Source organism: Mustela lutreola, chromosome 5 (genome assembly GCF_030435805.1).
Source record: "Mustela lutreola isolate mMusLut2 chromosome 5, mMusLut2.pri, whole genome shotgun sequence".
NCBI lineage: Eukaryota > Metazoa > Chordata > Mammalia > Carnivora > Mustelidae > Mustela > Mustela lutreola.
The window spans coordinates 96,308,080-96,452,258 of NC_081294.1; the positions used below are offsets into that span (position 1 = coordinate 96,308,080).

The 144,179-nt window shown below is 39.0% G+C and overlaps 1 long non-coding RNA gene and 1 pseudogene across 1 annotated transcript; both read left to right on the plus strand.

Moving 5' to 3' along the window:
- The first annotated feature begins 1,197 nt into the window (after positions 1 to 1,197).
- Positions 1,198 to 91,334, plus strand: LOC131832308 (uncharacterized). The gene is made up of 3 exons (XR_009353990.1): positions 1,198 to 1,281; positions 1,605 to 1,712; positions 91,248 to 91,334. It is a non-coding gene; the product is annotated as an uncharacterized LOC131832308 (long non-coding RNA).
- A 14,085-nt stretch (positions 91,335 to 105,419) lies between these two features.
- Positions 105,420 to 113,189, plus strand: LOC131831165 (B-cell CLL/lymphoma 9 protein-like; annotated as a pseudogene).
- Positions 113,190 to 144,179: the final 30,990 nt, after the last annotated feature.

Below are 144,179 nucleotides of genomic sequence, written 5' to 3' on the forward strand. Positions count from 1 at the left end.
CACAAAAACGCCATTTAAGAATCTGTTTGCCACTCATTATGTGTCAGGTGCTATAGTAGGGGCTCTGATGTGTGTTATGCATGACCCCATTAAATCCTCACACCTACCCTATGAACCTTAGTTGAAGAATTTAAAGTTAGGCAAGGCAAAGTACGCTGTCACAGTTACATAATTGCAGTTGGTTTGTTCTTCTTTATATTTCAAAGTGGCAAAAATAAGATCAGAGAGAAAATAGAAATGAGGGCCTAAACTAAGAATTTAAGTTTGCCCTTATATTTGCTTTCTTCAAAACAAACCTCCTTCCTATCCATGGATTATAGAGAGTATAGTAGACAATGGATAGGTATACTGTACTTCATAGAGTTTTTGCTTATTGAATGCATTTTGCTGTACCACTCAAAAATTAATAAAAATTGAAGAATTCATTCATTCATTCATTCATTCATTCATATTTCAGACTCTAGAGACATATGCAAAAGCAGAAAACATTAGAATCAGTGAATTAAGGATCTAGACAGGTAAATAAGTGTCACAGCATTGTAACAAGGGGTATAATTGATAGAAACATGCAACAATAAGAGAAAAATAGAATGACCATTAAAGGACTTAACTCTTCCTGGAGAAATCAGGGAACTTTCTGAAGAGTTTTTGAAGTGAGTACTGAAGGAGAGGTAGGGGAGTAACCAAAGGATCAGAGAACACTAAGGCTTCCCTGGACATTTCCTATCCTCCAGGCTTTAAAGTCTTCTGAGATGACAATGACAGGTGAACCTGGCTGATGAAGATTTGATGGGAATCTTATGCTGGGGAATGAAGGCAGGCCTGGGAATAAAGGAGCTGACAACTATTCTGAAGTACTAGGTGCCTTATCACTTTTATTTTTTCAGATTCTGTTTTTTTCTATGTTGAATAAGGTATAGTCATAACAACGCCATTTCCCTGAATATTGGGAGTTCATTACTAGGTAATGGAATAAGGATTATCCTTCTGTCTTTCATCCCTCCTCAACTGCTTCTCTACTCTTGACAATAGTGTTACTTAGAAAAGCCAAAGGAATGTTATTAATTAAACCATTGAACTTCTTGGACGTGCCAATTTTAGGGAAAGCCACAAACAATATTTCAGTTATTTTTTTTTCCACATGTGAAATAATGGGAAAGAGTAAAATCAAGACTAGAATGTGTTTTGCTTTTCCAGATCTGCCTGGTGCAAGTGCTAAAGGAAATGCAGATGGAAGCTCACAGATGGAAGCCTGCTAATCATACAGCTGTTTTTTTGTTGGTATGAGAAACCAATTGTGGGTGGGAACAGCAGAGGAAGAGACAATATTAGAATGCAATGGCATTTTAATTATACCTACCATAATTTTAATGTTCTGTTCTGTGGTGAATTGTTTGGGGAGTTGTCTTGAAACTAGAATCCAGTCCCGCAAACTTGAATCAATTAAAGTAGTACTGTTTGGAAATATACAGAGAAGCGAGTTTGCAAAAGATTTTCCAGTAATCTTGCTTTGTAATGTTTGGACTTCCTCTGATGACTCTTGGGTTGAGAGGAAAGGGAAGGGAGAAGGCCCAGATTTAAAGTGCCCTATTTCTTCTCCCTAGGGACTTCTACTGGAGAACATTCTTAACTCCTTGAACTGCTTAAACGGTCTCTGAATACTCTGACCAGAAGTCACCCTGCTAGCTGTGAACCCAGCTTGCCTGAAAGAGGTAATGTGACTGTAAGCTTGTGCCGCCATCCCAATTTTCCAGGAATGGAGACTTGAGAGCCAATTAAGGAGGCTACTAACTGAGGGTTGTACCAAATTTCATTTCATGAGTTGCTGTGAGCCTTCTGTGTTCCAAGCACAGGATGAGTGAAAGAGACACTGTTCTTAACCCTCTTGGAGCTCATTGTCTAGTAGGAAAAACATGTATAAACCAGTGTATTAATTATTCATTGATGGAGGAAACAGATGCAAAGTAACAAGTGGTAAGAGAACATAGAAGAGTGGAATAAGAAATAGATGAAGGGGCAGCAAAGGCTCTTCTGGGTGACTGGAGGCTTGTATACTGAACAGAGTTCTATGGGTTAAGAAGGAAGGGTGAAGAACTTCCTGTAGAGGGTGGAGCATATGTGAAGCCTCTGAGGCTTAAAGGGAGTGACTTGTTTGAGGAACTAAGAGGAGGCCAGTGTGCCTAGAATATAGAGACCTAGGAAAGGAGGCAGGGATATGGGGAGGGCTTGGTCTGAAGAGAGCTTGGGAAGCCATACTAATGATATTTCACTTGATTCTAAGAGCAGTGGGAGAACCAAAGACTTTAAAGAGGCAAAGGACATGCTCCTATGTGAGCATTCTGCAAAGGTCTGTTTGGTGATTATGTGCATGTTGATTTGGAAGGTGACAAGCCTGGAAGCAGAGGTGATGATACAGAGAATATCATAGAGCCAAGAGAGATTTAGGAACCACACATGCAAGTTCTGGTGACCAACTGGATGTGAATTATGAAGGAGGAAGGGATAGTAAGGATAGCCCCAAGTTATCTCAGTGAACACATAGGTATTTGGTTGTGTCATTTGCTGACATTAAGACCCAAGGGAATGACCAGCCTTGGTGAGAGGGTATGAGGCAGGAAAACAGTTCAAGTTTGAACAGTTGAACTTGGAATGACCTCTAAGGGACACTCATGTGAAGCAGCAAAATAAAAATGAAAAAGTGGAGGTACTGAATGACATGAACTGAATTTGTAATCCCTCCTCTGTCACTTACTGTCCTAGAGACCTTGGGCATGTTTTAAGATCTTCTTATGCATCACTTGCTTCATTTATAAAATGAAGATAATAGTAACACTACCCCCATCAAGTTGATGTGAAGATTAAGTGAGAATACGCATGATAGTAACAGTAGATACTTGGGAGTGTGGGTATAAAATGAGGTAGCGTAGGAAGGGAAGCTGTAGGTGGGCTGAGACAACTCAACTTTTTTATCATTTAAAGTTCTGTAAGAATATATATGTTATATGTATGCCTAGAAACAAATTAAATAGTTAAATCTGAAAATGTATCAAAGTCTAAATTAAAAATGTGAACGTGCAGCACTTGGTATAATATTTGGTGAACAGTCCATGAATGTTAGGTATCTGTAGACATAGGGACATAGAGGTCAGAGAGAGGTCTGGTCTAGAGGTATACCTTTAGTAGCCCTGGCTGTTCTGATAGTAATGAGAGCCATGGGGAGTTGAGGAAGTCATCTAGAGAGAGAATATTGAGTAAAAGAGGGCCAAGGGTTGAACTCTGAGGAATGCCAACTGCTGAAGATCAAGTAGAGGAGAATGAGTCAACAAAGGAACCTTGGAAGAAAACTGACCATGTGGGCAAGGTGTGGTTACATTTGGAAGAACACATAAGTAATACGGCATGTTGTTGCAAGCTATAATGTGGAGAACTACAGTGTGCTTTGGGCAAATTTACTGGAGACTTGAGCAAGCTCTTTGGATAATCAGGCAAAATCTTTATTGAGAAACTGTTTCTTTATTTTAAATCAAATCTTGGTCTTTTGAAACAGAGCCAGTCAATTGGACACTTTGAAGCTGAATCCATTAATTCTTATGAGATTCTCTGTTTCCAGGGAAATACTACTTAAAAATTTATATAAAATGAAAACATATTACTGATCTCAGAGATGAAAACAAAAGAAATTTCATTCTCTTCACTCAGAGTTCTTGCCAATTCTTCTTTTCAAGAAAAATTATTTTATTTTCTTGAATTATAATTTTATAGACAACCATCCCTCTTCCCAATTTTATTTTTTTTAATAAAAACCAACACATTTTATTTTGGATTTGGAGAAAATGATGATTGTCTGACCTCATAAAAAAGAGATGAGTCTTTGGGAACATGGGTGGCTCAATTGGTTCAGTGTCCAACTCGATTTTGGCTCAGGTAATGATCTCAGAGTCATGAGTTCGAGCCCATGTTGGGCTCTGCACTCAGCAGAGTCTGCTTGAGGTTCTTTCCTTCTCCCTCTGTGTGTCTCCCCACTCATGTGCTCTCTTTCTAAAATAAATAAATAAAATCCTAAAAAAAGAGATAGATAAGTCTTTTTTATACTATATATGTATGAAAACTGCTTCATTTCAGGTAAGTGGAAAATTTCCAAAGGGAGAGACAGATTTAATTGTATACTCTGTTTTTCACTTGCATAGTATTTTACTTTAAGGCCATGAAAAATGGTAGTTTTATTTGGAAAATAAAGTCATTAGCCATAAGCACACCATGGAGAGAGTGGGAAATGGGTCATGATGAATTTGTAGTTTCAGATGGCGTTCTGAAAGGTTAGGATCCTAGCTCTTAATTGTGCTCAGATTCTGTGCCGAGGCAGGTGAGAAAGAGGAAGGTGCTTTAATCACTCCCCCCACCACTACACACTTTGCATCAGTTCTGCACATTCCGAGTGAGGCCACTGAGGTCAGTGGACTGTGTTTGGCACCTTTAACTTCCTCCTAGCCCAATTCTGAATCTGAAGCAAGTCATTTACTTCTATAACATTTCTTTTCTAATCTGTGAATAGGAGATAATAAATAGTCCTGTCACCCTCTGAAGGCTTTAGGAGGGTTGGATAGGTTAATGTAAGGAAAGCTCTTGGCATACAGGAAAGCTGTTATCTATAGCATGGCCAGTACTCCTTTTTTTATTATTATTATTTTTATAAACGTATAATGTATTATTAGCCCCAGGGGTACAGGTCTGTGAATCGCCAGATTTACACACTTCACAGCACTCACCGTAGAACAGCATGGCCAGTACTCTTAAACATGAAAATTCCCTCTGTAGAATTGTTGATCTGTTCATCTTTATCTGTCCCAAGTTCATTTAGGAAATGTGGTTGTTTTCCTTCCTCGCCTTCTCCCAAACTTCAAGATTGTCTTTATAAAGGTTATGGACATGACTCTCAATCAGCAAACTCACTTATGCAAAAGGAATTATTTATTTTTTTCAATCTCAATCTGATTTTTATTTTGAGACCTTATTCTGCCAGGGAGGGTAGAAATAACATCCATCAATTTGAAGATCTCTCTTCCCCCTCTACCTACTTCTTACCCTGGGATTTTACGTAAATGTAGGACTCATACAAGATGCCAAAGTTTGTTTTGAAGGGGCATTCAGAAGGGGCATTCCTTCATTGTGCAGGAAGTGGTTGTATTGTCTGTGCTTTGGTTTGACCCTGATTCTCTATCATCATTAGTCCCACTGGGAGGTCATGGTTCTGTACTTGGTCTTGTCTTGCATGGTGTCTCCTTGATTGCATGTGTGCCAGCCTGTGGGACTCCTTCCCTGGAGTGGGGAAGCTATGCTTTCTTCCTGGCTTTTACCAGGCTATACCCTAAACCACTAAGTTCTCTTGCAGATGATTTTTGCTTTTCCACCTGTCAAATCCATTGTTTATATCCCTGAATGCCTAGCCAGTTACCTGCTTGATGAAGGATAAAGGAAGGGGGAACCACGGGAGAGGGAAGGACCAAAATCCAGTATCTCAAACGTACCACCCTGCCCCTTCAGTTGCAGACATATTATGGAAGTTAATGCTTTCAGTCATGGAGCACACTGAGGTAAAAAACAGCATTTGAAATGTCATGCAGAATCTATTGTGCATACCCAACTCAGCAGAAAGACATTTTAAAAGTTCAAGTTTTGTTGTTCTGAGAATGGACTGTGATTGTATACACTGACCTAATTAATTTAAAAATCTCCCATAAGTAATACAAGAGGGCTCATTACACAGGTTAGTGAGGGGAATCTTGATGTCAAAATCATTATACCTATAACTATAAGGTAGACAAGGTCTGAAACATTGTGCATGCCTTGAAAAAACACTATTCTCTCTAGTGTTTATGCTTTGACTGAAGGAGACCTGATTCTATGCTTTGGGGCATTATAAGCATTTTTCTTGATTTCTTCCGGACCCAATAATTCTGCCTAATTTAGCAAGAGGAAAAGAAATGTTTACCTTCATCCCCTGTGGTCCATTCATAAATGTGGCTTTCTATTGCCCTTGGTTACACAGTGCATTAACAGTAATAAGGAGAAAAATAATGCAAAATTTTGTTTTCAGAGGGACAAAGGGGTTGGGAATCATTATTTACCTTCTAGACTGGAGCAGACCTTGGTGGCCATCTGGTGCACCATGTTTTTGGGTAATTAACATGCATCCACACTTCTATTTCGTTTCTTTTCTGAAGTAAATCTGAAAATGTGTGGTAACAGACTGTCTGTAACACAAAGAAGCCAATGTTAAAAAATGATTATACTCATCTCCTTTCAAAAAACAATGGGGGAAAAAAAAGCCCAAACTTTGTTTTGCCACCAAAGGCAGAAGCTACCCTGAGAAGCTGCCAGGGGCTCTGGGTCCCAGACGGAATTGCTTGTTCTCTTTAGTCAGCACATTTGGTGAGCAGTGCTGTAGGCCCAGTATTCCCCCTTCCTTTCCATCAGGCTTGTCATCCAGAGCCTTGAGGGGATCATTTACATGATCAAATGTTCACGGCCACAACGGTGCAGCCCCTTTCAGGGACTGGATTTTGAATCTGGGATTAGTTCTCACTGGTTCACAGCTTGAGTTTGTTTTTCCAAATGACTTTATCATAACTATAAATTCAAGTGAGTCAATGTCCTGGATGGTGGCTCAGTGTGTCTGTGTGTTGGCAATATATACTCAATTTAATCTGTAGGAGAAAAAAATTTGTTCTTGGTGGCATAAAGCCTTCCAGGAGAATTCAGCGAACAGGTCACATACACAAGCCTAAACAGTCTCTTTCTGGAAGATTTTACTTTATAATTTCAGTGCAATCACTTCATCCACAGAAGATCTAGCTGTATTTCAAGTCAAGCTGAATGAATAGAGGAAAAAGCTCAGATTGTCTTGGTGAACATAAATGCAAACACTTATTATATAAATAAAAATCTTCAGCTGAAGAAAAGTGCTTAAGGTGTGAAGGTGAGAATTAAATGAAACTTCATTGTAGAACATGAATCTCGCAACAGGAACCTTTAAAACAGAACTGATTGCTTTTAACACAAATTGATGTTTAATATTTACTTTTTAAAAATGTAGAAAGCTTAGCCTGTTTGTGCTACAAACCAATTATATTCTGTTTTAAGAACAATTCTAATTTTAGATTTTTATCTTGAGTTATATACACTAAATATTCTAAAGGCATTATTACATTCCCCTTTTACAGATGAGAAAACTGAGGTTTAGAAACATCAAATTACTTGTGCACATTTACTTGTTCCATTAAATCTTAAACTTAAATGTACCCTAAATTCATTTAGTTCTCTGTCTCTTCCTTTCTCCCAGAATTATCCTACCATGATTCTGCTGTTGAGATAGGTGCTTATGGTACAAAAATGCATAAGACAAAAGACCATAATAATTATTCTAAAAGTGATTAGAGTTCACCTAGGTAGAGAGGCAAGACCATATAAGAGTCACACAGATGTGAGGAGCTTTGGGAATAGAGAAGGGGGCCCAAGATATATGTGTGTATGTATGCACGTGTATGTTTGTACGTGTATGATATGTTGGGAGAAAGGGATCTAGGAAGTTTTAAAATCCATAGAATTGAAGGATCCTGTAAGTAGTTTTTCTAGGCAAAATTACATATAACTGTTGCATTGTTTTTCTCAGTGGACTCCCTCTTATCAATTCCAGTGACACGAGACAAAAAAGCCACAGTTGAGGCTAAATCTGACTTCAAGATGTCTACAAGTAGATCTAAGAGTAGCTATGGGTGAGTAGGCTGTAGACATTCAAAATCAGACTCACAGCTCCTATGGTCATAAACATTAACTCTCAGGGGTATTTTTGTTTTGTTTTTTTTAAGATTTTATTTATTTATTTGCCAGAGAGAGAGAGAGAGAGCGCACAAGCAGGAGTGAGCAGCAGGCAGAGAAAGAAGCATGTTCCTTGCTGAGCAAGGAGTCTGATGTGGGACTCGATCCCATGATCCTGCGATCATGACCTGAGCCAAAGGCAGATGCTTCACTGACTGAGCCACCGAGGAGTTTTATGCATAGAAGTCAAAAATAAAAGTCAGAAAGTAGAGAGAGGCAAATGAGTAGGGAAGGAAACAACCTGTCCACGTGTAAGATAACTTAAGTTCAATGGAGACAGAGTTGGAAGAGGTGGAGTTTGACTTGAACTTTGTCAGTTGAGATGACTTTTCAATACTCATCCAAACCTGATGACTATTTAGGTAAGCACACAGCCACTTATCAAACTGTAAAATCAACCTCTCTGTCACCCTCATCCCAGCTAGGGGTGAGTGGCCCCTATTAAAGCTACCAAAGCAGTAGATCAGAGGGACAAGCACATGGGTCAGGGATAGTAGGGAGGTAAAGAAAAAAGACAAACACACTGAAAGACCAGGAACCAGAAACATATTTGTTAAGAGGAAGCCTTGCACAAGGAGAGTTCAACCCATGGGTAACCACCATCAGTGACAGTGGTTAAGATGAAAGAGAGTATGGTCCTATTTCTCAGAAGAGTAAGCATCCATGAGTCTTGGTTACTTCAGCAATGTGACCTCTCTGACATTTCTCTAGGGAAAAGGTATCTCAGGAAGATAAAATATGCTGATGAAATTAGACAGGTAGTAACTAGATGCAGTGGGACTTCCAGGGGCCAGAAGGTCAGTGGGAAGAAAAGCTACCTTAGATCTTCTTCAGCAACCCTAGTTTCTAGGAGCCCTTCCACCCACCCTACTGCTTCTTTATCCCAACCTCTGATAAAGAGTAAGAGAGACTTTTCTGGTCCCCTCCCTTCTCTCAATCTTATAAAGAAGAGACAAGTTATAGATGGGGTAGAGTGAATAGGGCCCTTTCAAAATTTTTTGGCAAGAGAACTATTTTGTGGGCATGCTTAGTTTCCCTAGACCAGTACTTTCCAAATATTGGTTTTTTTTTTTTTTACCACTTTCTATCTAAACTGCATGTACTATGTTGAAGTACAATAACTTCCTTCTTTTCTATAACTACATACTGTGGTGTCCTTAGGAGAGGAAAGAACACAGAAGGCTGTGATTAGAATCTTTCTCCCCTTCTTGGTTGGCTGGGTCTTCTGGGAAGCCAGTATGGGATTCCATGTGCCAGAGATTTATTGGAATCAATGCTAATGAGAGATGGAAGGAAGAAGCAGCAAGAGTAAGCAGTGCAAACCTTTAGATCATGATGTAGTGTAGTTCTGCTACCTATGAGAGGAGGAAGGTAGGGAAGGAGGTTTAGGGATGAAGGGCTTCAGGCTGTTGTGCAGCTGTGGAGAACCTTGGCTGGGCTCCTGGGAACTGTGGCACACAAATTTCAGACGGAGGCATCCCACACTGTCAAAAAATGGTCCCCTGGTTTCTGTGCTCTGCTGAGATTTGCTTAGATACTTGCAAGGAAGATCCTGAACTTGCTGCTGTTGGTAGCTAGCTGACTGGCAGGTTCTTTCTTTCCTTTTTTTTTTTTTTAAAGTTTTTATTAACATATAATGTATTATTAGCCCCAGGGGTACAGGTCTGTGAATCATCAGGCTTACACATTTCACAGCACTCACCATATCACATACCCTCCCCAATATCCATAACCCAACCACTCTCTCTACCCCTTACCCCCAGCAACCCTCAGTTTGTTTTGTGATATTAAGAGTCTCTTATGGTTGGCTCCCTCCCAATCCCATCTTGTTTCATTTTTCCTTGCATACCCCCCAAACCCCCACATTGCCTCACAAATTCCTCATATCAGGGAGATCATATGATAGTTGTCTTTCAGTTGTTGACTTATTTCACTCAGCATCATACCCTCTAGTTCCATCCACGTTGTTGCAAATGGCAAGATTTAATTTCTTTTGATGGCTGTATAGTATTGTGTGTGTGTGTGTATGTGTGTGTGTGTGTGTGTGTGTGTGTGTGTGTGTGTGACATCTTTTTTAACCATTTATCTGTTGATGGACATCTAGGTTCTTTCCATAGTTTGGCTGTTGTGGACATTGCTGCTATAAACATTCAGGTGCACATGCCCCTTTGGATCACTACATTTGTATCTTAAGGGTAAATACCCAATAGTGTGATTGCTGGGTCATAGGGTAACTCTATTTTTAACTTTTTGAGGAACCTTCATGCTGTTTTCCAGAGTGGCTACACTAGCTTGCATTCCCACCAACAGGTTAGGAGGGTCCCCCTTTCTCCACATCCTTGCCAGCATCTGTCATTTCCTGACTTGTTAATTTTAGCCATTCTGAGGGTGTGAGGTGGTATCTCACTGTGGTTTTGATTTGTATTTCCCTGATGCTGAGTGATGTGGAGCACTTTTTCATGTGTCTGTTGGCCATCTGGGTGTTTTTGCAGAAATGTCTGTTCATTTCTTCTGCCCATTTCTTGATTGGATTATTTGTTCTTTGGGTGTTGAGATTGAGAAGTTCTTTATAGATTTTGGATATTAGCCTTTTATGTGATTTCTCGTTTGCAAATATCTTCTCCCATTCTGTCAGTTGTCTTTTGGTTTTATTGATTGTTTCCTTTGCTGTGCAAAAGCTTTTGATCTTGATGAAGTCCCAATAGTTCATTTTTGTCCTTGATCCCCTTGCCTTTGACAATGTTTCTAGGAAGAAGTTGTTGCGGCTGAGGTCAAAGACATTGCCGACTGTATTCTCCTCAAGGATTTTGATGGATTCCTTTCACACATGGAGGTCTTTCATCCATTTTGAGTCTATTTGTTGTGTGGTGTAAGAAAATGGTCCAGTTTCATTTTTCTGCATGTGGCTGTCCAATTTTCCCAACACCATTTATTGAAGAGGCTGTCTTTTTTCCACTGGACGTTCTTTCCTGCTTTGTCAAAGATTAGTTGACCATAGAGTTGAGGGTCTATTTCTGGGCTCTCTATTGTGTTCCATTGATCTATGTGTTTGTTTTTGTGCCAGTACCATACTGTCTTGATGATAACAGCTTTGTAATAGAGCTTGAAGTCTGGAATTGTGCTGCCACCAAATTTGGCTTTCTTTTTCAACATTCCTCTGGCTATTTGAGGTCTTTTCTGGTTCCATATAAATTTTAGGATTATTTGTTCCATTTCTTTGAAGAAAATGGATGGTATTTTAATAGGGTTTGCATTAAATATGTAAATTGATTTAGGTAGCAGACACGTTTTTACAATATTTATTCTTCCAATCCAGGAGCATGGAACATTTTTCCATTTCTTTGTGTCTTCCTCAATTTCTTTCATGAGCACTTTATTGTTTTCTGAGTACAGATTCTTTGCCTCTTGGATAGGTTTATTCCTAGGTATCTTATGCCTTTGGGTACAATTGTAAATGGGATTGACTCCTTAATTTCTCTTTCTTCTGTCTTGCTGTTGGTGTATAGAAATGCAACTGATTTCTTTGCACTGATTTTATATCCTGACATTTTACTGAACTCCTGTACAAATTCTAGCAGATTTGGAGTGGAGTCTTTTGGGTTTTCCACATAAAGTATCATATCATCTGCAAAGAGTGATAGTTTGACTTCTTCTTTACTGATTTGGATACCTTTAATTTCTTTTTGTTGTCTGATTGCTGAGGCTAGGACTTCTAGTACTATGTTGAATAGCAGTGGTGATAATGGACATCCCTGCCGTGTTCCTGACCTTAACAAAAAGCTCTCAGTTTTTCTCCATTGAGAATGATATTCACTGTGGATTTTTCCTAGATGGGTTTGATGATATTAGGTATATACTTTCTATCCCTACATTTTGAAGAGTTTGATCGAAAGTGGGTGCTGTGCTTCATCAAATGCTTTTTCAGCATCTATTGACAGTATCATATGGTTCTTGTTCTTTCTTTTATTAATGTATTGTATCACATTGATTGATTTGTGAATGTTAAACCAACCTTGTATCCCAGGCATAAATGCCACTTGGTCGTGATGAATAATCCTTTTAACGTACATTGGATCCTACTGGCTAGTATTTTGATGAGAATTTTCACATCTGTGCTCATCAAGGTTATTGTTCTGTAATTATCTTTTTTGATGGGGTCTTTTTCTAGTTTTGGGATCAAGGTAATCCTCTCCTCATAAAATAGTTTGGAAGTTTTCCTTTCATTTCTATTTTTTGGAAGAGTTTCAGGAGAACAGGTATTAATTCTTCTTTAAATATTTGGTAGAATTCCCCTAGGAAGCCATCTGGCCCTGGGTTCTTGTTTGGTGGGAGATTTTTGATTGCTATTTCAATCTCCTTTATGGTTATGGGTCTGTTTCTTCCTGGTTCAGTTTTGGTAGTTGTTATGTCTCCAGAAATGCATCCATTTCTTCCAGATTCTCAAATTTGCTGGTGTGTGGTTGCTCATAATATGTTCTTATATTTGTATGTATTTCTTTGCTGTTGGTTGTGATCGCTCCTCTTTCATTCTTTATTTTACTTATTGGGGTCCTTTCTCTTTTCTTTTTGATAAGTCTGACCAGGGGATTACCAGTCTTTTTTTTTTTTAAATATTTTATTTATTTATTTGACAGAGAGAGATCACAAGTAGGCAGAGAGGCAGGCAGAGAGAGAGGAAGGGAAGCAGGCCCCCCGCTGAGCAGAGAGCCCGATGCGGGACTTGATCCCAAGACCCTGAGATCATGACCTGAGCCGAAGGCAGCAGCTTAACCCACTGAGCCACCCAGGTGCCTGGGATTATCAGTCTTATTAATTCGTTCAAAGAACCAGCTCCTAGTTTTGTTGATTTGTTCTACTGTTCTTTTGGTTTCTATCTCATTGATTTCTGCTCTGATATTTATTATGTCTCTTTTCCTGCTGGATTCAGGCTTTCTTTGCTGTTCTTTTTCCAGCTCCTTTAGGTGTAGTGTTACGTTGTGTATTTGAGACCTTTCTTGGTTCTTGAGAAAGGCATGTATTGCTATATGTTTTATTCTCAGGACTGTCTTTGCTGTGTCCTACGGATTTTGAACAGTTTTGTTTTCATTTTCATTTGTTTCCATGAATTTCTTCAATTCTTCTTTAATTTCCTGGTTGACCCATTCATTCTTTAGCCTCCATGTATTTGAGTTCTTTTCAACTTTCCTCCTGTGATTGAGTTCTAGCTTCAGAGCATTGGCATATGAAAATATGCAAGGAATGATCCAAATCTTTTGGCACTGTTTGAGACCTGATTTGTGACCCAGGATGTGATCTATTCTACAGAATGTTTATGTGCACTGGAGAAGAATGTATATTCTATTGCTTTGGGATAGAATGTTCTGAATATATCTATAATGTCCATCTGGTCCAGAGTGTCATTTAAGGGCTTTATTTCCTTGTTGATCTTTTGATTGGATGATCTGTCCATTTTAGTGAGGGTGGTGTTAAAGTCCCCTACTAATATTGTAATATTGTTGATATGTTGATTTGATTTTGTTATTAATTGTTTTATATAATTGGCTGCTCCCATGTTAGGGGCATATTTACAATTAGATCTTCTCATTGGACAGACCCATTGAGTATCATATAGTGTCCTTCCTCATCTTTTATTATAGTCTTTGGCTATAATTTATCTGATATAAGGATTACCACCCCAGCTTATTTTTTGATGCCCATTAGCATGGTGAATTGTTTTCTTCCCCTCACTTTAATCTGGAGGTGTCTTTGGGTCTAAATGAGTTTCTTGTAGATAGCATATTAATGGGTTTTGTTTTTTTTTATCCATTCTGATACCCTGTGTCTTTTGATTGAGGCATTTAGCCCATTTACATTCAAGGTAACTATTGAAAGATAGGAATTTAGTGCCATTGTATTAACTGTAAGGTGACTGTTATTGTATATTGTCTCTGTTCCTTTCTGGTCTACTACTTTTAGATTCTCCCTTTGCTTCATAGGGCTGGTTTGGTGTTTGCAAATTCTTTTAGTTTTTGTTTGTCCTGGATGCTTTTTATCTCTCCTTCTATTTTCAGTGATATCCTAGCTGGATATACTATTCTTGCCTGCATGTTTTTCTCATTTAGTGCTCTGAATATATCATGCCAGTTTTTTCTGGCCTGCCAGGTCTCTGTGGATAAGTCTGCTGCCAATCTAATATTTCTACCATTGTATATTACAGACTTCTTGTCCTGAGCTGCTTTCAGGATGTTTTTTTTTTTTTAATTTTTTATTTTTTATAAACATATATTTTTATCCCCAGGGGTACAGGTCTGTGAATCACCAGGTTTACACACTTCACAGCACTCACCAAAGCACATACCCTCCCCAATGTCCATAATGCCACCCCCTTCTCCCAAACCCCCTCTCCTCAGCAACCCTCAGTTTGTTTTGTGAGATTAAGAGTCACTTATGGTTTGTCTCCCTCCCAATCCCATCTTGTTTCATTTATTCTTCTCCTACCCACTTAAGCCCCCATGTTGCATCATCACTTCCTCATATCAGGGAGATCATATGATAATTGTCTTTCTCTGCTTGACTTATTTCACTAAGCATGATACGCTCTAGTTCCATCCATGTTGTCGCAAATGGCAAGATTTCATTTCTTTTGATGGCTGCATAGTATTCCATTGTGTATATATACCACATCTTCTTGATCCATTTATCTGTTGATGGACTTCTAGGTTCTTTCCAAAGTTTGGCTATTGTGGACATTGCTGCTATAAACATTCGGGTGCACGTGCCCCTTTGGATCACTACATTTGTATCTTTAGGGTAAATACCCAATAGTGCAATTGCTGGGTCATAGGGCAGTTCTATTTTCAACATTTTGAGGAACCTCCATGCTGTTTTCCAGAGTGACTGCACCAGCTTGCATTCCCACCAACAGTGTAGGATGGTTCCCCTTTCTCCCCATCCTCGCCAGCATCTGTCATTTCCTGACTTGTTTTTTTTAGCCATTATGATTGGTGTGAGGTGATATCTCATTGTGGTTTTGATTTGTATTTCCCTGATGCTGAGTGATATGGAGCACTTTTTCATGTGTCTGTTGGCCATCTGGATGTCTTCTTTGCAGAAATGTTTGTTCATGTCCTCTGCCCATTTCTTGATTGGATTATTTGTTCTTTGGGTGTTGAGTTTGCTAAGTTCTTTATAGATTCTGGACACTAGTCCTTTATCTGATATGTCGTTTGCAAATATCTTCTCCCGTTCTGTCAGTTGTCTTTTGATTTTGTTAACTGTTTCCTTTGCTGTGCAAAAGCTTTTGATCTTGATGAAATCCCAATAGTTCATTTTTGCCCTTGCTTCCCTTGCCTTTTGCATTGTTCCTAGGAAGATGTTGCTGCGGCTGAGGTCGAAGAGGTTGCTGCCTGTGTTCTCCTCAAGGATTTTAATGGATTCCTTTCGCACATTGAGGTCCTTCATCCATATTGAGTCTATTTTTGTGTGTGGTGTAAGGAGATGGTCCAATTTCATTTTTCTGCATGTGGCTGTCCAATTTTCCCAGAACCATTTATTGAAGAGGCTGTCTTTTTTCCATTGGACATTCTTTCCTGCTTTGTCAAAGATTAGTTGACTGTAGAGTTGAGGGTCTATTTCTGGGCTCTCTATTCTGTTCCATTGATCTATGTGTCTGTTTTTGTGCCAGTACCATGCTGTCTTGATGATGACAGCCTTGTAATAGAGCTTGAAGTCCGGAATTGTGATGCCACCAACGTTGGCTTTCTTTTTCAATATCCCTTAGGCTATTCGAGGTCTTTTCTGGTTCCATATAAATTTTAGAATTATTTGTTCCATTTCTTTGAAAAAGTTGGATGGTACTTTGATAGGAATTGCATTAAATGTGTAGATTGCTTTAGGTAGCATGGACATTTTCACAATATTTATTCTTCCAATCCAGGAGCATGGAACATTTTTCCATTTCTTTGTGTCTTCCTCAATTTCTTTCATGAGTACTTTATAGTTTTCTGAGTATAGATTCTGTGCCTCTTTGGTTAAGTTTATTCCTAGGTATCTTATGGTTTTGGGTGCAATTGTAAATGGGATTGACTCCTTAATTTCTCTTTCTTCTGTCTTGCTGTTGGTGTAGAGAAATGCAACTGATTTCTGTGCATTGATTTTATATCCTGACACTTTACTGAATTCCTGTACAAGTTCTAGCAGTTTTGGAGTGGAGTCTTTTGGGTTTTCCACATATAGTATCATATCATCTGTGAAGAGTGATAATTTGACTTCTTCTTTGCCGATTTGGATGTCTTTAATTTCCTTTTGTTGTCTGATTGCTGAGGCTAGGACCTCTAGTACTATGTTGAATAGCAGTGGTGATAATGGACATCCCTGCCGTGTTCCTGACCTTAGTGGAAAAGCTTTCAGTTTTTCTCCATTGAGAATGATATTTGCGGTGGGTTTTTCATAGATGGCTTTGATGATATTGAGGTATGTGCCCTCTATCCCTACACTTTGAAGAGTTTTGATCAGGAAGGGATGCTGTACTTCATCAAATGCTTTTTCAGCATCTATTGAGATTATCATATGGTTCTTGTTCTTTCGCTTTCAGGATTTTCTCTTTGTCACTAAGACTTGTGAGTTTTACTATTAGATGAGGGGGTGTGGACCTGTTCTTTTTGATTTTGAAGGGGCTTCTCTGTGCCTCCTGGATTTTGATGTATGTTTCCTTTGCCATATGAGGGAAATTCTCAACAATAATTCATTCCAATATACCTTCTGGTGCCCTCTCTCTTTCTTCTTCTGGAATCCCAATTATTCTAATATTGTTTTGTCTTACGGTATCACTTATCTCTTGAATTTTCCCCTCGTGGTTCGGTAGTTGTTTGTCTCTCTTTTGTTTATCTTCTTTATTTTCAGTCATTTGGTCTTCTATATCGCTAATTCTCTCTTCTGCCTCATTTATCCTAGCAATCAGAGCCTCCATTTTTTATTATACCTCATTAGTAGCTTTCTTGATTTCAGCTTGGTTAGATTTTAGTTCTTTTATTTCTCCAGAAATGGTTTTTATTTCTCCAGGCAGGTTTTCTCTAATATCTTCCATGCCTTTTTGAGCTCAGCTAGCACCTTGAGAATCATCATTCTGAACTCTAGATCTGACATATTACTAATATCCATATTGATTAGGTCTCTAGCTTTTGGTACTGCCTCTTGTTCTTTTTCTTGTAGTGAGTTTTTCCACCTTGTCATTTTATCCAGATAAGAGTATATGACTGAGATAATAAAATAGCAATGGGTAGCAAAGACCACAGAAAAATGTACAGTAACCAAATCAGAAGAGACCTCCCAAATTTTTAATGAAAGAAAAACTTTTATAAATACAAAAATTAGGGTAAACAACGATGGACTATGAGTGTAAAGATGAAAAATTTTAAAAATTCTTAAAAAAGGAATTGATAGATAAGTTGGTTGGAAAAAGAAAGACAAAGAAATTGGAGAGAATTTACTCAGGCTGGAGACTAGAATAGAGTTCTGTGCTTGATTTAGCGTATACTTAGGGTATATTTTGATCTATTAGAAGACATTGTATCCAAAACTTTTTAGATGAAAACACCCTATATTTATATAAAAAATAAAATTAGACACAATGAAGGATAAAATATTAGTATAATAATGAAGGTTAAAAAGATTTTTTTAGAAAGATATTGTTAAGATAAACTAGTTAAAAAAATGTTAAAAGAGGAAAGAAGAAAAGTTAAAAAAATTAGAATAAGAAAAAATAAAATTAAAAAAATTTAATTAACTTTGCAAGAGTAAAGAATCATGGGGAGATTTGGGACGCCTGGGTGGCTCAGTTGGTTAAGCAGCTGCCTTCGGCTCAGGTCATGATCCCAGTGTCCTGGGATTGAGTCCCACATCGGGCTCCTTGCTCCGTGGGGAGCCTGCTTCTCCCTCTGACTCTGCCTTTCACTCTGTCTGCCTGTGCTCACTCTCGCTCTCTCTCTGACAAATAAATAAATAAAATCTTTAAAAAAAAAAAAAGAATCATGGGGAGAAAGCCATGAGTTCCACGCTTTGCTTCCCCTCCTCTGGAATTCCACTCTTCTCCTTGATCATTGAGCTTGGTCTTGGCTGGTTGTTCTTGCTGATCTTCTGGGGGAGGGGCCTGTTGTAGTGATTCTCAAATGTCTTTGCTCTAGGTGGAATTGCACCACCCTTGCCAGGGACCTAACTAACTAGTCTGCTCAGGTTCACTCTAGCTAGCTTTTGTTTCCTGAACACTTTCCATAGAGCTCTGGAGGATGGGAATGAAAATGGCGACCTCTCAGTCTCTGGCCTGGAGTTGCTGAGAGCTTGAGGTATCACTCCTCTGTGTGCCATTGGAGAAAAGCACCCAGTCCCTCCTGTATCCCTGGTCTCTGGCTGCACTCGGGCTCACCATTTCTGCCTCTGGCACACAGCCCTGTTTGGAGTCTCCAAACCCAGTAAATTCCTGCCTCCAAAGGAAGAAAGTGAGTCTCCCTGGATTTACCACTTATGGGGTTCCTGTTGAAAGAGCAGTGCCACAGATCACAGTTTAGGGTAACTCAGAGCTGAGAGCTCAGTCCTTGGCTCTGTCTCTGTAGCCGGCTTCCCCGTTCTGATACCTGCAAGCGGGACGCCTGGGTGGCTTAGCTGGTTAAGCGGCTGATACCTGCAAGCTCTGCTACATTCAGACACCCTCAATCCTTCTGTGACCCCGTGGGACCTGAGACCACACTATCCCCATGAGGGCTCCACCCCTGCTTAGCCTCTGGAGTGATGTCCCTCAGTGAAGCAGACTTTTAAAAGTTTGAGTTTTGTGCTCTGTTGTTCCACCACTTTCCAGGAGCTGCCCACTCCCACTGCGGTCTATCTTCCTATTGCTTCGGATTCACTTCTCTGCACATCCTACCTTTCAGAAAGTAGTCAATTTTCTGTTTTGAGAATTGCTGCTCCTCTTCTCTTCAGTCTCCTGTTCGGTTTGTAGGTGTTCGGAATGGTTTGATAATTATCTAGCTGAACTCCTGCGACCTGATGTCATCTCAGTCTGATATGCCTTCACCATCTTGGCTCCTCCTTGGCAAGTTCTTTCTTGAAGGCAGGTTGGACAGTGCACCTCTTGGGCTGCCACACAGGCTGGGAGCAGGGTGAGGTCGGCCCCGAGGCCACAGTGCCATGGCAACCTCATTCTTATATTGTTATGCCTAAAATGCCACTGAAGAAAATGTTCGGTCCTTCCAGTTACTATGAATGTCCCAAAGAAATCTATCCTGTTTTACAAATCATCAGAGAACAGACTTTTAGAATATTTTCCTAAAAGAGGTGATATATTTTACTTCTATATTTAACACTCATAATATGAGCAAATTCTTTTGATAGATAATGTTTTGAATCTTTCAAGTTGCTCTGTTCAATCTATTTTGTCTGGGTTTGACTTAGCAAAGAATAAATAGCTGATTTTCACCCACCATATAATAAATGCTTCCCCTTGCTTGATTTACTCATTGAGGTAAATGTGGCCAACTGATTTTAATTTTATAGAGTGAATTTATTTTTTTTGATACATATATATGTAAATATGCATTATAATTTATATTTTTGTATATATGTGATATATAGCATATATATGTATATTTGCTAATACACACATACACATTCATATATATATATATATATATGCATAAAATTGGTTTATTGCTAGAGCTTTGTTAATAGAACTAGTTGCCATAAGAAAAATTCTGTAAGACATTAGAAAGTGCAGATGAGTGGTTCTCAAAGCTACCTTACTGAAAAAGTAAGCTGTGAAAATAAATGTTCTACTAAAAATCAAATCTGGCTTTTAAACCAGCTCTACAGTTAATTGGCTGATGACCTTGGATATGTCATGAAGTCCTCTATAAAATGAATAGCTGAAGTTGGATGAAATCTGAGGCTTTTTCCTCCTCCAATAATCTTTAACAGTGGCTTCCAAACTGTTCATGCTCTAGGGTTGTAGGATTCCATGCATGTATTATTGGTTTGTAAGGGAGATTTTTTAAAAAATTTACATATAATGTATTATTTGCTTCAGGGATACAGGTCTGTGAATCATCAGTCTTAACACAATTGATAGCACTCACAATAGCACATACCCTTCCCAATGTCCATAACCCAGCCACCCCAACATCCCTGCACCCCCCAACAACCCTCAGTTTGTTTCCTGAGATTAAGAGTCTCTTATGGTTTGTGTCCCTCCTGATCCCATCTTATTGATTTTTTTCTCTCCCTATCCTCCACCACCCCCCACCCTGCCTCTCGAATTCCCCATATCAGGGAGATCATATGATAATTTTCTTTCTCTGATTGACTTATTTCACTTAGCATAATACTCTCTAATTCCATCCATGTCATTGCAAATGCAAGATTTCATTTTTTGATGGCTGTATAGTATTCCACTGTATGTATATATACCACATCTTATTTATCCATTCATCTGTTAATGGACATCTGGGCTCTTTCCATAATTTGACTATTGTGGACATTGCTGCTATAAACATTTGGGTGCACATTCCCCTTCTGATCACTACATTTGTCTCTTTAGGGTAAACACCCAGTGGTGCAATTCCTGGATTGTAGGATAGCTCTATTTTCAACTTTTGAGGAACCTCCATACTGTTTTCCAGAGTGGTTGCACCAACTTGCATTCCCACCAGCAGTGTAGGAGGGTTCTCCTTTCTCCACATCCTTGCCATCATCTGTCATTTCTTGACTTGTTAATTTTAGCCATTCTGACTGGTGTGAGGTGGTATCTCACTGTGGTTTTGATTTGTATTTACTATAAAGGAGATAATTGAGTAAACTGTGATCCAGACTTCTCATCCTCCACGTCAAACAGCACAATTAGGTTTGACCTGTTTTCCACATGAAATTTCAGCGTCAAATTCCCATTTGAAAACTTCAAATTTTGTAAACTTCTATCTCTTATAAGAGGCAAGATTAGCTAAGTCAAAGTAGGTAAGGTAATCGGGAAAGCAGTGTATTTGTTTATTGGCTTAAACCTTTTTATTATCAAATGTGATATCCAGAAAATTGTGTAAGGTTGTAGGTGCATTGAAACATTGTAAAGCAGACCCATACAACTCCATGAATTCGTGAAATACATAACATTACTGGAATCACACTCTGTACCTCTCTGTCTTCCCTGTATCACCGTGAAATAACTTATGGCCTCTTAAGGTAACTATAACCCTTAATTTTCTAGTACTTCTTTCTTTCTTTACATTTTTTTTTTACCACCTATATATGCATTCTTAAAAATTAGGTCAGTACTAACTCCTCTTGAACTGTACAGAAATAGAATAAAGTATTTACTATTTTATGACTTGCTTTTCTTACACACGCATTTTTAAGTTTACCTACATATCTGCAATTACTCCATATATTTTCAACGCAGTATGAACATAAAACATTTTCTATATCCATTCTACTAAGGGTGGACATATGGGTTCAAAAAATTGGTAATTAGGAGCAGTATTGCCACAGGCATTTTTAATGTGAATTTTCACATACATAAGCTAACATATCTTTTAGCATTACTGAGTCATAGTGTTTGCATACTTCAGTTTTACCAGGTAATGACAAACATTTTTCTCAGGTTGCCATAACAATTTACACTCTTCCCAGTAAAATAGCTCCTGATGCTTCTGTCTTTGCTTATGTTAAGCACTGTCAAACTTATTCTTTTCTAATCTGTTATGTGAGTAATGGTATCTTCTCATGACTTTAATTTTTACCTTTGTAATGTGGAGCATCTTTTAAATGGTTATTGACTATTTGGGTTTCTTCTTTTGAGAGGTGCCTGGCCAACTCATTGTTTATTTTTCTATTGAATTGTCTATGCTTTGTTAATTGAATTATAGGAATTCCTTATATATTGTAGAAAATAGCTATGTTTTGGTTAATATATGTTTTAGATATTTTAAATCCATATTTCTTATTTTTATTCTTTCTATATGATATCTTGCAATTAAAAGAAGTTTTTGTTTTAGTGTGGTCAAATTGATTAATCTCCTATAGTACTAAAATTCGTGTCTATGTTAAGAATTCTTCTGTAGATCTTCAACCAACTAGAAATACATGCCATCCATAAAACCCATACCTAACATCATCTTGAATGGGGAAAGACTGAATGCTTTTCCCCTAAAACCAGGAACAAGACAAGGATATCTGTTTTTATTCAACATTGTATTGGATGTTCTAGCTAGGAAAATTAGGCAAGAAAAAGAAATGCAACATTTTCCCCCCTACCATTACCAAAGAACATGAAATTAAGAAAACGTTTCCACTGACAACAGCACCAAAATAAATAAATAAGTAAAATTCCTGTTCTTAGGAATAGCTTTAATGAAAGAAAAACAAGATGCATTACCTTAAAACTATATTAAAGAAGTTAAATAAGACATATATAAACAAAGATATTCCATGTACATGGATCTAAAGACTTAATATTGTTAAGATGGCAATACTTTGTAAAATGATCTATATATTCCAGACAACCCCCACCAAAATCCAAGTTTCATTTTTAACAATAATTGACAGGCTTGTCTTAAAGTTGATAGGGAATTGCAAGGAACCCAGAAGAGTCAAACAATCTTGAAACAGAAGAACATGGTTCAAGGCCTCACTTCATATTTTTAAAACTTATTACAAAGTTGTAGTAGTCAAAATGGTACTACAGTGCCATAAGAATGGACATATAGATCACTGGAGTAGAATCGAGAGTACAGAAATAAATCCTTAAATTTATGATCAGTGGGTTTTCAGCAGAGGTGCCAAGACCAATTAGTAGGGAAAGGACTTTTCAACAAGTGGTGCTGGGAAACTGAATATTCACATTCAAAAAGATGTATTTGAATTCCTGCCTCACACTATACATAAAAGTCAGCTCAAAAGAGAGCACAGTTCTCTGTGTAAGCATTAAAACTATAAAACTGTCAGAAGAAAGTGCAGGGTAAATCTTTGCGATCTTGGTTTACACAATGGTTTCTTAGATATGACACCAAAAGCACAAGTGACAAAAGAAAAAAATCAGATATCGTATTTCATCAAAATTTTTAAGAAACTTGTTTTTCACAGTACATCATCATGAAAATGGAAGGACAACCCAGAAATGGGATGAAGTGGGAGAAATGGAATGGAAGAAAACATTTGCAAATTATACATTTGGTTAGAAACATATCCAGAATACATAAAGGACTCTTACAACTGAATAGTATTAAAAAAAAACAGTTTAAATATGAGCAAAGAATTTGAATAAGACATTTGTCCAAAGAACATATACAAGTAGCCAATAAACCATGAAAACTCCACATTATTATTCATTGGAAAAAATGCAAACCAAAACCACAGTGGGGGCATCTGGATAGTTCAGTTGGTTAAGAGTTGGACAACTCTTGATCTGAACTCAGGTCTTGATCATAGGGTTGTGAATTCAAGCCCCAGGTTGGATCCCCATGCTGGATGTGGAGCCTACTTCAAACAACCAACAAAAAACTACAATGACGTACCACTTCACAATCACCAAGATGGCTAAAAAAAAAAAAAAAAAAAAAAGATGGACAATAGCAAATGTTGAGGAGTGTATGGAAAAAGTGAAACTCTCAGATATTCATGGTGGGATTGTAAAATGGTATAGCCACTATGAAAAACAATTTGGTAGTTCTTCCCAATGTTAATCATTGTGATATCAAGTAACATACCCATTCCATTCATAGATATTGCAGAATAAGAGAAATGAAAACTGTGCATACAAAAAGTTCTGCATGAATGTTCACTGAAGTATTTTTCCTAACAGCCGAAGTGGAAGCAATCCAACTATTCATCAACTAATGAATAAATAAACAAAAGTCATATATCCATACCTTGAAATATTTTTCAGTTATAACAAAGAATGAATTGCCGGTACATGATTTGTATAGTGTGGATGAACCTTGAAAACATTATGCTGTGTTAAAGAAAACAATCACAAAAGACCAAATATTTTATGAATGCTTTTAAATGAAATGTCCAGAGTAATCAAATCACAGAGACAGAAAGTAAATTAGTGACTGCCAGGGACTGGAAGGAGGAGCGAGTGGGGTGATGGATAATGGGTAAAGGGGATTTTTGGGGTGAGGTTTGAAAATATTTTAAAATTAATAGTGATGGTTGCACAACTCGGTGAATATATGAAAAGTCACTGTCTTGTACACTTCAGAAGAATAGGTTTGTGGTATGTTATTTATATCTTAATAAGGATGTTGTATAAAAAGAGAATATTTCTTTCCACAGTTTGGCGACTGTTGCCATTGCTGCTATAAACATTGGGGTACAGATGGCCCTTCTTTTCACTACATCTGTATCTTTGGGGTAAATACCCAGTAGTGCAATTGCAGGGTCATAGGGAAACTCTATTTTTAATTTCTTGAGGAATCTCCACACTGTTCTCCAAAGTGGCTACACCAACTTGCATTCCCACCAACAGTGTAAGAGGGTTCCCCTTTCCCCACATCCCCTCCAACACATGTTGTTTCCTGTCTTGCTAATTTTGGCCAAGATGCCCTTCAATGGACGAATGGATAAGGAAAATGTGGTCCATATACACTATGGAATATTATGCCTCCGTCAGAAAGGATGAATACCCAACTTTTGTAGCAACATGGACGGGACTGGAAGAGATTATGTTGAGTGAAATAAGTCAAGCAGAGAGAGTCAATTATCATATGGTTTCACTTATTTGTGGAGCATAACAAATAGCATGGAGGACAAGGGGAGTTAGAGAGGAGAAGGGAGTTGGGGGAAATTGGAAGGGGAGGTGAACTATGAGAGATTATGGACTCTGAAAAACAATCTGAGGGTTTTGAAAGGGCGGGTGGTGGAGGTTGGGGGAACCAGGTGGTGGGTATTAGAGAGGGCATGTATTGCATGGAGCACTGGGTGTGGTGCAAAAACAATGAATACTGTTATGCTGAAAATAAACAAACAAACAAACAAATAAAAGAAAATAGAAAAAAAAGAGAGAATATTTCTATGCCCCAAAATTGAAAGATAATTCTCATAATTTCTTCTAAAAGTTTTATAGATTTGCTTTTCATATTTAGTGAATATGGTATAAACAAATAGCCTTGGTTAAGTCCATCAAGCATTGCTGAACCTATCAGAGTTAAAATGTACCCACTGACTTTTAATCATTTTTGTAAGCCACCAAACTCTGCAGTTGTTTATTATATGCCATTACTGTAGAAAAAAAAATTCCCTGTTGTTTCTTCTGTTCCTAGTGTACTGGAAGTTTTTATTATAAATGGACTTCAAACTTCATCCAATATTCTATCTTCATTTAATGAAATGATAATGTAATTTCCCCTCTTACTCTGTTTATGTGGAATTAATGTTAGTTTGATTTTTTTGCAGGTTAAACATATTTTTGCATTCCTGGATTTAGAAAAAGAACTATCTTAGTACTGAGGTATTATTATTCCTTTTAGATTTTGCTAGATTTCACTTGCTTTATCTGTCTTTGTATCTATTTAATTTGTATATTTATATTCATGAAAAAGATTGGCTTGCCAACTTTCTGTATCACATTGTGCTTATCTGGTGGTGTTATCAGTATTATGTCACTCTTTGGAAGAGTTTGAGCAAAACTGGAATTGATCCCCCTGGAATAGCATTGAGAGCATTCTTTAATGAAAACATGTACACATAGAAGTTTCTTTGAGGAAATATTTATGACTGATTATTCATTTTTTTAAGTTTCTGGGGTTTTTTTGTTTTTTGGTTTTTGTTTTTTTTTAGTGAATTTAGTTAGAATTTGCCTTTGCATTTGTGCACCTGAGATTCTATTATTAAAGTGGCCTCAGACAAATTTCAAGGTTTCTGAATGCCTTTGTTCACATAGCCTAGGTCCAGAGTCATGCTAGGGTTGTTCTGAAGCCACACCCCTTCAGAGAGAGCTTCTTTACTTCTTCCTGAGCTTTCCCTCTTTAGTTGCCTCTGCTGCCAGGACAGCCTTCTCCATAGTCCACCAGGGTTGAGAAGAGGCTCTAACCCTGAGGCAGTCGGTCCCCGGGTCTCCATATCAGGGGGGAGATATTCTCTTACAAGTCTTGCCACTCTGGACAGAGCCTGGGCCTCTGAGCTCTTCTGTCTCTATGACATACCTGGAAGCAGAGTTAAATTCTTGATTTTCAGACAAAAGCAGCTTTTGAAACTTCAACATTCCTATCTTTCTGATTATAGACTTCTAAACAAAAATTGATCAAGAAATACCCCTGTGACTTTTTAGATTCATATTGGAAGAGTCCTAGTTAAGTAAAAATGACACAGGAAAGATGACAAAACTTAGGAATATTTCAATAAGAATTAGGCCCATGATTCCTGATATTCTCTGATAATGATATATGGAAGATACTTCAGGTTCTATTTTATTTTTATTCCTGTGAATGATATGGTCTATTTTCTGACCCATCTATCAGCTAAAATATTGAGAATCCTTCCTTTCTAGGATAAATTTCCTTTCAAATTGGGAATGTGCTACATGCAGTGAAGAACCATCCTATCAGCTACAATTCCTTGTGAGATCCATTAGAAATTTCAAGAACTCTGCACACTTTGCAAAGGAATAGAGAGGTCTAGGAATACACTAAGCTTTTCTTTCTTTTTTTTTTTTTTCAAAATCAAGTTTGCTGACAGTGACAGAAGTTAAATTCTTCCAGAAAAAAAATTACTTAAGGCTACCGTGTAAGACAAAACAGTGAGCTGGATAAATCTTCGGGCTATCTGAGAATGGTATTTCTTATTAGAATCTAGCCAAGTAATCAGCTCCAAGGCTGTTATATTTTTCTTCAAATAAATACATTTCTTTCTGAATACTGCTTGTCCTCCTGGCTGCATTTTTTTTTTTTTTTTGACTTCTTAGTCTTGACTATCTTTTTTGATTTTGAGTTTTCACAAAGAACTCCTATATGTTTATTCCCTCTACTTGATTGAGGCTTTTCTCATGTCTTTACGGAAGCAGCTGTGATATTTGGGGTTCATGGTTTGACATTATGAATGAAGAAATTAAATCAGTTTAATTAACAGAGTTCCTAATAGTTTTCCAGTGATCTTGGGAGTTTCTTCTTCCCTCTAATGCCAAGAGGCACCTCTAAATAACAGTGATAATGAACAATATGGCAGTGCCCAAGGGGGGGCCGTCTATCACATGTGAAGTCAGTTAAGTGCTGCTTTACTTGTGCTGGATGTGGCCTCTGAGACTGGAGTTTGGTTGTGCTCCAGAGTCGTCTTTCTGGCTTCTGTCCTGGTGTTTTTATAGATGATATGCAGGTGTTACTGATATAATTTGTTCAGGAGTTGTATATGATGTCATGCATAATAACCTAGATTTTCCTGCAGTCAGTATAATACAAGACAAACCCTAAAAATGGAATCACTGATAATTACATAATAAAATAACATCTAGAAATAGCTTTTGTGCCTGTTACTGGGATGAGAGCATATGGTTATCTCTGATTTAGATTTGCTTTTGAAAGTTAATTTAATTTGGAATGAGAGATCAAGGCCAATATTTAGAAGCAAACATATGACTTTAATTTTAGAATTATGAAGAGAGATGATTCGATCCGTTTCGTGGATTTTAGAGATAAGGTATTTGAAAGGACCTAGAGAAATGGCTTGACTTGATATGATCTGATAGGAGCAGATGCTATGGATTGAAATTAAGGGTGGGTTTTAAGCACACTGAATCAAAATGTGTTTTCCAATGCTATTGTCTTGTGCAATTCACTCCTAGTGCTTTGAACATCTACTTTTTATACTTTTCTCTTCCAAAACCAGTTTAGGTGGTTGGAACATATCAAATGACCTATCAGTAAAAAGGAATGGTTTCTGGGAATGTAATATGACTGTAAAATAACTTCATTTGGGGGATTTTATTATATCTAGGTTTATAATAAGAAAAATGCCAAAGCAAAATAACAACTGACCTAAATAAGAATTTTAAGTCCATATCTCCTATAATTTTCATATAACCAAAACAAAAACAAGAGAAGAAAAGGCCTTTAGGATCCTTGGAATTAATAAGATTTGTGACAGTTCCCATCTTGGTTACATAATAACCTTGCTCTTTCCAAAGAGCTATGAGGAGTCTGGTGAAAAATTCAGGAAGGCTGAATTAAATGAAATGTTCTAGAAAATGAGCCAGCACATTACACTGGATGTGGATGCTTTCTGTCCCTAAAATATCTCATCTTTGTTTTTACTTCTCTCATTTTTCATGTAGCTTATAGACAGAAATATTTCTTTATATAAATGGTTTTCTCACTCAAAATTTTTTTGGATATTCTCAATTATAGCAGTAATGATGAAGTTGATAATATATAATATTTATTGAGCATCTTCTCTATACTAGGTATTATTAAGTATTTTACATACATGATTATGGATCCTCATAACAAACTCTAGTATTTTCTCTGTCTTACATATTTGAGAGAACCGGGGTTAGGGACATTAAATGTCTTGTTCAGGTTCATATAGTCCTTCAGGGGGGATTTGAATGACTTATCTGACTGGTTCTAGTTCTCTGATGCTATATTCCTTCTGCTGATAGTATATGGTATTTTTATGTATCACACATAAGAATGTGTCACGCTTTCTCAGTTAACTGAATATCTACCCTGTAGATGCTATTTCTCTTTTTATAATTAAGGACTTAAGAAACCAAAGTTTGGAGAATAGAGTGATGTTGAAGTCTACTCAACTAGAAAGAGACACAGTTAGGACTGGACTTTAATCTCTGGATCCTCATCAATGTTGCTTCTCCTGTACAAACATAGCTTGGCCACAGGACTGTAGATCAGCAGCAACTTTAGACATTAATGTAGTTTTCAAGTAGTAAAAGTCACTATTCCTTCAAAACCAGTCAAAACAATTAAAAAGAAGGAACCACTTAGTAAATAAGTACTACTGACCTGTTTCTTCACCTTGTAGTTAGTGAAAATTAATTTAGTTTTTGGCTCTGGTCAAGGAAGCACACCAAATGTCTGTTTAAGAAAAGTCTTTTCATCAGAGGCTGTATTTCTGTAGGCGTAAATTAGCCAAAAGCAAACAAGAGCAAAGAGGAGTCCATGGCTCTAAAAAAATTAGAAAGTCCTAGTGTGCGGTATGTAAAATCTGGAGTTATCGCATGTTAGTTTGGAGAATTAGCTCCTAAGAGTCCATGGAACAACTAGATAGATGCAAAAGGGTAGAGATGGGCTTTTCTGTTTGAATGAGGGGTGTGACAATGAATTCTTTTCTAGAAGATCAGCTCAGATGATCAGTATAACCCTAGATGTTTAGTGAGAATCAATGTCTGTTCAAGGCCCAGGTTCCACTTAATGCCACTGTTGGTAAGTGTGTGTGTGTGTGTGTGTGTGTGTGTGTGTGTGTGTGTTGTGTGTGTGTGTGTAGGCAAAAGGACAGGTAGAGGGAACAAGAGAGGAAATAAACAGAGTGCAACTAAGAAGTGAAAGAGAAGAGAGCAAGATCTCTTAAAGAAGAGCACATGAATTATTTGCAGTTGATTCTACCTCCTGTTTTTACCTCAACTTGCTGAAAATATAAGGCCATTTTGACCTAGCACTTGTCAAAGTTAATCATCGCTTTACGTGATTTTTCTGTAGCTTTTGAGTTTATCATCTTTCATCTCTTGATCAAATGCTTTTCCCCTGGTTCTTCTATATCCCTTTTCTTCATTTGTAATCTCTGTTCCAGGCTACTTTAATCTCTGTTTTCTTAAAATCTTCTAGTTTTCCCCCAAATAAATCAGTAACTAAAAAAAAAAAAAACAAAAAAAAAACAACACTGTATACTTATGACTTAAGTCAAAATACCATTTGTAATAAGAAATGTGAATGGAATTAATTCTGCTGTTAAATGACACAGACTCTCATAATGTAACAAAAACATTTGGAAAAAAAGGAAGGGCAGGGTTGTATTAGGCACATGCTAACAATTAGAATTAGGAATTGATGTGCTATTATAAACAAAGAATTTAAATAGAAATTACTACAAAAGATTCAGAGGGGTATATTTTTATATTGATTTGAGGATAAAACATGCTGAAAATACAACACTTACCCCTAACAAATACATTTTTGTGTATTTGCTTGCTTATTGTATCGACAGACTGCTTAATCAGAATGCAGTCTTCATAAGGGTAGGGACATTGGGAGCAATTAATGAGAAGTTGCCACACACGATGGAACCCTGCTCTGCTGAAAGATCTTAACTCAGTCTTTGATTACGGAGCCAAAAACCAAACAAAATAAAAAGAGATAGACTGAATAACAAGATCAGTTTATCACGTGTATCTTGAAGTGTGTTTCTTACAGCAGAGATTGAAGTGACTCATTTAACAAATACTAAGTATATGCTAGCATGCATGGTTCTTAGCATCAGAATTTGTGGTTTGTCTAATATAATTCTATATGATAGAAGCACTTCTTTTCTCATAACTGCCTTCTCTTGCCCAGGCTGTTGAGGAGGAGGCTGAGTGTCTTGAGAGAAAGTCTCCCTTGCCTCTAGGCATAATCAGTCACTGCCAAAAGTGAGTTCTGACTATAACATTAACTGATTATTTGCTTCATGTTTGAGAAAAGATAAAAACAAATCAGCTTTAAAGTTTAGTGTCTACATGCCGAAAGCATGTAAGAAAGACTGGTCTGAGACTCTACAGAAAACCTAAAGATGAAGGAGAGAAAAGGAATACTTAATTTATTTTTCTTTTTTTTTTTATCAAGTTTTTATTTATTGGGAGAGAGTGCTAGAGAGCGAGAGAGAGAGCGAGAGAGAGAGAGCAAGTGAGTGCATGATCTGGGGGAGAGGCAGATGGACAAGGAGAAGCAGACTCCCTACTGAGATGAGCAGGGAGCCATATGGGGGCAGGGCTCCATCCCAGAACCCTGAGATCATGGGCTGAGCAAAAGGCAGACACTTCACCAAATGAGCCACCCATGTGCTCCAAAGAGGAACATTTTAAAATCAAACATTTAAAGGTTGTGGAGAATGAGAAACCAGAATAAAATGATAAAGTATTCATGAAGGAATGGTTTTAGTAATCATCTCAGCACTTGGCTGATTTCGTAACAACCCTTTTTTTTATAGAATTTTAAGATTTGACATAATTTACACTCCTATACTTAAAACTCTGCCCAGGAGGAAATATTTAGCATGCCTGATTTTCATGTCCTTTTTAAATGGGTGTAAGATGATTAAAAATTAATTGGATTACATGGAGCTTTGTTGCATGGATGAAAAAAAGAATCAATTTCATCTCACATTGGGAATCAGCTTTCAAATCATAAAATTGTGAGCTCACTTTCTATTAGATAGGAAATCACCTGGACCCTGTCCTTGCTCTGACCATTTCTTGGATACCTAAGAGGACATGCACACCAGACTACAATCACCAGTAAAAACCCCAGGCCCCAAGACAAGATGAGACTGATGCTTTTTTCCTTTCAGTATCCCTCTCTCTTTCTTACACACACACACTCTCTCTCTACATATATATCTTCAATAAACTCAGCTTTCACTTCAGAAAAATTAATTTGATTAGTTTCAAAATAAAAAAATACATACAGAAGACATAAGACAAACATAAAGTTATCAGCAAACATTTAGTATAGATCCTGTGATTCAAGGTAAACAGTATTAGGATAATAAGCAAAGATGTTTAAACCACAGAGAATCATTCATTGGCTATAAGCATCAACACTTTTGTTGGATGATAAATACAATAAACATTGTTTACAAAAGGAGTTTTGAAATTATGTAGAGAAAGGATTCATGACTCTAAAGAATAACTTTACACAGAAGCGAAGAGGATTTTATGAGAACTTTTTTGTAATTACAAAAAAAAGATTTCTTATCTGACAGTTCATAATTTTATGATTTGATACCTTGATCCCCAATCTGAGATTAAATTCATTATTTTTTTTTTCAGTTATGCAACAAGGCTGTATGTATAAGCAGTGCTTGAGCTAAGTTTCAGTACTGTATGAAGTACTGATGACTGATTTCCTGCATTGTGTATCTAAGGGTCTTTAAAAATCTGTCCCACCTTTGGTCAAAATTAAATTATAAAATTATTGGTGAGACACTGTCGCAGTCGGAGCAACAAATCGACCAGGAAAGTGAAGGTAAGAGGATGAAGAAAAGAACTTGAGAAGCAAAGAGATGGGGGCAGGAGGAGCACTGAGGAGGATGTCCAACAGTGCTAAGTTTATTCAAAGCATTAAGGCCATATATATAGTGATAATAGGAGAAGCAATACATCTGTGTCTAGTTAAACAACCATGAGTTCCCATAGTAAGTTTCACAATTAACTATAAGCAGACCTTGTGACGCCAAATGGCTGATGCCAGTACAATTGTTCTGTATTGATACAGCAAACCTGAAAGTAATTTATGGGCTGTACTAGGGCAGCAAGGACAGCCACAAACTTATGACCCCAACCGAATTGTTCTCAATTCAGCAAAGTCACATAGGCGAGCGCGCAACACATAGCACAAACCCTTTCTCAGTGCTACTTGACTTTATCGACCTAAGCCTTTTGTTCAGCTATTCAGCTTTTAAAGGAGGCACAAGTCAGGGCCTGATTTGGTCCTTGTCTCAAGCCTTATCGTGGCCTCCCACAAGACACAAAAGTAAAACATTACTTTAAAAAATAGCAAATATCAGGAAAGGAACCTATTCTGGAAAATGTCCGAATTTTTATTGAAAAATGACTTTTTAATATGAGACCTCAAGGATGAGTTGGAGTTCAAGTGAATAGTGAGAGAGGTCCCTTTCAGAATGGGGAATATTGTGTGCAAATGACCCATTACAGAAAGGAATTGAGAGATATTTTAATAAAGGTAGGGGAAAGATCAAGAATGCTTTATACCAAATTGTTAATATTAATTCCCTCCGGGAAAGTGTACTTTCATTTGCTCTTCAGTATAATTAAGTGATAGGATTATGGTGAATTCAAGCTTTATTCAAGGCAAAGAAATTCAAACTCTACTCAACGCATACTCAAATTTAAGAGTGAAGATAGATGAGGAATGCTACCAGAAGGTCAGTTAATGAAACATTCCTCTTTAGAAGGTCTGACCTAGGGTGCTTCTCAAACATGGTTCTCTAAATTTAACAGGGATGCAAATTATCCTAAAATCTGATTAAAGTACAGATTCAAATTCAGTAGATCCGGGCTTTCGGTTGAAGATCTGCATTTTGAACAAACTGCCAACTGATGGCAGTACTTGGCATCCTTGAAGAGCAGGGTCCCAAGTGATTAAAAGGACTATTAGAATTGAGAAACATTGAGGGCACCTGGGTGGCTCAGTTGGTTAAGCGATTGCCTTCAGCTTAGGTCATGATCCCAGAGTCCTGGGATCAAGTCCCGCATTAGGATCCCTGCTCCATGGGGAGTCTGCTCCCTCTGACCTTCTCCCCTCTCATGCTCTCTCTCACTGTCTCTCTCTTAAATAAATACATAAAATTAAAAAAAAAAGAATTGAGAAACATTGAATTAGAGTGATTGGGTGTTAGGGTCACCCTGGCCTTCTCTTGTCTCTCTTTTCCACCTGACAAATCCCTTTTTCTCTAAGTCTGAGTTTAGGGAAGCCATACACATCAGTTAAGTGTAGCGGTTCCTCCCATGGGTCTCAATAGCAGAGTTTCTTTTTTTCTTCTTTCTTTCTTTTTTTTTTTTTTTAAAGATTCTATTTATTTATCTGACAGAGAGAGATGACAAGCAGGCAGAGAGGCAGGCAGAGAGAGAGGAGGAAGCAGGCTCCCCGCCGAGTGGAGAGCCCCATGCGGGGCTCGATCCCAGGACCCTGAGATCATGACCCGAGCCAAAGGCAGTGGCCCAACCCACTGAGCCACCCAGGCACCCCATCAATAGCAGAGTTTCTTACACAAGTGTGTAAAAGAATCCCTTGAGGGGATTACCAGATGTGCAGCTTCCTTGACCCCCACTCCAGAGGCTAAGCATTAGTTTCGTCTAGAGTGGTGTGTAGAACTTCATGATTTCCAGGTACAGTATTTCCAGAAGACTCTGATGTAGGTGGTTCTGGGATTTAATTGAGAAATGCTCTGTATTTCTATAGTCAAGCATGGTGCTCCTTAAATGTTTAATATATAAATGAGTAAATTAGTATAGGCTCTCTTCCTCTTTTTATTCTATGATTGTAAATGTTATAAATGCTCAGTCTAGAAAATAAAGAGATATTAAAAATATAGAAATGTAGAAAAATTTCACTGGTCATCTTTCCCCTGAAAGACACACATTTTCTGATTTTTAGCATTTTTTTTCTGGTGTATTTTACTATATATTTTGTCTCACTTGACTCAGAACATATTATATATGTATTCTACCCTAAATACTTTTGGGAACCTGAGGTGTTTTCTATGGCATTGTTCAAATGAATGCATTATTTCAAAGGTTGAATTGAACAAACCTTGAAATTTTTACATATATATTACTGACTCATTGACAGAAGACTAATTAAAAAAAAATCATTACCTGAATTTGGGGTTTCTAAATTTTATATTTTCAGTTCATATTTCATCTCTTAAAGACCATTCCAAATTTAAAAAGCTCTGATTTCCCCAGAAATTTGCACCTGAAATATTTCTGTACGTAGCCACTTTTATTCCAGTAGTTAAATTGCAATGGTTTTTTATGTGTTCCGTCACCTTTTTTATTTCTAGCCAAAAAACTGGGACTTAATTATTAGCTTTTTAGTGACCTGCCATTGATTTGAAGATGTTGACATTTGCACAGCACTATTGTTAGAAAGGTGCCTGCATATTTAACAACCTAGTATTACCTCTTTTGTCCTTGAAAAAACCAGCCAAAGGCATCATCTTTTCACTGTTCAAATCATGTGGTCTTCTGTCACTTAGTATAGCAGAGAAGGCAGGTGAGATTCAATTCTTTGTACCAACAATGTTCTGCTTTACTCTTGATTCTTTTCTCAGTAGTATATTGGAAAACTTACCTCTTTATTCCTTTTTTTCTCCAAGTGAACATAATTTGTTTATTACTCTCCCCATTATGTTCAGGGACAGATTTAAAACTCAATTTGTATTTTAAGTCAGTGAACAAATGCTGTTAATTGATAGAAGAGGACAAATTGATTTCCTAAGAGACTTAAAATTGAACAATAATATAGCCCTAAGTAGCCCAGAAGATTTAAAATAATTTTTTCATTGATCTGAATTACTTTCCAAGAAGTAGATTAGCCATCAAGAAAAAAATGAGTCAGTTATATAAAGAACATATGAAATGTGTCTCCCCATTCTCAGGAAATTTCCTGAACTTTGTGATCAGAGGTATTTGTTGTTTTTCAGCTTTGATAGCAGTGATGATGCATTTCTTTTCCAGAAGGAAATTGTGTACAAAATAGAAGAATAAACTGTAGCCTATATTTGGGTTTGGAATGCTCAGTTAGAACTTGTAGTGCTTTAAAATCCAGTTCTGAAAGTCAAAATAGCATGGAGTAATCATTAAGTAAAAACAGGACTTAGGGTGCCTGGGTGGCTCAGTGGTTGGGCCGCTGCCTTCGGCTCAGGTCATGATCTCGGGGTCCTGGGATCGAGTCCGGCATCGGGCTCTCTGCTTGGCGGGGAGCCTGCTTCCCTCTCTCTCTCTCTCTGCCTGCCTCTCCATCTACTTGTGATTTCTCTCTGTCAAATAAATAAATAAAATCTTTAAAACAAAACAAAACAAAACAGGACTTGGTGGTTTCTCATTTTGGGTGATTCATTCAGGCCTGGTGTGACAGGGAGTGAGCATAATCAATGTTTTTATGAGCTTTCTTCATCTTCAGGTATCACTGTGCCAGATTAACTGAAATGACTTTTAACATTACCCTGAACTCATGTCTCTACATATCTGAGGCGTATTCAAAAACTTCAATTTTCTCAACTTTAATGTCCAAGCAGAGAGAGACGACACATGATGATTTGAATCAATTGAGGGCTAAGAAACATAATATTGTGAATTGTTTGCTATTGGTCTACTCATTCAATGACTATGTTTGGATCATCAATTTACAATCTAGTGGCCAGTTTGACCATACCAGTGATTGGGGGGAAAAAATGCAGAGACAGACGTGCTTAAATACTTCTAGCAACTCTCAAGACAAAAATAAGAAAATTCATCTTTAACAGTAAAACTTTACATTTTGGAAGATTGCATTTCATAGACATAGGACTGACTTTTTCTGTAAGAATTTAAGACTCATAAATATACTCAATTCTAGAGTAGGAATAATGTATATCTGTACGTTGTACATTGCATAGGCAAAGTTTTCAAAAGCTAAATGTACTCATCAGCCTTATGTTTGTAAAATACTGGTAAAAGAAATGTGGTTTTAATTTTTTTTTTTTTGGATGTTCCCAGGAGGCAGAGACCCTTCAACTTCTCATTTTAAATTCACTGGAAAGAGAAATTGGAGTCAATCATTTCCAGGAACCAGGGATCTCTATTTTTAGCCTCTGCTGATTAAGACCACATTATTTAATAGGAAGAATGTGAACTGAATGTACCTTTTTACTCCTGAACCATACTTACAGGTTTTTATGATACTAACAGGGTATGTTCTTGAATAGATGCATGAACAATAAATCACTCTTATTTGAATTCACTAAGGAGCATTGTTGGGTCAGCTTTGAATTGTGCTTCTATTTTGTGCTTTTCAAGGGAAATTCAGTTAAAATAAAATCTTGTGTCTTGAAAAAATTTCATTTTGCTAATGTGGATCTTTGAAATTTGTTCAAGTAGTAAGATTGGGAAAGGGAAGCAAGTTGGTTAAGGCTAAAGAGAGAAAAACAGAAAGTCATAACCTAAGCTGGTCATGAAGAAGACGGCACCTGACCAAAGCAAATGAGATGAAGAGAGTGAGAAAGAATAAATGTGGTTGGTGGGTGCACAAGAGTGTGACAGAAGGAAGGCAGTGGTTAGATTCCTGTCAAGAGCTTTGTAGAAGTGGGAAGTAGAGAGCACAGAAGCAGAGGGAGATCTTCTTTTAGGGAAGGGATCAAAAGTATAAATGTATCAGAAATGAGAAACAGAGAAGTTACCATTAGTAAAATATGGATGTGCCAGAATTTGGTAACAGAGACTTGAAAGAAAAAAAAAAAATTACCTGGTTACAAATTCAGAACAAGGTTTGGCAATGGATACCCATGAGAGTCGGAGAAAAATAAAGGAAAAACAGCTGTTGTGTAGATTTAAATGACAAGATAGAATTATGGGGAATAAGAAGACCCTAGGTCTCTGAAAGAAAAGGCAAAAGCAGACCACACCTCTCTACGTCAGGGCAGATGGTATTCATGGATGATGAACTACCTGGAAGAAGGCAGCTGAGTCAGTGGGAGAAAGGCGGGTAATGGCCAGAGCACTTGGGAGGGGACAGTACCTGGATTTTTCCACATCTGTTGGCTAGTTTAAATCTTATTTCTTCTTTTTCTTCTGAGACCCAAATTGCTTTCTCCCCTCTCTGCAGGTTCTTTAAACAATGACAACTTTAAAAGACTCCAGATGGTTTTGAAAAAACTTGAAAGTCATCCAAGGTGCACTGTAGGCCTTTGTAGACACTCCATGTGGAGCCAGTCTGAAAACTCTATAGTTTTTCTGTTTGGATTATGTTTTGGGGCTGAGCTGAAGTTGCCAGAACACACACACAAAATTAAAAAATTAAAAGTAAGCCAGCTCAGCCCATGTACACTCAACAACAGAAGGACAGCATGAGTTCTTGTGGTCCCCTTGGCTTTGGTACAGTGTGGTATCATTGGCTTTGTGTATTGTTCTGTACTCTCTCTGGCCTTGTTGTGAGCAGAAGGCAGAGGACACAGAGATCAGTGGAATAACTCATTCCCTGCCTCTCAGGTTTCAATGTATCACCCACTCCTTCAGTGGTTTTTCTGTGCTTGCATAGAAAATTTAACCCACCATGGCTTCATTGGGAATATATTAGATTCATACACTCACAGTTTTGCCTAGTTTTTTTGAGGACTGCTATATAGAAAGCCAATATCAAGAGTGAGCTATGTTGAAATGACTTTAATAACAACCAACAAATGTAAGCAGCTACTTTGAGTGGATGGATAGACTATAAAAGGCTGAATTTAAATTATGTTTTTCAATGAATTAAGTGAGTAAGAATTGAAAAATAGTATAAGGATTGTTTAGATTTACTGGTTTCTTGCAAAGACAGAACCCAAAGAATCCAGAGCTTTAAGATAATATCAAAACGTGAGACCTTTGAAGGATAAAATACACATATGGATTCACATTCTGGATAAGTAGGAGTGTGTGTGTGTGTGTGTGTGTGTGTGTGTGTGTGTGTGTGTGTGTGTGTTAAAAAGAGAGAGGAGGAGAGACAGAGAAAGAGTTATGGAGAAGAGAGGTAGAATAAAATGTTTGTTCTCTTGATGTGTTAACTGATTTATAATGATGATTTGTGCTGAAAGTATTTTTTTCCAGCCTGTCCAGCCCCTCTATCTGTAGACAGGTTGGCAGGCTGTGGAAGGAGAACGGGTGGATAGAAAGGTCTAAGTGAGGGAAAAAAAAAAGAAAGAAACAAAGGTAGGTCTGGGTGTTACATGAGTGTTGCTTTTGAGTATGCTTAAACTTAGGGTGAGATATTTTATTTTTAACACTATTGCAACAGCAGTAGTTCTTGTTTCCTATACGTGGGCATGAGGCATGCGGGATGGATGGGTACATGAAGAAACGGGTTCAATTGGCACAGTTGATCCAGTTGAAATATCCTTGCTTTGAGTTAAATTTTCAGCTCTTTCCAGTCAGTGTACTTAATGACAGATACCAGGACTTTTAAAAATAACTCTATAGTCATTTAGTTAAAAAATTTCAGTTACATCCTCATGTCACCAAGGAGGCTCTTCGCACTCCAGTAATAGATGTCGTAAGAAATCCTTGAAACAGTTGTTAGTTCATCAGGGAGAGTTAGTTGGTGTGTTCATGATTGCTCCTTGTTTTTCTCCAAGCCCACATCGAGAAGCTTTTCAAGGGATTAAGGGCAGCTTGCAAATTCAAAGAAAACAGAAATCACATACTGGTTATTGGTAGAATCCTTATATCGTCAAGAAAGTATATAGACACAAGCAGAGACTTCTGTACATTATACAGGGATTAAAAATCACCAGTAATGGGACACATGGGTGGCTCAGTAGGTTAAGTGGCTGCCTTCAGCTCAGGTCATGATCTCAGGGTCCTGGGATCGAGCCCCACATCCGGATCCCTGCTCAGTGGGGAGCCTACTTCTCCCTCTCCCTCTGCTGCTCCACCTGCTTGTGAGCTCACTCTCTCTCTCTGACAAATAAATAAATAAAATCTTTAAAAAAAAATCACCAGTAACTATGTCTTTTGGAGCACTAATGATATATGAATCTGAGAAGAAGAGGGAATTCCACAAATTTGTTTTTAGCTCTTGTGAGGCAAGAGCTAACTTCAGTCACTCATGCTCCAACTTCACAGTTTTCACAACATCTCAACTCACTCGTACTGCCGTTCACTAAATATTTGCTTTAAATTGACTCACTTTGGCTTGAATCAGTTTATTTGAAACAAAATTAAATACAATGAAAATAATTGATATTGTTGAATTCTGGCTACATAATACTATTGTCTAAGGTCTAACCTTATTTCTCTTCTTTTCTGTTAAAAAGAGAAAACTAGCAGTGTTTGCGGAGTGTGTGCCACTATTGCAGAACTGAGACTTCTTCCTGGAGGGAGTCATGATTAGGGAAAAATAAAAGGCAATAACAATGTTATTTAAAGTGAAAATCTTGAATCTCCTGTAAACATTTGCAGGACACTCAGATCGTGTTCTGTCCTGTCCCCGCAGGGCAGGCCTCCCATCTCCATGTGACTCTGGAGGAAAGCAAGTGGGTCATCACTGTGATGCCAGGTTACATGTTCACCTGAGTCCCTGCTAACACAAGATAGGTGACTCTGCATAAGTTCTGCACCAGGGACCTGCCCAGTGAAATGGGAAAGGGGGCCACTGTGCAAGGCTGCTGTCTTTCTTACTTTCCCAGCATTCCTCTCCCATAGGAGCTTAGGGAAGCACACTTAGGATGAGAAGGTCTAGAGATGAAACTTTTGGTTCTTTTGCACAACTTGTCTAACACCTTGTCTGACTGCTTTATTTAAAATAATGTCACCCTGAATCTTATTCCCTATTACCTTTTCCTACTGTATGTATGTATGTATGTATGTATGTATGTATATATGTATGTATGAATACTGTGGCACTAACTTCAGAAAGGAGTTAGTAAAAGGGGATTTCACTTCACCTGTAAATGTTGATATTTGTGAAGATCTGTTGAAATATGAGTGATATGGTGTGCAATATAAAGTGAAAAATGTGCATTTGTTGTCTGAAAAAAACATAATCATTGGCACAGAGTCTGTGGCCATATTTTGTGGGGGAGGGGAATAAGACTGATGTTTCTATCATCTCAGTGAGAGAGGCTTAGCAGCCTGTCTTCTCACAAGTATCATTGACTTGTCACATGTCACCGTAATTGATATTCTGGACCCTCTGCAATGAGGTGATCAATACACTCAGCAGCAGTGGAGTCTGCTTATGTGTGTGCCTAAGCAGAGCACGGCCCTTCTGCGAAAGCTCACGTGAGTCAATGAGATGGGCAGCAGACATTCCTTAGTGCTGGATGCACTAGGTGTGTTGGTCAGAATATGACTCTGTTTGATAAATAATGGGTATATAAAAAGAGCAATAAAGGAGGGAGAAGTGTGGTCCAAGCTGAGTGGAGAGACCCAGGTCCAACAAGACCAGGCAGCCAATTGTAAGACATTGATGGGCCAGTGTGTAGGTTTTTTCCCAAGTGTATTTCATGGTCTTATCACGCCAGGATCCCACAGGTTATCTGACAGGTTCACTGTGGAGGTCTTGGAGTATCTCTGTGGGCTCTCAGGGAACCCTTCATTGTGGCTTTCCTGGGATGACACACAGATTCCTGGCTCTTTCTCAGCAAAGACGTAACATCAGAAAAGTCTAGGGCTGTTGTTCCGTTCACTGACAGACTCCATGGCAGAGTGGATATTTTTTGTAAGAAGTGCAGTCTTTACAGTTGCCTGATGGAATGAGTGATGCAGTAAATAGAATAATGAACCATGTTCCAAGTCCTACCTTTTCACGAACTTCAAGAGATATTGATACTTTTCTGGGTCTCTGTTTCCTTCTTGTAAACAGAAGGAGTTGGTTAAGAGGTCTTTGAAGTCCCTTCCCGCTCTAGCACTCAATAATTAAATGGCCTTTGGATGTCTGTTCCAGCCCTAACAGTTGTTTTATTCTGAAGGACAAACAGATAAGACCCAGATGAGGAAAGAGGAGCTAATGATTTGAAGCTTGTAAGTTAGTGGCTGAATAATGATTTTCATACCTAGGATGCAAAACCTTTAAAAAGTCACCTTTCCTAATTAGTCTGTAAGTAGACATCTGCAGACAAAACGCAAACACCTCCGGGTTATTGCCCAGCATGCGAGAGCAGCGTCCCATGGTACTTGTTCACAATGTTTTGACTTTTGTCATAATTTTTTCGTTCTTTAGTGAGGACAAAAGATAAGTTTTAATTTTTCTCATTTTAGAGTTCCTTGAAATAGCATCCTTGGTCTAGAGCCAACAGGATTCTCCTCAAATTTTAATTTGATGCTCCTACTGACTCACACTTAATTGGACACACCTCTTGGCTCAGACTGTTGAGAATTAGTCCATTAAACATTAGGGTCTTATATACCCTCAAGCCCCCCCAAATAAATATTGCAGCAGTGATAGAGAGATGTAATTTATTTTAATAGCTTTAGGAGAGCTAAATTTACCAAGTATAAGGAGAGCAATTTGTGGTGCTGTTCTCTGTATCATTTCTTCCCTGCTCTCTAACCCAAGGCTCCCATTGCTCCAGACTACAAAATTCCAAGGATTGCTGGTGTCATCAAGGAAGACTGTTTCATCCCCACCATGGGCCAGTGACAAAACTAGAGCTGAATTCAGTGTTGGTTCTCTGACTCAAACTGGAGTTGGAATTTGACACTCTAGGTGCTAGTTCTGAATTTACCACTAATTATCAAGAGGATGCTACTCTTGTGCCTTGGATTTCTGGTGTAAAATAAAGGTGTTAGGATAGAAAATCTGGGACATCTCTTCCTGTTAAAAACAAAATGACAGAAAACATTTCTTTTTATGTCCAGGGAATGAGATTAGGATGGGAAGGAAAGGGTCAATGAGATATTGGAAGGGAAGCAGGGAGTGGAAAGAAATCTGGGCTTAGTGTGGGCTCAGCTCTTCAATGGTTCTTTCTGAGCAGGAAAGCAAGAGCTTGACCGGGGGAGGGGCTCTACAGATCATGGTAACATTCCATTCCTGAAACCAGGTGAATGAGTGTTATTTGCATTGTTACTCATACATTACTCATTTTTGCAGGCTCTTTTTATCTAGCCACTACCTAGAACACACTAAAACTAAATTTGAAATATAGAAGTATGAATAATAAAATAGACTTTTTAAAAAGAAAAAAAAATGAAGCTTGCAGTACCTTTATGGCCACACTGAGTATTTTTTAGTTTGTTTTTTGTTTTTTTTATTTTTGTTTTCTCCATAGCATGTTCTGCCGTGATGACTTTTTCTTGGTCCCTCGTGAAGTGTGATCACTACTTACCTGTCAGGCTTCATCTCCCACCTCTTCCCTCAGCGCTCCTTTCAGCAGTTTCAGACACAGATCCTCATCATTGTCTTTCTACATGTAGTTTTTCTATTTGGAATGCCTCCTCCCAGCCTGCTCCGAAAATTTCTACCTCTTCTTTCAGTTTTGTCTCACCTGTTTCTGGGAAGCCTTCTCCATCTTGCCCTGGCAGACTTGGCCATTCCTTCACCTCTGTGTCGGTAGACCTTGTGACTCACCCTTTCAAGTAGTTGTGTATTGTACGGATTTGCATATTTGGTTCCTGCTGGATTGGAAACTCCTTGAGGGGGGAAATTAAATTTTTGTTTGCTGTCAGCCTGCCTTCTACCTACCCATATTCCTCTGTCTCATCTGTCTGTCCATTCTTCCTCTTCATTTTTTCATGCATACTTCAGATGGTTTCAAAATATGGCTGTAATTGAAACGTGGTAATAAATACATACAGAATAGATCTTCATTAGTGCCAAAGAAATGGGCAGCAGGGAGGACTAAAATAGTGGAGAAGGGTATTGCATAATCAGAGGTGAAAAAGCTTTTGTTAGTGGGACCTGGGCTCGGCATTAGGAATGCTGAGACTGGTGGGGAATGTGGGTCGCCAGCTTGGTCACAATGACTATTTGGGGATGACTGAGGAGGAGTCACAAAGTTTCTTAAAGTTGTTCCTTGGGCACCTGTTGTTACTTTTTATTATATTGAGTCAAGTATAAGATTATTCCTGGATAACATCTTTAAGTTTAGATTGGTCAAGACATTGGTTAACATTTAAAGTAGTTTTACCTTTCCAGTTTCAGGAGAAACACACATACTTGCATACACACAAAAACCAAAGTACACCTAATTTGTTGTTGAGGTGTTGTTTCTATGTTTTCCTAAGTACTCTCCCACCTTCATTTTTCATTGCTCCCCTCTATTTTAATTCCATCAAGCTAGAACAGTTTGTCGCTGGTACCATTTTTTCTTTCATATTTGCTGCACCCCTAGAATTCCTTATAATTTTCTCATACAAATTCTATGTATCTTCCAAGAGCATATTAATTACTCTTTGAGCAATTGTTCTGAGCAATTAATTGAAACTCTCTTCTATTAAGTTACCTTGGTCATTGTGGTATTTACTTAGTTTATATCAGCGTTAATGACATCTAGACTCTCCACGCTGACTTAGCTCTTTCCATTCATCCCGGACCATTTGTTCCATTGATGTGAGCATCAACTAGTCAGCTGGAGAGTAAGCACAGTGAAGCCAAGGCCCTTCTTTTACACCCACAGCTTCTGTATTTTTGAGCTCCACTGTTTTTGCTAAACATGTGATCTTCACTTAATAAGATACTTACTTGATGATGTGGTTGATAACGGGGAAATCACCCACTAAGATTATCTGGTAATCTCTGATAATTACCACTCTGATAATCAAGTTCTGGTTCAAAGTCTGAATTTACAGACCAAGTTTTGTATCTCGTCCTTAGCGGCAGGAAAGGAGAAAAAAATATGAGAATGGCTCAACTTCTGAAATTCTCAACTTCAAAAAGTGTTTATTCTTAAAATAAAGAAAAAGGTAAGAAATGAACTGTGAAATAGTCCAGGCTTCCACCTTGAGGTCCAGGATTAGGATTGAGTTCTATGGATTGAGTTCTATGAGCAACTGGCCAGTAGTTATAGGTTTTGGTTTTTTGGGGTTTGTTTTTTGTTTGTTTGTTTGTTTTAAAGATTATTTATTTGACAGACAGACATCACAAGTAGGCAGAGAGGCAGGCAGAGAGAGAGAGGGGGAAGCAGGCTCCCTGCTGAACAGAGAGCCTGATGTGGGGCTCGATCCCAGGACCCTGGGATCATGACCTGAGCCGAAGGCTGAGGCTTTAACCCACTGAGCCACCCAGGTGCCCCAGGTTTTGCTTTTGTTGTTGTTGTTGTTTTGTTTTGTTTTGTTGTTGGCATTTGGGCTGAGTTGATCATAGTTTTGCATTTCTTAATGTGGGATCACTATTCAGATTTTATATATTTTTTCTTCCCAATTTAGATGAAAAATTAATTTAGTCACATTTCTTATTAGTACTTAGAAGCTTTTAAAAATTTATTATAACCTCAGTATTATTAATTCTGTAATGAATATATTTTGCTTATAAATCTCCATGCAAATATTCAGTCATTTCCTGGGGTTAGACTTATAGAGGCAAAATTTCTGGGTCAGAGCACATAGACCTGCTTAAAGTGCATGTTTTGGAAAAAGGAAAGAAAATTATGATTTGGCATGTGATGCTGCATAAGGGGAATGTTATGGCTTGATTTTTTTTATAGGTTTTTATCCCTCCCTCCACAATCCTTTCTTTTCCTTTTTAAAAATTAACCTTCTAATTATATCAGTTTTCCTTCATCATCTACCATAAAAGGATGCAAGTATAGTATATTGAAACAGCCCTCCCAGGATGCCATTTTGTATGGTGTATTTCATAACTCATTTTGACCACTATGGATAATATTCATGTCAGTTCAACACAAACTGCCTTTATCATTTCCTAGAATGGTTCTTAATTTCAGGATGTTATGAAGACAGAAGTAGGATTAGTTGATAATGAATAAACCCACAATCTCATGAGAACTGTAAATGTGACTGCAAATTTAAGTATAGCTTTCCAGAATAATTCATAATTTAAATGTATATACATAGTCACATGGCTGTTAATTACTAGCATATGCTGCTATTAATATACATTCCATCCTCACTAAGGAATTACTAAAAGCCACACTTAGACGTTTCTTAAAAAAGTAGTCTTGCTTATATTCCCAACCTGAGTGCCACCTGCTTTGCACAGATCACCATTTGCTGATTGTCTTTTGTGAACCCAACACAGTTGTCTCCCTTAAGGTCCCTGAAGTGAAGGAGAATCTGTCTCTGCCTCCACACTTGCTGAAAGTTCATTTTAAGCAGGTTCAGGCATCATCAGTTTCATTGCTAGGGAGCTTTTACTGCTTTCCATGAGCTCCGTGAAATTCCTGTCTCTAATTACTTCCTAGTGAGATGTGACTTCTTATCTTTGCTGCAGGGCTCTGCACTTCTCTGGTTCTTTAATCTGAGTACACTGTGTTCTCTGGCTTGCTTCTCCTGGGTTCTGCCTGTATGTATTCTGGATTAAATTTTGCTCTGGCTAATCAAGAGCATAACTTTCTGATGAGAGTTTGAGCTGAAAATGGTTTGTTTTTTTTTTTTTTTTTTTTTTTTTTTTTTTTTTTGCCATGATAAACTTGGATACCATGACATTTTACTCTCCTTTGTGGTCCCGCAGAACCCAGAGCATATTTCTACTGTCATAATCTCTTGAATATTTACCTCATCCACATATTAAAGTACGAAAGGCGATGTTTTTTCTTTTATCCATCCAACATCTTGCTTGATGGGTATAAAATTTTGTTAAACTATTTGTTGTTAAGCTGCTCTCAGACAATTAAAATACTGCTTAGTTATTTTAGGTCAGTGTTTTGCTTCATTACGCTTCACTCTTGGAGATTACATTTATTCAGAAAATATCAAGTATTGACTCCGTGCCCAGAATTTTTGGTGTGCTTGTATGTTAGCCCATGGAATGCTGTCACTAATCTGCATGTAAAAACTACATTTTCAGAACTAATTTAGGAACATGATGTGACCCTAATTTTTTTTCAATTAATAGATTTTTTGTATATAAATAGACTTACAAATATATAAAGGTCAATTCAAATTGTGATATCCCTTTATTGTATTGTTACAACTAAGTAAATGCATACAGTGCCATTGAGATTATATCAACAAGGATGGATGAAGGGATATGATGATAAAAAATAAATGAACAAACAAATTTGGTAGTATAAGACAACCATGTTCATTTTTCACTCATGCTACATGTCCGTCTGGATTGGCAGGACTCTGTTTTATTGTTTTTGCTTTGGTGTGTAGGCTGATGAAGGCTCTACAATCTGGAGCATCACTACTTCATACAAGGAGGCAATGGTGAAGCACCAGAGTTCTTAAAGACTTCAAGCAGGAACCAGAACACATTATTTCAGTTTGTATATTATTAGCCAAGAAAATTCACATGGTTTTCTCAACTACAAATGGGTGGAGTAGCAAAATTCATTTGCCCAAAAAGAGAAGAAATATTTGATATTCAGAACTAATGACTCCTCTGTATTCTATCAAATATTCAGCTCACTTCCCCTCCCTCTGCCAAGTGACATAATAATATCATTTCCAGAGAATGGAAGACCAACAGTGGAAGTACTCATAATTTCACAAAGGGCATGGATGAAGTAAATGTGGACTGGCTGGAAATCAAGATTAGGAGAGTCTGCTAGTACAGCAGGCAAGGGACTGAATTTCAGAGATGCACTTGGAATTGGCAGGTCTTAAGTCATTGGGTGGGTTCTTTGGCTTCATGGAGGATAGAGGTTTAACCTAAGGATACAAGTCAAATAAGCATCAGTACCTCACAAACATGACCATAATTCAGAGTAGAATAAGACTGTCCTCTATAAACATCACCGAAAAATTTTTAGATCTTAGAATGCTCATTTGCTCTTTTATATCTTTAACTAAGGAAGAAAGAAGAGAGCTTACATACATTGTTTGAAGGCAGAATATGAAAGAGACCCACAGTGTGCTAGCTTTGCCTTAGTAAGATCTAGGAATCTTCATAGAGGCTCTTTTTATGTAAAACAATTAGTCTTTGCCTTTTTGACTCACATGCCCTGTTTAGACTCTAATAATGCAATTCAATAAAGGAAGGATAGCCTTTTCAATTATTGAATCTTTTTTAAAATTTATTTTTATTTATTTGACAGACAGAGATCACAAGTAGGCAGAGAGGCAGGCAGAGAGAGAGGATGAAGCAGGTTCCCTGCTGAGCAGAGAGCCCAATGCGGGACTCAATCCCAGGACTCTGGGATCATGACCTGAGCTGAAGGCAGAGGCTTTAACTCACTGAGCCACCCAGGCACCCCTCAATTATTGAATCTTGACCTAAATTTCATACTTTATACAAAAATTAACTCAAAATGATTTATGTAGTTAAAAGTAAAATAAAACTACAAAACTTATGGAAAGGTCTTTAGGGTCTAAGATTAAGAGGAATCCTTAAATTGACACTAAAAGCAAGATCTATAAAAGGAAAAAAAATGATAAATTGGAGCTCATTAAAATTAAACAATTATACTCTGCAAAAGTTCCTGTTAAGAGAATGAAAAGATAAGCTACAGACAAGGAGAAAATATCTGCCAACCACATATCCAATAAAGAATCAATATCTAGACTGTATAGCGACCTTTCAAAATTTAACAGTAAAAGCAAGCAAAAAATCTAATTAGCAAATGGGCAGAAGACATTAAGACATATTTTATGAAAAGGATGGAAAATAAGCTCATGAAATGATATTCAGGATGAGTCATTTGGGAAATGCAAATTAAAACAACAGTGAGATATCATGTATCAGTCAGAATGGCTAAAATAAAGAATAATGGCAACATCAAATGCTGGAGTGGGTTCAGAGAAACTGATCACACGTTACTGATGGCAGTGGTGCAGCAGCTCTGGAATATAATTTGGCTGTTTCTTATAAAAACGAGTCATATATCTTAGTTTGTTTGGGCTGTCATAACAATGTAGCACAGACTAAATGGCTTAAACAACAGAAATTTATTTTCTCATAGCTCGGGAGGCTGGAAATCCAAGATAAAGTTATCACCTTTTGAGATCCCTGTTGTTGGCTTGCAGATGGCTACACTGCCGATGTGTCCTCACATTGTTGCCCCTTGGTTTCTGTGTGGTCTGTATCTTAATCTCCTCTTCTTCTGAGCACATGGTCTTGTTGGATTACAGGCCACCTTATAACCTCATTTTACCTTAATTACCTCTTTAAAGGTCTATTTCATACTACAATTACCTCACATTCTGAGGTACTGGGGATTAGGGCTCCAAATATGAATTAAGGAGACACTGTCCAGCCCACAGTACCATGCAACTACCATATAATCCAACAGTTGCACTCAAGCATTTATCTCAGAAAAAGTAGGATATATGTTTTTAAAAATTGGTACATGAATGTTTGTAGGGGCTAACTTCCTAACAATTAAAAACTGGAAGTGAGCCAGATGGCTTTCAATGAGTAAATGGTTAAATATGGTACATCCATACCATAGAATACTACTCAACAATGAAAAGGAATGAATTATTTATACATACAACTTAGGTGAATCTCTAGGGAAGTGTGCTGAATGAAAAAAAATCCAGTAATGAAAACCATACTGTATCATTTCATTTATACATAAATTTGAAAAGATGAAATTCTGGGATGGAGAATAGTGATTTCTAGGTATTAGGGTTAGGGGATGAGAATAGACCAGTGGTTGGGGTTTCAAAAGACCAAGATGAGAGATTCTCATGGTGATAGAAGTGTTCTGAATCTCGACTGTATCAATATCAAACAAGCAATTTTTGTTGAGTATTTTTGTTTGCCCATTTTGTCTAAATGGGTCTTGCTGGGTGTTTATTAATGTAAATGATCTTTTAAAGAAACAAGATTTAGTCTGTTGATTTTCTGTATTTGAGGTCCATCTTCTTTTCCATTGATTTCTGCAAATATGTCTCTCAAAGCAGATCCTGTGAAAGACTTTGCCACGCAGGGGATTTATTAGAGATTAATTCCTATGGTAAGGAGGAGGCTCAAAGCTCACTGGTCAGAAGGAGAAGTCTGTGATCTAGCCTGAAAAGTTTCAGATGATCCTATGGGGAGACTGATGGGTGAATAGGCTGTCAGAAGTGTCCTGCATTGGGCTCGGTTATCTGGAGCTTCATATCTTCACCTGAGTCTGTCACTGGATATAGACTGCCCAAGAAGGACATGCCCTTGGGTGAGGAGGTTCTCTGTAATTGAGACAAACCCTGAAGGTCCTGGACCACTACAGGCTATCTGCTGATAGCTGGGGCAATCTATCATTATAATTGGTAATAATGGGTGATAGAAGGGCCACAACTCTGGGTTCTCCACATTTTCCTTTCTTTTTCCTTTGAGAATATTTTTTTTCTTTTACTAGACACTTGAGTGAGTCACTTAGATTTTTGCTTTTGAGCCCTTATTATTTTCTAGTATAAACATTTAAAGTCAGTCCCATTTTCCTCTAGGTGCTACTTTAGCATCATCTCATAGCTTCTGATATGTTGTATTTTCATTATTTCTTCTTCAAAGTATTTTTTGATGCCCATTTTGATTTCTTCTGTGACACATGGGATATATAGAATTATGTCACTAATTTCCAAACATTGGGGACTTCCTTGTTAATTTTTTGTTATTGAGTTCTAGATAATTTTCTTTTTTTTCTTTTTTAAAATTTAATTCTTTTTTAAAGATGTTATTTATTTATTTTAGAGACAAAACTGGGGAGAGGGAGCATGAGCAGGAGCAGAAAGAGACTCTTTGATGAACCGGGAGTCTGATATGAGACTCAATCCAAGGCCCTTGGGATCACGAACTGAACCGAAGGCAGACATTTAACCAACTGAACCACCCAGACATCTGGAGTTCTAGATTCTTCATTGTGGTTAGAGAACATATTCTAAATGAGTCAATCTTTTGGATTAAAGTTTGGATGCCTGGCTGGCTCAGTTGAGTGTCCCACTCTTCATTTTGGCTTAGTTCATGATCTTTGGGTCTTTGTATCTTTGGATCTTTACTACTAAAGATCTAAAGATCTTTGGATCTTTACTACTCATCAGGGAATCTGCTTCAGATTCTCTTCCTTCTCCCCTCCCCCAACTTGTGCACATGATCTCTATCAAATAAATAAATAAAAAAAAAAAGAATTGGCTAAAGAACACATATATGGTTTGCATTGTTGTTATCATGAGTATTTGAAAAGAATGTGTATTCTCCACTGTCTAGTTGTTGTGTTATATAAATATTAATCAGGTCAAGTTTGTTAATAGAGTTTTCAATTCTTCTACATTAGCTATTTTAAATAACTTGTTTTATCTCTGGCTGAGATACGTATGTGTAATTTTCTAATCATGATGGTGAATCAATTTCTTTCCTTTTAATTCTGTCAGTCCTACATCATATATTTTAAGCTAGCACATGAGTTTCGTATACATTTAGACTTGTTACATCTTCCTGAAAAATTGATCCTTTAATCATTGTGATATATTTCATTTTACTCTCAGTACCTGTGTGGCATAACTTTTTCCATCCTCTACTTTTCTTCTATCTATGTCCTTATGTTGAAAGTGTCTTTTAAAGATAGCACATACTGACTGAGCCATGGTTTAAAAAAAAAAAAAATCTCTTCTTATAACCTCCATCTGTTAATTGGGATATTTAGGTTTCTCTGTTAGTTTTCCTTTTAATATAATTGTGAGTATGTATGCTTAAGCCTGTTGTTTTGTTTTCTGTTTTTTTCCATCATTTTTGCTTCCTTCATCACTTCTGTGGTGCCTTCTTTTGGATGATTCAGGTGTATTTACTCTATTTTATGTTTTGTCATCTTTTGATTAGCACAGTTTTATATTTCCTGTTATTGTTTATGCACTATATTAAAGCATGTGTCCTTAGTAAAATCTTGAATTAAAATTTTGCCATTTCACAAATACTGGAAGACATTTTCACATGGGCCTGCCTTTTCTGCTATTGTTCTCATATAATTTACTTTTATGTATATTATAAATCCCATAAAACATTATTATTTTTTCTTTAAATAGTCTTTCTGCAAAGTAAAAAATTTCATTTCATGTTTACCTCTGCATTTACTCTGTTCTGTCTCTTTCTGCAATTCTATGCTACCATGTCAAATAATTTCCTTTCAGTCTGAAGAAAGTCATTTAGTATTTCTTATAGTATGGCTCTGTTGGCAATAAGTATTCTCATCTTGTCTGAAAATACCTTTACTTAGCTTGTATTTTTTTTTTAATTTTGTTTTTAAGATTTTATTTATTTATTTGACAGAGATCACAAGCAGGCAGAGAGGCAGGCAGAGAGAGAGAGAGGAAGCAGGATCCCCGCTGAGCAGAGAGCCTGATGCGGGGCTCTATCCCAGGACCCTGAGATCATGACCTGAGCCAAAAGCAGAGTCTTTAACCCACTGAGCCACCCAGGTGCCCCACTTAGCTTGTATTTTTAAATAATTTTTTGCTAGATACATGATTCCTGTCTGATGTGGGTTTTTTTTTTTTCCTCTTTCACCATTGCCTTATATCTTCCGCTGTTAATGTTAAAATCTCAGCTCTAATTTTCCTTGTTGTTCCCCTAAGATAATATTTATCTTCAGCTATCTGGTGGGGGTCATGGCCATTATGATGGGAGGGAAAATAAAAATGTATTGATCAAGCACTGTTTCCTCTTGGTAAAAGAAAACAAAAAACAAAACAAAAAAAAACCAAGCCACTAACTTGGTCCAACAGCCTATATTATCTCATTGGCAATAGGGAAGCTCTTGGGAAGGAAATTAGAGATATGGACTGTTGGGCTTGGAATAAGGGTGTGTTGGGGGAATTCCCATGAATAGTAAGAGAAATCTGCAGCAGCAGCTGCATTGACCCCTTTGGTGTGCAGAAGTGGCAAAGGCAGTAGTGATCTACCTACATGACCCTAGGAATATTGTAAACTTTTTTAAGGTCTGTTCCAGAGAGGAAGCAGGTAAATATATAGATCTCAGTAAACACATAACCTTAGTCTGGAACAATATATTAGGAAGATATTCCCTTTTTTCTGTGATATGAGTTTCAAATGTGTCCCCTTCCTTTGGTTTTACATCGTCCTAATATAAATTACACTGCGTAGACACACAGGTAGGCCCTGATTTTAGGAGACATCCACTGATGTTACTCTTTTATAAAATGTAAAAGAATGGTTTGGGAACTATGAACTAAGTCAATAAAATCAGGATGAACCCCAGGATCAGAGGCCTTGAACATTTTCTCAGTTAGAATTTAGAAAATCTTGGAGCAGTCCTTTCCATCTTTGACAATGGAACTTAGGGAACCTGTCCTCTTGATTTGGTCTAGTCAAAGGCTGGGACCTCAGTCCAAAGAAAGAACATGCTTGGGGGAAAAAATGTGCTTTGCATATAGATTTATGTTCAATACATTGGCATATTTCTCATTTCAGAGTGCAACTGACATAATTGAACTAAAGGGCTTGGGTTAATATTTTGTTAGTTAAACTCAAATCTTTCTAAGATGCACAATGAAAAGTTTTCTTTACTAATTTTTCACAGTTTACATTGTCTATGGAGAAAATACCATGGTAACTGAAAATAAAAAATTTGATTTTACACTTAATGCATTAGGAAGGAGGAGATCAAAACACAAAATTGAAAGTCGTGCAAGACGAGCTGTGTCTGAATGTGGGGTTTGAAATATCAACGTGGTTCCGATGTGTAGAGCTTGATATAGCAGTTCACGTTCTGCAAAGGAAGGAAGGTTACTTGAAGGATGTTACTGATGTCAAGTCTGTTAATAATGTACATTCCAGGAATCAAGAAACTCTGTTTCTTGAGAAAGTCAAGTTCCACTTTTATTACCCATGGCCAGAAGTCCAGTCAAACCTGTAATTAATTGTTAACTAAATCTTGCATGTCTGCAGGTGTTGTACACAAAATACTTAATAATTTTGGTCCCTGCCATAGTAGGGTTCTAAAGACTTCCTCCTGTGTCAGGTTTTGACTCCTTAAAAGTTGCTTTTGGAGCTGGAAATCCAGCAGGTAATGGGAAGCCATTTAAATTGTGATCTCTTGAAAAGAATGCTTTAGCAATATGCTTGTGGTGGAGTATAGATGTAAATTCTCTGAAGGGAGAGGAATTTGAAGGTACGAGAACTGAAGCTATTATGCTTTTATAATTGGAAGATGATAAAGACCTGAGGTAGGATGTCATTTTCCACAACTACATGTGATCATAATATAACCAATGCTTTTAAATAAAGAAGAGAGAAGGAATATTTTAAGAGGGATGTAAACGTCCAAATTTGCTGACTGGCACAAGGGTATATGCAACAGATGTAGCAAAATAATGGATCACACTGGGTTAGAGATAAGGATGAGTTGCTTTTAGATATGTTGAGTAAACTAATGATTGTCTAGAGTACAGTTGGAGATAGGACACTGAGAATTTGTGAGAGATTATGGGGCTAAAGATACAGAATTGATAATGACCTGAATTCCTATAATGATTATAACCTTGAGGTGTAAGTTTTTTAGAGGAAAGGGGAAAGAGCAGAATGCCAGGGATTGAAGGTTACAATATAGCTCCAGCTAAGGAATAGGACAATGTTTTTGTTCTTGACAATAATGGAAAGTAATTAGGGACTTCAAAATCATGTAATGTCATGAAAGCCAATGTTGAAGAGTTTTGGAATGAAAAGTTACATATTGTAAAAGTCAAGGAGAATGCATATACAGGAAGAAAATAGCCAGTTTTGAGAGGCTTTTATGAGGAATTAGAATAAAGGGAAGAAATAGAATACTGCAGGGAGAGGAACAAGTTGATGGATGAGGAATGTAAAACAAGCCTCGACCAAGTCGAGATGTTGAAGAGAAAAAGATAAATACTACCCAGTGAGAAGCCAGTTGAATTAAGCAAAGAGGAAACAACCATAAGAGCAATAGGAAGAGAGTAGTTGAAAATGCTAGAAGATACAAGTTCCTGGAGGAAACAGGAAAGGAAAGAGACACTGAGCCCAAATGGAGATCTTTGTACTGGTGAGAGAGTGGCTATTTTTCCTCTAAGAGTAGAGGCACAGATACCTCCTACGGACTGGTGACAGACACAGAGAGCAGGGGTGGGTGAGGGAATTTATGCTAAATGACCTAGTAAAGAAGAAGCACAAAGCCCATAGTCTTTACCTGAACACTTGACACAGGAAGTTGCTGACCTGTGGCTTAAAATACAATCATGTTTCTTATTTACTTAATACATAATCCAGAGTGAAGGGGTTTCAAGATTGATGTGGCAACTCAAAAATGGATCAGACCAAAATAAAAAATAAAAAACAAAAACAAACAAACAAAAAAGAATATGAAAAATAAAAGATTTTACCTTAAAAAAAAAAAAAGAAAAGAAAAGAAAAAAAAATGGATCAGACCAGGCTCTACCTTTCTCTTTTGCCATCACTAGAGTGATTTGTCCCTCCTTGGTCCCCAAGTTATTGACTCAAGGTGACAGGTTGGCAGTTTGTGTTACAGATATTACATCCTCCTGCTGCGTTAAAGATAAAAAGGAAGACTCAAGGCAAAAGGCTTTTACTTTGTAAGACTTCTTTTTGTGTGTGTGTGTGTGCGTGTGTGTGTGCGTGTGTAAGGCTTCTTTTAAAAATGTTGCTCTACTGTCTTCTGGTCTGCACTGTTTCTGACTAGAAGTCTGCCTTTATTTTTGTTATTCTGTAACAAATCTTGTTTTTCTCGCTGCTTTTAATATTTCCTTTGTAGCAGTTTTGCAGCAACTGATTACAAAGTGCATAGGTGTGCTTTTCTTAATATTCGTTGTGTGGAGAATTTGCTGCTCTTCTAGGATCTGTGGTCTACAGATAACATCAAATTTGGAAAATTTATGCTTTATGGATTGGGGGGCAAGTTAAGAGGCTGTTTTTACAGATTATACATCCAAGTTAAGAGGCTGTTTTTACAGAATATACATCCATACTAATCTAGCAGAGTTGGGAATTCTAATAGGAGTCTAAGAAAATCTAAAACCTTATGAAATGGAACTGGAAGTCAAATTCATTGAATTTGAACCTGAGGTCCACATGTTTCCTTAATATATTCATTGCTTACATTTATTTACTTACTATTAAAATTGAACGAACATTGTTGGATTACAGCTGTTTATATTTTGATAAATGACAAACAGCATTTTCTCCTTCCAAACAGGGCAAGACATCAAATCCATACTTGAGAGGGGAAAAAATGAGATTGAAAGGGACTAACAGGAAGTGGGTTCATTCACTTTGGAATTCTGTTGATAAACAGACCAAATCAGATGGACCCCAAACCAGAGGGTGGCCACATCTTGATCCTATAAGCACACAAATTCTAATCACCTTTTAGACAACATCCTTTTGGCTTTTGTTTGGTTTTATGAACAGTAAAGTGCATCAGCTATTTATATTGTTGCTTGTTGGAAATGATGGGCCTGGTTTGTATGGCTTTTTATTTTTAGCAAAAACGTTGAAGTCAATCTACCTAGCTCTGATCCTGCTGTCAAGAAGCTGTAACTGCTGTAGTTGCTGGGTGTATGAAGAGCCAGTGACTTCCCTGCCTAAAAATATAAAAAAGGAAAGAAAGTATTTTAATTCCTTTATTAAAAGCAGTTTATGAGGACATAAAATTCTTTATAAAGTGAAGGGAGACTAGTATACTATGCAAAAGGTGCTGACTTTTGATGTTCAAGCTATTTGATTTATTTTAAAGAGAAGGAAGTAAAATTATTTTATTTTCTCCGTTTATTACTGGAAATGGTGGAAACCTGTTTTTTGTTAATCTCAGGATTGTCATTTCAGATATGCCTCTTCTTTATATTCCACCTGGTGGTTCAGAAAGAGCCCCCATATTTTGACATGAGTCCATCCCTCCTCCCTCAGATCCTGAGACTAGTGAGGGTAAATGACCTGTCCTAGGGCACCCATCTGGAACTGATAAACCAGATATTCATCAGGGTTTCTCCAATGTGAGAGTGATCAGAGGTCAGCTCCTGTCATGTAGTCATAGTTATAAACTGTAAACCTGGTGATTCACAGACCTGTACCCCTGGGTATAAAAATATATGTTTATAAAAAATAAAAAATAATAAAAAATAATTAAAAAAAATAAAGACAAAAAAAAATAAACTGTTCGACTTGGTGCAGTTGATGGCCATGTCTCCTGCCCTTTATAGAGAAGTAGGGTCTTGTGAGAAAGATTAAAGTCAGAATGTGGTGAAAGATAGGCTAAGCCAGTACTTTGTATTTAGGACCAACTGTGTTTTAAATCCAGTGGATTACAGCCAGCCCTTGTACTCCATCATCTTAGATCATACACAGTGAGCCTATGGAAGAAGTAGCTATAAAAAGAAATGGAGGCTACACATGTGCCTATGAGCAAAGACCCCTTGCACCAAGAATGATCTAGTTATCGTTGGTGCATGTCTAACTTGTAGGTAGCTGAGAGAATTTCTGAACCTATGGTGTGGCCCCATACCTCAAGGAGACCAACCAGCTACTTGATAATAAGGTGATTATATGAGACCCCTTCTACACTGATAAAAGCTGTGAATGGTCCTAATCAGTATACCTGATTTCCAGTTCTGTGGTAGTCTTTAATACCTGTAGTGTCTAAGCTAGTACCACTACAGAAAGGCACACAGAATGTCTGATTTATTGACATTGCCTCAAATCAAGAGAGTCATTTTATGGTAAGGGAAATGTGCTAAAGGGCACATGACCATATGACCCACTTATTCTACCACATATTGCATCGCCCACAAATGGTCAGCTTGAGAAGGCGTTAGAATCGCCTTCCTGAAAGCAAAACAAAGAGATGACACTCTGTGAGACTGAGTGAGGTACTGTCAAATGTAAAATATAGGATAGATATAAAATATAGGATAAAATGTTTATCAATAGCCATTATATTATTTGTCTCCAGTTAGTTAAATATGAGTCTAGAGTAGTACGCTCTGATAGAATTTCCTGCAAGGATAAAAATGTTTTGTGTTTTCCAATATAGTAACCACATGTGACTATAGTACAGATGAAATATAGCTAATGTGACTGAGGTATTGAATTTTAACTTACTTTAAAATTAAATATTCACACATGCCTAGTGTCTTCCATATTAGAAAGCATAGCTCTAGAGGTCTTGTTTCCAAGAAGGGCCATGTATCACAAAAAATTCCACTCTACATAAAATTACAGGTACCAACTGACAAACTCTCCCTCCTCGACTATAACTTGGGTAATTTGGAGTTTCTCATTTTGATCAATCATAAAGAAAGGAGCTACCAAATTAAACCTGATCATCAAGAGAAGGTAGAATTTGAGGTTACTCCATCAGGCAAATCAATTAGGCTGACAGAGTAACCAGCTGAGAGGAAAGAGTTTTGAGACTTTGTTGTAGAGGATGAAGATGATAAACTCCATCACACCATTTGAGCAAATGCAACAATGGGGCTATAGTTAGTCTCACTGACTCTCTTCTTAGAAGATCTTTCCCCTCATACATTGTGCTCAACCACCATTTTGAAGAAGTTATGATGGTATATAGTGAAATTAATATAATTGCTAGTGAATTCTTAGTAATGTTTTATTTCATGATCTGGATTGTCGTTACAGGAGTAAAAGTTTGGAGAAGTTTATTGAACTATACATTTAATACCTGGGAACTTTACTACATTATATTATGTTTCAGTAAATTGTTTACAAAATTAGAAAACTCTCACACAATTACTACTACCACACCAAGCGGTGTTTATGCTTCCATCTTCATTTACTCTGCTTTCTCAAGCACACATGGACCATTCACCAAAACAAACCACATTCTAGGTCACAAAACATAGTCTAGCAAATTTAAAATAATAGAAATCATACGAAGTATTTCTTTAGACAACAGTGGAATTGATTAACAATCACTGAGAGAAAAATAGCTGGAAAATCCCCAAATACTTTGAGATTAACCAACAAACTTCTAGATAACGCAAGAAACAAAAAGAAGTATCAAGGGAAGTTAAAAAAAATTTTGATCTAAATGAAATTTAAAATACAACTTATCAAAACTTGTGGGATGCAGTGAAAGCAGTGCTTAGAGGAAAAATTTGTAGCATTGCATGCATGTATTAGGAAAGAAGAAAAATCTAAAATTAATAATCTAAGATTCCATAATAGGAAACTAGAAAAAAGATCAAATTAAATTTAGCTTGAGCAGAAGAAAAAAGTAATTAATATTAGAGGACAAATCAATGAAATTAACAGAAAATCAACAAAGCTGAAGTTGGTTCTTTGAAAAGATCAATAAAATTGTTAAGTCTGTAGCCAAGATAACTAAGAAAAAAAAGAGAAAACATAGATTACTAATATCACAAATGGAAGAGTTAGTAAGGTTAGAAAGATTTAATGTCACAAATTGCTGATGATCCCATAGAAATGAAAAGATAATAAAGGAATATAATGAATGGCTCTGTGCTCACAAATTTAATAATCTAGATGAAATGGATCAATTCCTTGAAAGGTAACACTGAAAAAACTTGAACGGGAAGAAATAAATAATTTGAATAAGCCTATATCTAAGAAGTTAGATCAATAATCAGTAACTTTCCAATGCAGAAAGTACATAGTTCAGATGTGTTCCCTAGTGAATTCTACCAAACATTTTCAGAAAGAAATTAATGTCATTTCTCTACAATCTCTCCCAGAAAATGAAAGCAGAGAATACACTTCCTAATTTATTCTATGAGGCCAGCATTAATCTGATATCCAAACCAAAGACATTACAAGAAAGGACAATAATACAGTGAAATCTCTCATGAACATATATGCCATAATCCTCAACAAAATATGACAAACCAAATTCAACATGGTATAAAGACAATTATAAACCATTACCAAGTGGCATTTGTGCTAGATTTGCAATACTGGTTCAGTATCCAAAAAGCAATTAATGTAGTCCATCACATCAACAGGCTAAAGAAAAAAAATCATATGACTGTATCAGTAGATGCAGAAAAGCATTTGATAAAATTCACTACCCATTCATGACTAAAACACACATACACACCCACACACACATGCAACTCAGTAAACTGAGATAGAGGGGAATTTCTTCAGCTTGATAGAGACCATCTACAAAAACACCTAAAAGATATTTTCTTTTTTTTTTTTTAAGATTTTTATTTATTTATTTGATAGAGATCACAAGTAGGCAGAGAGGCAGGCAGAGAGAGAGAGGAAGGTAAGCAGGCTCCCTGCAGAGCAGAGAGCCTGATGCAGGGCTCGATCCCAGCACCCTGGGATCATGACCTGAGCCAAAGGCAGAGGCTTTAACCCACTGAGCCACCCAGGTGGCCCCCTAAAAGATATTTCTAAGTGCAAAAATTAGATTCTTTCTCAAACCCTGATCAAGAATTTGAGTGTAAGTAGGAAGCTATCCCAGCAGATACTGGTAAGGGAGTAGAGAAGTCAAATAGGAAGGGAAGGAAGAAGGAAGAAAGGAAGTCTACACAGGGTTAAGTTATAAGCAGATTATTACTGTGAGCAACTGAGACCAGCAACTGGGGACCTTTTGAACACTGTAGAGAATACATGTCGAGGTCATCCCACCTGAGGGACAAAGAAGCCTAGATGTCATTCTATCAGCTCTTGCCCATTATTACTTGAGGTTTGCTCCCGATGTCTTCATTTCCTGGCACATTCAGTGTGCCATGTTAGCAGGACCTGAGCAGGTTCTCTACCAGAGGAAAGCCTGCAGGCGAAATTAAGAAACCAATCCCATTTACATTTGCACGAAAACCAAGAAAAACCTAGGAATTAACTTAACGAAGAGGTGAAAGACCTGTACTCTGAAAAGTATAAAACATTGTTGAAAGAATTTGAAGGTGACATAAAGAAATGGAAAGTGATTCCATGCTTATGGGTTGGAAGAACAAATATTGTTGAAATGTCCATACTGCCCAAAGCAATCCGCAAATTTAATGTAATTTCTATCAAAATATCAACACCATTTTTCACAGAACTAGAACAAAGAATCCTAAAATTTGTATGAACCACAAAAGACCTCAAATAGCCAAAACAATCTTGAAAAAGAAGAACACAACTGGAGATAGCACAATCTCAGATTTCAAGATGTACTACAAAGCTGTAGTAATCAACAGTATGGTCCTGGCACAAAAGTGAGCACATAGATCACGAAAACAGAATAGAGAGCCCAGAAATAAACCCATAATTAAATGGTAAATTAATTTTTGACAAAGGAGGCAAGAATGTGCAATGGGAAAAAGACAGTCTCTTCAACAAATTGTGTTGGGAAAACTGGACAGCTACATGCAAAAGAATGAAGCTAGACCAAATTCATACACAAACACAAAATAAACTCAAAATGGATTAAATATCCAACTTTGAGAACTGAAACCATAAAAATCCTATAAGAGAGCACAGGCAGTAATTTCTCTAACATCGACTATAGCAACATTTTTCTGGATACATCTCCTGAGGCAGGGGAAGCAAAAGCAAAAATAAACTATTTGGACTACCTCAAAATAAAATGCTTCTGCACAGCAAAGGAAACCATCAACAAAACTAAAAGGCAACCTGTGGAATGGGAGGAGGTATTTGCAAATGACTTACCTCATAAAGGATTAGTTTCCAAAATATATAAAGAACTTATAAAACTCAACACCCCACAAAGAAGTAATCCAGTTAAGAAGTGGGCAGAAGTCATGGACTTTTCTCCAAAGACATCCAGATGGCCAATGGACACCTGAAATGATACTTAATATCATTAGTAATCTAGGAAATTCAAATCAAAGTCACAATGAGATATCACTTCACACCTGTAAAAATGGCTAAGATCAACAACATAAGAAATAGCAGGTGTTGGTAAGGATGTGGGGAAAAAAAGGAACACTTGTGCAGTGTGGGTGGAAGTATAATCTGGGGCATCTCCTGCAAAAAACAAAAAGTTAAAAATAGAACTACCCTATGCTCCAGCAATTACACTACTGGGTTTTACACAAAGAATGTGAAAACACAAATTCAAAGTGGTACATACACTCCTATGTTTATAGCAGCATTATTCACAGTAATCAAGATGTGGAAGCAGCCCAAATGTCCATCTATTGATGAATGGATGAAGAAGATGTAGTATATGTATATAGTGGAATATTATTCAGCCATAAAAAAGATCATCAAAAACTAATGATGTATTATATGGTGACTAACAAAACACAATACAAAGAATTTTTAAAATTCAACCTGAAAAAAAATAAATAAGTGGTTTTCAAATTAAAAAGAAAAAAAATCTTGCCATTTTCAATGACCTGGATGGAGATAGAGAGTGTAATGGTAAGTGAAATAAGTCAGTCAGAGAAAGACCAATACTATATGATTTCACTCACATGTGGAATTTAAACAAACCAAAAGAGGAAAGGGAAAGAGAGAGATAAACCAAGAAACAGACTCTTCACTATATAACAAACTGGTGGTTGCCAGAGGGCAGGAGGTTTAGGGGAAGGGTGAAATATGTGGTGGGGAATAAGGAGGGCACTTGTCATGATGAGCACTGGGTGTTGTATGGAAGTGTTGAATCACTATGTTGCACACCTGAAACAAATTTAACACCATATGCTAACCAACTGGAATTAAAACAAAAACTAAAAATGGGGTGGGGGGGGATAAAAGAAACAAGTGTTGGTGAGCATGTGGAGAAAAAGGAACCCTTGTACATTATTGCCAAGAATGCGAACAGGTGCAGCCACTCAGGAAAACAGTATGGAGGCTCCTCCAAAATGTAAAATAGAATTACCATATGATCCAGTAATTTCGCTACTGGGTATTTACCTAAAGAATATGAAAACACTAATTAAAAAAACTATATGCACCCCTATATTTATTGCAGCATTATTTATAGTAGCCAAACTCTGGAAGGAATCCAAGTGTCCTTCAATAGATAAATGTGTAAAGAAGATATATTCTTACCATGCAGTCTACCATTTATGCTCCTTGGTATTGACTGAAATGAGTTACAATCGTGTGTCCACACAAAAACTTGTATACAAATGTTTATGGCAGTTTTGTTAATAATTGTCAAACTTTGGTAAGTAACCAAGAAGTCCCTTAAGTTAATGGATAAACTGTGGTACATCTCTACATGGAATAGTGTTGAGCAATATATCAAGCCATGAAAACATATGCAGGAAGCTTAAATGAATATAGCTAAATGAAAGAAGCCAGTCTTAAAAGTCTACATACTCAATATTTTCAACATAACACTTTGGATAAACCAAATCTGTTAAGACAGAAACAAGTCTTTGTCAGGGTTTTGGGGAGGAGTTAAAGAGGGATGGATAAGTACAACATGGGGATTTTAGGGCAGGGCAACTATTCTGCATGAAACCGTATGGTGGATGTGTTGTTATACATTTGTCAAAAGGCATAGGTTATGTAACACAAAGATTGAGCCCTAACATAAACTGTGGACTTTAGTTAATAGGAATTCATCAATACTGGCACAGTAGTGTAAGATAAGACATCAAGAATAAGGGAAACTAGGATGACGGGCATTGTGACGGGGTACATGGAAACTCTTTCTACTAAATTTTTCCATAAACATGAAAGTGCTCTTTTATTTTTTAATTTTTTTAAGATTTTATTTATTTGTTTGACAGAGAGAGATCACAAGTAGACAGAGAGGCAGGCAGAGAGAGAGAGGGAAGCAGGCTCCCTGCTGAGCAAAGAGCCCGATGCGAGACTTGGTCCCAGGACCCTGAGATCATGACCTGAGCCGAAGGCAGCGGCTTAACCCACTGAGCCACCCAGGCACCCAAAAAGTGCTCTTTTTAAAAAGCGTCTTGATTCAAAATGACAAATAAAAAAATCACCCCACAAAATTTGTTTTAAAAGAAAAAGTGTTGATATTATTACATATGGAATTTACAATTACATATGGAATTTAAAACCCCAAGGAGATACTATTGTATATGTACCAGAATGGCTAAAATTATAAAAACTAAAAATGTTGGGTGCTGACAAGGAACTATTAAAACATGAATTATTTTGTAGTCATATATTGCTAGTGAGAGTGCAAAATTGGACAAATACTTTGAAAACCAGTTTGTTGATGTCGGAGGCAGGCCCCTGGCCAGAGTGGCCTCCGCCATTAAAAGATGAGGCCTGGAGAGCTGCCAAGAAAAGTTGCCTCATAAGACTAAGCAGAACGCCCTAAGAGGAAGCCTATAGCATTGGTTGCTGGCGCAGTCATCTTGCTTAGGCTCCCCCTGTGATTTGCCCCCTTCTGTACCCTATGCGCTCATTGGCTGTGTGAGGATATATAAGCATGTCGCTGGAAAAATAAAAGAAGGAAAGAGCACAAGACAACAAGGCTGATTGTCGTCCTTGCGGGTGGAGGGCGATAGCTTCTTATAAAGATCAACATATACAACCATATGATACAATAATCTTCTGTATAAACTAAAATTTGTACAGGAGTGTTTAACATAGCTTTATTCACAATTGCCCGGAACTGCAAACAACCCTAATGTTCATCACCTAGGGAATAGATGAACAAATTACAATGTATCTGTACAGTGGAACACTACTCAACAGAAAGCAGGGATGCAATAACATGAGGGAATTTCCAAAGCATACTATACTGTGAAAGAAGTCAGATAAAAGGCTGTAAAGAAGATAAGCTAGGGCGCCTGGGTGGCTCAGTGGGTTAAGCTGCTGCCTTCGGCTCAGGTCATGATCTCAGGATCCTGGGATCGAGTCCCGCATCGGGCTCTCTGCTCAGCAGGGAGCCTGCTTCCTCCTCTCTCTCTCTCTCTGCCTGCCTCTCTGCCTACTTGTGATTTCTCTCTGTCAAATAAATAAATAAAATCTTTAAAAAAAAAAAAAGATAAGCCAAATGAACTGTAAATGAATGATACAGCCACTTTGTCAAATAGTTTAGCTGTTGCTGAGGAAGGTAAACATAGAATTAACCAAATGAGCCAACAAGTCTACTTATAGGTATATACCCAAACTAACTTAAAACATATATTCACACAAAAAATTTTACCTGAATTTTCATACCAGCATTATTTATAATAGTCAAATAGAATCAGCCCAAATGTTTATCAGTTGATGAGTGAATAAACAAAATGTGGGTGTATCCATACGAAGGAATAAAAGCACCAAAACATGCTACAGTGCAGATGAACCCTGAAGACATGCTCACTGAAAGAAGCAAGATGCAGAAGGCCACATATTTTATGATTCAGTTTATAGGACATGTCCAGAATATGCAAATCCATAGGGATAAAAAGTAGATGAGTGGTTTCTAGTGCCTGGGAGAAAGGGAGGAATGGGCAATGAATGCTAATAGGCATGAGAGTTTTTTGTTTGTTTGGGTTGTTTTTTGTTTTTTGTGGGTTTTGTTGTTGGTTTTTGTTTTTTGGGTTTTTTTTTTTTTTTTTTGACTGATGGAAATATTTTGGAGTTAGACAAGTGTGATACAGCCTTGCAAATGTGCTAACCGCCACTGAACTTTATACTTAGCGGGAGTACATTTTGTGGTATATAATTCTATCTCAAATTTTTAAAAGGTTGTATACTACAGGATTCCATTTATCTGAAATTCTAGAACAGAAAAAAACCATAGTATTAGAAATCCTGTCCTAAGGCCTATAGGTTGGAGGAGGGCATTAACTAAAAAGGGGTAGGGAGAGACTCTGGTATGATGGCGAATCCTACATTTTGATTGTGATTTTAGTTATACAACTGTACAGATTTGTCAAACCCATATACTTTCAGTATATGTAACTTATAGTTCAACAAATCAACAGATCTTAACAGAAACAGAGAATTGACAAGAACGAGAGACTATCTGAATCATATATCATAGATAAACTTTACTTTGGGTCATATTTTTGGAAGCTGTTTTGTCCAGTAGAAACAAGAGAAACTTAGTCTTCCCTCCGTCCTAAACTCATTTCATAGGACCAATAATTTTTTATCTATGACTTTGGGAAGATTCTTAATCTCTGTGAGCTGCAGTTTCTGTATCTTTAAATTGCAAGAGAAAACGTAAGAGGAGAGATTAATGGTGATTGGGTACTCAGGACATACCAGGACTAAGTTGAACATTTAAAAATAATATTATAATTATATATGTGTGTGTGTATGTATTAGATATACACACATACATACACATACATATATATACTATATATACACGTGTGTATATATACACACATATATACATATATATACATATATGTATATACATACGTATATTAGGTATTACATATATATTAGGTGTATATGTAATAGGTATATTAGGGCAGAATAGTCATAAAATATATAAGGTTAGAAAATGCTAGAAAAGCTCATAAATGTATTTTACCAGAACATTTGAAAATATTGTATAAAAACAGCTGACTCAAAAGAGCCTGTTTGAGGGTGGAGAACAGTGACAAGAGCATGGTTGCCAGAGAACCATGTTTCTGATGGAAAGATGACCAGTGCTGGGTTGTACGGCACTGGGGGGGCTGGGGGGGGGGACGGAACACAACAGGGTGTACACAGGTAAGCAGCCTGATACATGCCTGTTTCCTGTTTTGACTGTGATATGCAGGGAGAGATGCTGGTAAATCTGAGATCAATGTCACATTCAGTCTATAGTTAACTTGAGCTGAGCACAATTAGCAGCAGCCTGAGGGAGGCTGCAGTTCCCTGAATGATGTTAGGTCTGTGAGCTGCCTGCCGAGAGCAGCCTGGGTTAGCTCTTCAGGCTAAAGCTGGGGGAACCAGGTGTCACGCAAAAGCAGGGGAAGGTCTCTCCTCTGCACAGAAGGGGGAAGGCCAGGATTTGGTCAAGCAGCAACTGGTTGAAATTCGGTGTGAAAACCGTTTTATTCTCTACTGCCTTAGTTGAAATCCCAATGAGTTTCACAGTCCTGTCTGTTAGCTCTTCCCATCAAACGCTTTGTTTGCCACACAATTTTGCACTTTGTGAATATACTGTCTTGGACCTTTTGTATCTGATTCCCTTTTTCCCGGGGTAATTTTATCTGGTCAGGGAAATGTGTATTCCCGAGGGAATCATGTACCTGCTCTTTATCCCTGGTAGCACCTGGGATGCAGGGGTTAGAACTAACTTCCGATGAACAGACCAGATTTACTTGAACTCTTAAAATAATCTGGTCTCAATCCTCAGGTATTTGTCTCGAGAACTCTTAGCAGGGCACAAGTTATTTTTACTATTGCTGTTGAGACAGAACCACTTAGAGAGAGAGACAGGGGTTCTTTGGCTAGCTACAATCTCTCTGAGCCTCAGTTCTCTGCTATAAACTGGGCTAAAGATTTTTCCTAGATTGTTGTAGAAAAGCATTGATAATGTAGCACAGCACCACATAGTACAGGCTCAATAAATGATAGCCGTGCTTTGCCATTTCCTCTTTTAGAGATGATCTTTCACAAACAACTGGAAACCAAAATACCTTGAGGAAAAGAAGTAGGAAAAGTAGGATCCTCTTCTGTGAAAATGATGGCCAGGAAAACTCTGCAGGATGACTCTGGGTATATACATTGGGTGAAGTGCCCTGCAGAAGCCCTCTTAGCCCAGCGCTGAGAAGGAAGAGCCACCTATGGAGTCATGGGTGGTGTCTGTCACACCGTGTCTGAGGAACATCAGTAGAGCAGGATGTGGCAAGCAGGAAGATTCTCCTGTCTGTGCACTGGAAACTCTCCGTTTGTTAGGCATTTCTGTGTAAGGAAATGAAATGTTTCCTCTAAATAAATGATAGCAATGAAGAAACTACTAACTCAAGATTTCTGCTTGTGAAATTACCTTAAAAGTGTAAGTTTTCAGACTTCTCTTTGCTTCATGCATTCTTTAATTCGCTAGTTTCCAGTCGGTATGGCTGCTGGAAGCAAAAACAGGTGCTTCTGAGCCATGGTGAGAATTCAGAATCAATGGCATGCAAAGATCTATTCTGTTTTTGAAAACAGGCTGTGTATCTAAAACCTTTCTGTGTGCCTGTGCCACTCAAGTGCTGGAATCATAAAACACAGGATGAGACGAAATAATTGTGTGATTGTTTTAACATCTTAAAGAGGATTTCGGAGCACCATAAGCTGCTAATGATTTTCAGGAGGCAGGTGCAAGACATGCAATTACTTTTCCACTTCCATCCCTTTTTCTCATTTGAGAGCACTTACAGATTATTCACTGATTTCCGTGGCAGAGGCTTTTTGTGAGAAAGAACTATTCCGTCAGAAAACAGCAATTAAACATTGTTCAAGATGTCTGTATTTGGAAAGAAGAGAAGAAAGACAATTTTAAAAAATGACAGTTTCTCAAATGTAAAGAATTTTAAGTAGTTCCCATTACGTTTTAAATGGTCACTTTACTTGAGTTTATGGAGTTGCTGGGTTCCTCAGACTCGTGACTCAAACTCTACACAGTTTTTCTCCACAGGAGGTCGAGTGCTTTGCTCTTCCATGCTCATCTCAGTTGTCCTTGGCTCATTTTTATCTTTTGCCCATGCATTGGCTTTCCCACTGTTTTCCTGGATTCTGACTCCCTGGTACAAAAATGTAGGCCTTGGTATCCAAAAGTAACTGAGGTATGAAGCACAATCCTGAGAGAAACTTTTGGCTTTAGAAACAGTCTTATTTCTTGGTCTTGCGGAAGGCACTCCTAGAGAGGTGGGCTGGCAGCTTCCCTGGCATCTCCTAGCCCTTGACCCTACCTCTTCCCCCTCTACCATCAGTAACTACTTTAGCTTTTACATTTTGAAGAATTTAAAAGGTTTCACTATTTAATTATAACAGGCTATGGAAGTGCATTTTCTTGTATTCCCAGGATTGTGACAAAACGCCAAAAGTAAATACCAATTTTTTTTTTTTTGTAATGCAAAACCAAATTTATTTCCCAATAAAGATTGGGATACTAGGTTAAAAAGAAAGCAGTCTTCTGTTAATTAGAGATCAAGATTCTTAAGTGGCTGCCTTTGGGAACTACTACAATGGAAGACTTGCTGTGAGGCCTTCAGATGTTGAAGCCTCTTGGCCCCCATGTTTCTGCAAATCGTTCAGGTGTAGCTTCTTTCCCAGTCAGCCTTTCTAATTCCTCCTGATGGCTATGCTGGTATCGCAGATACCAAGAAGACAGTTTCCATAGTCTGGAAGGCTGCCAGCCTTGACAGCTGTCCTCCCAGTTTAAAAGACTTATCAAGGGGCCCCAAAATCAGCTCTATTAATACAGCTGCTCTTCCCTCCCTCCCTGGTCATTAGGGCAAGAAGACCAGGTGATCACATTTAGGAAGGTTGGGATTCTTGGAGAGAAACTCCCTTTTCTGTTCACACTGTGATAGTAAGGTGGGAGCTTCGGCTTCCCTGAAGCCAGTGCAGGACGGTCACTGGAGACTCACCAGTTCCACTGGGAGTGCTGCCATTTCAATACCCTGTTAGGCAGCTTCCTAACAGAAGTGACGACAACTGGAGAGTGACTATGGGGCCAAGAGAAGAAGTAAAGACCAAGAAGACCGTCTTCCAGCCACTCAATATAGTGAGAATGTGTGAACTGTTTTCAGATCGAGTGCACCAACAAAAGGCAGTGTGCTAGTGTCCCCCCAAAGAAAGCAGCCTGAAAGGCAGGAGTGGATTACCAGGGGGTTGTGGACCTCCAAGGAGGTAGCTTAAGGAGAGGGTGATGGGAAGGGTGAAGTCACTGGTGGACCACCAAGGAGGTAGCTTAAGGAGGGGGTGATGGGAAAGGTGAAGTCACTGCTGAATCTTCTTACCAGAAGCCATGCACTGAGGAGACCCTAGCTGTTTCTTTGAGGAACACATGTGCTGAGCTTAAGAGACAGGTAGCACTCTTTGGATGGAGGCCATGAGAAGATGCTGGGATTGATCAGTCCTGGAAAGGGAGCCTGCAGGAACCCACCTTGGGAAGACTTCAGCCTTCCCAAAGCAGTGATGAAGACCACCTCTCTTTTTTCTTCTCCTTGCCTTACACCTAAGGGAAAGAGCCTGGGAGAGGGAGAAAAAGTATACGAACAGCATAGCACATTCTTCTTCCCCCAGACAGGCCTGGCCACGGCTAGCAGGGTGGAAGAATATTAACAAGTAAGTTTTAAGAGAGGACTGAATATTAAATACCAGGAACCATTCCTTTGTTGCATAAATATTCATTAATCACCGACTACCTGCTAATACTGCTCTGGGTATGGAAAATGATTACGAAACAAAATAATAGATTCAGAGGAAACTGACAGGCTAATGCTGAAAATGATAGGAAAACAATAAAATCTGGAAAAAGCCTTAAAGGAATCACAAAAGGTGGGCAAAGAGACTCAACAAAGCAACTTTGATGTACTGCTATTAAAAAAAAATAATAAAGCCATCTCATGTTTATATCCCAAGGAGTTGAGACTCTTCAAAACACTGTTGACCTTTTTTTTTTTAATCAGTGCACACAGTTGACATCTGCACTTAATGGGTACAGGGTGGATCCCAGAGGAAATGAAGTTCAGATAGAAAGAACAGCAGCAGCTTGGACAAGGTAGAGAATGGGGCAGTCAGGGAAACAAGAAGGCCATAGGATCTCTTCTCAGTTTTTTGTTGTTGTTGTTGTTGTTGTTAGGCTAATCTTGGGGTCATGGTTGAGAAACCAGATTAGCCGTTAGACCTTGAAAAAGTGAATCTCTGCCATTCAGGCTTCATTCCACAGTAACATAGGGAATACTGCCTATGTGGAAGATGCTAGCCGTGAGGGAGGTGAACACAAAGGAGGTGTGGAACCTGTCCTGAGAGATTCTAGCAGGGGAAGAAGATCTACACATAAATTACAATTTTATTAGATCTCATTTGCATAATGCTTCATAATTTACAAGTGTTTTCATATATGTTTGATTTTTAAAACATCACTCTCAGGTAAGCCATCCTTTTTTAGATGAGGAAACTCAAATCCAGCAAGGTTAGGTACATTGATGAAGATAGCAAGCCAGTAGATAGTTTTGAACAACATCTTCAAATTTTAAGTTCTATTTCCATGACATCTTGCTGTTCTCTAGTATTCATAAAAAACAGTGTGTGATAGGTAGTAAATATAAATATTGTCCTAGGTAATGGAGTTGGGAAACTTTTTGTAAAAGTCCAGATAGTATTTTAGACTTTGTATGCCATAGAGTATTGATTGGAACTACTCCCATTTTGGTGTGAAATGAATGGGTGTAGCCATGTGCCACTGACACGGTATGTATAAAAACAGTTCAAATCCAGTATTTTGTCTGTCTTTGCTATAGAAGGTAATAGGAAGACAGGCTCCTCTCTTATTGGCAGTGGTGTACTAGTAAATATTTAGTAAGTGCATCTCTAGGTGAGGAAAACCTGATTTGTAATGTTTGCCAATTTCTGTGTTGTAAATATTCCCATCAAGGCCTACTTCAAGCAACCAGACTGAAGTGCCAGAAAGTTCAGTTGGAAAAAGATGCATTTAAGCCAGTCTTAGCGTATCACTGCCTGAGACTGTCACTGAAGACTTCTGGGCTATAGGTAGAATTTCAACAGGTTAAGTTAGTGTATAGATGGAGGAGAAAGAACAAAAGGAATATCTTAAGAGCAGGCAAGTGCCAACCATGTTCTGGGAATGATGGCCATCTCAGTTGGCTTGGAGCACAGTGTATGAGTAAGTGTAAAGACAGGTGGATGAGTAGTCCCACCAGGTCTGGAGTGCTGACAGCCTTGAGTGCCAGCCAAAGAGCTTGGGATTTGTTGACTAGGGACCTGTGGCCTCTGAAGCTTGTTAACCTGAGGGCAGTTATGATCATAGTTATATTTTATTAAGATGTCTCTGGTAGCCACCTGAAATTAGCAGAAGAGAAATTGGAGGAAAGGAGGCTCCTTGAAAGAGAGAACCATCACTGAGATGCAAAACAGGTCAGAGAGAGGTGTTAAATTAAAATAATCAGTCTAATGGCAATCCTTATATCAGATCAATTAGATTTTAAGCCAAAGACTATAATAAGAGATGAGGAAGGACACTATATCATACTCAAAGGGTCTGTCCAACAAGAAGATTTAACAATTTTAAATATCTATGCCCCCAATGTGGGAGCAGCCAACTATATAAACCAATTAATAACAAAATCAAAGAAACACATCAACAATAATACAATAATAGTAGGGGACTTTAACACTCCCCTCACTGAAATGGACAGGTCATCCAAGCAAAAGATCAGCAAGGAAATAAAGGCCTTAAACGACACACTGGACCAGATGGACATCACAGATATATTCAGAACATTTCATCCCAAAGCAACAGAATACACATTCTTCTCTAGTGCACATGGAACATTCTCCAGAATAGATCACATCCTCGGTCCTAAATCAGGACTCAACCGGTATCAAAAGATTGGGATCATTCCCTGCATATTTTCAGACCACAATGCTCTAAAGCTAGAACTCAACCACAAAAGGAAGTTTGGAAAGAACCCAAATACATGGAGACTAAACAGTATCCTTCTAAAGAATGAATGGGTCAACCGGGAAATTAAAGAAGAATTGAAAAAAATCATGGAAACAAATGATAATGAAAATACAACGGTTCAAAATCTGTGGGACACAACAAAGGCAGTCCTGAGAGGAAAATATATAGCGGTACAAGCCTTTCTCAAGAAACAAGAAAGGTCTCAGGTACACAACCTAACCCTACACCTAAAGGAGCTGGAGAAAGAACAAGAAAGAAACCCTAAGCCCAGCAGGAGAAGAGAAATCATAAAGATCAGAGCAGAAATCAATGAAATAGAAACCAAAAAAACAATAGAACAAATCAACGAAACTAGGAGCTGGTTCTTTGAAAGAATTAATAAAATTGATAAACCCCTGGCCCGACTTATCAAAAAGAAAAGAGAAAGGACCCAAATAAATAAAATCATGAATGAAAGAGGAGAGATCACAACTAACACCAAAGAAATACAAACTATTATAAGAACATACTATGAGCAACTCTACGCCAATAAATTTGACAATCTGGAAGAAATGGATGCATTCCTAGAAACATATAAACTACCACAACTGAGCCAGGAAGAAATAGAAAGCCTGAACAGACCCATAACCAGTAAGGAGATTGAAACAGTCATTAAAAATCTCCAAACAAACAAAAGCCCAGGGCCAGACGGCTTCCCGGGGGAATTCTACCAAACATTTAAAGAAGAACTAATTCCTATTCTCCTGAAACTGTTCCAAAAAATAGAAATGGAAGGAAAACTTCCAAACTCATTTTATGAGGCCAGCATCACCTTGATCCCAAAACCAGACAAGGATCCCACCAAAAAAGAGAGCTATAGACCGATATCCTTGATGAACACAGATGCGAAAATACTCAACAAAATACTAGCCAATAGGATTCAACAGTACATTAAAAGGATTATTCACCACGACCAAGTGGGATTTATTCCAGGGCTGCAAGGTTGGTTCAACATCCGCAAATCAGTCAATGTGATACAACACATCAATAAAAGAAAGAAAAAGAACCATATGATACTCTCAATAGATGCTGAAAAAGCATTTGACAAAGTACAACATCCCTTCCTGATCAAAACTCTTCAAAGTGTAGGGATAGAGGGCGCATACCTCAATATCATCAAAGCCATCTATGAAAAACCCACCGCAAATATCATTCTCAATGGAGAAAAACTGAAAGCTTTTCCGCTAAGGTCAGGAACACGGCAGGGATGTCCATTATCACCACTGCTATTCAACATCGTACTAGAGGTCCTAGCCTCAGCAATCAGACAACAAAAGGAAATTAAAGGCATCCAAATCGGCAAAGAAGAAGTCAAATTATCACTCTTCGCAGATGATATGATACTATATGTGGAAAACCCAAAAGACTCCACTCCAAAACTGCTAGAACTTGTACAGGAATTCAGTAAAGTGTCAGGATATAAAATCAATGCACAGAAATCAGTTGCATTTCTCTACACCAACAGCAAGACAGAAGAAAGAGATATTAAGGAGTCAATCCCATTTACAATTGCATCCAAAACCATAAGATACCTAGGAATAAACCTAACCAAAGAGACACAGAATCTATACTCAGAAAACTATAAAGTACTCATGAAAGAAATTGAGGAAGACACAAAGAAATGGAAAAATGTGCCATGCTCCTGGATTGGAAGAATAAATATTGTGAAAATGTCTATGCTACCTAAAGCAATTTACACATTTAATGCAATTCCTATCAAAGTACCATCCATCTTTTTCAAAGAAATGGAACAAATAATGCTAAAATTTATATGGAACCAGAAAAGACCTCGAATAGCCAAAGGGATATTGAAAAAGAAAGCCAACGTTGGTGGCATCACAATTCCGGACTTCAGGCTCTATTACAAAGCTGTCATCATCAAGACAGCATGGTACTGGCACAAAAACAGACACATAGATCAATGGAACAGAATAGAGAGCCCAGAAATAGACCCTCAAATCTATGGTCAACTAATCTTCGACAAAGCAGGAAAGAATGTCCAATGGAAAAAAGACAGCCTTTTCAATAAATGGTGCTGGGAAAATTGGACAGCCACATGCAGAAAAATGAAATTGGACCATTTCCTTACACCACACACAAAAATAGACTCAAAATGGATGAAGGACCTCAATGTACGAAAGGAATCCATCAAAATCCTTGAGGAGAACACGGGCAGCAACCTCTTCGACCTCTGCCGCAGCAACATCTTCCTAGGAACAACGCAAAAGGCAAGGGAAGCAAGGGAAAAAATGAACTATTGGGATTTCATCAAGATCAAAAGCTTTTGCACAGCAAAGGAAACAGTTAACAAAATCAAAAGACAACTGACAGAATGGGAGAAGATATTTGGAAACGACATATCAGATAAAGGACTAGTGTCCAGAATCTATAAAGAACTTAGCAAACTCAACACCCAAAGAACAAATAATCCAATCAAGAAATGGGCAGAGGACATGAACAGACATTTCTGCAAAGAAGACATCCAGATGGCCAACAGACACATGAAAAAGTGCTCCATATCACTCGGCATCAGGGAAATACAAATCAAAACCACAATGAGATATCACCTCACACCAGTCAGAATGGCTAAAATCAACAAGTCAGGAAATGACAGATGCTGGCGAGGATGCGGAGAAAGGGGAACCCTCCTACACTGTTGGTGGGAATGCAAGCTGGTGCAGCCACTCTGGAAAACAGCATGGAGGTTCCTCAAAATGTTGAAAATAGAACTGCCCTATGACCCAGCAATTGCACTATTGGGTATTTACCCTAAAGATACAAATGTAGTGATCCAAAGGGGCACATGCACCCGAATGTTTATAGCAGCAATGTCCACAATAGCCAAACTATGGAAAGAACCTAGATGCCCATCAACAGATGAATGGATCAAGAAGATGTGGTATATATACACAATGGAATACTATGCAGCCATCAAAAGAAATGAAATCTTGCCATTTGCAACAACATGGATGGAACTAGAGCGTATCATGCTTAGCGAAATAAGTCAAGCAGAGAAAGACAACTATCATTTGATCTCCCTGATATGAGGAAGTGGTGATGCAACATGGAGGCTTAAGTGGGTAGAAGAAGAATAAATGAAACAAGATGGGATTGGGAGGGAGAGAAACCATAAGTGACTCTTAATCTCACAAAACAAACTGAGGGTTGCCGAGGGGAGGGGGTTTGGGAGAAGGGGTTGGGATTATGGACATTGGGGAGGGCATGTGATTTGGTGAGTGCTGTGAAGTGTGTAAACCTGGTGATTCACAGACCTGTACCCCTGGGGATAAAAATATATGTTTATAAAAAATAAAAAAATTATAAAAAAAAAATAAAAAATAAAATAAAATAATCAGTCTAGCTCGGTAAACAAAGTCGGAGAAAGTAGAGTAATTTCCTACCCAGAGTAGTGTAAGTCTGACATGTTCTTTGTCATTCTTTCTTTCTTGCTTTCACCCCTTTCTTATTTCTATTCGTCATAGACTGGCTATAGTGCAGTGGGTTTCCAATTTGGGAGTGCCTCAGAACCCGGAAGCCTTCTTAAAGGAAGGCCTTGTGACCTGAACCCTTATCTTCTGAATTCCATGTGTTATTTCTATGACATCTCATTGCATCCTACTCCGTATGAAAAGCAGTGTGTGATAGTGAGTTTTCAGTAGAAGAACACTGAGCTCTGGAGCAGGGACCCCACCCCCAGTGTTCCAACTTCAGTTCATCTGGGGTGGGGTCTGAAAATGTGCATTTATAACAAATTCCCGGGTAAAACTGCTGGCTTTGTAACCAGTTTGAGAACCACTGCTGTGGCAAATACTAGGACTCTCCATATGGATGTGTCTTAGTTATCTCACACCCAAGTATGGAGTACTGAGCTCTTTACTCACGCCTCAAACCTGCCAGATTCCCCAGTTTTTCCCTACTGTAGCAAACAGCAGCACATTTACTTGTTTTTTTTTTCTGGCAAGAAGCTTCAGAGTCTCCCTCCTCTTCTTCTTTTTTACTCCCCTCCACTCACTTGTTGAATCATGAAGCTCTGTTGCTTCTGGGTACTAAGGGTCTCTTCAGTCCACACACTGTCCTTTAGTCCCACTACTGCCACCTTAGTTAGGCACCAGCATCTGATGGTTCATAGAGGCCTTCCGCATAGAGTCCTGCATTCCTACATGTCCTTCTCCAACATTCTCCACACTGCGGGCAAGGTGATTTTTTAAATAAAATACATCTGCTCATGTCCCTCCTCAGTATAAAGTCCTTGTTTTCACTTGCCCTTGGAATAAGGCCCAAGTCATAGCATGGTCTGCAAGGCTCTGTGTGCCATGGACCGCCTGTGCCTCCACACTCACTTCATTCAGAGCACATCCCTCACTTTCCACCTTCCAGTTACGTGGATATCCTGTCAGCCTTTGGAACTGTCATTCTTACTCTGGAAGCTGGTCCTTTGGCATACAACCTAGAACACTCTTTTTCTTCACACTTTGTTTGTACAAGCCCCAGCTGTTTTTCACATTTTAGCATAGAGGTCCCATCCTCAACGAAGTGTTGGTTTATTCACTGGATTAAGTTAAATGGACTCATTGTACTTGTCCATGACGACTCTATTTCTCTTCTTAATATCCTTGTCAAAATAAAACTACTTCTCTGAGTGTATGGATTCCCATCTCAGGTCCAAGGTATCTGGAGAGAGAGACCATTTGTCTTATACACCACCTTGTCCCTATTTCTTAGTATCATGCCCATTGTATAACAGGAATGCAGTATTTTTTTTTCCTCCCTTTTTTTATGTTTAGTTTTATTATTTTCTTTGTGGTTATTGTTTTTTAATTTTTAATTTTTTATAAACATATAATGTATTTTTATCCCCAGGGGTACAGGTCTCTGAATCACCAGGTTTACACACTTCACAGCACTCACCATAGCACATACCCTCCCCAAAGTCCATAACCCCATCACTCTCTCCCAACACCCCTCCCCCCAGCAACCCTCAGTTTGTTTTGTGAGATTAAGACTCACTTATGGTTTGTCTCCCTCCCAATCCCATCTTGTTTCATTTATTCTTCTCCTACCCCCTTAACCCCCCCCCCCCATGTTGCATCTCCACTTCCTCATATCAGGGAGATCATATGATAGTTGTCTTTCGCCGAATAACTTATTTCACTAAGCATGATACCCTCTAGTTCCATCCACATCGTCGCAAATGGCAAGATTTCATTTCTTTTGATGGCTGCATAATATTCCATTGTGTATATGTACCACATCTTCTTGATCCATTCATCTGTTGATGGACATCTAGGTTCTTTCCATAGTTTGGCTATTGTGGACATTGCTGCTATTGTGGACATTGCATGTGCCCCTTCGGTTCACTACATTTGTATCTTTAGGGTAAATACCCAGTAGTACAATTGCTGGGTCATAGGGTAGTTCTATTTTCAACATTTTGAGGAACTTCCATGCTGTTTTCCAGAGTGGTTGCACCAGCTTGCATTCCCACCAACAGTGTAGGAGAGTTCCTCTTTCTCTACATCCTCACCAGCATTTGTCATTTCCTGACTTGTTAATTTTACCCATTCTAACTGGTGTGAGGTAATATCTCATTGTGGTTTTGATTTGCATTTCCCTGATGCCGAGTGATGTGGAGCACTTTTTCATATGTCTGTTGGCCATCTGAATGTCTTCTTTGCAGAAATGTCTGTTCATGTCTTCTGCCCATTTCTTGATTGGATTATTTGTTCTTTGGGTGTTGAGTTTGAGAAGTTCTTTATAGATCTTGGATACTAGCCCTTTGTCTGACATGTCATTTGCAAATATCTTCTCCCATTCTTTCAGTTGTCTTTTGGTTTTGTTTACCGTATCCTTTGCTGTGCAAAAGATTTTGATCTTGGTGAAATCCCAGTAGTTCATTTTTACCCTTGCTTCTCTTACCTTTGGCGATGTTTCTAGAAAGAAGTTGCAGTGGCTGGGATCAAAGACGTTGCTGCCTGTGTTCTCCTCAATGATATTGATGGACTCCTATCTCACATTGAGGTCTTTCATCCATTTTGAGTCTATTTTTGTGTGTGGTGTAAGGAAATGGTCCAGTTTCATTCTTCTGGATGTGGCTGTCCAATTTTCCCAACACCATTTGTTGAAGAAATTGTCTTTTTTCCATTGGACATTCTTTCCTGCTCTGTCAAAGATTAGTTGACCATAGAGTTGAGGGTCTATTTCTGGGCTCTCTATTCTGTTCCATTGATGTATGTGTCTGTTTTTGTGCCAGTACCATACTTTCTTAATGATGACAGCTTTGTAATAGAGCTTGAAGTCTAGAATTGTGATGCCACCAACTTTGGCTTTCTTTTTCAACATTCCTCTGGCCATTCAGGGTCTTTTCTGCTTCCATATAAATTTTAGGATTATTTATTCCATTTCTTTGGAAAAAAAATGATGGTATTTTGATAGGGATTACATTAAATGTATAGATTACTTTATGTAGCATAGAAATTTTCACAATATTTGTTTTTCCAATCCATGAGCATGGAATGTTTTTCCATTTCTTTGTGTCTTCCTCAATATCTTTCATGGGTACTTTATAGTTTTCTGAGTACAGATTCTTTGCCTCTTTGGTTAGGTTTATTCCTAAGTATCTTATGGTTTGGGGTACTGTTGTACAGAGGATTGACTCTGTAATTTCTCTTTCCTCTGTCTTGCTGTTGGTGTATAGAAATGAAATTGATTTCTGTGCATTGATTTTATATACTGACACTTTACTGAATTCCTGTTTCAGTTCTAGTAGTTTTGGGGTGGACTCTTTTGGGTTTTCCACTTAAAGTATTGTATTATCTGCAAAGAGTGAGAGTTTGACTTCTTTGCTGATTCAGATGTCTTTTATTTCTTTTTATTGTCTGATTACTGAGGCTAGGACTTCTAGTATTGTGTTGAATATCAGTGGTGGTAGTGGACATCCCTGCTGTGTTCCTGACCTTAGTAAAAAGCTCTCAGTTTTTCTCCATTGAGAATGATATTTGCTGTGGGTTTTCCATACATGGCTTTGATGATATTGAAGTATGTACCCTCTATCCCTACACTGTGAAGAGTTTTGATTAAGAAAGGATGCTGTACTTTGTCAAATGCTTTTCTGCATCTATTGGGAGTATCATATGGTTCTTGTTCTTTCTTTTATTAATGTATTTTATCACAGTGATTTGTGGATGTTGAACCAACCTTGCAGCCCTGGAATGAATCCCACTTGGTCGTGGTTAATACTTTTAATGTACTGTTGGATCCTATTGGCTAGCATTTTGGTGAGAATTTTTGCATCATTGTTCATCAAGGATATTGGTCTGTAATTCTCCTTTTTGGTGGGGTCTTTGTCTGGTTTTGGGATCAAGGCAATGGTGGCCTCATAAAATGAGTTTGGAAGTTTTCCTTCCATTTCTTTTTTTTGGGGGAACAGTTTCAGGAGAATAGGTATTAATTCCTCTTTAAATGTTTGGTACAATTCCCCTAGGAAGCCCTCTGGCCCTGGGTTCTTGTTTGTTGGGAGATTTTGATGACTCTTTCAATCTCCTTACTGGTTATGGGTCTGTTCAGGTTTTCTGTTTCTTCCTGGTTCAGTTTTGGTAATCTGTATGTCTATAGGAATGCATCTATTTCTTCCAAATTGTCAAGTCTGCTGGCATATAGCTGTTAATAATATGTTCTTATAATTTTTTGTCTTTCTTTGGTTTGGGTTGTGATCTCTCCTCTTTCATTCATGATTTTATTAATTTGGGTCATTTATATTTTGATAAGTCTGGCCAGGGGTTTATTAATCTTATTAATTCTTTCAAAGAACCAGCTCCTAGTTTGATTGATTTGTTCTACTGGTTTTTGTTTTTTTGTTTTTTTTTCTAATTCTATTTCATTGATTTCTGCTCTGATGTTTATTATTTCTCTTCTCCTGCTGGGTTTCTATTTCTTCCCGGTTAAGTTGTGGTAGTTTATATGTCTCTAGAAAAGCATCCATTTCTTCCAGATTGTCAAATATGTTGGCATAGAGTTACTCATAGTATGTTCTTATAATTGTTTGTATTTCTTTGGTGTTAGTTGTGATCTCTCCTCTTTCATTCATGATTTTATTTATTTGGGTCCTTTCTCTTTTCTTTTTGATAAGTCTGGCCAGGGGTTTATCAATCTTATTAATTCTTTCAAAGAACAGCTCCTTGTTTCATTGATTTGTTCTCTTGTTTTTTTGGTTTCTATTTCATTGATTTCTGCTCTGATCTTTATGATTTATCCTGCTGGGTTTAGGGTTTCTTTCTTGTTCTTTCTCTAGCTCCTTTAGGTGTAGCGTTAGGTTGTGTACTTGAGACCTTTCTTGTTTCTTGAGAAAGGCTTGTACTGCTATATATTTTCCTCTCAGGACTGCCTTTGCTGTGTCTCACAGATTTTGAACCATTGTGTTTTCATTATCATTTGTTTTCATGAATTTTTTCAATTCTTCTTTAATTTCCTGGTTGACCCATTCATTCTTTAGAAGGATGCTGTTTAGTCTCCATGTATTTGGGTTCTTTCCATACTTCCTCTTGTGGTTGAGTTTACCTTCAGAGCACTGTGGTCTGAAAATATGCAGGGAATGATCCCAATCTTTTGATACCAGTTGAGACCTGATTTAGGACCCAGGATGTGATCTATTCTGGAGAATGTTCCATGTGCACTGGAGAAGAATGTGTATTCTGTTGCTTTGGGATAGAATGTTGTGAGTATATCTGTGATGTCCATCTGGTCCAGTGTGGGCATAGATATTTAAAATTGTTAGATCTTCTTGTTGGACAGACCCTTTGAGTATGATATAGTGTCCTTCCTCATCTCTTATTACAGTCTTTGGCTTAAAATCTAATTGATCTGATATAAGGATTGCCACCCCTGCTTTCTTCTGATGTCCATTAGCATAGTAAATTGTTTTCCACCCCCTCACTTTAAATCTGGAGGTGTCTTCAGGTCTGAAATGGGCTTCTTGTAGGCAACGTATAGATGGGTTTTGGTTTTTTATCCATTCTGATACCCTGTGTCTTTTAATTGGGGCATTTAGCCCATTAACATTCAGGGTAACTATGGAGAGAGATGAATTTAGTATTGCCTGTAAGGTGACTGTTACTGTATATGTATATTGTCTCTATTCCTTTCTGATCTACCACTTGTAGGCTCTCTCTTTGCTTAGAGGACCCCTTTCAATATTTCCTGTAGAGGTGGTTTGGTGTTTGCAAATTCTTTCAGTTTTTGTTTGTCCTGGAAGCTTTTAATCTCTCCTTCTATTTTCAATGATAGCCTAGCTGGATATAGTATTCTTGGCTGCATGTTTTTCTCGTTTAGTGCTCTGAAAATATCATGCCAGCTCTTTCTGGCCTGCCAGGTATCTGTGGATAAGTCAGCTGCCAATCTAATATTTTTACCATTGTAGGTTATAGACTTCTTTTCCCGAGCTGCTTTCGGGATTTTCTCTTTGTCACTAAGACTTGTAAATTTTACTATTAGGTGATGGGGTGTGGGCCTATTCTTATTGATTTTGAGGGGCGTTCTCTGAACCTCCTGAATTTTGATGCTCGTTTCCTTTGCCATATTGGGGAAATTCTCCCCAATAATTGTCTCCAGTATACCTTCTTCTCCCCTCTCTCTTTCTTCTTCTTCTGGAATCCCAATTATTCTAATATTGTTTCACCTATCTCTTGAATTCTCCCCTCATGGTCCAGTAGCTTTTTGTCCCTCTTTTGCTCAGCTTCTTTATTCTCTGTCATTTGGTCTTCTATATCGCTAATTCTTTCTTCTGCCTCATTTATCCTAGCAGTGAGAGCCTCCATTTTTTATTGTACCTCATTAATAGCTTTTTTGATTTCAACTTGGTTAGATTTTAGTTCTTTTATTTCTCCAGAAGGGCTTTTATCTCTCCCGAGAGGGTTTCTCTAACATCTTCCATGCCTTTTTCGAGCCTGGCTAGAACCTTGAGAATTGTCATTCTGAACTCTAGATCTGACATATTACCAATGTCTGTATTGATTAGGTCCCTAGCCTTCGGTACTGCCTCTTGTTCTTTTTTTTGTGGTGAATTTTTCCGCCTTGTCATTTTGTCCAGATAAGAGTATATGAAGGAGCAAGTAAAATACTAAAAGGGTGGCAAAGACCCCAGGAAAATACACTTTAACTAAATCAGAAGAGACCCCAAATCATGTGGAGGTGGAGAAAGGGGATAAAAAGGGGTTCAGAAAAAAAAAGAAACAAGTAAAAAAAGAAAACAAATAAAGAAAGAATATATAAAAGAAAAAAATATATATATATCTTAGATAAACTAGTTAAAAAACATTAAAAAAGAAAAGGGTAAAAGTTAAAAAAAAATTAGCAGAAGAAAAAAAATTGAAAAAAAAATTAAATTACCTGCAAGACTAAAGAATCATGGGGAGAAAGCCATGAGTTGCTTGTTTTGCTTTCTCTTCCTCTGGAATTCCTGTGCTCTCCTTGGTATTGAACCTGCACTCCTTGGTAGGTGAACTTGGTCTTGGCTGGATTTCTTGTTGATCTTCTGGGGAAGGGGCCTGGTGTAGTGATTCTCAAGTGTCTTTGCCCCAGGCGGAATTGCACTGCCCTTACCAGGGACCAGGTTGAGTAATCTGCTCAGGTTTGCTTTCGGGAGCTTTTGTTCCCTGAACGCTTTCCGTAGATTTCTAGAGGACGAGAATGAAAATGGCAGCCTCCCAGTCTCTGGCCCGGAGGAGCCGAGAGCTCAGGGCCCCACTCCTCAGTGAGCCCTCAGAGAATAGCACCCAATCACTCCCGTCTCTCTGGCCTCTGGCTGCGCTCCGAGCTCACTGAGCCTGCGACCAGTTCAAGGTAACCCTGAGCTGAGAGCTCACTCCTCGGCTCTGTCTCTGTAGCCAGCTTCCCCGTTCTAATACGTGCAAGCTCTGTGACACTCAGACACCCCCGATCCTTCTGTGACCCTGCGGGACCTGTGGCCACGTTGACCCCGCGTGGGCTTCACCCCGTTTTTTTGCCTCTGGAGCAATGTCCCTCAGTGGAACAGAGTTTTAAAAGTCCTGATTTAGTGCTCCGTTGCTCTGCCGGTTGCTGGGAGCCAGCCCCTCCCCCTGCGGTCTATCTTCTCTTCTTCTCCATCTGTCCTACCTTTCAGAAAGTGGTTGATTTTCTGTTTCTAGAATTGCTGTTCTTCTTCTCTTTGATCTCACGTTGGATTTGTAGGTGTTTGCAATGTTTAGATAAACTATCTAGCTGATCTCCTGCTACCTGATGTTGTCTCAGCCTGCTACTTCTCCATCATCTTGACTCTCCACAGGAATGCAGTATTTTTGACTTGTAATCCTTCCTTCATGATTTCCTCCCTTTATCTCCATTCCTTCTCTTGAATACTATAAAACACACTAGTGGTTTCTTACCAACATTCATTTCCCAACCTTCTTATTTGCTAACAGAACTTGCTTTTATTCAAGTTATTATCTATATAATATGGCCAGAGATGACTGAAGAGATTTATTGAGGAGAAAGTTATTTTATTTTCAGTGTTGATGTAGAATTAAAGCAAACTCAAACTAAGAAAAGTTAAAAGGAACTAAACTATTGACTCTCCAGTATGAAAGAAACTCATTCATTTGTCTGTCTACTCATCCCAGAAGGACTGGTGTATGTGCAACAATGTAGTAGGCATTGGATGCTAATGGTGAACAAAACAGGTAGGATTGTTTCCCTTGTAACAAGTAGGATTTTCCCCTTTGTGTGTGTGTTTGTGTGTGTGTTGGATGTGTGCAGTAGTGTTCCAGAGAGAGGGAGTATCATGTGTAAAAACCTGAAACTGAGATGATCATGACATGTTGGAAGAACTGAAAACAAGTCAGTTTGAATGAAGTGGGAAATGGTGACATATGTGGGCAAACATATACAGAGAGGAGTGTCATGAAGGTTTTTTTTGGCCATATTAGGAGATTTATCCTGAGAATAATGGGAATTTTTGGAAGTATTTGAACCAAGGCAAAGCATTTCCCACAACATCCAGGTGGATCCTGCAGGAGATTAATCTGAAGGGTGAGAGAGGAAGCAGTAAAAACAGAGGAAGCTATGGAAGGTCATTAGCCTATTTGTGCCTAAATTTTTTCATCATGGAACATGTGAAAAAATGATATTTTTTACACATTGTTTAAACTGGAGGGAATTTGTAGCCCCTGATTAGGCTTCCAGCTGTCGGAGGCGACAAGCCTGGGGATTTGTGCTCCTAGGCCAGTTCTACTGGCTGAAGAAAATCTGGTATCTAGGCATTTCTGTACACCTGTAAGCCATTGTCTACACATCTGTTGGAAAGTTCTGCTTTAATCCTATCTCTGTTGCTTACCTTCTCTCTTTTAAGACCTTGAATGTGAAATGCAAATGATTTCAAGGAGAAGGAGGTCCTTTGGCTGAATTGCCACCAGTTGCTTTCCAGCTTCCTACTACCTCTCTGTCTGGTCCTCTCCTTGTAGCTTCTAAATGACTCAGCACTTTCAGATAATTGTGATTTCTTGGTAACTTTCTCTACCACCTTTCAGATCCACACAGTCAAACCTCTAGGTACATTCCCTCAGGGCTCTAAGCCAAGGAGATGACAGTGGGTACAACGGTGACGTCAATTGGTTCAGTCACACTAATGTTTAAGACGACACAGTCTTACCCCACCAGAATAGTAACACACAAGTGTCAAGAAGGTCATTAATGTGAGATTATACCTGTAGGATTTTTTGACTAGGAACACACTAACACAGCTGAGGTGAAAAGTAGAGAGGAATTGGAAGTAGCAAGGATACCCACAGAGCCCCTGACTCAACCTCTCAGAGCACAGTTATTTGCTAGGTAGATTAAAGTGGTGCTTAATTTGCATAAAAAAAGGAGTTAGGCTTTGTTGGAGACTGCAGTGCCTCTAGGCTGTGCTCCATAATAAACAATACTTTGTAGTCAGGGAATTTGTTTCATCAAAAAGCCTCCTGGAAAGTTCTAACAAGCATTTTGTAATTAAATTTCAAAATATCCCTATGAAGCAGACAGTGGACTGTTTTTCTGCCTTGTTCAGAAGGAAACCTACTGAGACATGAAGAGGTTGAAAGACCTGTGACAGGGGACATCCCTAGAAGGCCGGCCTCTTGATCTCTGGATTTCCCACAGAGCTGATAGGAGGTGATGGTTCACTTATCATGTCCATGAGAGTAAGTAATGCATCTGCAAAGAGGAAGGATATCAATAGGGTGAGCAGACTGATGCTTCACTAATTCTGTAGACCAGTGGATCTCTACTTCAGTGACATCATATGTATCACTAGGCCACTCTCAAGTTTTTTATCTAGCCAGGGCCCAAATACCTGGACAATCTCATTCAGTTTGTCAGGTTAGGACCAAGCCTGTGTATCTTCAAGTAAGTGTTTCTGAGTGATCTTAATATAGACTGTGTTAGTTTGCTGGGGCTGTCATTACAAAATACCACAGACCCAGTGGCTTAAGCAATAGAAATGTATTTTCCCACAGTTGTGGAGGTTAGAAGTATGAGAGACAAAGATATGGGTGGGACTGGTTCCTTCTGAGGCTCTTCTCCCTGGCTTACGGATGGCTGTCTTCTCCAGGTTTCACATGGTCTTCTGTCTGTATTCATCTGTGTCCCCCAACTCTTCTTCTTCTTCTTCTTTTATAAAGATTTTATTTATTTATTTGACAGAGAGAGACATACTGAGAGAGGGAACACAAGGAGCGGAAGTGGGAGAGGGAGAAGCAGGCTTCCCGCTGAGCAGGGAGCCCGATGCGGGGCTAGATCCCAGGACCCTAGGATCATGACCTGAGTTGAAGGCAGACACTGAACGACTGAACCCAGGTACCCCCCCAACTCTTCTTTTTATAAGGACACCAGTCATATTGGATTAGAGTCTACCCTAACATCTTCATCTTTTTTTTTTTTTTTTGAGATTTTATTTATTTATATGACCAAGATTCCAAGTAGTCAGAGAGGCAGGTGATGGGAGGGGGGAAACAGGCTCCCCGCTAAGCAGAGAGCCTGATGCAGGGCTCAATCCCAGGAACCTGAAGTCATGACCTGAGCTGAAGGCAGAGGCTTAATCCACTGAACCACCCAGGCACCCCCCTAACATCTTCATTTTAACACAATCACTTCTGTAAATAACATTTCCAAATATAGTCACATTCTGATGTACTAAAAATTAAGACTAAAGCACAAATGTTTGGATACTGTGGCAGGGAATGAGGCAGGGGGGGGGTAGGACAGTGGGGGATAGGGAGGTGGGAGCGTGGGGAGTGCACGTTGGGAGATCAGGATACAGTTCAGCTCATAGCATAGGCCAAACTTGGCACTGCTACAGGCTGACTCATCATTTGGGGCTTTAAGGTAGAATAGGCTTTAAGATGGCGAGGACTTGCCCTCTGTTTTATAGATAAAAGAAGCCTAGGGACAAACACCTTTTCAAAGTAAAGTGATGGTCAGCACCACACCTTCCTGCCACCATCCAGGATGGTTGGAACATTCCTTATTTATCCACTGAGCAGGACATGCCGCCAGGTGCTTGGTTGGTAGAGGTCAAATGAACGACTCAGAGGATGAGTTCCTCCAGTGATACGTTCCCTACACCGCTCATCCTCATATCTTCAGAAGAGGTTATTTTCATATTGTGAGAGGGATAATGAGATGACAATTCTAGAAATACAAAGTCTCTTTCTAAGCAACAGTTCAGAGAAGCTTGGTAAAAGGAAGAGACAGTTTTTTCCCAGAGCTCTGTTTCATTTCTTGGAGGTGTTTTCTTCCATAGAAGTAGACAGCAAACTTCCTTTGACCAGAATCACCAAGAGAGTGGCGATTCCACTCCACTTTCTCAGGACATGTTCCCCATCTTATGTCGTTGGCTTGACGATCAATGTCTAAGTGTATTTCTAACTAGATAATAGCATAGATGGCTATGTCCACGGCCAGGATAAGATTCTTAAACCTATTCTATGTGTCACTGAGGCAGGGAAAAGTATCTGTAGCTTTGCTCCTGAAGGCACCTACTATGGGGAGAAAAACTGCACCCATTACTCACTGCTACCAATCCTGTGGCAGTGGGGCCTAGAGATAAGGATGGTTTGAGGGAGACTGCTCCTTGGCACAAAGCAAGGAGCTTACACTTGCCAGTGGCAAACTTATTATTCTTACCAGTGTAATTCAGAAGCCAGGGTTTCTAGAATCTGCAGTTTGTTTATGTCTTCCCATCTCTATCCCACAGAACTTCCTTGGGAACATGGAGACTTAGCACACTTGGCCCCTGGGCCTGGCAACCACACCCCCCATTCTGTGACATCCGACACAGTGGCCCTGGCGTATTAAAGAGATTATGTAGACCCACCGTGTGGCATGGTGTACCCCTGTAGCCTTTTCAGGCGCAGTTTTAAAAGTCAGCAGCTGCAGTAATTCACTATAAACTTCCCACAAGGCTTTTGAACCTAACAAATAGACTGTGATTTTACAAGACCAGGGTTGTGTCCCCTTAAAGCTCACCTACCACAGCATATGTAACCGTGATGGGGATTTTGTGAGATTTATGACCTCCTCTCTAGGAAGGTAGTGAATTTTTCTAACCAGTTCATGTGACCTTGCTGCTTTGAGACAGCTGAAGCGGGAGCGAAGCGAGGGTTTTCTAATGGGACTTAACCCCTTCTCCATCCCCGTAACCCAGGTCCCAGTATTTATACCAGTGTCCTGCACACACGCATTCCTCTTTCTCCTGTGTGGACTCACCTCTTGGAGGTTTGAGGCCTCTGGGACATGCAGCAGCTTCCTCACCTTGGTGCTACCACCTGGTCTCTCTAACCCGGTGGTTGTCCACCGAGGGTGGTGTTGCCTGTCTTCCTCAGAAGACATTTGGTAATGTCTGGAGGCTTTGTGATTGTCATACCTGCTACTGGCATCCAACAGGCAGGGGTCAGGGATGCTGCTGAACACCCTGCACAGGCCAGCCGTGCCACAGCAAAGAATCATCTAGCCCAACATGCTCACAGTGCTAAGGTTGAGAAACCATGCTCTGAGCAATGACCGCCTCGTTACCCTGTCCACAGTTTTTGGTCGGGACTTCCTCGTGCTGCCCACTTCTGCTGTTTTAGAGATGAACCCCTGCATCCCTCCCCACCTCCTGAGCCCTTCCTTCTCTCCCAGGGCTCCACTGCTCTGTGCCCACCCCTCTTTCTCTTAAATCCTTCATCATTTCTCCTACAATTCCTTCTTTCCTCTTTGTCATAAATAGGGAGCAGATTTTCCCAACTTAGTGGGAATCCACAAAAAACAAAATACAGTAAATGATGGATGATTCAAAAACTTCTCTAAGACCTTTGAAATCTTTCTTTTTTATTGGAAAATTTCTCCTTGGACTAGAAACACCTTCCTTCCTCTGTTCTTCCCCCCTCCCCACCTCATTTTTTTTTTAAATTCTGGATTCTTTTACCTCTGTCCCTTATAAGGCCTTAGCTTCGACTTCAGGCTTCACTGGATTCAGCCTTGTTGACGACTCACTTTTTCATAAAGCTCTCTTCTTCCTTGTTTGCAGTGCGCACATGTATCTCCATCTGAAGCCTCTCTGCTGTCTCTCTTTAATAATTGTTAATGGATGATACAGTGACAAAATTCAGAATTTTTTCAACGGAATTTTCTTGCCACATGGTGTCAATAACAACTCTCAGCATCTGATGTGTGAATAGTGAATTGGCAACAGGTTTTGGGTAGCATTAGAAATCTCTTTCATCAACATCTTTTATGAATCACAAAATGCTGTCTCTGCCTTTGAGTGTCCCTTTCTACAGCAAAATGGAGTGAAAACATATGATGGTCATCTCTCCATCTTTAACAGCCATGGGGCTTCTTCTCATATGAGTGGCTCCTATTATCCTACTCCTCTGAGATTTCTTTTGTTAGTATGACTTCAGTTTTTACTTTTATTTGGATGAATCCTGTATCCAAACACCCAACTGTATTTTCTCTTAGAATAATAGAAGACTCCTGTATTCTTCTCTGACCTTCTTGAAATTTTCTGCCCTAATAAAACCTTTGCTGTGACGTTTGGATTTTTGCTGGTCTCTGCAGCAGGAGTGGCCAGGCTGGTCTACCCATTGGGTGGGTTCCTGCTGAGGTATGACTGGCCCCTTTGGTTTTTTGAAGTGTTCTTTTAACACTCATGGTCTTGGGGCCATTGTGGGTTTCCTGCCCACAGAGGCATCTTCCATCTTTCCCTGAACCTTTGCCATTCTATGGTTTCTCTCAGAATGTCAGCATCTCCTCATGGGGAACCAAAGATTTCTTGGGCCCCCTCACATCCCACACAGAGTGTGGTGTGCTGAAATGCTCTTGCATCATTTTTCCTCCTGCTGCCTTCCCCAGCACTATTACTTCTGTGTTATCTCCGTATTGGTGCCAAATTGTAGGTTAGGGTTTGTCTAGGGGCTTATAGGCGAGTCTTCACTGTGAGTAGGAAGGCAAGCCAGTATCCCCAATGTCAATCATCTACTATTTCTTAAGCACCCCCGCCCCGCACCTTCCATTCCTAAATTCACTCTCTCCTTTTCCCCCACTGGTCCCCAGATCAAGCCAAATCAAACCAAACTAAACTGGCTGCAGGGGTTTTCTTTTTGTGCGGCTGTGCCTTTCCTGACACAGCGTTAGTGCAGGAACCTCCACAGCCACTGTGGAGTTTGGGTTGGTACAAGCTGATTTTGCCCTTGGTAATTGAACCCTCTTTTTTCTAAATGCTTGTAATGCTTTGAGTCTGCAATACTCAAAGATGGTGCTTTGTTGTATTGCTAGTTATATTTTGTCCCATGTCCTACCTCCACAGCTTGTTGCAAGACATTCAGGGTCTCTACACCTTTATGATGTATTTGATAAGGTATTTGACCTTTGTCGCCAGTTTCTGACACAGAGTCCCCAAAGCCCTTTTAATTCCCTAAGTGATAAGGGTGATGGGAACATCTTTTGTTCTGAGGAGCTATAGATTAAGTTAGTCACCAGTGGCCAATGATTGAATCATGCCTACCTAAGGGAAGCTTTTCAAAAACCGCTAACTGATGAGATTTGAGGAGCTTCACAGTTGGTCAGCACATTAACACGTGGGAGGACAGCACATGCGAAGAGGGCATAGAAGCTTTGTGCACGCTCCTCCATGCCTTGCCCCATAAATATCTTCCACTTGGCTCTTCCTGAGTTGTACCCTTTATAAAAAACTGGTAAATGCAAGCATAGTATGTTCCTGAGTTCTGTAAACCATAGTAACAAATTAGTGAACCTGAGGGAAAAAGTTGTGGAAAATCCCAATTTATAACTGGTCTGAAATATGGAAGTCCTGGGATGCATGGCTGGTGCAAGACTAGTCTTTTGGGACTAGTCTGCTGGGACTAAGCCCTTAACACGTGGGGTCTGTGCTAGCTCTGGGTAGTTAGTGTCAGGATTTAATTGAATTGTTGGATGCCCAGTTGGTGTCTGGACAATCAGAGAATTGGTTGCTGTGAGAGAAAAAGAAAACCCTCTCGTTCAATGTCAGGAGTGTAAAAATGAGTAAAAGCAGCTCACTGTCACATGTTTCTTTGCATTCCTAAGGCTTAGCAATATACTATGTATCTCAGTAATTTTGACAGATTCTCTACTACTGTTTTAGAAAATGCTTTGGACCAGTGGGGGCAAGTGCTCAATATTATAATTCATTTTGAGTTGAAACTCAAGAAAAAGTCAGAAACTACTAGTCAACCTCTCTTATGGAGTTCTTTCCTCCTCTTTTAATGGAGGTGGTTACATTTCATTTAAGTCCAGGTGCCTAATTATCTTCATTCCTCAATAAATGGAAGTCATGATATTTTCAGGTTCATTTGTCTCATGTGGTAACGATGAGTGAGATATTTAACCTCCATTTTCAAGTTCACAAGTACCCTGTGAATGTGGGTTAGAAGGAGTGAATACGGGGAGGTGGGAGATATCCTAATAAAGTATAAGTAATGGACCCAAACCATGATTTTAAGTAAAATTCTATCTGATATGGTAAGTTACAAACACATTGTTTGAAGATTATTATTGCCTTAGCTTATAATAAGGCTGTTTTTAAAAGCTGTTGGTTGATGAGGCACTCCCTCCAGAGATAAAATTTAACCCCCAGACTGCATCACAGTAAAGACACCCCACCCCTCCCCGCATTTGATTTGTGTCTAGTGAACTAGCAGTAAGCTGGATGTCACTTGTGACCTCTTCCATGGGAACTACGTGAGCTGTTGATTGTTTACTTCTGCCCTATGTCTAACATTTAGATATTTTCCTCTGATCCTCCAAAGAGGAAATGTGGAGATACACAGCCCCATCTGTTTACTGAGATCTATAAAATGAATATTCTCTCTTTTCTTGTCCTCATGTCTGCCATCCAGGTAGCATGTTCCTGTGAGGTCGTTCCAGATACCTCACCGAGAATTCCATGTATGGAAGGAAGACAGATAAAGGTAGCTCGATTTGGTGTAAGTAATTGCATTTCACTTTCTCCTCTGAGTCCCTCTCGATCAGTTGGATCTAAATGGAATATAATCCCTTTGAATTCATTAGAAACTCCACGTGGTGGCCATCTGTTACAGATGGTGTGATCGGCTCCCTTAGTGGTATCCATAGTACTGTGGTCTCCTGAACAGCAGCTTCAGTATCATCACCCAAGAACTTGGTAGGAATTCAGAATCTCTGGCCCCATTTCAGACGTACTGAATTGTAAACTCCTGGCCATGTGTGTTCTAACAAACTCTCTGGTGATTCCAACGCACACTAACATTTAAGGGCTGCTGTAGTACCACTCTGCTTCTCACAGCGTCTTGGGCAGAAGTATTAGATCCCCAGAATACTTGTGAAAATGCCGAATATTGGACCCCAACTCTGACTAACTGAAGCAGATTCTCCCCTTTTTACAAAGTACCCAGAATATTTGTATGTCCAGGGAAGTTTGAGAAGCCATGCCTTGTGTTTTGTTCAATGCAGGCTGTGCATCGGAATCACCAAAAAAAAAAAAAGCCCCAGAGATTTAAATTGACTTGCTGTGACATGTAGTCTGGGTGTTTGGATTCTTAAAGCTTTCCCACATAGTTCTCATCTGCAGCAAAGTATGAGAACCATGGCCTTATGTCATGCTAGAGACTGGAAAACTAAATATTCTATTTCTCCCAAGTATTTTAGGTTTTCAGATGATCTAACTTCTGCCAAGTAACTAATATCTGGGCATGATTCAAAAGGCATTCATGAAATAGTCTGACTCTGTGTTACTATGCAGTTATGGTTTTCCTGTGGAAGCAGTTAATGGTCCCCACTGTTCACCCCTACTTTCCCAGACATCAGGAGGTAGGGGATCCATTTTACTGGCATTGAACTGAGTGGAAATGCAGGAGTTCTAGAGCCTGCAGTGGGAACAGAAGCTCCCTAGGCATCTGGTGACGATGTGGAATAGTTGTCCTGCTGACCAACTTTTTCAGTATTATTCTATAAATCATCTAAACAAAAGTCAGCTTAGAGCCCTTCTACCCATTTTGTAAGCATTTAATTCCTTTTAAATCCTTTACCACTTAAAACAGCTTGAGTGGTTTCATTATCTGCTAGTGAATTCTCACTGATCCATCTCAATAAGGTCAGAATTTGTCATTGATAGTGCCTGAATTGAGCTATGTTTTGTGTAATGTGAGCCCTTTGCTTTTCATTTAAAAATTGGATTTTTGTCCATCAGAAACAAAAATTAGTCATAAGAAAACTACTGTGGGGCCCAAACTTATGATCCTCATTAGGAATAGCTCTCTTTCTAAATGTTATCCCCACCCTTCCCACAGTATGCATCCCTCCCAGGCTTGAGTGTTCAGGTCATATTTGTGATAAATATACAGTCTTGGTGTACTGACACTTGCCCCATCCAAGTCTGAAAAGTCCTTCCCATTTGGAAAGGCAAGAGTGATTCCTTTCCTGATGGCTGAAAGATAGGAAATGGCTTTTTCCACTTATTTCAGGAGTCAAAAGCAAACATGAGTCTTGTTCTATAAAATCATAGATCTGCTTTGTATCTACCAAAGAGAGGACCAAGTTGAGTAAGCAACACAATTTTATTTTCAAATGATATTTGTGATGACTACTTTTTTTATATTAGGCATCTCTGATTTTTCAAGAGTATTTTCTACACACAAAGGGTTATAATTTCTTTTGGTGTCAGAAACTGATGGTCCAGCCAAGAGACAGATGGGAAGATAGAAAGCAGGAGAAGGGGAGGGTGTGGAAGAGGAAATGCCCAGCACGGCCAAAGCGGTCACAGACTCCCTACACATATAAGAAAAAAGTTGCCTATAGGCCCACACCCTGTATCTTAAATATAATTTAGAATTTTCCAAGTGTTCTTAGGTGTTTCCTTCTAGATTGGTGTTTGGAAGTTAGTAAACCATTCCCCAAAAGCTGTTTAGGATAGAATCTCCTACATAGGGATGAATGACCATTCTTTATGGGATTTTCACACAGTTTTTATTCTAAAGAAGCAGAGTAACTAGGGTTAGTAGGCTGTCTGTAATAAGACCATCTCAAGTGGGTTTTTGTTTGTTTGTTTGTTTGTTTGTTTTAGATTATCTCATTGCCTTTGCCAGACTGGGCACTGTGTACCAGAGTAAGTGGGTCATGACAGTTTCCTACTTGGGATCTCCAAATAAGGGACTTCCTTCCCCATTACATTTGATCTCTCTTTGACAGTCATCTCAAAGAGTAGCCCCCAGAATACATCAGCTTCACTCCCAGATGTTGCTGGGCTATTGCAGCTAGACTTGCATTTACAAGGGAGATGGAAAGAGAGACCTGGCAGCCTAAAGTGGACCAAGACAAACATGATCTTTGTGAAACCATGTTTTGCAGATACGTAATTATCTCCATCTACAGTGAGTTGAACCTAAATCCCACATGGGAGGTTGACATACTTAGAGACACAAGCTTTATTTACACTCTCCTTCTTATTTAGTGTGTGTTTATCATGTTTAATCTGTTGTTGGTTTTATGCATTTTGGTTTCACTGGTTATGGAGGTTTGTGGCTTGCCTTTTAACTTTGCAAAAGTTTAGTACAAAGGAAATTTAGAACACCAAAACATTTTCCAAACAATTTCAAAATGAACTACGTCCCCAACTAATTTGATTTGTAGGGAAGAAAGAACAAAGTCTTGTTAACTGAGAGCTCTAAAATATAATTACTCACATGTGCAAACATGTTTAAACGTGGGTTCTCAATGAATGCTTATCCTGCAGTACTTTCTTGCTCTGACTGTTGCCCATTAAAAACCTCCTGTGCCATATGCAGGTGTGATTATACAGCCAACTGCCAATTCTCACTGGCTCAAGGATCCTTTTAAAAATGTCCAGATGGATATGAATGTTGAATTTGGCAGTTAAATTATAGAGCCCAATATATCTCTTCTAAGTACTAAGGCACTGAAGCAAAGTATCGATGTTTTCCTCCACCCCTAACTAGATTTCAAAAGAACAGTTTGGCTTTTCAGCTAGGAATCATATTTCCTCATTCTTTTGAATCTCAGGATAAACTTCATTAGGACTTTTATCATTTTCTTCAGTCCATGTATCTTATGAACAACATCAAAAACCTTTTTTTTTTTTTTTTTTTGGTAAGCTACAAGTCAGTCAGAAATTGAGTTTTAAGGTGATTTGGTATATTTAAACAAGTGCATAGTGGAGGAGAAATAAAGCAGTGGCATTATAGCTCCCCTGGGCAGCTCCCCAGAGCCTTCCATCTTCCCTTCAGAAGAACGGTTTATAGGAAAAGGGCATGAGGGGTAGAAAGGTATCTCCTTGATTCTTGATAATATGAATCACAAACACAAACATCTGCCGTCTCCAAGAGAACAAGGCTCAATGGCAGTTTGTTATCAGCACTTCTGTGGGAAAGCACCATAAAGATCACTGTACTATTTCTTCTTGCCCAGGTGGGAAGTCCTCAGTAGCAGTCAGGAAACTCCAGGCGACTGGTCACTTTTTCAGATAACCTGTGTGGCTGATACAATAGGTTTGCCTCATCTAACGTGCTTTGCAGTGCTTCCTTCTTGATGAGCACCGGTAGTATGTTTCTAGAACATGGCACATAGTAGGCCTCTCCATGGATGACTCAGTGAGACCCTGTCCCACAATAGACCCAACACAGCATATTGAAGGGGGTATGGTAAGAGGAGACATAAGAAGTGTTTAAAGAAAGGAAATGGTGTTTTTACGTTGTGCCTGGCTCAGTCTAGGTGTAAGACAATTATGTGATGGTATTTGTAGTAATGGCTGAATTTGGGGGCAGGGGTAAGCTGTCAAGCGGTCCAGGATTTCCACTATCACCAGCCAGATGACAACCAAACTTCACTCTTGCATCTTTCATATTTGGAAATAAGGTTGGAATACACATTTTAGATGAAATGTGACAGGTCAATTAGAAAATTTGGGAGTCCTTCATATAATTTTAAATGCTTTTAAGTATAAACAGTGACAAAAGATAGATGGGACGCCTGGGTGGCTCAGTGGGTTAAGCCGCTGCCTTCGGCTCAGGTCATGATCCCAGAGTCCTGGGATCGAGTCCCGCATCGGGCTCTCTGCTCAGCAGGGAGCCTGCTTCCCTCTCTCTCTGCCTGCCTCTCTGCCTACTTGTGATCTCTGTCTGTCAAATAAACAAACAAACAAAAAAAATAAAAAAAAAAAAAAAGATAGAGAAAGCAGGTTAATAGACAACAAAATTAAAATAGTGACCTCACATTCTCTGGCCTGAAGGTAAATTCCCTGCAAGCAAATTCTCTCCAAACAACCTACCCCATCTGTCTCTTTCTTATATAGATTGTCCAAATTATATACTTTATTTCATTTGAGCATCACAAAAATGGATACTCATGGCTAGTAGATGTCTCCAGTGTAACATGCCTCAAGTTGAACTCCTGATCTGGCCCTAAAATCTGTGTTCTGTCTCACTGATGGCAGGTTCAGCCTTCCCCTTACTCAGGCTGAAAACCTCGATGTCATACTGATTCTTCACTTTCTCTTCCAGTTCTTCCAGATATCCTCCTGCTTCTGTCTTCAAAGTACTACTCATCACTTCTCCTGTTACTACCGTGCATCTGCGTGAGCACCACCTCCCCTGTTTTACTGCACTAGTCTTCTCACTGGCACCCCTGTTATTCTATTCTCAATTTATAGGTGGAGGAGCCTTTCAAACATAAATTAGATCAGGTTACTCCTCTCTGCCAGACTTTCCAATGGCTTCCTGTTTCACTCAGAGTAAAAACCTGCATCCTCAGCAGGCCCCCGGAGCTCTAATAGCCTGGCCCATAACCTCATCCTTTACAGGCCTCTCCCTCCCCCCAGAATCCCTGCTCTTTAAACACTCCAGACATGCCACCATCTTAGGGTCTCACCCTGCTGTTCCCTCTGCCTAAAATGCTCTCCCTACACAGCTGACTCCCCTACACTTCTCCCGCTGGATCTTTTCTCAGATGTGACCTTCTCAATGAGGTTTGCCTTGACCATCCCATTTATTATGATAACAGCCACTCCACCACTCCCAAGCCCCATAATACCTTACTTGCTTTATCTCTTTGCTCTTCACACTTGTAACCACCCTGTACCATTTACTTCTTTGTTATGTTCACTGTCTATCACCCCCAGCAGACTGGAAGCACCATGAAGGCAGAGGGTTTTTTTCCCTCTGTTTTGATCACTAATGTATCCTAACTGCATAAAACAGTGGTGGCACATAAGTGGGGGTTCAATAAATATTTGTGGAATGAATGAAATCATCCCAGTCATAATGTTATCGGACTATACTTTTATAAGCCAGGAATATTTATGAAGAGTACATGTTCATGGCATCACTTAAGCCACATAAAACCCCAGTGTAGCAGACTCTACTGTAACCCCAACTTAAAGAATGAGAAGCAAATGCAAGAGAATTGAAGAATGTAATTGAGCCCAGCAAGGAAGTGCTAGGACCAGGGTGAAAACCTAGGTCTCCCCTTCTATAGAGCCCAGTTTCCTTGGCCCTGCTCTAGCTCTCAGATCTCACTTCTGTGACTCTTCCGTATAGCTGTGACCCCTTCTTAGAGTCATCATCTCTCTCTTAACTTGAAAGACTCCAGTGTTCTTTCCCACTGCACAAGTGTGCCTCTCTGTATTTGTTCCATGTATTTTTTTAACAGTCTGATGAACTTAGAATACAAAGCTCCTGGCTCCTGGTTGAGTGCTCTTTTTGTTCCCAGGCTCACTTGAATATGTGTATATAAACTGATGATTGAATTCACATATCATAATATAAACAGATGTATACAACAAAATCCCAGCAATGCACATGAAGCTTTGCCTCTATTTTGAGAAGTTATTATTCAGTTCCAAGCAGAATTACTTTAAACTCAACTTGTTTTTCATGGGGTACTATCATACAAAACACTGGGGAAAACTAATCAATAATCAAGCTTTGTTGACTAAGAAATAAGTTCGTGTTGCCTTGGAAGCTTGGGTAAGTTTGCTTTCTTCTGGGTCACTTTAAAAAGATGTGTTTTTACTTAATAGTAATGTCCATAAGTTGGGTCAGGTCCTCACAACCTAGAGATTGTAATGAAGTAGATATAGCATTTGAGGTATATTTTCAATCTCACTGACTGATAAATAAATCATTACCATGAGTATTAAAATGTGGTTTCCACCATTATGATGCAGAGTGCATGGGAGGAACAAATCCCTGATCACTAGGGCTGTCAGGTTGTGGTCATCCGTCTTCCAGCTTGCCTGCACTGATGTCTAGCTATGGAGATTACAAGTGCTGTTTACCTCCATCAGATTCTCCCAAGACTGGAACAGTGCCTGTTCTGCCCACAAAATCTACTTAAATCCAGCCTCCATCTGCTAGTTCTTCCCTTGCCCTAGTCTTTTTTTCCCTCTTAACTCTTCACTTGAATAGTTTTAACCTGCTTCTTATATTTTCCTTCTTTCTACTTTAAAAAGTGCTTTTAAAAATAATCTATAGGAATAAAATTAGGAAAACATCAAGGGTGTCTATTCATTCTCCATTACACATTTTACAGGATGTTCTAAAGAGTGCAGTAAGAACAGAAATCAGTGAATGAATGCGTTGCATGAATGAATGAATAAAAGCGGATTAAAAAGGAAGAAGGAAGACTATCAATATTCACAGACAACATGAGAAACTCTAGAAAAACAGATAGATTCCAAACAAAAAGAAAAGCTGCTAGGACTAATAAATTTAGAAAGTTTGTAAGATCTGGGGTGCCTGGGTGGCTCAGTTGGTTAGGTATGTGCCTTTGGCTCAAGTCATGGTGTTGGAGTCCCAGGACCCAGCACCACCTTGGGCTTCCTGCTCATCTGAGAATTTGCCTCCCCCTGTCCCTCTGCTCCTTCCCCTGCTCATATTCTCTTGCTCCCTCAGCCTCTCAAATAAAATCTTGAAAAAGAAAAAGAAAGCTTGTAGATATAAGATCAATATAGAACATTCTATTATATTCCTATATACTAGCAAGGAAAAATCAGAAATTTGAGTAAAATATTCCAATAAATAGCATCAGAAAATGAAATACTTAGGGAAAAACCTAACAAAAGATGGGAAAGACCTGCACACTGAAAACAGTAACACTATGCTGAGACAAATTAAAGAACACGTTAAGTAGTTGGAGAGAGAGATACATCACATTCATGAGTAAACTACTCAGTGTTGTTAAGATACCAGTTGTTCCCAAATTGATCTGTAGATGCAGTGCAATCCTGATCATAATCTCAGTAGTTAGCAAGCTAATTCTTAAACTCACATATACAAAAAAGAGAGCCTAGAAATAAACCCATGTTTTTACAGTCAATTAACTTATGACATAGGAGGCAAGAATATACAATGGGAAAAATACAGTCTCAGATTAATAGTGTTGGACAAACTGGATAGCCACATGCAAAAGAATGAAACTGGACCATTTTCATACACCATACACAAAAATAAATTCAAAATTGGTTAGAGACCTAAATGTGAAACCTAAAACCATAAAACTCCTGAAAAAGAACACAGGCAGTAATTTCTTTGACACAGGCCATAGCAACATTTTTGTAGATGTCTCCTCAGGCAAGGGAAACAAAAGCAAAAACAAGTTACTGGGATTACCCCAAAATAAAAAGCTTTTACACTATGAAAGAAACCATCAACAAAGTGTTAACGGCAACCTAATGATTGGAAGAAGACATTTACAAATTATATATCTGATATGGGATTAATATCCAAAATGTATGAAGAATTTATGTAATACAACACCAACAGAAACCCCAAGTAATCTGATTTAAAAATCATCAGAGGACTTGAATAGACTTTTTTTCTAGGGAAGACATACAGATGGCCAATAGACACATGAAAAGAGTCTCAACATCACTAATCATCATGGAAATGCAAATCAAAACCACAGTGAAATACTAGCTTACACCTGTCAGAATGGCTAGAATCAAAAAAGATAAATAGCCAGCATTGGTAAGGATGTGGAGAAGAGGGAACCCTGGTGCACTGTTGATAGGAGGGTAAATTGGTATAACCACTATGGAAAGCAATATGGAGGTTCCTCGAAAGGTTAAAAATAGAAATGTCGGGGGGCACATAGGTGGCTCAGTGGGTTAAAGCTTCTGCTTTCAGTTCAGGTCATGGTCCCAGGGTCCTGGGATCGAGCTCTGCATTGAGCTCTCTGCTCAGCGGGGAGCCTGCTTCCTCCTCTCTTTCTCACTGCCTACTTGTGATCTCTGCCTGTCAAATACATAAATAAAATCTTAAAAAAAAAATAGAAATGTCGGGGCACCTGGGTGGTCGGTTAAGCCTCTGCCTTTGACTCAGGTCATGATCCCAGGGTCCTGGGATTGAGCCCTGCATCGGGCTCTCTGCTCAGCGGGGAGACCACTTCCCCTCTCTTTCTGTCTGCCTCTCTGCCTACTTATGATCTCTGTTTCTCTCAATAAATAAATAAAACCTTAAAAAAATAGAAATGTCACATGATTCAGTAATTTCACTACTGGGCAGTTTACCCAAAGAAAACAAAAACATTAATTCGAAGGAAAGATATATGCACCCCCATGTTTATGGCAGCATTATTTGCAATAGCCAAGATATGGAAGTAGCCCAAGTGTCTATCAATAGGTAAATGGATAAAGAAGATATGGGATATATATACATACACTATTATTCGGCCATAGAAAAGGATGAGCTCTTGCCATTGATTACAATGTGGGTGGACCTGGAGTGTATTATGCTTTGTGAAGTCAGTCAGTCAGAGAAAGACAAATATCATGATTTCACTGATGCATGGAATGTAAAAACCAAAACAAATGAGTAAACAAAGGAATGATAAGCAGAATCAGACTTATAAAAAGAGAACAATCGGATGATTGCCAGAGGGGAGGGAAATGGGGGCAGAGGCAGAATGGTGAAGGAGAGTGAGAGACACAGGCTTCCAGCTATAGAATAAGTCATGGGGATGAGGGTACAGCACAGAGAATAGAGTTGGTGGTATTGTAGTAATGTTGTATGGTGACAGATGGTAGCTATACTTGGGGTGAGCACAGCATAACATAAAGTTATCAAATCACTATGTTACACATGAAGCAATGTAACACAGCGTGACAGCTAGACTAAAAAAGCTCACATGTAAATGCAAAGATGTAGCATAGACAAAACAACTTTGACAAAAAGCACAAAGTTGAGAGACTAACAATCACATTTTAAGACTTAATATATAGCTATGGTAATCAAAGCATGGAGTTATTGGTATAAAGACTGGCAAATGCCAGCTCAATGGAACAGGACAGGGAGCATGGAAATAGACCCACCATATACATGGACAGCTGATTTTTGACAAAGTGTAATGATAATTTTGTATAAAGAGTAGCCTTTTCAAAAATTGGACATTCATATACAAGGAAATAAATATGTTCAATCCACAACTCACACCATGTACAAACAGAAACTCAAAGGGGATCACAGACTTAACCACAAAACGTAAGATTATAAAACATCTAGAAGAAAACACAAGTGGAATCCCTTGCAATTTTGAGTTAGTCAGAGATTTCTTAGCTGTGACACCAAAACACAGTCCTTAAAAGAAGAAACTGGTAAATTCGATTTCATTAAAATGAAAAACTTATGCACTTGGAAGACACTGTTGAAAGAATGAAAAACAAATCACACACTGGGAGAAAATACATGCAAATCTGTATCTGATGAAGGACTTATATGCAGAATACTTAAAGCACTCACAAATGCTTTTTGTGTATTTTGTGCACAAAAGACCTTGCTGAACTGTGGGCAAAAGATCTGAACAGACCCATCATCCAAAAAGGTATACAGAAGGCACATAAGCACATGAGAGAGATATTCAGCATCATTTGTTGCTAGGGAAATGTAAATTGAAAACACAAGATGATACCAGTCACCTATTAGAATGACTAAAATTAAAAAGACTAACCATACCAAGTGTTGGTAAGGATGTGAAGCAACTGGGTTCTCATTCACTACTGGTGGGAATGTAAAATGGTATAACTGCTTTGGAAAAGTTTATTGGTTTCTTCAAAATTTAAGCAAACATATACCATTTGCTCCATCTTCTCAACTCATCAGGGTTTACCCAAGAGAAATGAAGAATGCATGTCCTACAGAGATCTGAGCATGAGTGATCATAGCCAAAACTGGAAATGACTGAAATGCCCGTTAGTAGGTGAACAGATAAGTGACCTGTGGCTTATCTCTATGCTAGAATATTACTCAGCAATAAAAGGCATAAAGCTATATTATAAAGTATAATATGGATGAATCTCAAAATATGCTGAGTATAAAACCCAGATAAAAATGGTATATTCCCTCTATGTTAATATTTAGAGAATGCATACTAACTGCCTGCCAGATGGATGGTCCTCTGGAAGTGGGAATGAAGAACTGGGAGGGAGGGTATGAATCAGCTCCTGGTGATGACAGATACTTCACTATCCTGATTATGGTGCTGGTTCCATCTGCGTAAGCACAACGTCAGAGCTATCAAACTATGTTTTAAATATGGGAAAGTTAGTGTATGTCAGCTTTACTTCAGTATAGCTATTTAAAGGACATCGAAGGGAACGTCTTTCCCCTTATATTCTCTTGCTGACTCTTCCTAATGTAGTTAGAATGGCAACTGAGACTCGTATTTTCCTTGTATGATAATAGCTTCCTCTGTGAACTCTCATTTAAGATTTTACAGGCTTCAGAATATTTCACTCTTCTTATTTCCACCCCTTTGTTTTCATTTCCTTCCTTTCTTTTTCCAGACTAAGGATATAACTTGACACACTCTATATTCATTCTGCCCCTGCTAGCTTCTTCCAGAAGATGGTTAAATCTCCAGGTGTTCTTGTAAACATTGAAAGAATTGCCTTTTCCCAGAGGCAGGCCATATGACTTGAGGATTCTCAGGAAGAAGCAAGATGAATGAAATCCTTCCCACCACATGTGAGGACATGCCAAGGACAGTCCTCTAGGTGTTTCTCTACTTTCCCTCCACTCAGCTGGACTCTGCCTAAGAAAGACAAGGTCTTTGGGAGATGCTCCCTTTCCTACATTTGCTGTTGCCGGAGGGAGGGAATGGCACCAGCCTCCCACCCATCTCTGGTCTCTGATTTTCATGCCTCGCACCTTTGTGTCATCAGTGGATGAAGTAGTATGAACAAGTAAGAGTTAGTACTTTCTCTCATCGAGCCTCTAGGGAACGTCTCTGCAAAGTTCTATGTCCCAGCTCACTGAGTGGTTAAGAAGTTAGCAAAAGGAGTTTAGAGAGAGAAACTGACATTTAAAACAAAAGCCATGCTAAAAATGAAGACTAGGTTAGACTCTTACTTTAGGCACATGTTTTTCTACCCCTTCCTATCTAGGCTGGGAAGAAGCTAGCAAGTTCAGACAGATGGTACCATATCACACTAAAGGAACACATTATGTATTTTTAGGGTCTTTTTTCCTGTGAAAGCTATACAATGAAAACTAATGCCAATTTTGCATGTAAAATTCCAGTAGTTTTTTTTTTTTTTAATTTTCTGGTTTATAATTTTTATTGTAGAGTTAAAAGTAGAGTTAAAAGACATAACTTAGGATGATGTGTTCTTTCACTTAAGGAATCCGGACAGTTACTGTGTTTCTTAATGTGTCTTAAAAATTATCGCACAGTTTTTCATGTGTCCTTTTTCTCAGATTGTAAGGTACCACTTGTATGATATGCTTCAGAGGAAGCTACGGTATTACTCCTGAAGCTCTGGTTTGGAGAAATGAAAAGGCTTTGGGCTTAAAGTAATATAGATGCATGTTTATGTCTTGGCCCTGCCAGTCAGTGGCTGGGGGGCCTTGAGCCTTCTTTGTAGATATCAGCAGAATAAGGTCAACAAATACGTTCTATAAAGGGCCAAATAATAGTTTAGACATTGTAGAAAAGAACACCTCTGTTGCAACTACTGCTCAGTGCCACAGCTGTTGCAGGAAAGCAGCCATAGATAGTAAACAAATGGGTGTGGCTGTGTTCCAATACAACTTAATTCACAGTCACAAGCTATGGACCAGATTTGGCCCATGCACTGTAGTTTGCTGATCCTCAATACAGGTAATGCTACCTTCCTCTCAGCATTGCCATGAGGGCTGCATGGCATATGTAAGATGAGGCGAGCAGGGCCTCACATGACAGCAGCTCTGAGTCAGCTCCTTTATCTCGAACCTCTGTGAGTCCCTGTGCTGCCACTTGTGATCCCATTTATTATGTACTCAGTGTGGGAACGTGTCTGTCAAGCAGGGCATCTGAATGCTCAGGAAAGAGCTTCTCTTTGCATCCTTCTTGCTATGTGTGAAAGTACTTTCAAAGCTCTGAGCACAGTACTAACGCCAATTGTTTGGGCCTTTTTTTTTTTTTTTTTTTTTTTTTCCATCCTGGTGGCAGGGCAAGGAGAGAGGAAAGCATTCCCAAAGGAAATGACCCATTGGCCCAAAGCAACATCTTTTTGAAATCTTCCTGTTCGAGTTTTGAGAAAAAGCAGAACTGATTTGACAGTGCACCCCTCCCCCACTTCTGGATGTGTTTTCTGATTTTGTCATAAAGAGGATCAATGTATATGTAAGATTTTAGTTTGAGAAAATGGTGGCAGGTTCAACAATTTCTATTTGAGCCTCAGCCCAGCATGGTAAGATAAAGATAGATATACAGGAGATTCACTGTTGCATTGGAATTGGTAGCAAGAAATAGAATACGCTCTATCGCTGGTTTGGAGACTGATCCTAAAATAAAATTTGTGGGAGTTGGGGGAAATTGGAAGGGGAGGTGAACCATGAGAGACTATGGACTCTGAAAAACAATCTGAGGGGTTTGAAGTTGCGGGGGGTGGGAAGTTGGGGTACTAGGTGGTGGGTATTATAGAGGGCATGGATTGCATGGAGCACTGGGTGTGGTGCAAAAATAATGAATACTGTTATGCTGAAAATAAATTAAAAATAAATTTTAAAAAATTAAAAAAAATAAAATTTGCTGGGAGTCTTTTGTAGTTTTTATTATTTTTTTAAAGATTTTATTTGTTTATTTGATAGACAGAGATCACAAGTAGGCAGGGGGGGGTGGGGAGGCAGCCTTCCCACTGAGCAGAGAGCCTGATGTGGGGCTCGATCCCAGGACCCTGAGATCATGACCTGAGCTGAAGGCAGAGGCTTTAACCCACTGAGCCACCCAGGTGTTTTTAGAAAATGATACATCTTTACTTCACAATTTGGAAAATGGAGGAGAGTATACCAGCATCTAACAAACTAAGAAACACAACCCAGCAAAGCTTTCCTCTCCCCCTGGAATGTTGATGTTAGGTCTTTTACTCCTTCTCATCTTTCACAATAGATGGAGGCTCTGCCTTCCTTTAGTTTACAAAACTGGGATCATCCCTTGTGTTCATGGGGTTACAGCTATAAGTTGCTCTTTTCGCAATAACAGTATGAAGTAAACACATTCTTGTGTCTACAAAAACTTTCTGTGACATCATTTTTAATGGCTGTAGAGGCTTCCACATGTTGAGAGAACACATTTATTTGGAGGCTGATCTTTTGAGACTGCCCTTTAGGAACTTGAACTCCTCCTTAGCACCTTTGTCAGAATTGAAGAAAGGAAAAAGGGGAGTGGGTGGGCAGGGAAGAAGCGAGGGAGGGAGAGATCCATTAAGACTCAAATCACTTTCCTTTGTAAAGTGGTGAAAGGTTTGGTGCCGGAAAATGGTAAAGCCACATGATAGTCTTCTCCAGCCCAGTCAGAGAGGCAGCGAGGCAACTGAGTGGGAGTCTGATGTGGCCACGGGCCGGCAGGATCCCTGTCTGTGCTGGCGGCAGCCTGTGGTCCTGGGGAATTGCCTCAGGCACGGGACCGCCTGGTAACAATTTGGGAGTTGACAGCATGTGTTCCTGGTGCAGAACCACCACACGCATGCCCTATCTTGATTAATTGGGTTGTTTGATCTCAGACATTCTCCTGTCACAGAACGTTCTGTGCTTGTGCTAGCGATAATGAGTTACCCTGGGGATAACCTCTTCAGAACTAATAAATCTCTAACTCTTAGAGTGGTGAATACATCAGCCCTTGTCTAAAGATACAAAGCGATACATTAATAACATTTAATATTATAACATTTGTGTCTGGATGGGAATGAGAGGCTGTATGTTAGCAACTAATCCCTTTGTTTATGTCATTAATGAATGAGATTAGAGTTGGATTTAAGGATTTGTTAAATGACAAAGTCCAGTGACCTTAATTACTCTAATCTTATCTGACCTAGATGAATGAGATGCTTTTCTAGCACATAAAATGGTAAGCATTGTTACCTAAATGCCTAAACTGCTGGTGAGATCTCTAATGTTAACAACAAAAGTGGAATGAGAAATGTTGAAACATAGACTAATTTATACATAAATCTCCAAAAAGAAAACTAAAGGACCTCAGATCTGGGCCACATAACACATCCCTTCAGTCCTTCTCTAATTTCTGAATAAAAATCACTTTCTTACCCCGACTATAGAAGGGTTTTACTTACCCACTGTGAAGACAACAGATGATGAAAAAAAAAAAACTTGTAGAGAGAAAGTAAACAAATCCACCTTCTAATTACCCAAATATAACCAATGTTCACATTTTGATTTATTTCTTCTAGCATATTTTCTATTAAAAATATATATATGGTTTCTTAATATTTTATGTGTGTGTGTGTGTTTGTGTGTGTGTTTATATATATATATATATATATATATATATATATATATGTATTTTCCTAATATGTAGGAATGGGGGCATGTTATACGTATTATTAATAACATTCTCTTTTTCGGATGAACAATATGTCTTGGGCCAGTATTGTTCTTCTTCCTCCCTTCAGAACACAGAGACTTAATTGCTTTTGTTTGTCTTCAGAGCAGCTGCTACTGCCCCAGCTTCTTGAGGGCTGTCCCCCAGACTCACTGCAGAAGACAATAAAGCCTCCCAGATCCCACTTTCCTCACTGTGTGTGAAGGTCACCACATAGACCATTGTTAAAGATTTCACTGCTAATTAAGTAGGAAAACAGATGAAGGAAGAATAGACAACACAGTAGGTTCTAAAGGTCTGACGTCCTAGACTTTCCTGGTTCCCTGGCTGGGTGGTCCCTGTGTGGCATGAAAAGCTTGTTTGTCATCTTTGGTCTTGGGAAGAAAATTCAGTGACTTCCCCTCACTTATGCCCTTTTCTACCTTCAGCCTCTATAGATTCTCAGACTACCTGGGAGAAGATCCAGTTGCTTTTTACTTTGTTTTGCTTTTAAATATTCTTTTTTTTGGGGTAAAAGACACACCATATGAAATTTACCCTTTTGTCATTTGTAAGTGTACAGTTCAGGGTCATGAAGTACATTCACCATGTCTTCAAAAACATTCACCATACATTCAAGGACATTGTTGTGCAACTATCACTACCATCCATCTCTATAACAGGTTTCCTTTGCCCCAACTGAAACTCTGCACTGTTAAACAATACTCTCCATTCTCCTCTTCCCCCCAGGACCTGGCAACCCCAGTTCTACTTTTTGACTCCCCCAGTTTGACTATGCTAAGTACCTCGTGTAAGTGGAATCATACAGTATTTGTTCTTTTATGAATGGCTTATTTCACTTAGTATGTCTTCAAGGTCCATTCAAGCTGTGGCATATACCAGAATTCCCTTCCCTTTAAAGCTGCATAACATTCCATTGTATGGAATATACCACATTTTTCAATCCGTTCATTCATCAGTGGATACTTGTGTTGCTTCTACCTTTTAGCTATTGTGAATAATAATGCTTTGAAAATGGGTGTACAGGTATCTCTTTGAGTTGCGGCTTTCAGTTCTTTCAATCCAGTGAACTGTTGGATCATGTGCTAATTCTGTTTTTCAGTGTTTGAGGAACCACCATACTGTGTTCTATAGAGTCTATTCTATTTTACATTCCCATTAGGGATGAGGCTTCTAATTTTTCCCTTGCCAAACATGTTATTATTCTGGGGGCTTCTGGTTGGTGGTGTTTGCTTGTTTTAATTATGTTAGTCACCATATAGTATCATTGGTTTTTAATGTAACATTCCATGATTCATTGTTTTAGTAGAACACCCAGTGTTCCATGCAATACATGCCCTCCTTAATACCCATCATTGGTTAACCCATCCTCCCACCCCCCTCCCCTCTGAAACCCTCAGTTTGTTTCCCAGAGTCCAGAGTCTCTCATGGTTCATCTCCCCCTCTGATTTTCCCCCTTCATTTTTTTCTTCTCTTTATGTCCTCCATGCCATTGATTATGTTCCACATATAAGTGAAACCATATGATAATTATCTTTGTCTGCTTGACTTATTTCACTTAGCATTATCCTCTCCAGTTCTATCCATGTCGATGCAAATGGTAGGTATTCATCCTTTCTGATGGCCGAGTAATATTCCATTGCCTATATGGACCACATCTTCTCCGTTGAAGATGTCTGTTGAATGGCATCTTGGCTCTTTCCACAGTTTGGCTATTATGGACATTGCAGTGTTGTTTTTGATAGTAGCTATCCCAATGAGTATGAGGTGGGTATATTTTTGTGGTTCTGATTGTCATTTTTTCTAATGATTGGTGATTCTGAGCATCTTTTCATGTGGTCATTGGCCATTTGGGGATCTTCTTTGGTGAAATGTCTATTTGAGTCATTTGCTTATTTTTAAATTGTTTGGTTTTTTGGTTGTTGTTTTGCTTTGCTTTGTTTTTTAACTTCACTTCTATTATAAATTGATACTTTTATAAAATACAGTAAAATCACTATCTGTGAATTACTGGATACCAAAATGAAGGATGTTAAGTCCTAGGACATCTATTTCTAGCTATAATGAAGTAAGAGGGATCACTTTAGCCCTCCACCTGAAATAATTAGGAAACCAGCAGAATATATGAAATAATGGTTTTCAGATATTGGACAAAAGTCCCTTTAGGAATATGATCCTTCCACAGTAGGGAAACAAACACAGTGAGTCCTTTTTGGAGGCAGCCCAAAAGCATGCTTGAGAAGATCAAACTGATCACTGGTAACATACCTGTATTTCAGAGCAAAGTTGACTGCTGTATAAAGGAATATGGCTAACGCCAGCACCCAACAATGAAAATTCACACTCTCTACAGTCCAATTAAAAAGTTACAAGGTATGCAAAGAGGTAGGAAATGTGATGTAGAAGCAGAAAGAAAAAAAAAATCAACTATTAGAAGATGAACAATAATAAAAATGAAATAGAAAAATGTGACACATAAAATATAAACCCCATTTTAAAAATATTAAATTTAATAGATAAAACTTCACTCCATCAGATTGCTATAATAGTTTTTCAGTGCTTATTCTCAAGTTCTGTACATATCACTCCATGGACTGGTAACAATTCACCGGCTATCACCCAGGCCATTGAGAAAATTTGCTCTAGCTCTGCTTAGACCTTTTTTTTTTTTTTTTTTAAACTCCAAGAAGATTGACTTGGATATGTGGTTAGGGCAAAAACCACTTTTGACTACATTGCCATCCAAGAACCTTCATGTCTCTAAGTGAATAATGTATCTCAAGGAATTCCAGACGGAGTGGCTCCTGCCTCACTGGGTTTTCAGCACCATGCCAGACCCTGAGGGAGCATCTGAGGTGCGGTCCTTAGAGTGAAGTGTGGCAGGGAAGTTTATGAGAAGCCTAATTAACATTGTCATTTTAGATATGTAGAGGCCCAAGGTTTTAAGTAAAACACTTCTGAGCCTAATTATTTTTTATTTTAGCATGAACTTTAGAGGAAACTGTACTAAGTCATTTTGGGAATAGCTCCTCGGTTCGCAAGATGCTGAGAACTAATTATTAAATTGTATGCATATTGTAACTGCACAGTTTAAAGACATGATAGGAAGCGCCATCTTGAAACTCTCACCAGCTAGCTCTGTGAGCCAAATGTCCATGGATACATTGTTCCAGATGAGAATGGAGTATTTTGGGTTCTGTTAATTAGTAGCTTTCCTTTATAGTCTTGAAGATTGCTGCTCAGCCTGTCCAGGTCACTAGTTAACTAATAAATGTTAACTATCTATATAACTCCATGTCTGTTCATATTTACTTATTCTCTCATTTATTCAGATCTGCTCAAGAAATGTATAGTATCTAAGTGATTCATTTAAAAATTATACAGTTGGCCTTTCTAAATTAAAAGATCTGATATAATTTTATAGGATATAGACCTATTGAATTCAAGTTAGGTAGTTTTTATTATTTTCTGTGGCAAAAGCACATCTGTCTAAGGGCAAGCAATTGAGACCTTACGTGTGGACTTTGGAGTCATTTGGCAAGAGCTAGTTGCCTAAAAATGACTTTATCATCTACGGAGGTTTACCATCCCCTTTGGTTTCCCTCAGAATTATTTGTGTCCATTTCCTGTGATGGGGCCATTTTGGTATGTTGGTGAGGAAACAGGTGGCAGAGCACTGAGTGATGTCTGTCTTGATTGAGCTTTAAGTCACAAGTCAGGCTCTGCACTGGGTGTAGAGCCTACTTAAGATTCTCTCTCACCTTTTCTCTCTCCTCACCCTACCACCTCTCTCTCACACAAAAAAAAAAAAAAAAAAAAAAGAGTAAAAGAGGAAAAATAGTCTTTTCATTTTATAATATCAAGTCCATATCCTTTTATCCTGCTGTGCAAAATAGAATCTCATGGTGATTACAATCACATCTTAGAGGATGCTCTGCCAAAGTACATGAAGACATGTCCCTGACTTGGGCATTTGTATCTGAAACTCTTGCTGAGTGCCCAGCCTGGTTGCAGACAATTGTTAGCACACCTGGGAAACAGCACCTTTCCTGTTCTTAGTGGGACACTGATTGGTGAGTCACTAAGTTTCTCTTTGAATTTCAGTTGGTGTTCCCTAAATACATGCGGATGCTTCTCATGAAGTGACAAGTAGCCTCTAGGGATGAATATTCTGGTTATTTTGGTAACAGTAAATAAAATTACTTTGAAATGGATTGGAAGTTTTGTCTATGGAGGAGGAACCCTTAGTTATCCTTAGACTTGGATAAATTGGCTTTCTGAAATGAGAATATAATATTCCTAAGAGAATGAGTGTCTTTCTCATTTCATTTAAATAAATCACTTTCATTTTTTTTTAAATTTATTTATTTATTTGACAGACAGAGATTAAAGGTAGGCAGCGAGGCAGGCAGGGGGGTGGGAAACAGGCTCCCCACTGAAGCAGAGAGCCTGATGCGGGACTTGATCCCAGGACGCTGGGATCATGACCTGAGCCAAAGGCAGCGGATTAACCCACTGAGCCACTCAGTTACCCAAATAACTTTCATTTAAAAATAATCACTGAGGGGGATAGAGGTGAATTCTTGTGTTAAAATAGAGGTGGCCAAAAATTGGATTATAAGGACTCAAATTTTTTTTTCCTGCCTTCTTCCTTTCCTCTTTGGCGTTCTCTGAACTTCTGTTATTGGTCACTTTTTTTGTTGTTGTTGTTCTGCCTTTGTCCTCTCTTGACACCCTCAGCCAATCCCTTGGTTTCAAATATCACCACTGCTTTGTAAAAGACAATCAAATCTTTCTTTGTACCTATGGACTTCCTGTTATATGAGTTAATAAATCTCTATCAGCAAAGCCATCTTGATTTGGTTTTCTCTTACTTACATCCAAAAGAATCTCTTTTTCTTTTAAATAGTAATGGGAGAGTGAATCACTCTGAAGCCAAGTCATGATCATGTCAATCTCATGTGCAGTAGTTACATCTTTTATAGTTCCTGACTCCCTACCAAAACACTGCAAATTTAGTCCCAACTTGCCTTTCCAAGCTCATTTCTTTTTTTTTTTTTTTTTAGATTAGTTTATTTACTTTAGAGAATGAAAGAGAGAGAACATGCATTTATGAGAGGTCATGCATGGGCGGGGGGAGAGAGGGGCAGAGGGAGAGAATCTCAAGCAGACTCCTGGCTGAGCGGGGAGATTGAGGCAGAGCTCAATCTCATGACCCTGAGATCATGACCTGAACTGAAACCAAGAGTCAGATACTTAACCAACTAAATCACCCAAGTGCCTCCAACCTCATTCTTATATGCTTCATTTACAAGGTCCCTTCCAGTAGTTAAAAACACTTTAAGAGTGGCAGGGGCTTGGAGAGGAGGGGATGCTGGCCTAGCAGCTGGCTAGGCCCTGGACCTAAGCCAGCTGCCCTTTCCCTGCCCTGACTCCACCTCCAGAGACTGAATGCGGAACTGGCTGGTGTTGGCCCAATTTTGCCTAGAAACTCATTTCTGTTTGGGAGGTGGAGATTATCTTAGAAAGTTATTCTGTGTCCCATTGTAGAAAAAGAACAAATCAAATGTTCTCAAATGTGTGGATTGCCTTTGAGAATGATTCCTGGACCCCTAAGCTGTAGGATCAACAAGGTCTCTGTATTGTTGTGCCCTCAAGAAACAAGATTCTCCTGTGTCAGCAGGAGGCTCATCTAGAGAATGGTATAGCAGCAATACCAACTTCAGTGCACATAGGAACAAAGAGGAACAAGGCATTTAGGTGGCTAGCATGAGGGGACATACCCAAAGAGCATCAGCTCACTGTCACATAGCTGTTTCTGCTGCCGTCTGAAAAGAACGCAGAGACCCTGTTCTGTCTGTGACTGCAAGCTCAGGGTTTCAGTCAATTCCAGTAACCCTAAAGAGAGAAACTCCCCATCATAAGAGAGAGTTAAAACCCAAGTTAAAGTAGGAGGTGACGGGTGCTACTCCTACAGTGATATCCCCTTCTGCAAAACACTGCCTAGTTCCTAAATTCTATGCAGATTAAACCTGGAAACTAGCCAGTTAACCCCAGTCTCCTTCCCCTTCTCCTTGTGTCTCTAAGAGTGGGAGCCATACCCCTCAAGCACTCGTTGGATCAAATGAGATCATGGGCCTGAAGAATGGAACTGGAAATGGTGCCAAGGAAGCAAGATATTTTCATCCACTCCTTTTGTCAGAGAGCTCCCAGGACTAAAGAAAGTAATTATGCTGACCACAGGAAGTCCCAGGATTCTTAGCACATTGATGACTCTATTAAATTCCATGATCCACAGGTCTTCCAGACTTTCCCATAGCCAGACTTGTCCAAATCCCACACGTGCTCAGAAAATGTTAGCCCAAATGGTGCATATATTTACAGACTACAGAAGCTGCACTGAAGTCAAGTTGAAACTGCCACTCCTTTCCAAATCCAGGAAATCCCTAGGACCAAGACAGAGAGAACCAAAGCCCCTCTGAACACACAGATAGCTGCCTTTGGAATGATCCAAAACCTCTCCTACAACAGCCCCCAATTCCAGCCAACCAGGGCCGTATTCCTCTCTGAATGACAACTGCCTGTAACTCTGCATTCTGGCACCAGCACCCAGACCTGTTGCTGCCATGTGTCCGCTGGCCTAGGACAGGCCTGTAGAAAGCAAACTGATAGAATGTAGCTTGGTCAGCTCTACTCCACTGCTCCTACATGGTATTGGGACAAATAAATTTGACACCTCCAAACCAAGCAGTTTCTTTTGACTCCTACCAGGGCAATAGCTCTTTGGAAAATCCTTATATCTTCTGTTGGGTGGAGATCCCCCTACCCTGGGAGAGAATCCTGATGGACCATCTCATGAGCAGCTAGAATATCATTAGCTTTCCTTTCAAATTCTCAGAAATAGGCAACATGTGCTTTTACCTAATGAGAAAGTATTCACAGTAGCACAAACGATGCAGAATGCTGGGGTGTTATAGGGAACTTCCAAGAAACTGTAACTTAGATTTATACAGGTCATAATGATTCAAAATCAATACCTGGTTAAGGGACTTGGGGCCCTCACCGATATGGGGGCTCTGCTTGTCCTTTCAGGATACAGACATGTGTCCTATTCTGCAGCTAATATGGTTCTACATCCAATGAACTCCCATGTAGGCCCATAATATCCAAACACCCAGGTCATATAGCTCCTGAGCAAAGAGTTCGGCCATAATTTCAGGAGGCATTTTTATAAAGAGTAGTAGAGGAATCAGGGACAAATGGTTATGCCACAGTACTCCCTCCAGGTCTGAATGTTTATTGAAATGGATTTGCAAATTGAGTCAGGAGTTCTTTGATAGTAGCTGACTCCCAATGAAAGCTAGGTACCAGGGCAAGAAAAGCCATCTTTTGATAGTATTGCTATGCCACATTCTCTGCCCCTAGGGCCATTACCCTCAACCCCAACATGTCAGGGGACAGATAGGCCTCCTTGGATTTGCAGGGATGATAAGCTCAGAAATAGAAGGGACAGATGTCCCCAGTTGTGCACCTAGACCTGATCTTTCTCAAGCCCAGCATGGAGATGACCAGGATGATCCTAGGATTTCAATGAACATTCCATTTTCTCTCTAAGTTTTCCCAGTGATAACTTTCTAAAAGAAATTCCCCACAGATGGGCCCTGGTTGGGCTTTGAGTTTGGGATGGTCCTTAATGTCATAAAGGGAGATGTCAATTTAAACATCAACACAGGATCCAACTCTCAGATGATACCTTAAAAGATGAGAGGCTTGGTGTGCCCTGGAGAGATGATGAATTACACTCAGGTGGCTCCAAGATGCTCTTTGCTTAGCAGAGGATGATTCCCAGCCATATGGTGAGCACCCCGCAAGAGGAAGGCATGGGCCTCAGGCCATTCTTTCCTGTGTCTCAGGAGGCAGCAATGGTTTTGCAAAATCTCAGCCAGTCAGACCCACCTAAGGATTAATGGCCAGCTTTGTCATAGTTGCTGCTACTTGTCAGTTCTTCTAGAAACTCCATTAGCTTCCATACAGATACCCCAGTTTGACACATCCAGGGCAGAAGCCTATGAATAAATCCGTGGCAAGCCACCATGTGCATTCTGCTCATATTATTTCTCTGAAACCTCCCACCTTGTGTAGCCCTGTCATCAGTGCCAAACTTGCCACTGGGGAACCTCAAGCTCTTCCAAATTCCATTGTATTGTGGTGAGCCTGATGGTAAGCTCAGACACTAATACTTTCATTAAATATCACCATCTTAGGGTTTGCTGCTGCTCTGCTTGTTTGCTTCTGTGAATATCCAGATGTCTTCTCTCTGGTACAGCTTGCCTCCAGAGCCTTTCCTTTCCCAGACCTGCTCTCCATTATAATGAATTGAATATCCAAGTTTGCAGTGCCCACTTCTACCTGATTATACCATCATACCATCAAGATTGCAGTTGACTTAGATGACAACTCCCCTCTAACTCTTACACCCAACTTGCCATCAGTGAATAGCATGCCAGGAATGGGCGTTAGTACACAAAATCCTCAAATTTCATGTTCTAATGCCAACTGTCAGTCCAGTGGGAATGACCCAGCCACTTCTCACTCCAGCCCTATAATCTGCCTGAATACCATGGGAACCAACATGTTTTTCAGTGGGGCTTGATTTGATGTCACACAAACCTACAATGAGTCATGAGAGCAGGTGCCATTTCCTTACCACAACCCCAGTAGGGGCAGAGGAATTTCCCAAAACACAGTGGTATCCCAGAAGAAGGCACACATGACCATCCCAATAACCTGCCTCAAAATTCAGCAGAGGCAGCACCTTACAAATCTGGAGGCCCTAGGGGTCCTGACTCCTTCACTATGCTGAGGAATTGTGTGCCTTCTATGTTTATGGACCCTGATCTCTAGGTTACAGAGTGTCTAAGGCCATTAGAAGTGGCCTTTAGCATTCCATCTGAGAAGTCCAGCCAGATACTGAAATTGTTCCCATAAAGGGAAGTACCAGGCTATGCACAGCACTGGGTTCCTAGACTTGGGTTTTTGCACAGAGGATAATGGCAAACCAACCTTCAGAATGGCACTAGCATTACCTGGCAGGGTGGGGCTGGGGTCAGTAGATGTTCTGGCCACCCTTCTGGGTAAAGGCACATCCATGCCACACCTCAGCCCAGTGAGGTCACTGACCTCTCTCAAGTAAGACCTAACTATTACTAAAATGCACCCCCCCCCAAAAAAAAGGAAAGAAGAAAAAAGAACTAAGTTATTAACAAGTTGGGTGTAGGGTAGGGATAGCAAGAACATCTTTCTTTTTAAAAAATCTTGAATTTTTAAACTTCTGTTTTTCAGTTTACAAGCTCCTCAACACTGTCGGTCTCTTTAAATATACAAATATAGCTCCTTCACCCTTTGCCATCTGCTCAACTAAGTGTTTCCTTCCCTTATGCCTGCCCCACAGCCTCACACCCCACCCCACACCCCTTCTGCTCCCTTCCTGCTTCCCTCCCCCCTCTTCCTGGCAGCTCTTGTGGGGACAAAAGCAGCAGTCTCAGCTTCCCAGCTGCAGTGTCCTCCCAGTTTGGGGAGGGGGACTGAGGTCTGACCTTGGGCTCTCTATGGCTTCTCTGTCCCCTGTGACTTTTTATTCACCAGTATGCCCTTCTTTCCCGCCAACTCTTGTTCTCTGTTCTCCTTTTTGTCAGAATTCCGAGGTGAATTTTATTAATGTGGGAGTGGAACAGATGCTAAACGTTATCCAGGATTTTGTTTTTGTTTTTGTATTTTTGAATTTTGTGGTTACTTCTCTTTCTTCCTCCTCCTACGCACAAAACATTGTGTGTAACTTCCATTAAATTTGGTATAAAACCACTTGCTGGGGCTGTGACATCAGAAAAGGGAAATATATTGTTTCTTACAAGACTTTTTAAAGAAGAATACTTTAAGGCTCAGTCAAAAAATGACTTTCATGAGACTCTTCCTGATCTCCCTGGAAAGACCAAATGTCATTTTCCCTTGGAACTTGCTATGGTACTGACATCTAACACTTTCTTCTGTCCTTTTTTTTTTTTTTTTTTTCCTTTTTTCCTTTGTTTAAACATCTTTCCTGTAAGTTGAAACTACATCAGAGCTGGGTCTGAGTCTGATTCAACTTTGGATGCTCCACGTCCAAAGTTTTTTTTTAACATATAGATGTTTTGCATATACATGTTCATTGAATGTTAGGCAGATGCGTAAAATTTTTTCTTTAACCACTTTAAAGTATCCATCACATGGGGAATGGTGGAGGGAGCAATTAAAACAAGTTGGGACATGGTACTCAGTTTATGAAATTAGAAAAAAAAAAAAAAAGTAGCCTGGAGGAGGACATAACCTGAGCTATAAATAGCTTCAGAGAAACCAGGGAGCAGAAGATAGAGGCATTTCCATGAGCTTACAAAGTGCTGAGGGGAAGAAGCTAGCATTCCTTAAAAGGTAAGAAAAGTTTATCAAGATGAGGGCCTACTGTGTGACTTCATTAATTCAGGCTGCTGTCACAAAATACCACAGTAGACTCAGTGGCTTTAAGAAACATTTGTTTCTCACAGTTCTGGAGGTTGGAGGTCCAACACCAAGGCTCCAGCAGATTTGGTGTCTGATGTTGTCTGCTTCTTGGGTCACAGATGGTGGTCCCCTTCCTCTGTCCTCACAGGGATGAAGGGGTTGACGGGGGTATCTCTTTTATGAAAGCACTAATCCCACTCATGAAGGGTCCACCTTCATGACCAGCCCACCTCTCACAGACCTTACCTCCTAATACCAGCACACAGGGAAGTAGGTTTCGGCAGGAGAATTTGGAGGGGACACACACACTCAGTCTGTAGCACCGTGGTTCTGCTCTGAGCCAGGTCAGATCAAGGGACATGTGGAGAGCCATCCTGATGATATAGCCCTATGCTACCAGTGGATCCTCTTGAAGCTGTGGAAACAAATCTTTTTGCTTGATACAGATCTTTTACACAGTGTCCCTCAGGAGAAGTTAGAGGTGAAAATTTTATCAGGTCCTGTGGCATTCTAAGATGACTCTCTTGTGGCATCCCCAAATTATTTTCTTAATCAGAGCAGCTTGTTTTGGCCATCCCCTTCTTTGTTAAGTGAGGACTTAGAAGTATAATTGTCTATGGAGAAGAGAAAAAGGCCTCTGTGTGTCTCCATTTAAGAAAATACAGTTGGGACGCCTGGGTGGCTGAGTTGGTTAAACAGCTGCCTTTGGCTCAGGTCATGATCCCAGCGTCCTGGGATCAAGTCCCACATCGCGCTCCTTGCTTGGCAGGGAGCCTGCTTCTCCCTCTGCCTCTGCCTGCCACTCTGTCTGCCTGTGCTCGCTCGCGCTCCCTCTCTCTCTCTGATAAATAAATAAAATCTTAAAAAAAAGAAAAGAAAATACAGTTGACCCTTGAACAGCAAAGTTTAAACTTTGTGGGTCCAATGATAGGCAGATCCCCCCCCCCCAATCAAAGCAGTGTAGTGCTGTAAATGTATCTTCCCTCCCTTATGATTTTCTTAATGAGAGTTTTTCTCCAGCTTACTTTACTATAATATGATAAGAATATTATATATATATATGTGTGTGTGCATATATATCTCATGCAAAATATGTGCTAATCGACTGTTTCTGTTATCAGTAAGGCTTACTGGTAGTAAAATTTTTGGAGAGTCAGAAGTAGTATGTGCTCTAGGTAGTTACAGACAAATGGGCACAATAAATACATGTTTTTAAGAAATTTCATGTCCAAGATTCTTAGCTTCTAAATGCACTGGTAATGAGGAAGCCCCATGGCATTGATGTGGGGCACCAAATGCAAGCAACCACCAATTCACCAGAGATTTTGTCCCTCTCCTGAGTTTAATGCTCTCTATTTATTCATGGGTGCACTTCACTTTAAATAAATACAACTTAAGAAAATTTCAACTTGCCGAATAGAAAAGCTGACAAAATGTTATCTGCTAAAGGAAGGGATCCTTTACCATGCCAGTGCTTAAAATAACAAGCTACTTTAAAACATCTTAAAGTTTGAAAAAATTATTTCTCAGGAACTCTGGGCTTTCTGGAAATGTGATGATATACCTCTATATAAGTCTATATAATAGACTTATTATATAGAGGTATTGATACCTCTATATAATAAGTCTCTTCATTGCTCTTGCATGGACCTTGACAATTTCTGAAGCTAGTGGGAAGTAGTGTAAACAGCTGTGTCTTATATTCTGTGGCTCATAAGTCCAAAATAAGAAACCTAAGAGAAAGAAATAACTACTCTAGCACTGATATGCTATGAATTCCTTTTTGGCCTCAAAAAAGCTATTTTATTTTGTTCACAGACAACCGTATTAAGCAGCCTACTCCAGGTAAAGTAGTTTGGGTTTCTGTGAAAATACCACTGGGTCTGGCAGAGAGGACAGAGGAAAATCGGATCATCAGAGAATTTCGCAGTTTAAATGGTCCTTAGCATTCTCTTACTCAACCCAAGTCCTTCATATCATAGATGCAGAAAGTATGGTGGGCATCCTAGTTCTGTCTGCCTTGCATTTTGTCTTTGTTCTCCAGTCAGCATTAAAAGATGGGTCCACTTCCAATGAAGAGTTCACAAGGTTTCTGGAATTATTTGCATCATTAGTAAAAGACTTGTGAGGCAGCTCCTCTGAAGTTTCTTATCTTAGGTCACCCTAGGGACACACACTTTTCTCATGTCCAGTGGGTACCAGGGAAAAGCAGTGCATCATATGAATTTAAAGAATGCTACACCTTTATGACTATCATCAAATAAAGCAAGTTTTCATTTTTTGTTTGTTTTGATTCACTTTGCTTTGGCCCAGGGTGGGATGGAACTGAGAATGGAATTACCAATTAAGTGGCAAAATCATGCATTGACAAACATACAATTTAAATGTAGCCTTGAATGTGAGTTAGTCTTCACAATGTCTAAGTCACACCGCCCTTCCTTCTATAGTCCACCCTAGAAAAGTGAAAGATAAAACAGTCTCTGGGTTGAGATCTAGGTCTTCCACTCTGATCCACAAGGATGAAGAATTTGTTGCAGTGGCTTGTTATAGAGACATGTTCTGTCTGGAAAATAACAAATAAGATATTTCTGTTAAAAATAGCTACAGAGATTAGTGGTAGATAAATCTGATTAAGTTTGGAATCTGGGTTAACTTCATATGAGGGTTCCAGGAGTTCTGAGGCATAAGGACAGATTGCAGAAATATTTGGAGGGTAAGAGCTCATCAAAATCAGAAAAAAAAAATACATGGGCTTTAAGGTCTTTTCAAACATATGCACACATGAATGCACACACATGTATGCATGTATACATGTATGCATACATGTGTGTAGACATATATAGAAATCTTTATCCATATATATTTGGGAACAGTGCATGGCCAAGGATTTAAGCTTTCAGAGACTCGTATCTTGTCCACCTCTGTGGGAGAAGAGAACGCTATACTGATCCCTGCTCATTGGAGCAAGCAGACCAGACAGAAGAGCCCACTGTGCTTTCTCAATTGACTCCCCTAAAACAGGGAGCTATCACAGGGAGCTAAAACAGGGAGGCGACCTGTCCTGGGTCAAACCAGTCTCCCCATCATAGTGTTACGTGGCGTACTGGAATTATTCAACCTCACAGTCTCCATTCCTTCCACTGAAAGCCAGAGGGGAGCAGAGACAGTGGTGTGAGGATGGATTGGCTATCCCAAAACAAACTTGAGAACCCTGTTTAATTTAAAACATAATAAAAATTTTAAAAACACCAAAACCCCAAAGTAGAAATGTACCTTCATACAAACTGGCTTTTTGTGTTCCTAGAGAGTCCTGCCTACTCTGGACCTTTCAGGACTGGGAGCCCTGCTTCAGTATTCTATCTATTCATTCCTGGTTCAGTAGTTATTTATGCATTCTAACACAGGAAGAGATAGTGGTCCATAAAAGAGAATCCTAAAAGAATAAATGAAACAAGATGGGATCTGGAGGGAGACAAACCATAAGAGACTCTTAATCTCACAAAACAAACTGAGGGTTGCTGGGGGGCGGGGGAGGAGAGAGTGGTGGGGTTATGGACATTGGGGAGGGTATGTGCTATGGTGAGTGCTGTGAAGTGTGTAAACCTGGCAATTCACAGACCTGTATCCCTGGGGCTAATAATACATTATATGTTAACTAAAAAAAAAAAAAGAGAGAGACTCCTAGACTTACAGAAAAAGAATTGGTCTTCAAATCTGATTTATCCTTGGGGCGCCTGGGTGGCTCAGTGGGTTAAGCCGCTGCCTTTGGCTCAGGTCATGATCTCAGGGTCCTGAGATCAAGCCCCGCATCGGGCTCTCTGCTCAGCAGGGGGCCTGCTTCCCTTCCTCTCTCTCTGCCTGCCTCTCTGCCTACTTGTGATCTCTGTCTGTCAAATAAATAAATAAAATCTTTAAAAAATCTGATTTATCCTTTATCTCCGACCTTGGCAAAATCACTATATTTCCTTGCATTATGATTTCTTTCATGTGGACCAAAATTGGTGTCTCCCCTGGCTAAATTCATATGTCCAAGTCACAACCCCAATGTGATAGTATCGGGAACTGTCGCCTTTGGGGGGTAATTAAGTTTGGATGAGGTCATGAAGATGTAAGCCTCATGAATGAGGTTAGCATTTTTACATAAAGAGAAAGGGATCAGAGCTTTCTCCCTCTTTCTACCATGTAAGGCACAATGAAAAGGTGGCTGTCTGCAAGTCAGGAGAGAAAGCTTGCACCGTGAACCAAACTGGCCGCCACTTTGGTCTTGGACTTCCTAGCCTCCAGTACTGTGAGAAATCAGTGTCTCTTGTTAAAGGTACCTAATCTGTGGTATTTTGCGATAGCAGCCCAGGTTGACTGAGACAGATGGGAATAAGAACCAACCTATTTTAAAGAGTTGTTAGGTCACAAACGAGACATTGTATGTAAAACCACTGTAAAATTTCTATCAATAAGCAAATTATTAGTACTATGTTAGGACATGGACAGATGGAAAGGTGATCTAGACATAGATATTGTCCTCAAAAAGGTCATCACTTCCTAGGTGAGGTAAGACCCACATATCACCAACAATGGTATAAAAGAAAAAGGGCCAGGGGCACCTGGGTGTCACTCAGTTAGGCAGCACTCTTGGGTTCAGCTCAGGTCATGATCTCAGGGTCCTGGGCTCAAACCCTTTGTCGGGTTCTGTGCTCAGCAAGAGGCTGACTCTCCCTCCATCCCTCCCCTCTGCTCATGCACATACTCTCTCAAATACATAAATTGTTTTAAAAAAGAAAGAAAAAGAGTTGTATTTGTTCATTCTTCATTTATTCATTCAGTTACCAACTATGTATTAAGCACTACTGTGTGCCTTTCTAGATTTGGGGCAACAAATCTAACTGAGGCTGTTAGTTGTCACATTCTGGGAGGGTCGGAAATTTAACACAGATTTTTAACCATGCAGGGTGTTGCCATCCCTAATCCCTATGCTGTTCAAGGATCAACTGTATTTTATACTTTCTACTTGTTGCTTGTTTAGATCATATCTCATTACTTCCTGTCCATAGGTATCTATTAACAGCAATTATCCAACCCTTAAAGTCTATCTCATTTCAGGCTCCAATAAACATAATAAATGGACATTGTTATTGGTCTTCCCTTTCCCGTTTCAGATTATTGTAATTATTACCATCCTCAGACACAGAATCGATTGTAGTTGAAAACCTGTACTTTGGAGTCAGCCAGACAGAAGTTCACACCCCAGTTAACTGCTTACTAGATTTCTGACCTTGAGAATATCGCCTAGGTTTTCAGAGCTCTAGTTTGTCTATTTGTAAAATGAAAGCAGTTCTATCTAATGAGTTCGTTGTGAAAATGAGAATGTTCTGAGATTTTCCAAACATAAACAGTATTTAGCACAATACCTACATAAAATAAATAATCACAGTAATAATTTATTTTTTAAAATTATTTATTTATTTATTTACTTATTTATTTTGACAGACAGAAATGAAAAGTAGACAGAGAGGCAGGCAGAGAGAGAGAGAGAGAGAGAGAGGAGGAAGCAGGCTCCCCGCTGAGCAGAGAGGCTGATGTGGGGCTCGACCCCAGCATCCTGGGATCATGACCTGAGCCCAAAGCAGAGGCTTTAACCCACTGGGCCATCCAGGTGCCCCTCACAGTAATAATTTAGAAAAGAAAGAGAGATGGTTCAGTCAGTTAAACGTCGGGCTCTTCGTTTCAGGTCAGGTCATGATCTCAGGGTCATGAGATCGAAACCCTCATTGGACCTCATGCTCAGTAGGGAGTCTGCTTGGGATTCTCTTTCTTGCCCTCTGCCTCTCCCCATCACTCACTCTCACTCTCTTTCTCTAAAAAAATTTTTTTATAAAATAATAATAAAATAACAGTAAAAAGGAAACAAGAACAGAGGTGTGCTCTCTTTACCCATTATCCCTCCTGGATGTGGTATTAAAGATTGCTCACTGATGCTATTCATTTGTGTCTTCTTTTTATTAAAATATTCACAGACATCAGAATATAAAGCAAGAAACACAATCTAAGTTACACTATGCAAAATTTACCCAAAATAAAGGGAAGTGAAAGTATGAAGGGAAGTAACAAGAAGAAATATTTACAAGTCGTTACTGCATAAAAACGCTTTTAAGGACATTAATCTGTTAACTCATTAGTAATAAAGTTGGAGCCTCAAGATTATTCATCTTACCCATTTTACAGACACAAAAATACAACTCAGATACTTTGAGTGATTTTGGCTAAAGTTGTACAGCTCGTTAAGTGACAAAAGCAGGGCTCATGTTCAGATCTTCTGATGCCAGGTCCTTAGGGGTGGTTCCTGGTGCCCAAGAAATCCTTGCAAGAATGGGGTAAATTTCATGTGATTAGTTGGGTGCATGCTGGACCTCCTTCCTAATTGTTGATTTTTAGGATTATTCAAGAAATTTACCTAAGCTTCACAGAGCACCCCAAATTCCTGGGTATGTAACAACTGAGAAATATGCAAGGCTTCCTTTAGAATGAATTGCAGAGGAGCTGGAGGTTAGCAGCCTCAATGGAAAGGAAGGGTGTGTGTAGAGTGGGCTTATTTGATCACCTATCTGGAGCTCAGTGAGGACAGTGACCATATCTTACTCGACTTTGCACCCCAGGTGCCAGTACAGAGCCTGGAAACAGGAAGCAGTTGGAGGTAGCGTCGGACCACCAGGCTGACATGCACTATGATTGATTCCAGGATCACAAGTTAAATTCCATTTCTGCTGTGTGAATGGGGCAGATGTCAGCTGTTTTGAGAAAAACATATCATGTATTAATTTTTCTCTTTAAAATTATGAATCCAAAGGACATCTGGGTGGCTCAGTCCATTAAGTGTCTGCCTTTAGTTCAGGTCATGATCCCAGGGTCCTGGGATCGAGCCCCACTTTGGGCTCCTCAATCAGTGGGAAGCCTGCTTCTTCCTCTGCCTCCCTTTAAACTTAAAAAATAAAATAACATAAAATTCTGAATCCACACCACTGGCCTGGACAATGAGATGAGAGAGCCCTTCAACCTGTTTATCTCCCATCAGGTCTCCTCTCTTTCTGGTGTCTTATCAGACAAAGCTGCTTTTGTAGAAGTCTGAGCCAGAACTACAGGCCTAGTTTGCCTCAGTTGGGAAAATAATTTTAAAGTCAGGACATTATCCACTCGTCCGTTGAAGGGCATCTTTGTTCTTCCCACGGTTTGGCGACTGTGGCCATTACTACTGTGAACATTGATAGACCTTCTTTTCACCATATCTGTATCTTTGGGATAAATACCCCGTAGTGCAATTGCAGGGTCATAGGGAAGCTCTATTTTTAATTTCTTAAGGAATCTCCACACTGTTTTCCAAAGTGGCTGCACCAACTTGCATTCCCACCAACAGTGTAAGAGGGTTCCCCTTTCTCCACATCCCCTCTAACACATGATGTTTACTGTCTTGTTAATTTTGGCCATTCTAACTGGTGTAAGTTAGTATCTCAGTGTGGTTTTGATTTGAATCTCCCTGATGGCTAATGATGATGAACATTTTTTCATGTGTCTGTTAGACATTTGTACGTCTTCTTTGGAGAAGTGTCCTTTCATGTCTTCTGCCCATTTTTAAAATTATTCTTTTATTTTTTTTTATTAACACATAATGTATTATTAGCCCCAGGGGTACAGGTCTGTGAATCACCAGGTTTACACTTCACAGCACTCACCATAGCACACACCTTTCCCAATGTCCATAACCCCATCACTCTCTCCCTCCCCCCTCCCCCCCAGCAACCGTCAGTTCATTTTGTAAGATTAAAAGTCTCTTATGGTTTGTCTCCCTCCCAATCCCATCTTGTTTCATTTATTTTTTTCCCACCCCCCAAGCCCCCCACATTGCCTCTTAACTTCCTCATATCAGGGAGATGGTATGATAATTGTCTTTCCCCGGTTGACTTATTTCGCTAAGCATAATACCCTCTAGTTCCATCTATGTCATTGCAAATGGCAAGATTTCATTACTTTTGATGACTGCATAGTATTCCATTGTAGATGTATACACCACATCTTCTTGATCCGTTCATCTGTTGATGAACATCTAGGTTCTTTCCATAGTTTGGCTATTGTGGACATTGCTGCTATAAACATTCGGGTGCACGTGCCCCTTCGGATCACTACATTTGCGTCTTTAGGGTAAATACCCAGTAGTGCGATTGCTGGGTCATAGGGTAGTTCTATTTCAACTCTTTGAGGACCCTCCATGCTGTTTTCCAGAGCAGTTGCACCAGCTTGCATTCCCACCAACAGTGTAGGAGGGTTCCTCTTTCTCCGCATCCTCGCCAGCATCTGTCATTTCCTGACTTGTTAATTTTAGCCATTCTGACTGGCGTGAGGTGGTATCTCATTGTGGTTTTGATTTGTATTTCCCTCATGCCGAGTGATGTGGAGCACTTTTTCATGTGTCTGTTGGCCATCTGGATGTCTTCTTTGCAGAAATGTCTGTTCATGTCCTCTGCCCATAGAAATTTCCAGATTAATGGAAATAATCTTGATTGGATTATTTGTTCTTTGGGTGTTGAGTTTGAGAAGTTCTTTATAGACTTTGGATACTAGCCCTTTATCTGATATGTCATTTGCAAATATCTTCTCCCATTCTGTCAATTGTCTCTTGGTTTTGTTAACTGTTTCCTTTGCTGTGCAAAAGCTTTTGATCTTGATGAAGTCCCAAAAGTTCATTTTCTCTTTTGTTTCCTTTGTCTTTGGAGACATATCTTGAAAGAAGTTGCTGTGGCCGATGTCAAAAAGGTTACTGCCTATGTTCTCCTCTAGAATTTTGATAGATTCCTGTCTCAAGTTGAGGTCTTTTATCCATTTTGAGTTTATCTTTGTGTATGGTGTAAGAGAATGGTCGAGTTTCATTCTTCTACACATAGCTGTCCAATTTTCCCAGCACATTTATTGCAGAGACTGTCTTTTTTCCACTGTATATTTTTTCCTGCTTTGTCAAAGATTATTTGACCATATAGTTGTGGGTCCATATCTGGGCTATCTACTCTGTTCCACTGGTCTATGTGTCTGTTTTTGTGCCAGTACCATGCTGTCTTGATGATCACAGCTTTGTAGTAAAGCTTAAAATCAGGCAACGTGATGCTCCCAGTTTTGTTTTTCTTTTTCAAAATTTTCCTTAGCAGGGCGCCTGGGTGGCTCAGTGGGTTAAGCCTCTGACTTTGGCTCAGGTCATGATCTCAGGGTTCTGGGATCAAGCCCTCTGCTCAGCAGGGAGCCTGCTTCCCCCCGCCCCCGCCTACTTGTGATCTCTTTTTAAGACCTTTTTTTTTTTTTTTTAAATCTTGAAAAAAAAAAATTTCCTTAGCAATTTGAGGTCTCTTCTGGTTCCATACAAATTTTAGGATTGTTTGCTCCAGCTTTTTGAAAAATGCCGGTAAAATTTTGATCAGAATGGCATTGAAAGTATAGATTGCTCTAGGCAGTATAGACATTTAAATCACCTTCTACTTGGAGTCTCTTCAATATCAGTGTTGATTTCAGCCTTCCCTATGGAGGAAAGAGGTGCGGACTGTCAGGGTGGTGAATGGCATTCACAGGGAGTCTGGAAAGGAGCCGTACTAGGTTGAAATGCCTGCACTATCACATAACAATGGCTGAATTTACGGATCAATTCCCATACAGATCACTTTGACATATTATTTCATTCTTGATGGAGTATTCTGATGATGATTCCTATATTCCAGATGAGGAAGTTGGAACAGAAAGGTGAGATGACTTTTGTAACGTCCCGAAAGTAAGTGGCAGACCTGGGGTGAAACCAAGCAGTTGGACTTCATGGTTCCTGCTCTTGACTACATGACCTCAGACAAGGAAATGACCTTCACAGCAGCTCCATTACCTCCTCAGTAAAGTGAATGGAGGAACAACCACTTCCTTAGATGGTTAGGAAAAGTCACTGGGATCCTGGATGAAAGCTGACACTTGGTAGGTGCTTAGGATATGTCCGTTCTCTCCCTCACGTAACCTGATTGAAGAGTATCATCTCTTGAGCAATCCTTTAGAAATATAAAGCTAAAATTAATCCAAACCACGCCAGAGCCAATGACAATAAAGTCAATTTATTCAGACTTACTATTTTGTTTCAATAAGAGACCTGTCTCCAGTTTCCTCAGCAGACCCACAGAGCCAACCCAAACTGAAAACACATGCAGCGCTTGCAAACTCGTTACTGAAACACAACAGACATTTCAAGATTCAGGAAATTCCTTTTTAAAATGATTAGCTTCTTAACCGAAGCAAACAGGGTTAAACAATCCAGCAGTGCAGCTGTGGCCTTCAGGCACACAGTGGGTCTTCATACTCTGGAACAAATGGAAACCCAGGGCCATGCTTGCCAGCTGGCACTGACGCTCTGGGGACAAGATATGCGTGGCCTTGGCTTCCAAGTTGAGAGCAATTGCTGGCAGGACACTGTGAGCATGTCAAGTTAAGGGAATCTTTTTTTTTTTTTTTTTTTAAAGACCCATCACTGTTTTTCTTTTTTTAAATGGTAGCCACTGCAAAGTTATGCAAACACCTCAGCTGTGGAATATTTAATCTGACACTTGGCCTGGCTCCCTTGTTGACCCAAGATATGAAGTATGTGGTCTGTGCCTTGCAGTGGTTTCACTGCTTACTCAAAAATGGTAAACCAGATACAAAAATTGAATTTTTCTTCTCTTTGGTTTTAACTGGGTCCCTATCTGGATCTGTCTTTGATGATCAAGTAAGGAAGGTGACAATTATGGACCACAAGGCCATAAGATGAATAGGTCATGTTACCAGGTGGGTGGATTTAATCCCCCGCCCCCGATTTTGGCCCTGCTGAAAAGTTTAGGAGGCCCTGTGGTTGTGGTTTTCTCAAGGGTTTGGCAGTTCTGTTTGGGTCTGGTGTCTCAGCGCTTCACAAGCTCTTGTGAAAACATTGCCAGAGCTGTCTTCTCATCTTGCGTGCTGTTGGACTTTTAGTAAGAGGAGAAGGAGCACCTTGATGAAGTCTTCCACGCATTCATGTTGAATGTATGTCCTGACTTTACGTGTTCTTCCTCTCCATAGAGGAAGTCTGCTCACTCTACTTCTTCAGAAACTATCCACCTCAGAGATTTGGTTTCCTAAGAAGGGAATTGTCCTGCCAGTTCTCTTTGAATACCAGATGCATGGTTTCTGGTCTTCAGCAGGTAGGGAGTACATTGCCACTCCTCAGCAAATGCATGGGTTGTAGAAACCTGAGTTAGTGGGCAGTTCACATTTCTTCCTGAGTGCAGGGGAGAATGCAGGCCTGGCCAGCATTCCAAAGGGAAGGAGAATTTTCCAAATGTTCCTAAGCTGAAGGATGTTGAAGCAAATGTTCCACTGCTTAATGGAAACAAACACAATTCCTAAAGTTCCATCCTTCCTGCAAGGTGGGCCAGGAAGACCAAAAAGCACTAGAAATCATAGTAAAATATAGGCATTTCTTCATTTTTCTCCATGTCAGTGCTCATTGAGCACAACACTGATTTAAGCATCGGGTTTCTGTCACCCAGCCTAGGTGATGGCATCATTCTACTTCAGACAAATAATGAAACAATGCTTGTCCTTCTAAAAAGTGATGGGTGCTGGATCTCAAGTGCCTCTTCATGGTAGCATGTATAAATAAGTACTACACTCACAATGAAACAGTGTATAGCAATTAGACTGAACTGTTGGCTCTGTGCAAAAACAGAGACTCCTCTCACAAAAATAACATTAAAGGAAGGAAGCTGAAAAGAAAAATAAAAGCTGTATGATTCCTTTTATATAAGGAAGTCAAAGCCAATCTGTGCTGCAGAAGTCAATTAATGGTTAATCTATGGTGGGGTTCAGGGAAAGGAGGTACTTTCCAGGTGGGAGAGTTAGTGAGAACTTCTGTGTGTATAAACATTTTGTTTCTTGACCTTCATGATGTCACAAAGTATACTTAATTATTCATTATATGAAAATCAACCAAATTGTACTCTTATGATGTGCATACTTAAATAGTTTTTTAAATGCTGAAGTAAAATTCAGGGCAGCAGTCAAGCGGACAATTCAATGCATAGATGTTGTAGAAAGGATACCTTGTGTAGAAGGGGACTGGAAATAACTGAATAATGTTGGACTTTGCTAGAAAAAGTTTTAGATAAGTATTTGTATTAAAAATTTAGTAGTAATAACTAAATATGTAATACACGCCACAGCTTCAAAGTCATCAGAAGGAAAAAAAAAACCAGAATAAAGAAAATTTCATCAGGGCGCCTGGGTGGCTCAGTGGGTTAAGCCACTGCCTTCGGCTCAGGTCATGATCTCAGGGTCCTGGGATCGAGTCCCACATTGGGATCTCTGCTCAGCAGGGAGCCTGCTTCCTTCTCTCACTCTCTCTCTGCCTGCCTCTCTGCCTACTTGTGATCTCTGTCTGTCAAATAAATAAAATCTTAAAAAAAAAGAAAATTTCATCAATAGAAGGTAGGAAGGATGTGAAAAATGAAATAAAATGCATAGTAAACAGAAATATAAAAAGGTCATAGAAATTTCTCAAAATATATCATTCTCCACAATAAAAATATGAATGAATTAAATTCCTTTTTAAAATACACAGATTATAAAATATTAAAACATCCACAGTCCAGATCCTGGTTCCAAAACAGTATTCTCTAATAAAAGTAACCTTGGCTACTTGGAGACATGCTTGATTTTCAAGTTAGGGGAAGATAAACAAATACCTATGAGTTCATGATAATATAAATAAATAACTGAATGGATAAATAAGGATGAAAGGATTAGTCTTCCTTACAGAAGAAATCTGATTAATAAATGTAGAAGGAATGAGGAAGGTCGAAAATACCATAGAACATCATAATAATTGCTGCAGGCAACATCCATAAATAATTACTAAATTACTGGGTAAAGGTTTAAGAGAAACAAGATATTGTGTAATTTCAAAGTATCATCCATTCCTAAAAATCCCATGCCTGGGTGGCTCAGTAGGTTAGGCTGCTGTCTTCAGCTCAGGTCGTGATCCCAGGATCCTGGAGTCAAGTCCCATATCAGGCTCCTTGGCGTCAGGGAGCCTGCTTCTCTCTCCGCCTCTACCTGCCACTCTACCTGCTTGTGCACTTGCTCTCTCTCGCTCTCTCTCTCTCTGACAAATAAATGAAATCTTTAAAAAAAAATGATTCTCGTTAACCTCCTCACTGGTAAGACCAATATCCTGTAAACCTCGATGGGATACACTGTGAGGGGCAAGTCTCTCTGGTGTCTTCCCAAGAAAAAGCTTCATCAATCCTGAGAAAATATCAGACAAAACCAAATGAAGGGACATTCTACTAGACACCTGATCGGTACTCCACAAAAGATCAAGTTCATAAAAGATAAGGAGGGGATCAAGGAATTGTCACAAATTGGAAGAAACATGACAACTAATTAGATCCTAGTAAACGGTTGTGAAAAACTGGTAAAATTAATAGCATTGCAAAATATTAATTTTTTTGTTTTTGTAATGTTTCCATGGTTATATAAAATGTTAACATTAGGAGGAGACGAATAAAGGGTGTATGGGTACTCTATACTATTTCTCTATTGTGTAAGCCCAAAATTATCTCAAATAGATTTTTTTTAAAAGTCATACTTGATTAATTCAACTGTAGAGACCTCAATAGCTTTTGAATTTCTCTATTATAATTGATTAATCAGGTTTCTTCCATACTTTTGAGTCACTACTTGTAAAATATTATTCTAGAAAATATGAATTATCAAATAACTCAATAATAAGTAGCTCAGTAGCTTGATAACTATCAGAGTGTGAAATTATACCAAAAATAATTTTCCCACCAAAAAAACCTCATCTGTCCAAACTGATTTTTAGGCAACTTTTATCAAAAATTATAAGTTACAGGTAATTCATATATTATTAAAATAAACTTGTTAAGATGGTTAGAAAAATAGAGGGAAAAATCTAACTTATTTTGTCAGGGGAGTATAACCTTGATACTCAAATCAGATGGAAAAAGTTTAAGAAAAAATACCTAGTTTACTAGAAACTCGGGTTAGTGGAAAGCATTGTGTGCCTGTGAGTGTGCTAAAGTGTGTGTTTACTTGCACGTGTATCATGCCAACGTAGAATTTATCCCTGGAATACAACAATCTATCAGTACCTTTTAGGATTTTCTAAGAGGCTAAATAAGAAAAAAAAAAAAATGAAGAAACGCTCTTCAAAGAAGAATTATAAGTAAATCCATCTGACAGATTATTTCATGGTATTTAGCCAGAGGGAAACACATTTAAAATGCCACATTTTTTGGCCAATTGGGAGAAATGGGTAAGACTGAACCCATGTGTTGATGTTGCCCCCATGGGTTAAGAATGCAGATTGTTACATTGTTCTGGAGGATCTCTTTAGAACAGATTACATTTTTCAATATTCATGGATTTTGGTCTCTGAAAATCCACTCTTAAGAATATGTTTTAAGTAAATAACTGGGCAAGAGTACAAATATCATCTATAAGCATGTTTCTTTCTTAAATGACACTGACAACCAAGGGGATGTTTCCTGTCACTTTCAACTCTGAATGTGACACCTGACTTGGGATACCCAATGGGACCTACGGTGAGGACCTGACACAGCTCTATGCATCAGAAGACAACTCATGGGCCCAGTATGCTTCCGCTGTGCTACTCTGTGCAGAAGACAACTCATAGTGACTGTATCCCTATTTCTGTTATGGTTTGGTTAATGTTAGTTGTTTACTCTCACAATGTTAATTATTAACTATTAACAATCAACATATGGGAAGATCTTAGAAATAGCCTCAACTGGTGGCCCTCAAACTTGAGGGTACATCAGAATCACTTGGAGGTCTCATCAAACCACAGACTGCTGAGACAGCCCCCTGCCCAGAGTTTCAGATTTAGAAGACCCAAGAATTTACTTTTCTAACAAATTCCTGGGTGTCACTGATGTTGATAGCTGAAGGACCACATTTTGTGAACTACTGTTGTCAGGGAAGCCTCTTGATTCTTTCTCTTTATTTGTGGAGTAATTGACCAGAGAGAAAGTAGAATGAGACTCTAGGACAAAAGCCACTCCTATTTCCACCTCTCCTTTGATATCTGCCTTTATTTTACTTTCAGAGTATATTAGAGTATCCATTCAGCTTTTGTGCTCTGAAACCTCACTGTTATAACCTCTTGCTGTAGTAAAAGCAAAGAAGAGTAGGGGCTCTTGGGTGTCTTAGTTGATTAATCTTCTGACTCTTGACTTTGGCTCAGATCATGATCTCAGGATCATGAGATGGAGCCCCATGTCAGCTCCACCCTCGGTGGGGAGTCTGCTTGAGATTCTCTCTCTCCCATCCCCTGTGCTTCTTCCACCCCCCCCCCAGCATGTACATAAGTAAATCTTTAAAAAAATAAATAATAAAGAGGAAAAATAAAAAACAAAACAGTCAAACCTGAACAGGCCTGAAGCAAATTCTTGCAGCTTATCTAATGGGATCTAATTACCAAAGTACCAGAGTCTTTCCAAAAAACACACAAAGACACTTAACTCTACTAAAGTCATCCTTTTAAGCAAGACTCTGCCTTGTATTAGTCTTCAATATCTTGGGCTACATTTTTCCAACAATCCGTCAACTTATGGGCTTCTTATCAAAAGGAAAAGAGAAGTAATGATAAAAGATAACAATAAAAATATAATTTGTCTCTTTGACTTATAACATAACCACTTTGAGAAAAGATACAAAGAAAGAAGCATTTGGCACTTGGACCAAAATGTGGCAAGGTCATGGTCTGATCACCTCCATGAATAGGGATGATTGGGAATCTAGTCTTTCCAGTTGATCTGTTGCCAGAGAACACATCAGCACTTTGAGCTGATGACTGCACTTCATGGTCTAACTTCACATTTCATTAAATTACAGAACGTAATTCAATATAACTGAGGTAATGAGGCTTAATGTGTTGGCTTAGTACATACTAGAAGATGCAAATCGCTGACAACCATAATTCATCCAATTGGTGTCTAACTCACCATCCTAGTCAGATCCCTCCAGACTTAGAAACTTTTTGTTCTCCCTTAAGTACTGACATTGTGATTTTACTTATTTAAATGCATCATAAATTTCCAACTCTATATTTGCTAGACCAATTTTTAGTCAGAAAAATTGACACTAATTCTTCCATATTCTTTTTTTTTTCCCCTTTTATCTTTATCAAATAGCTCAGCAGTTAAGAACATAGTCTCAGAACCTTATCACCTGGGTTCAAATTCTGGCCTTGCCATTTTTAGCAGTGTGACCTTGGGCAAGTCAGTTTTCTTTTGGGTTAGTTTTATTTTCCTCAAAATTTTCTCATTGGATAAATTAATTAATATAAGCAAAGTACTTAGAACAATATCTAGAATTTGGCATGTACTTAATAAATATTAGCTCTTATTAAATATTAATTCCTTTGATGTTTTCGTAGCAGTTTCTAGGACAATCCTGTTTAGGGACATGGTCTCCTAAATTGATGCAACCTCATTTCCTAATTGAGTGGTTAACTGTAGGCCTTAAATAAAAGCTGTTTGACACAAGTTGATTGTAATATAGGAGACTAAATTTAGCTTCCAGCATTATTTTTGGTAATGTATAAAAATGGAAAATCTTTTAGCATTATGTATTGAATAATTCATGGGTGACTTATGTGTCAGGAGCAGTCTCTGGATAGCTGACCTGAAAGGTACTAGTGTAATTGGGCTTGCTGAGACCTGCCTGCTTGAGAAGTTGAGGCTCCTTCCTGGGCTGGACACCTTACGGTCTTGTTTCCTTGGGGCCCTGTAGACTGACAAGAGAGTCCCACCCACCCCTTTGGCAAAATCTTAAGCCTTCTGTGTGGCCTGAGGGTGAAGACCTGGACAATCAGAAAATAGAAATCTGCAGACTGAAAACTCGTGTTTCCTGAAACTGATATGATGAATTCATTCAGATAAATATTATATATTTGGTTTCTGGCCACTGTGATAGATTTTAAGTTCAGTGATGGGCAGTAAGTGATAAATACCTTTTCAATAATGCATGAGAGGAAGTCCCTACCTTAAAAAAAGGTCTATTTACTTATTTTCTAGCTCTTTTGACATAATAATTGACTTGTAACACTGTGTAAGTTTAAGGTATACAGCTTGTTAATGTTATACACTTATATATTGGAAAATGCTTACCAAAATAGTGTTAGCTAACACCCTCATCATGTCACATAATTACCATTGCTTTTTTGAGGTGAGAACATATATCTAGTCTCTTAGCAACTTTAAAGTGTGTAATATGGTTTTATTAACTACTGTCATCAAGCTGTACATTAGTTCCCCAGAACTTAATCTGAAAAGAACTTATAATTTAGAAAAGAAGATGAGAACTCTCCATAATTATTTTCTATTCTTTACCTTCATTTGCAAATATAAAATATTCTTTCAGCAAATTCATGATCTGCCAATATACAAAAGTTTATATTATATAATGTGTTCTTACATTATTTATGTAAAACTTCAATTGTTATAGCGTCATCCCTATGCTAAGGAAAAGAAAAGCAGTATCTCATTTGTGTTTTAATTACATTTTATGATTACTAGTGAGAGTGAAAATTTTATTGTTCTTTTGTAATTCTTCTTTTGGGAATTTCTTATGGTTTCTGCTTCTTTATGTATATAGGCGTCTCTCTCCTCTCTCTGTTTTTATTAATTTAAGTAATCTCTACATCCAGTGTGGCTCAAACTTAGGAGCTCAAGATCAAGATTCACATGCTCCTCCAAATGAGCCAGCCAGGTGCTCCTAGGTATCTCTCTTTTTAAGTTAAATGACTCTATTGTATGTTACATGTTACGAATATATCCCTTTTATTTTCTGTCTATCATTGATGATAACATTGTTATTTCACATATAAAAATACAATTTTATGTTGACCAATCTATTATTTTTCCTTTTATGATGACTCTGACTTTGACTTGAAGCTTTTAAAACTTTCATCATTCAGTATTTACTAATACATAAAAAAACAACTATATGCTATATTGTTTGTACTTTAAGGGTGTTGTTTTTTATAACACTTTTAATCTATGTTAAAAGAAGATGACTAATTTTTAATTAGCCAGTCAACCTGGTACTCTGAATTGAATAATCCAGCATTACATTTTAATATTTTCAAAGATGCTTTTTTCTAGAAAATTACATATTTTTTACTTATTTCCCTTACACAGTTCTGTAATACTTTTTGTTCCTTTGTTTCTTGGCTCTATACTTTTGAGCGGTCTCTTTGCTTGATAGTAAATTTGTAATACTTCTTGGATAGAAAGTAGAAAGATAATTCGGTCTTAACTTTTGGCATGGTTGATCACACACAATTTTTTTTTAACTCAGAATGCATTATGAGAATGCTACATAGATTTTTAGGATAATAGTTAAATTTTAGAACACATCTATTAAGTTACTGTGTACTGTAAGAATTCATTACATTTCAAGTCTTCTTATGCTGTTACAGTCCTACTAAATATTATGAACTGATGAGACTCATCAACCAATTTATTAAGTCTAGATTAGTTTTGAGGGGACTTGATTTTAAAATAGCACTTTTTCCATTGGACATTTACTGTAAGAGACTCTTAATCTCAGGAAACAAACTGAGGTTGCTGGAGGGGAGGCGGGTGCTGAGGGATGGGGTGGCTGGGTTATGGACATTGGGGAGGATATGTGCTATGGTGAGTGCTGTGAATTGTGTAAGACTGATGATTCACAGACCTGTACCCCTGGGGCAAATAATACATTATATGTTAATTTTAAAAATAGCACTTTTCTTATTTTAACAGTATCATATTGTCATGTAAGAATGACTTAAAATATGGTAAAATGTAAGGAAAATTGTAATTATTATGATTACATAAACTAGAAGGAAGTATTTTAACTTTTTAAATAGGAGAAATCTGACAGTTATATTTGAATTACATAGAGTGGAAAGAAACAGAGTTGAAATTTTTTTTTTTTTTAAGATTTTATTTATTTGACAGACAGAGATCACAAGTAGACAGAGAGGCAGGCAGAGAGAGAGGAGGAAGCAGGCTCCCCACAGAGCAGAGAGCCTGATGCGGGGCTCGATCCCAGGACACTGGGATCATGACCTGAGCCGAAGGCAGAGGCTTTAACCCACTGAGCCACCCAGGCGCCCCCAGAGTTGAAATTTTTAAAACTACTAAATTTTAGCCAATATTCTTTAAAACTAGATAAAGCAAAACTTGAGCTATTGGATTCTAAAAATTCATCCTAAGATAAAAACAATAAAAGTCATTAAGATATTGGGGTTGTTTTATTTTTTTTTCAACTGCATGCTTCTTATGGGAGAAGAAGTTTAAATCTTACAGAAGGTAAAATGTATCAGTTGTCTCTAAAAGAAATTCAGAAGAAAAAGCCAGAAAATATCTGGAAAGAAAGGAATATACTCAGCTTCCAAAAACTTCCCTTGCAATGCTAAGGTCCATTTACTAACCCCAGGTCAAGATACTCCCCTCATCATGTGCTAATGATAGTTATACGGTACAGAGCAATATAAGATTGGGCTGTCACATGATACTGCGTTCCTATCTCATTTTTGCTTCTAGTTGTATGTATTTTTTTTCTGGTTGTGTATATTAAAAAATACCTCAAATGAGAATTTTGGGGAGTTTTCATATCTCTGTATGTCTCACACAGTTATTTTTATTCATTGTAGTCTACTGGTGTACAAGGACAATTACCTGTTTTTTCCCAATGTCTATATCTTTGCCCAATGACTTATTCTCTGCCTAGAACTGTGACAGGCACCCTTCTGGGTGGCTGCTCTTGGGAAAGTACTAGCAGGCAAGATAAAGATCTCCACCCTTTGTGCCTGTTCCCATAGGCCCTGCCCCATGTTGTTTTCCTACAGCTTCCTGATCTTTCAGGATTATTCCTTCCAGACTCCTGAACAACCAGCAAAACCACTCACCACTGCCCAATAATCCACATCTATCTTTCCTCAACTATTTCTCTTTCTACACAGAGTCAATGTCTAGATACATTGTTCCAAACTCCACCCATTAGTAGGATTTTTCTTCCCTGCTCTTTCTCTGGACCATCCCTGAGTAAGACTGTGGTACAGTTAAGAGTCAATTTTCAGTGGGTACCTACATTCCAAACTGACTCATCTGTGAATAACCTGTCTTTCCCTGCTTCATATGGTCTGAAGGACTCTTGTACAGTCACAGATGTGAGCTAAAGGAGAGAAGCTAGTGAATAGTGTTTGATGGCATGATAATCTGGGTTACTGGACTATGCAGCTTACTTTGGTGGCCTTGCTCATTTCTGATCCTGGATGTGCCATTTGCAACTGTAGATGGACACTACTGTGACCTTATAACCCATGGCGTGGCAGAAAGAACCCAGCTAGAATGGACATTTTGGCTTCATGGTCGCTCGTGGCCCAAGTCAGAAGCTCAGTCTCTTCCAGGGCCTTACAGCAAAGTAAGAGCTATATTTTGCATGGTGTGTACGGTTCCAGATTTCAGATGGCATGACCTTGCTCCAGACTTGTAGCAGTCTGCATTGTGATTTTCCTGTAAGGGATGACTATAACTGCCTCAGAGTGTATCCTTTTGCCACAGATGCCTCTGGTACCATCATGTCTGTGGATTTTACTTCACAGTGCCGATTGTACCGTGACTTGTTATTTGCTGCTTTGGGTTCCACCTGAGGCTCTCAGCCTTGTGTTGCTCAGTAAATGGATTAGAGCAGTGTGCCCAGGAGTGAGATATGCTATCTCTAGATGTGCTTCCTTCTTAGTAGGAGAAGGGGTAAGATGCCATAATCTGTCCTGTTCCTTAAAGGAATGTCTAAATATGCCCTGGGCCTCTACTCTTAAAAATTACATTGATGTGGAGGAAATGCAAATCGTCAGAGAGTTTATCTCCCATACTCAGGAGCAAAATGTTTTACGATGGCCCTCAAATCCAATGCCATCATGATATTCTGTGGAATGTCCCTCCCACCACATTATGACAGAGAGTTGCAGAACTGACAGAACCCTGAGGCAAGACCTTAAATACTGTCTTTCCTGCTTGAAAGGGAATTGCATCTGATCCTGCTTCTTGAGAGGGATGAAAAAGAATGCATCTGCCCAATTATATTCCTGAGGCCATGTTAATCTATTTGAACAGAAATACCAAATCTAGGGTAGGCTGTACAGTTGAGGTTAATTCTTGGTTGAGGTAGTAGAAGTCCATTCTCATCTGCTGGGATTTACCTGCTTTTTCTAGTGGCTGGACTGGTGAACTAGATAGGGATAAGAAAGTGACCTCCACATTACATGTTTAAGGGAATCACTAACCACTGGCATTCTACTCAATGATGCAAAAGTCTTTTTGATTTACTCTCCTGAATGGAGTAAGGGGCAGTTTCATCAATTTCTATTTTGCCTTTCCCTTTATAATAGCTATTTTACCATAAGCCAATGAACCAATGTAGGGTTTCTGCTAAATACTAAGCATGATCCTCCAAAATCGAAATACATTTACTGAATGGAGACATGGCCACTAACTGGACGCTTTGTGAACCAGACATTGGACATGACTGCATTTATTACCTGGCACTCAGACAGCACAATGCTAACAAGGGCTATGCTGATGATTTAAGCCCTTGGCTATTAGTGTTACCATAGAACCTTTGCCAAAGAATCCTCCAAACATTTGGTTATGCCCCTTTCCACGGTATATAGTTACTCAAGGAAGAGGATATTGTTCCCTCCTGATTAGAAGACATACTCCTGTGCATTCTTGCTATGCTGCTGTAGGTCCTTTCATATTAGAACATGGCTTCTCTTTCTGTCACTGACTCTAGATCTAAGACACAGCCTTAAGTTTAGAAATTGATCTTTATGAAGCAGACTGATGGGGCTTGAGAATTCAACCTTCTTTTAAGCTCTCTTGCTCTTATAATTAAGTAGTGGGCCTGGTTCTAAGATTGTTCTACCCTTCATTTGTTAGAGTTAAGTGTCTTTCTGTGCTGCCAGTGAGACCTTCTAACATTTATAGGTGGTCTTATGTTAGAGATTAATGTCTTCAGGATTTTGCTGTCTCTATCCAATATACCAGTAAGACCAGAAGAGCCATCAAGTCTCATATGCTTACTGATTACTGCTTTTCCCATACTTCTCAAGCTATCCTCAGATATTCCTCCAACAAGTGTGTTCTTTTTAGCTCATGTCCCATTTCCCCTCTCTGCTGGTGCAATGAGCAATCACATCAGTACAACACATCAGGGGCTATTAGGACTCTACCTACCACTAGTGAAGGGGTTTCCTCGCTGAGCTGGTTGGCAGATAATCTAATTCAAAAAATTCTAATTTAAAGTCTGCTTCCTAGAACCATTGTTGGTATCAACTCTCTTTTCTTTTCTTTCTTTCTTTCTTTTTTTTTTTTTTTTTAAATCAATTCCTCAGAAAATAGCCTCTCAGTAGAGATTTGTATGCAGGAAGTTTGCAGAGGAAATGAGAGAAGCAGGGCTGTGGAAAGGAGAAATTGAACCACCATGTGGTTGCAACAGAGGTGGTTTCTGGTTAGCTGGTTTCTGTGGCATCTTTGGCACTGTGATGGTGCCTCAGAGCTGTCCCAAATTGAAGCAAGGAGGTCACCAGACCCGGTCATTGGATGTTAGGTTCCTTTGTCCACTATACTAACCTGAGACCCAGCTGTGAACCATTAGTGGTCAGCAAACATGGCAGCTGAGGAAATGAGTACCTTGGTCCTGAAGGGGGCATCTGAGTGGTGTATGACAGTATCCCTCATCTTGTGATCCAAGTATAAAGATCCCAGTGAATGCTATAGCAATTTTAGTTCTCTGTTGAATTTTGAACCTGGCAAATCTATTGTTGGAGGGGAAGAAAAAAAAAGATCAGCTGAAGATAAAGAACCTGAAATTTAATGGAATAGGAAAATATCCTGCTGGGGCAATATAAGCAAAATCTTTACTCAGAGATAGATCAGATTTCTTCTGGTTTATCTAAGAATTAACCCAGACATTTGAAAAAGGAAGTATGTTTTTGAAACATTAAATAAACTGTCTACAGCCTGTGAGGGTAAAGGCTACCAGGGAGGGCTAGAGCTTTTTTTGGATAAGTGTACATTCTTCCAGTTGTTCTCCAGGCAGAAGTTCCAACTGTGTTTGCCAAAGATAACAAAGTTTCTTTAAAGGATGAAGTCTTTTTCCTTCCCTTTTGCTTTTCCCTTCCACTCTTCCCCCTCTACATGCATTTACTTCAGTATGAGTCTATTAAGATGCTCTCAGTTTCCCTCACAGTATAAACCTCTAAAGACTGGGGCTAGTTCATAATGGCCATGGTTTCTTTTTTCCTAGGCTGGACAGAAAAAATTAAGCACACATCAAGAAACTATAAGGAAACAAATGATTATGGAAATGGAGAATTTAGAGTCTTGTAACCTTTCAACACTATGAAAGTCAGGGGAACATGATAGGCCAGCCATAGGATGAGATCCCTATGCATATCAAGTATTCAGAAACAGACCTGTGCATCTGTCAACCAGAATGTTAGTCGGTTATTTCTTTGGCCAAAGTCTGGAAGATTTGTGAGAAGATTCAGCATTCTGTGATCTCCATGGCTTTAATAAGAAGAGCCCCTAAGACATTAATTGAATGTAGAAATAATTAAAGTCCTAAAGTTCTGATAAGAAAATGCCTAGAAAACTGAAGATCATTTACACACACACACGCGCTCTCTCTCTCTTTCTCTCTATCTCATATACTCCAGGCATGACAGAAAGGTTGACAGATCAACCAGTGACACTAAAAACTCTATGTTTGAAGTTATAAAATGAAAATAATTACTGTTATGTGCATAATGAAATGTCCTCAGTCTCTGACAGCATAGATCTCAGTATCAAAGTACCTTGGCCTTCATTATGTAAAGAATATTAGAACACTCATCTAAGACAGTAAATCAGGGATTGTAAACTGTCATTCCATAAAATGAGTCTGGTCCATTGTTTTTTTGTTTTCGTTTTTGTGGGGTTTGGTTTTTGTTTTGTTTTTTGGTTCCTAGTGTCTGTTTTAATAATTTCTGAAAAATCAGAAGTCCTGGCAACACCAGGCTTACCCCATGGGGCACAAGGACTCATCATTTCTTCTCAGCCTTCTACTGTGTGCTCTCACCATTCTGTTTAGGGACTTGTAGGTGCAATCCTAGAAAAAGGTATCATAGTGGTTAATGAGACAATTTATACTAAATGAAAGTTACAAGAAGTTAAGGATAAATTGTATAGTTGCTTACCTAACCTTAAAGATGTAACCAAGAAAAGGAAACTAAATGAAAATCTTGTTATACAAGGACTTTTGTATAAAGCAACTAATTTGACCAATCAGCCATGCATGTGGTTAATACATTAGACAATTTCTTCAGCTAGAGAAAGACAATGCCTTCTAGACATGCATGTTGTGGGAGCTGTTGCCTAATGACATAAATAAACTGTACAACAAGCAACACACACACACACGCAATTAGTATTTAGTTTTCCATAAAGTGGTTAAGATAGACAAAACACTCATAAATAATTATAAACAGGCTTCTTCAAATTGCGAGATTATTAGCTAGGGCTTATTAACCACAAATGCTGAAGGGATAGTCACTTGGCAATTGTACCAGGAACACTCTTATTAACTTAGAACCAGTTCTAGGAACTAGAAGTCAAAACCAGCACAATGAACACAGGACTGGAGAGCTGTACTTAGGAGGATGGACTTGGGAAATCCAAGTTCTTTGAGATTGTGGAGACTTCAGAGAACCCGTGAGGATAGCACATTCACAGTAGCTGCATTTGAAGGCCTGAGTACAGTTAAGCCATTGGTGTTGTGTATTACAGAGGTGGCATCAGGTTCCTGTCATCCTGGGTCTGAAATGAAGGAGACAAGGACCTCATGACATTTGCCACACCATATGGCAGGTGGAGACCGCTCAGGGTGTCATCCAACATCTCCTCAGGGCAGGAACTGTTCTAGTGACAGTCACTTGATACTTGAGGCTTGTGGAGGCATTCACATTCTCACAGATGATTACATTATCCTGGGGAGAAGACAAAACTACAGCCTGAGAACTTTGCAAGAGGCACACCAAGAATGGACTAGCAATTAGGTGCCCAGCAAAAGTCACAGAAGCAACAGTCGATGGGTCAGTATTTACTGAGCTCAGAAAGAAGTGGCTGAGGGTGTGGGACCCAGGTCAGACTGTGTTGTAATATTACTTTTGTAATTGTAATTACAAATTGTAATTTGTAATTTGTAATTGTAATTTTGTAATTGCCTTACCATTGTAAGCGTACTTACATGAATTTCCTCCATGCCAGGGACTGTGTTTTCTTATTTTCCTACTTTAGGCTGTTTAAGGGACATTCGGTAAAGGAAGGGTAAGCTAATTATTCCAGCCATCCTGCAAGGATTGCAAGGGTGAGAAGTTAAGCATGTTGCTTGAACTGCCATAGCAAATAAGCAAAAAGTCAAATCCAGTTCTGCCTCATCCTAGATCCCATGATTTTCACATTCTGATGGTCTGTGCATAAGGCTGAAGAAAGTATGAAGTTGCAGAGCACCAGGAAGTGCTGAAAGAGTAGTATAGCAGTGGAAGGAGCAAGAATCGCTGAAGAAGATCACCACGGAGGATCTAAATGATGGCGAGTGTCCTGGAAGAGACCAGAGAAGGAGGGATGTGGACAGATGGAAGCTCAGTAAGGTAGACATGCTGGACTGGGCTTAGAACTTAGTCTCAGACCCTGGATGCTAAACATCTGTTTGTCACAAGGCATGGTAATGTGCAGGTTATCTCCAGCTGCTGCTCTCTATAGGATGTTCTACTTCAAGGGCTGAGAAGGTGGAAGGGATGGACAAGAAGCTTGTGCAGAATGGTTGTGGTACCCGGCGCAGGCCATTTTTGCTTCTGAATACCTGCATGGTTATTGGCTCTGAAGTTAGAGGTTTGCATAAGGTTTTCTCTCACTTTCTGCACAGAATGAGCTCTTAAGAAGGAATTATCCAACAGCCACACTTTGTCCCACCACTTCTATCCTCACAAACATCCATCTGTAACCAGCTGTGGGAATTATGAGCTGGGGTGCGGGAACCCATTTGGCATTATGCCTGCAGCTCATCATGACCCTCTCCCCCTTTCTTGAAGAATTCTCAAACAGCTCTTCCTACAAAAACCTAGCAAGTATGTTTATTCTCTAGGGGGAGTTGGGCTGTCTGTCCCAGCCAGACAGCATTTTTCCTTGCCCCAGTCAGTATATTGGAGAACATGCAAGTTATTATGGCCAGCAGCTAAGCCATTAGGCTCTGGGATACAAGAGGTGATCTGTTACCAGTGCCAACTTGCTAATATCTTCCCGTGTGGCACAAATGCAAGGCAATTTGAAGCTAACAGTTTGTTTTACAAATCTAACTGGTTCTCAATTTTCCTGACTAATGAGGCACAGAAACTGCCTGAGAACAATAGTAGATAAGTCTCAAGCTCTACCCAGCAAAACCTATTACCTCTAGAAGGGTTACAACAAAGCCACAGAAAGGATATGTGTCTCTGCTTATATGCCTGGACTAGATTTTGAAATTCTATTTCCAAGTCATACTAATGTTAAATACTAAACGGTAGCAAAAACAGATGGACTGTCAGAGAACCCAACCTAACAGATTGCTCTAGCCATATAAATAGGTCAAATAGGACCTCATGCATGTTTTTAGGGAAAGCTCTGAGAATAGTGTGTGTGTGTGTGTGTGTATGTGTAGACAAACAACTAAGAAAGTGATAGAAACCCTGTTTGTTAGAGGCTATGTTACTGTGGTATGGGTGGGTGGATTCCAAAATCCTTCTGATACTTTTGCTGTAAGTGACCCCTTTGGAAGGTGTCCTAAACTAGCCTCAACAATCCTGAATTCCATACAAGTGTTCCTTGTATCCTAGAGAAACTCTGTGCTGTGAGTCTAGAATACCAGTAAAGGAAAGGCAACATGTTAAAACAATTCTGGATAAAATTCCAAGCATGGGAGCATTTCACCTACTTCATTATGGAAATCTGTTGCAATTATTACCAACAAAATCAAGTATCTTCTATTAGTTAAGTCTGTTCCAGAGGAACATACATTGTTTCCAAATTACCCTGGCTTCCTCCACTCTTGTAACTTACTATAATTTTTTCCACAAGGGTTATTATGTATTTCTGTTTGTCTAAAGCTGCCCACAAAGCATCCCGTCCAAAAACTATTCTTTTGAATTTTTATTAGGTTTAGAGTATGTTGAATGATGCCTCATCGCTAGCCCCGATTTATGAATCCTATTAAATAACACAGTAATGGGGTGGTTGGGAAGT